The sequence below is a fragment of the Rana temporaria genome, chromosome 4 (assembly GCF_905171775.1).
Source record: "Rana temporaria chromosome 4, aRanTem1.1, whole genome shotgun sequence".
Classification (NCBI taxonomy): Eukaryota; Metazoa; Chordata; class Amphibia; order Anura; family Ranidae; genus Rana; species Rana temporaria.
In genome coordinates, this window is record NC_053492.1 from 124,068,864 (window position 1) to 124,197,310 (window position 128,447).

A 128,447-nucleotide genomic window follows, 5' to 3' on the forward strand; every position below is an offset into this window, starting at 1 on the left:
AGCCGGAGTCAGTCTTGTAGCTGAAACAAAGCACAGGAATACAGGTACCTTTGGCAATGACAGAACAATCACAATGAACTGACAACTCCCTCAGAGTGAGGCAGTGTTTTATATCCTAGTTAATTTGGTAACCTGCCTCAGCTGGACCAGGAGAGACAGGTACAGATTGCAAGGAGATCAGCACATCATTCAGAACCACCTTAGCTGGAAAGCAAGCAGAATACCAAACTGAGGAGTGGCTCAGAGGTAAAGAACCGAAGCAGCAACAGAGAGGTCCCAGGTTCAATACCACCCAGAGCCATTTGGGGCACGACCACGCCTCGCTGTCTGCTTGGCACAGTAATAACCGTGACAGCTTTATGTTGGCGTCGAACATGAGTTTGACTCGAACATTGGCTGTTCGGCAAACAGCGAACAATTTGGGGTGTTCGCGGCAAATTCGAAAAGCCGCGGAACACCCTTTAAAAGTCTATGGGAGAAATCTAAAGTGTTAATTTTAAAGTTTAATATGCAAGTTATTGTCCTAAAAAGTGTTTGGGGACCCAGGTCCTGCCCCAGGGGACATGTATCAATGCAAAAAAAGTTTTAAAAACTGAATTTTTTGGGAGCAGTGATTTTATTAATGCTTAAAGTGAAACAATAAAAGTTAAATATTCCTTTAAATTTCATACCTGGGGGGTGTCTAAAGTATACATGTAAAGTAGCGCATGTTTCCCATGTTTAGAACTGTCCCTGCACAAAATGTAATTTCTGAAGGAAAAAAATCATTTAAAACTACTCGCGGCTGTTCATGAATTGTCGGATCCCGGCAATAAAGAGAAAAGTCATTGAAAAAAAATGACCCCTGCCGTTTTTCAATGACTTTTATCTTTTTTTCCTTAAAAAATGACAGTTTTTGCAGGGAACCAAAATGAAAAAAAATCCATATTAGGACCTTCAGGTATGGATATTAAGGGGAACCCCGCGTAACTTAAAAAAAAACCTTCAGGTCTGGTATGGATTTTAATGGGAACTCCGTGCCAAAGTTAAAAAATATGGCGTGGGGTCCACCCAAAAATTCATACCAGACCCTTTATCCGAGCACGAAACCTGGCAGGCCACAGGAAAAGAGGGGGGACGAGACGAACGCCACCCCTCCTGAACCGTACCAGGCCACATGCCCTCAACATGGGGAGGATGCTTTGGGGGTCTGTGACCCCCCCCAAAGCACCCTGTCCCCATGTTGATGGAGACAAGGGCCTTATCCCCACAACCCTTGCCCGGTGGTTGTGGGGGTCTGAGGGCGGGGGGCTTATGGTAATCTGGAAGCCCCCTTTAACAAAGGGGACCCAAGATTCCATCCCCCTATGTGAATTGGTAACGGGGTACATTGACCTCTACCATTTCACCAAAAAAAGTGTCAAAAAAGGTAAAAAAAACACAGGTCTCCAAACACTTTAGGACAATAACTTGCATATTAGCCTTTAAAATTTGCACTTTTGATTTCTCACGTTCGAGTGCTATAGACTTTAACGTAGTTCGAATGTTCGCGTGAACTTTTGTTCTGTTCACATGTTCTGGATGGGAACCGAACTGGGGGGTGTTTGGCTCATCCCTAATGACAAGTTTATGTTAAAAAAAAAAAGTCTTAATTTTCCCAAGAATTGTGGGAAAATTACAACGTCAAAAAACTCACCATGACTTACAAAATACAGTAAAACCGTGGTTTGAGAGTAACTTGGTTTGAGAGCGTTTTGCAAGACAAGCTATTTTTTGTTATACAATTTGACTTGATATACAAGCGATGTCTTGATATAAGAGTAGCGTCATGTCACAACAGAGTATAAAAGAGATGAGAGGCGCCACTAAGTGTAGCAATATGGTTACATTTAATGAAGGTACAACATTTAGCAACATATTGCTACACTTAGAGGCGCTTCTCTTCTCTTTTATACTCTGTAGCTCCTGCTGGATTTTGCTTCTAATCCCCTTGGGGAGGCTTCCATTTGTGGATGGTCATTTTATGGTTACACAACCTTTGCTATAACATTGCTATAGACATTTTATATGGACTATAAACTGAAGGACTTATGAATAAATGGTCGTGGAATTAATCATTTGAGTTTCCATTATTTCTTATGGAGAAATTTGCTTTGATATAAAAGTGCTTTGGATTACAAACATGTTTCTGGAATGAATAATGCTCACAATCCAAGGTTTTACTGTACCTTGGACTGTCTACTTTCCAAAAAGGGGTCATTTGGGGGGTATTTGTACTTTCCTGGCTTGTAGGGTCTCAAGAATTTAGATACATCAGGTGTGATCAATTTTCAGTGATTGGCACCATAGATTGTAGACTCTATAAATTTCACACAGACTAAATAATATCCACCAATTTGGGTAATTTTTACCAAAGATATGCAGCAGTATAAATTTTGGCCCAAATTTATGAAGAAAAATTACTTATTTGCAAAATTTTACAAATAGTGTTTTTTTTTTTTCAAAATGTTCACTTTTTTGCCTTATATCGCAAAAAAAAAAAAAAAATGATTAAATACTACTAAAAGAAAGCTCTATTTGTGAGAACAATATGATAACAAAATATTTTGAATACAGTGTAGCATGACTGAGTAATTATCATTCAAAATGTGAGAGTGCTGAAAGATGAAAATTGGCCTGGGCAGGAAGTTGCATAAGTGCCTGGTATTGAAGTGGTTAAAGGGGACTTCCATCCAAAAATGGAACTTCCGCTTTAAGTGCTGGTGACCCCCTGACATTTGGCATGTAAGTTTTTTTGGGGGGAAGCGGGTACCCTGCTTTTACAGGTACCCAGCTCCCACTTCCTCCCCTGGCACCGTGGCGCTGGAAGGAAGATCACCTCTCCCTCCCTCCCTGCAATCTTCTGAGACTCATTACAGGTCCCGGAAGATTGCCCGGCCATTCACAACATACAGCGCATCTCGCGCATTCGCGCTTGGCGTTCCACAGTTGTGCGCCCACATCGCTGGACCTTGGGACAGGTAAGTGTGTGATTATTAAAAGTCAGCAGCTACACTTCTTGTAGCTGCTGACTTTTAAATGGTTGGAACTTCGCTTTAAAACAAAAAAAATCACTAAACTTCAGCTTTTCAGAAATGTAGGCACATGCCCAGTACTGAGCAGCTCTGCCAGTTTTAGGCCGGAATCACACTAGTGCGTTGCTTTTTTGAGCTGCGTTGTCGTTGCAGATTTCTCTAGAGGGTGTTCTGCAGATCAACTGCGGTTTAGCTGCAGATCAGGTGCGAATTTGGAGACCTGGGAGAACTTCCGGGTGAGAGGAGAGTGGGGGAGAATTGTATTGAGCTGAATGAGAGAAACTCCTGCAGAGAACTGAACACATGTGCGAATTAGATGCGTACCCATAGAAGATAATGGGACTGAATTCGCACCTGAGCCGCACCGCAAGACATAAAAACCGCATGCGGTTTGGAGGCAATACGCAGTGCGAATGCATCGCACATATGTGAACCAGCCTCATTGAAAACAATGTATTTTGAAATGTCCTGCGAATTAGATGCGGTTTAAACCGCACTCAATTCGCATAGGTGTGAACCTAGCCTAAAGGAAGACCTAGGTGACAACTGGAGTAAGCGATAGCTTCTGATCATGTTTGGTTCTCTTTAAAGTGGTTTTAAAGGCTGAAGCTTATTTATCTTAATGCATTCTTCATTAAAAATCCTTCTTAGTGCAGCTCCCCCACAAGCCCCCCTAAATAGTTATCTGAGCCTGATCTTAATCCAGCACTATGCACAAAAGCACTATGCTCTCTCGGATCTCCCCCTCCACATAGGCCCAAAGGCAGCAGTGGGAGTCAGTGAGGAGGGAGCAGATGGGTGGGGCCAAGCCACGCTCTGCATGTGTCTATGAACGCACAGAGAAAACCTGCACAAGTCCCCCCATAGCAAGAAGAGAAGGATCAGGGCTGCTGTGTGCAAAACCATTGCACAGACCAGGTAAGTATAACATGTTTGTTATTAGAATTTTTTTTTTAAATGTTTACAATCACTTTAAAGTGGAACTAAAATGTGCAAATACCTCTTCTCCAGTTATGCACCATCTGCAAGCTTCCTTGTCAGAACCAACATCTTCATCCAGTCTTTTTCCTGGTTCAGGATCTTCAGCCGTTGGGTGAAGCTAAGGCGCATGACGTCACCACGCACAAGCACACTGACCAGCTTGCTGGTTTGAAACTTTCCACGTTTTCATGACATGCTTGTTTGATTGTGTATACTGTGAACATTCTGGTGTTTTGTTAGTAAATGCTGAAGTGCTTTTTAATACTACACCATGAGGCGGTTCTGTTCTCCTTTCTGATATATGTTTTGGCAATCTGAATTCTATAGCAATTATCGATAAGGGGAGACCACCATTAAAGAGTAACTCCACTATTGTTGAGAAAAAAAACATTCCCCTCTGGGTGATCGATGTACATTGCATGGATTATAACAACTGTTGTTGCAGATTCCTACCTTTTATTATTCTGAAGAAATCCCTGTGTGTTTGTCTGTGTCCATGTGTTACTGAGTCTACTAGGAGTGGTTTCATAATTATTAGTCAGCTGTTGTAGTATCAGGACTCTAATGAGGAAAATTGCAGGGTCTGCATCCCTTTAGATGTGATTTCCTATTGGGAGTATCTTACCAAAAATGAACTTTTTGCTGCAGAGAATGCCTGAAATCTGACTTCCATCTTAGTGTAGACTTCTGGGAAAATCAGTGAGCCAATCACACAAGCGGGAAAGGATGTTTCTGCGGTGTGTCCAGTACACATTCTGCATTTTACAGAAAATTGCAGAGCTGCAGATTGCAACATTCAATTACAATATGGCTTGTGTCGCAATTGTATATGACTATGCTATATCTATATATATAAAACTCAACGTGTGTGTGTGTGTGTGTGTATGTATGTTCCAGCATCACGTCCAAACGGCTAAAGATATTAACATGAAACTTGGCACACATGTTACTTATATGTCAGCAACAAACATAGGATAGGTGGTTTAACCCTTACCCACCCCCATTTGCCATGGTCGGGGTTTTTCTTTAAAGTCCCATTCAACTCTATGGGAAATACATGTTACTTCATAACTTCCAAACGGCTGTACATATTTCGATAACACTTGGTCACATGTTACTTATATGTCCACTTAAACTATAGGATAGTTAATTTATCCCTTAATAACTACCCCCATTTGTGAGGGTCAGGGTTTTTGTTTAAAGTCCCATGCAAATCAATGGGAAATGTATGTTCCCACATAACTTCTGTACGCCTGGAGATATTTCAATAATACCTGGTACACATATTACTTATATGCCAAATAAAAATATATGACAGTTAAATTAACCCTTACCTACACCCTTATATAAAAGATGGGTATATTTATATTACTATGATTTTCCTCCCCAAAAGGTTAAGATAGGAAGACCGGGCAATGCCGGGTATTCAGCTAGTATATATATGTATATATTTTTTTTGCTATTTGTTTCCCCATGAAAGTGGAGTTACCCATTAAGCCATAACTTCTATGAAGCCTGTCAGGAATCTGATCGTGTTCAGTGTTTAATTAATCGCTGTTTGACCGCTTATATTACTGTGGTCCACAATTGAGGGTAAGAGGCTCTGTGTGCTGTTGTGCAGGTTGAGGACACTTCTTACCACTATTTTGTGATATTATATACATATCTGATGTGCATTCTATGTTCCTAACTTCCATAGGCGTGCAAAAGGGTGTGCCAGGTGTGCCTGGGCACACCCTAAACTTGGGGTTGGCAACCTGTCGATGGAGGGCAGGTAACAGGTAAACCACATTCCTTCCTTGCCGACCCTCAGAACCTGGACAGAAGAGGTGGCGGGGGTGGAATATGTTATATGCATATGTGTTGGAGCTTTGGGGTGCACACCCTAATGCAATGGGCTGCACACACCTATGCTAACTTCATTGATTTTGTATGGACTTTGTTCGAGGCATTAGTGAACAAACAGCACCACAAAGGCCAAGGAACACACCAAACAGGTCAGACATAGAGTTGTGAAGAAGTTTAAAGCAGAGTTAGGTTATAAAAAAAAATATCGCAAGCTTTGAACATCTTACAGAGCATTGTTCAATCCATCATCCAAAAATGAAAAGTGTATGGCACAACTGCAAACCTACCAAGACATGACCGCCCACCTAAACTGACAGGCCGGGTAGAGAGAGCATTAATAAGAGAAGCAGCCAAGAGACCCATGATAACTCTGCAGAGATCCACAGCTCAGGTGGGAGAATCTATCCACAGGACAACGATTATGCCACGTACACACAAATGGATTTTCCGTTGGAAAAACTGTGATGAGAGCTTTCTGGCCATGTGTATGCGCCATCGCAGTTTTTTCAACGGGAAAACTGCCGGAAAAAAAGAGAGCAGGATCTCTTTTTTCCCATCAGGGAATGCTTTTCCGAGGGAAAAAAAACGTGCATGCTAGGACGCAATTTGACGCATGCTCGGAAGCATAGAACTTCATTTTTGTAGTCACTGCGTTCTTGGCAGTCAAAAGTTCACCAGACTTTTGTGTGACCGTCTGTATGCAAGGCAGGCTTGAGAGGAATTCCGTCTGGAAAACCATTGTTTTTTTTATCCAATAGAAAAACCGGATGTGTGTACGGGGCATTAGTCATGCACTGCACAAATCTGGCCTTTATGGAAGAGTGGCAAAAAGAAAGTAATTGTTGAAAGGAAGCCATAACAAGTCCCATTTGCAGTTTGTGAGAAGCCATGTGGGGGACACAGCAAACATATGGAAGGTGCTCTGGTCAGATGAGACCAAAATTTAACTTTTTGGCCTAAAAGCAACTGTTTACCTACTGTATGAGGACTATTCCACCTGCACGAATCAATGCTGCATTCCCTAATCACCATTAAGGGACTAGTGTGTGTGACCTACAAACATCTCTGAATGTGTTTGAGCCTTATCTTATTTCAAAATGTTCACATTAAAAAGTGTTATGTAAAGAATAAAGGTATACAGTAGCCCAGCCTTTTTCAACCAGGGTGCCTTGAGGCCTCTACAGGGGTGCCTTGGCAAAATGACAAAAACTTGATCAAAAAGTTTGTGTCAATTTGATGCAGCCATGAGGGCGGGCAGGATTTGCAAGTCGGGCTTGCTGTATCAGTAGTCCATCATCAAAAATCCTCTTCAAATAACATTTGTGGCCATAAAAGGAGTACTGCAGGTCTATGGGCCTATTCAGGAACATCAGTTGAATCTACTGGACTTATTCAGAGTGAGGCCTAGTCAGCTGAAGATGGCGGGACAGGAGTACTAAGGCTGTGATAGAAAGTGATGTGCAGAAGAAGTGTCCTGAGGTAAACGTCTGCAGGGAGAGTGCAGAAGCAGGTATATGTTCTGAGGTAAAAGTCTGTCAAGATTAGGGTTGGCCATTTTGTCCTATCTTAAAGGTGTAATGCACCTGAAGAAGAGTGACACATCAATTGCTATAACAAATTCAAGTATCAATTCATCCTATGGGCATCCCATGTCCCTATTCCCCAACCAAGTTAATCCCCCTTATAAAATAACAAAAACAAGCAAAAGACTTTTCATTGACTGAAAGAGTGTGTCTAATGGATGTCTGTCAGCAGGGTGATATCAGTGGATGTAGTAACCAGTAGCAACCACACCACTACATTAAAGCGGAGGTCCACACAAAAATGGAACCTCCGCTGTTCGGATTCCTCCCCCCTCCGGTGTCACATTCGCCACCTTTCTGGGAGGAGGGGGTACAGATACCACATTTTCAAAAGACTCATTATGCCTCTTAGGAAATACACTATATTGTCAAAAGTATTGGATGCCTGTCTTTACACGCACATGAACTTTAATGGAATCCCAGTCTTATGCTGGTCATACAGTATACGAAAAATCGTACGAAATTCATTTAGACTGTTTTTTCGTTTTTCGGACAGTTAATGGGCACAAAATCGATAATCGTTGGGACGTTTTTGAGCCGAAAAAACTAAGGACAAGTTTGGAAATTTTCTGCCGAATTTACAATAAATTGAAAGGTTAATGTGTTTCCCGTCCAAACTGTCTGCACTAGGTATATGTGAAAAAAAAAAAGATTGATTGGTCATTGCATGATAGCATCATCGTTTGCACTCACGGCCGAATGTTCATTTTTTCTAAAATGGGTTTGGCCGATTTTTCGTATAGTGTATGGCCAGCATTAGTCTGTAGGATTCAATATTGAGTTGGCCCACCCTTTGCAGCTATAACAGCTTCAACTTGTCTGGGAAGGCTGTCCACAAGGTTTAGGAGTGTGTCTATGAGAATGTTTGACCATTCTTTCAGAAGGGCATTTGTGAGGTCAGGCACTGATGTTGGATGAGAAGGCCTGGCTCGCAGTCTCCACTCTAATTCATCCCAAAGGTGTTCTATCGGGTTGAAATCAGGACTGTGCAGGCCAGTCAAGTTCCTCACCCCAAACTCACTCATCCACATTATATTGCCAAAAGTATTGGGCCACCCCTCCAAATCATTTGGTGGAGGGGGGATTATGGTGTGGGGTTGTTTTTCAGGGGTTGGGCTTGGCCCCTTAGTTCCAGTGAAGTGAACTCATCATACCAAGACATTTTAGACAATTTCATGCTCCCAACTTTGTGGGAACAGTTTGGGGATGGTCAAACATGCCATTAAAGTTAATGTGCGTGTAAAGGCAGGTGCCCCAATACTTTTGACAACATAGTGTATGTTGGGGTATTTGCTTTTCACAGTGTGGTAATTTTGTGGGTGTTCCCATTGTCCAGGTTATCCAGGGCCTCCAAGAATGTGATAGGTAGTAAGGAAACTAGATGGGTAATTTATGCCCCTAGAACGCCTTAAGGTGCTCCTTGGATGTTGGGCCCTTTTATGTGGCTAGGCTGGTAAAAAGTCCCACACATGTGGTATTGCCATACATGGGAGGAGTAGCACAATGTATTTTGGTAGTGAAATTCTCGCTATGTCCATGCTGTGTGTGAGAAATATCCTATACATTAATAACTTTGTGTACAAAAAACAAAAGTTTTAATTTCCTTTCCACATTTTCAAAAAACGTGTGGCAAAAAAATTACATGGACTCCAAAAGACTTGTTATGCCTTAAAGAAAATATGTTGGGGTGTTTACTTTCTGAAATGTAGTAATTTTGTGGGTGATTCCATTGTCCTGGTGCTCCAGGGCTTTTAAAAATGTGATAAATAGGAAATTAGATGTTTTATTTTTTTAGCCTCTAGAACACCTGAAGGTGCTACTTGGACGTTGTGCTACTTGGACGTTATGTGGTTATTTTGAGGGTGTTTCCAGTGTCCTGGTGCTCCAGGGCCTTCAAAAATGTATAATTTAATGTGCAATTTATGTTCTTTAACCACTTCAATACAGGGCTTTAAAACCCACCTCCATACCGGGCCGATTCTGGCACTTCTCTCCTACATGTACAAATCATCATTCTTTTGCTAGAACATTACTCAGAACCCCCAAACATTAAATATATACATTATTATATATGTTTTTTTAGCAGACACCCTAGGGAATAAAATGGCAGTCATTGCAACTTTTTATCTTGCACGGTATTTGCGCAATAATTTTTCAAACACCTTTTTTTTGTAAAAAAAATAGTTTCATGAATTAAAAAATAACAAAACAGTAAAGTTAGCCCATTTTTTTGTAAAATATGAAAGATGATGTTACGCCGAGTAAATAGATACCTAACATGTCATGCTTTAAAATTGCGCACACTCATGGAATGGCGCCAAACTTCGTTACTTAAAAATCTCCATAGGCGACGCTTTAAATTTTTTACAGGTTACCAGTTTAGAGTTACAGAGGAGGTCTAGTGCTATTGTTGCACACGCTCTAACGCACGCGGTGACACCTCACATGTGTGGTTTGAACGACGTTTACATACGTGGGCTGGACTTACGTGTGCGTTCGCTTCTGAGCGCGAGCGACAGGGGCGTTTTAATTAATTTATTTATTTTACTTTTTTTATTTTTTTTCGATCGCTTTTATTCCTATTACAAGGAATGTAAACATCCCTTGTAATGTTAAGCCCCTCTCTGTGACTAGGCAAAGAAAAAGTCTCACACATGTGGTATCCCCTTACTTGGGAGGAGTAGCAGAATGTGTTCTGGGGTGTAATTGCAATTATATCTATGCTATGTGTGTGAGAATTAACTTGTTAAAATTACAATTTTGTGAAAAAAGAACAAAGTTTATTTAATTTTCTTTATTTTCCATGTAGGAAAAATGTATTTAAAAAAGTCACCATGCCTTGTACTAAAGAAAGTCTACATTCCAAAAAGGCTCATTTGGGGGGTATTTGTACTGTCCTGGCATTTTGGGGCCTTAAGAAATGAGATAGGCAGTCAGTGCATCAGGATTAATCAATTTTCAAATAAAGTATGTGCCATACTTTGTAGACTCCTGCTTTCAGCTAGCCATAGATGGAGCAAAATTTGGCCAGTTCAGCAGGGATGCAGCGGTAAGGATTCTTCCATCTACCTTCATTTTGTAAATACATGAATACGTTCATGTTTTTTAATCAGCTGGTTGGCTGATCAAAAAAAAAGATCCATCTAGGGCCAGCATTATTTAGTAACATTGTACAATGTGATGCTTCATTGAGGTGCTGCTTGAAGACCGAACGTTTAGAAACAATGTATCTTCCACATGCCTGTCTGGCAGTATTTTGGTAGATACAGTTAATAAACAACATAGCTGTTGGTGATAAAGTATACAGATATCCATTCTAATCCAACCTAAGGATTGTGGGTAGACAATCTAAACAAGCTTCCTTGTCAACCAACTTCTTCTGTATTTCTGTAAAGGGAACCTGCAGCATGGTGGTAATCTCTAAATTTATTATAAATAAGTATCCATCTGTTAACAGCTAAAATACTGTATTCTAAACATCCAGGTTTAGACCCCTTTCACACTGAGGAGTTTTTCAGGTGGTACAGCGCTAAAAATAGCGCTGCTATACCGCCTGAAAAACTCCTGCACTGCATACTCAATGTGAAAGCCCAAGGGCTTTCACACTGAGGCGATGCGCTGGCGGGAGAGAAAAAAATCTCCTGCCAACAGCATCTTTGGAGCGGTGAGAGGAGCGGCGTGTCTACCGCTCCTTCACCACTCCTTCCCATTTAAAACAGTGGGAAACCGCGGCAATACCGCCCGCAATGCGCCTCTGCAGAGGCGCATTGCGGCCGGTATTAACCCTTTATTGGCTGCTAGCGGGGGTTAATACCGCACCGCTAGCCGCCAAATCCCACGGCAAGTCCGACGGTATAGCGCCGCTATTTTTAGCCGCGCTATACCGCCACAGCGGCTCCCTCCCCAGTGTGAATGGGGCCTTATAGCAATCACTAATCACCTGCCATTTGAAAGGCACATACAATGAGAACAGTTTCTGTGGTAGCTTGACCCACAGTCTTTTATTAGGGAGAGGGGTGCTAAGATAACATACCCTTTGCGATGTCCAGAAAATGATCCACCAATGCAATGGTCTAATGCACTGCCATTTAACACAATACTGCACAACTCAACATTTTAAAAAGCACAGCAATATACATTTAAAAAAAAAATACTAAAAGGTGCCCAACTGCCACTGCTTTTTGATCCAGGCAAAAATGTATCAGGTTCTACATAAATTGACCATCATTATATCAGGCCAAATGAACTTAAAAGTGGAAAGGCCATCTGTCTAATGTGCCAAACTGGACAGCAAAACACCCAACAAACAAGATGTCTCATAAACACGAGAGCAGAATGGCACAAATAACTCAGCTGGCGACATTGTGTTATTGGAATAATTAAAGAATAGAAAAGGGACGTGACAAACAGGGGCTGCAGCTCTTGTCCCAACATTGTCACACTTGTTAGCAGCCACATTACATCATCAATAGATGCAGAAAGCAGTACGATCCTTCGCTGAGACACAGACATGCCCTCTGCTTCTAACACCTGCCCTCTCTGCCATACAATGAGCCTCTCCTCCTGAAACCCTTCACAACATTTCATGTGGCTCTCTATGGTCAGGACAAAAAAGCTGGGATTTTAGTCTACCCTCCTCTCCCATAAGAGCAGCAGCTGCCAGGCCTGACACCAGATGCTGAGGATGGTAATGTGCAAAGCTCTTAAAGAAAGTTTTGTTTCTTTGATCAACAACAGATTAATTATACAGCAGATTGTACAGAAGATCAGCCATGCGTAAGGCTCTAGAGAGATGAACAAGTTCAGAAATGTCATTTTTTTTTCCTCTAGGGAAATAATATTCTCCTACATCCATGATGTTAAAGTATAAGAATGCAGGCAATGCCTATACTTCACAAGGCTATCTGAGCCAGGCTCTGTTACCACGATTATTGTTTCCTGTATATTTTTGGGGTCAGGGTCATGTGGACGTTCTCCTGCCAGACACCGGAAAGCTGAACATTGCAGATTCCCTACTCAACTGGTGCTCAATGCTTACACATGGAAGTCATGGGGAAACTAAAATGTAATGGTCTACTGGTTTCACAGCGATGAAAACATTGGGTGACCATCACTGAACATTAGGGGGCACTTGTGTATGTAGACATGACCCCAGCACTTTAGTGTGTTTGCTCAAAATACACTATACTGTCATTTTATCTATATTCTTCCACCCAGATGTGTACCTACCTACTGTAAGGCAAGTGATGACATTAAACTACCCTGTATATGTCCAGACCCATATATGGAGTCTGAACTTCTGAAGTATGTACTGAAGTAAAGTTGTTTGTTTAAATATTCAATCATGTGAACAACAAGAAATTCCCACCACACTTTAGAAAACCAGACAAGCTAACCTCACTTCACACAATCAATGATGTGAAGATTTTCCTACTTATTTATACAGTAAGGGGCCTTTCACACGGATGGATAGAATGGTGCTTTTAGCTGCGGATTTTCTAGTTTTCATGCTGGGACCCATACTTGGCTAGTGTGGATGTGAACTCTGCTGTCTATTTATACCCAACTGTTCTCTGATCCACCAGGACAGAAGAGCACAGATCCCCTTCCGTTTTGTTTTATGGACTTGATTGGATTGGTGGTAGGTGGGTGTAAATGGACACACCCGCCGGTCCATAGAAGTAAATCGGCTGATCAGGTCCACCTGAAGATCTGATCAGACCCTTTGTGTGAAAGGGGGCTAAATGTTGATAAACAATCTGAGAACAGTTGCGAAGCAGTAATGCAGTGTCAATTGCTTCTCAGGAAATGTTGTCAGGTTGTTCCTCTGTAAAAAGAATTGAATACTGGTTCTAATATTGCTCAATGAAGTCACTGTTTTCTGAGTCTTTCCACATTTTATCCTGTGTTCAGCCCTGATAAAAGGGAGAGTAGTGTTGCCCTCGTGTTGCCGTTTCTATATTACTTTTTTTATCAACAATTAAATTATCATTTATAATTAAATTATCATGGATGGTTATCTGATTTTAGTCTGGTGCTCCTTTCTGTATTTCTATGGTTTAAGAAATAAAATCCAGACCGAGATTCTAATGCTTTGTGGCTCCATAACAATCTTATGTTCTATGATACCCATTGGTCAACACTTCTCTGGTACTTACAGTTCAGCCACTGACTATATCATAAAAAAAATATAGGAACCAATAGGGTCCAAACCCACACAAATCAATAACCAAAAAACAAATAAATAAACTACAATTAAAAGCTGCGTGTTGTAAAGTGTAAAAAAACACCTATAACATGAAAAGAAACAAAGGAACCACGCTCATATTTTATAAGTTACATATCAAAAATCACCATAGTGAATACAAATTAATCTTCATTTGAATTATAAAAAAAAGCACATAAAAATTGTGATGTCCATATATACAGTATCTCACAAAAGTGAGTACACCCCTCACATTTCTGTAAATATTTTATTATATCTTTTCATGTGACAACACTGAAGAAATTACACTTTGCTACAATGTAAAGTAGTGAGTGTACAGCTTGTATAACAGTGTACATGCGCTGTCTCCTCAAAATAACTCCACACATCAAATAATGTCTAAACTGCTGGCAACAAAATGAGTACACCCCTAAGTGAAAATGTCTAAATTGGGCCCAAAGTGTGAATATTTTGTGTGGCCACCATTATTTTCCAGCACTGCCTTAACCCTCTTGGGCATGGAGTTCAACAGAGCAGGGGATGGGGAGGTGAAGTTACACTTAGGGAGTAACAGCTGAAAGCTGTTGGAGGGAAGGGACACCCCCACGTTCACACAGGAATATAGCCAACACTGCCAATCACAGGCTCTGTGCTGGATCTCCCTCTCCGGTCACCATTTTACATCTTAGTGTCAGGAAAACTTGTCAGAAATGACTCATGCAGATAGCAGAGGAACTGGGCAGCAGGCATAAATGACACTTAGTGCTATGGAATGAGACAATTACACACGGTATATGCTTTGTTTATATTTAAAAGGCAAAGGTTTACAAGCACTTTAAGTTTATTTGTCACTTCACAGAAGCATGATGTGTTGCGCTGCAGTGTAGCGACATGCGGTACCACCGAGTGTGCTGCAGGAAAATGCTTCATTTTACTGCAGCTCAACGCACACAACACCATCATTGCAGTGTGAATGGGGAACATCGAAAAATTGCTTTCTACAGTATCTCACAAAAGCGAGTACACCCCTCACGGTTTTGTAATTTTTTTATTATATATCTTTTCATGTGACAACACTAATTAAATTAAGCTTTGCTACAATGTAAAGTAGTGAGTGTACAGCTTGTATAACAGTGTAAATGTACTGCCCCCTCAAAATAACAACACACAGCCATTAATGTCTAAACCGCTGGCAACAAAAGTAAGTACACAAGTAAAAATGCCCAAATTGGGCCCAAAAGTGTCAATATTGAGTGGCCACCATTATTTTCCAGCACTGCCTTAACCCTCTTGGGCACAGAGCAGGGGCGGACTGACCGTTCGGTCAGTCGGGCACTGCCCGAGGGCCCCGTGGTGGGAGGGCCCGGGCCCGGCTCAGTCCGCCCTTGGAGGTGCCTGCAGCTGTACCCCCGAGATGCCTTGAGTTGAACCATTAAATCCTGGGTGGGTGATGTGACTATTGTAGGCTCGCTCCGCTCGGGAGGTATGAGCTGCCCCGGATGGATGGCTCAGAGCCGTGTGGGGATGTACAGTCACTGTGACAGGCGCTCCGGCCACCTCTCCCCCCTGTGGAATTCAGCTGAGGGGGCGGGGCCATAAGTCACTGCCGCGGAGGATTGTCTGAAGGAGCTGCTGGACTCGGAGGCAGAGCAGACATAATTGCACAGACACAGGAACGAACGGCATCCACGCTGACCTGCCTTGTGTGAAGAAGCAGGTCAGTGTCATAAATAATGAAAGCACTGTGATTAGTTACTGTGACAGTCTAATCTGTGTTATAAGAGCCATGCTGAATTGATTGTTTCTTTACATTCTTGCCCTGTGCTGTGACAGTGGGCTTATTTACCAGGTAGCAGGTCAGGACAGGACAGTTGCTATTTACTAGTGCACATGATGAGCCATCCATCCCGGCCAGCTCATACCTCCCGACCCTCTCTTACAACAGCCACATCATCTTAGCTAGTGGGATTTAATGGTTCAAAGCACTGCTTTCTCGGGGCTTTCTCTTTTTTTTTATTGTGTATGATAAGCTGCCGCTGCTGCGGGCACCTCCAGGGGCGGACTGAGCCGGCCCGGTCCCTCCCACCATGGGACCCTCGGGCAGTGTCGAATGGTCAGTCCACCCCTGCACACCAAATGGTGAGTCCGCCCCTGCACACTGATATCTGGTACACTGAATGCCACTCAGTGTGTAGATATCAGTGTTATATATAGGGAATAGCACTTAGACCTGGTTCACATTGAAGAAATTTACCATGCGATTTGACATGTCAAATCGCATGGCAATGGCACTACCCGAATCGGTGCAATGCCCCATTTGTGGCGCTGCACAAATTCCTAAAAGTAGTTTCTGTACAACTTTTGGCGACTTCTTGGTGCAATTTCCATAGACATCTGTGCAGCAACCCGCACAGATGTCTCTGAAATCACCCGCCAAATTCGCACTGATATGCGGGTATGAAATCGTGCGAGTTTAGCTGAACTGTCTCTCACAATTTCATTCCCGCTGTCAGTGTGAACCTGCACTAAGGCTGATTCACATCTATGGCATTTTTTGTGCTTTTTGCATTTTGCAGATTTGCACAACAATCCATTTATCATGGTTTCCTATGGAACACGTTCTGTAGTGTAAATCTGCAAAATGCAAAAAGCACTAAAAATGCCATAGGTGTGAATCCAGCCTAAGTGAGTGTTATTCCCTATATATATTCCGTACGTTGGTGGTCAGTAGGAAGAATGTCCCTTACATTGGTGGTCAGTAGGAAGAATGTCCCTTACATTGGTGATCAGTGAGAAGAATGTTCCTTACATTGGTGATCAGTGGGAAGAATGTCCCTTACATTGGTGATCAGTGGAAAGAATGTCCCTTACATTGGTGATCAGTGGGAAGAATGTCCCTTACATTGGTAAACAGTGGGAAGAATGTCCCTTACATTGGTGATCAGTGGGAAGAATGTCCCTTCCATTGGTGATCAGTGGGAAGAATGTCCCTTACATTGGTGATCAGTGGGAAGAATGTTCCTTACATTGGTGATCAGTAGGAAGAATGTACCTTACATTGGTGATCAGTGGGAAGAATGTTCCTTACATTGGTGATCAGTAGGAAGAATGTCCCTTACATTGGTGATCAGTGGAAAGAATGTCCCTTACATTGGTGATCAGTGGGAAGAATGTCCCTTACATTGGTAAACAGTGGGAAGAATGTCCCTTACATTGGTGATCAGTGGAAAGAATGTCCCTTACATTGGTGATCAGTGGGAAGAATGCTCCTTACATTGGTGATCAGTGGGAAGAATGTCCCTTCCATTGGTGATCAGTGGGAAGAATGTCCCTTCCATTGGTGATCAGTGGAAAGAATGTCCCTTCCATTGGTGATCAGTGGGAAGAATGTTCCTTACATTGGTGATCAGTGGGAAGAATGTCCCTTCCATTGGTGATCAGTGGGAAGAATGTCCCTTCCATTGGTGATCAGTTGGAAGAATTTCCCTTACATTGGTGATCAGTGGAAAGAATGTCCCTTACATTGGTGATCAGTGGGAAGAATGTCCCTTACATTGGTGATCAGTGGGAAGAATGTTCCTTACATTGGTGATCAGTGGGAAGAATGTCCCTTCCATTGGTGATCAGTTGGAAGAATTTCCCTTACATTGGTGATCAGTGGAAAGAATGTCCCTTACATTGGTGATCAGTGAGAAGAATGTCCCTTACATTGGTGATCAGTGAGAAGAATGTCCCTTACATTGATGATCAGTGAGAAGAATGTCCCTTACATTGGTGATCAGTGGGAAGAATGTCCCTTACATTGGTGATCAGTGGGAAGAATGTTCCTTACATTGGTGATCAGTGGGAAGAATTTCCCTTACATTGGTGATCAGTGAGAAGAATGTCCCTTACATTGGTGATCAGAAAAATGTTTTAATTCCTATAATAAACATTTATTTTGAACATTGTGTAGAGAAATTGTTTGAACGCATGCAATGTGGGCAGTGCAATATGTAGGTGGGACTTTGTGTGAATGTAGCTTTAACGTGGGCGGAGACACAGGGGGCCCCATGAACTTTTTTTGCCCGGGGGCCCCATGAGCTGTCAGTCCGCCCCTGGCACAGAGTTCACTAGAGCTTCACAGGTTGCCACTGGAGTTCTCTTCCACTCCTCCATGATGACATCACAGACCTGGTGGATGTTAGAGACCTTGCGCCTCCTCCACCTTCCATTTGAGGATGTCCTACGGATGCTTAACAGGGTTTAGGTCTGGAGACATGCTTGGCCAGTCCATCAGCTTCTTTAGCAAGGCAGTGGTCGTCTTGGAGGTGTGTTTTGTGTCGTTATCATGTTGGAATACTGCCCTGCTGCCCAAGTCTCCAAAGGGAGAGGATCATGCTCTGCTTCAGTACGTCACAGTACATGTTGGCATTCATGGTTCCCTCAATGAACTGTAGTTCCCCAGTGCTGGCAGCACTCATGCAGCCCCAGACCATGACACTCCTACCACCATGCTTGACTGTAGGAAAGACACACTTGTCTTTGTACTCCTCACCTGTTTGCTGCCACACAGGCGTGACACGTTCTGAACCAAATACGTTTATATTGGTCTCATCAGACCACAGGACATGGTTCCAGTAATCCTTGTCCTTAGTCTGCTTGTCTTCAGCAAACTGTTTGCAGACTTTCTTGTGCATCATCTTTAGAAGAGGCTTCCTTCTGGGACGACAGCCATGCAGACCAATCTGATGCAGTGTGCAGCATATGATCAGAGCAACGACAGGCTGACCCCCCACCCCCTTCAGCAATTCTGGCAACACTCATACATCTATTTCCCAAACACAACCTATGGATATGATGCTGAGCACGTGCACTCAACTTCTTTGGTCGACCATGGCATGGCCTGTTCTGAGTGAAACCTGTCCTGTTAAACCGATGTATGGTCTTGGCCACCGTGCTGCAGCTCAGTTTCAGAGTCTTGCCAATCTTCTTATAGCCTAGGCCATCTTTATGTAGAGCAAACAATTATTTTTTCTAGATCTTCAGATCTAGGACAGGATCTGGTGAGTGGCCATTTCTGAAGGTGATGGGATTATCACGAAGGTGGTGAAAGCACGCTGTATTTGAACACTCCATAGGAGGAACAGTAATAGTTTTGGAGCACTTGGTTATTCACTGGGACTTTGTATAACGAATAATAAACACATAGAAGGGGACCCATATAGGAACTCCCCTTTTTGTGTTTCATTTTAGTGGCTAGCACAAATGTGTGAGCACAATTGGTTTCGAGATATAATATCTTTTGTGAATCCGTAATAGGTTTGTGGATATCTTAGTGGATTTGTAAAAACACTGGTTGAATTTTTTTTTTAAGCACCTGCATGTTTTACGTTTAGGGAAAATACCCACACAGGCCACTTGGTAAACAAAAAGTACACAAGGGTTTGTCATTTAATATATATAACTTTTGTTGTGTTTTGTCATTTAAAAAAAAAAAATGTTTTGCATCATATATATTTTCAGTTTCACACACAGGTGTATACCCTTGTGGATGCACAGGGAAATATCCATAGGTGATAAATAGTTTTGTATGTTGCATAAAGCCAGGCTGATCTAGGACCACACAGACAGGTCACCTACTAGGGTAATAGATACTGGCCTCTAGTGGTCAATTGATATATTACCACTAAAGGATTAGGGTAAGGGAGACCTCAAGTGGTCATTAAAGTTAATACATTCTTCTATACCAATTCAGAGTCAATAGAACAAACCCAGACTTTACAAAGAAAAACTATTACAAATCTGAAATAAAACAATTTAAATCTATAACTATATTTAAACCAGCAGGACTAAAAGTGTTAAGATCAAATATCCTTTGTTAATAAACCTTTCAATAAGGGAATCTGATTGTTGTAAATAATCATCTATTCTGTTATAATTGCCCTTTGGGGATAACCCCTTAACCACTTCTGGTGGTGACAGCTGGCTGTTGGGATGTAACGGTTTCTATCGTTTTCCCTAAGAAGGTTTTGGTGTATACATGGCCATTCTGTTTGAAAATAACCGAATCCGACGTTCTTTTGATGAGCTCCGTCTGACCTGATAGAATCGGCAGCCATCTAACGCCTGTTCTGTCATTACAGTGCCCTAACTCCCTCATCCTGTACCCGGGACTCTCCCTGTACGGCACCGTAATCTTTTTGGGTGTCCGGGACGTTTGCGTACCTTTCGGTGAGTACCGAGGCCTACTCCCACACTGAAGCTCCATCGCCATCTTGAGGCCTAGGAAGCCGCGGACGACACCGCACTCGAATAGGACGGGGTCGGCGGTCGGATCGGTCACCGAATCACTCCCGCCCGTGACACACAGCTCTGTGAGGGATACCCAGAGTACACTTCTGTCCGGTGATCAGAGAGAGCCCGTTTTCATTACCGGAGGCCCTCTGACGCAGTTTACAATACAACTGCGGAGGTGACACCGCCATCTTGTGGCCTGCAAGTATATTGCCTCAGGAATCATATAGTGTGGCATACACTAATCAGATTGGCTTTTTTTCCTCATTGTATCATCGACTGGACACTGCCATTCGGGATGAGGTGTGTGGATGAATGCTAAACTGTATATTCAAAACGGCCTGACAGTATCTTAATAGGCCTTCTCCTCAGGATCCCAAACAAAGTCCTGGATTCTGCGGTTCCTATATTGCCTCAGTCCTGACTATAATATAGCATAGATAATATTAACTGCCTTTCTAGTGACTTTTATACACTGTGGTATTTCTTATCGTCCTAATTACCTGATTGTTGAAACTCACTGGCCACCGCCGCGCTCGAGTGAGGAGCGCGGACCAGACTAACGGACTGATCCACAGGTTAGTCTGAGCCATCTCTAGGCCTACGGGTCATATTATCCTGCCGCATCGATCGGAGATAACACAGTGCAGGCACCTACTTGACACTTGAAAACGAAAATCTCCCTTTACAGCTAGAAAAGAGCAGGCGCCATTTTAAGGCCTGTGGGACAATACTGCCTGTATTATATTACAGCACATGAAGGGGGCTCAGAGTCGGATAACAGGCCTTGTGATAGTCATTCTCCCCGACTTTATCTGATAGGTAAAAGAACTGCTATTCATCTGAGGAAATTTATATGAAGAGTTTGCTGAGATTTTCTGAGGTGAGCATCAGCATATACAAATATACTACTCTTTAGGCCCTCTGGCTGTAATGATTTTTCACCTCACAGATGCTTGTTTTTCATCTCGATTCATATTGGAGAATTAATATCACATTTCTAGGTGCTGTTGAGATGAAGGCTTGTTGATGGAGGACTTGCCTCACCACTGACCACTGTAATAAGATGTTATCATACTGACTATTCATGATATGAAGATACTAGCGTGATCTGTATGGAAACTGAGCATTGCCATATAATCAATCTGTGGAAAAAATACTAAGTAAATAGTACATGCCTGTTAAATCAAATAAAAATAAGAAAAAGGGCAAAATACATGACATGCAAGCTGCTGTAACAAAGGATCCTCCTGATATGTCGGTGGTACCTCAAACATATGCTCAATGCGCAGCTAATATAAATCCATCACAAATGGATCCATTATCCTCTATAATGCAAAACACATTACCTCAAGAACTGATTTCTGGGGAATCTGCTCTACTGTCACCTATGTTGATTCCCTCCTGTAATATAGCAAATACTACCGCAAACAGTACGCAGGCTCTTGATGTTACCTTTAATGTGTCTGACTTGTATGCTAGAATATCTGAAATGCTGGACAGGGGCCTAGCACAAACTGCTGAAAAGATTACTGGAGAAATTAGAGCTGACTTTCAAAACCTGGGCTCAAGAATTGAAACTATAGAACATAATTTGGAAGTTAATATTACCAGAACAACTCAAAATGCCGATCACCTACAATACATGCAGGATCAGCTGGACATAGCACAGGCCAGGATCGATGAACTTGAGAATAGATCCCGAAGAGGTAACTTTAGGATTAGAGGCCTGCCTGAATCTGTTCTTGATGTTGAATCTGCAGTACGCGATATCCTCAAAATTTTGTTACCAAACACCCCGACCCACAGATTGGACTTGGATCGTGCTCATAGGTCCCTAGGTCCTATGAGGAAGGATGGCTTACCAAGAGATATAGTGGTTAAGCCTCATTACTTTTCTACAAAGGAGGAGGTAATGAAATGCTCACGTCAACGGGAACAACTAAATTACCAAAGTGCCAATATTCAAATCTTTTCAGATATCTCTCCTTATACAATTCAAAAGAGGAGATCGATGAAACCTTTGTTATCAGCCCTTCTACAGAAAGAAATAAGATATAAATGGGCATTTCCTTTTGCTTTAAAATTTTCTTATAAAGGTGGCCACTATGCAGTCCATAGCTTTCAAGAAGGTGAACGTCTACTGCTGAGTCTCAATATAATATCTACAGTTCCTGATATGGACACTTCTCCGATTCAGCAGGGCTCATCTAAGAGACAGACCCCTGTAAGCCCGACTTCTTCTACGTGGACGAAAGTAAAGCACAGGAAGGTTTAAAGTGACTATGTTACCTGAATGTTACCTGAATACTCTGAGGTATTGGTATGTTTAAGCATTTTGGGTATGTTTATTCCCGGGATGTGGGAGAGGGGGTGAGAAAAGATAATCTTCTTTGGTTTTCTTTCTCACTCTCTTCACTCATATTGCGAGGAAATATTTTTATCGCCAATTTTGACTGATGCATGACATCTGCTCAAACTGAAAGTTTTTAAAAAAATAGAAGGAAAAAGATTTTTTTTTTTTTTCCCTTTTATCTTTTTCTAGAAGATTGCAATATCTTATGTGTCTTTGGATATTGATAGCGGGTCAGTGGTGAGTCGTTAGACCTCAACTCACTCTTTAGATTGACGTTTAGTCGTCCTAGGGAGTGAGTTCGTAGCCCTCTTTATGGGCTGCTCTAATTTTGTTATTTTGAGTGAAGGGAGGGGGATTTTAACCTCCCTTTACTCAGGGCCATTTTCTGGCCCTGTATTATTACGGTTTATTCTAATGAATTAATTTTTTTATTCTTTCTTTTTAATTCTCTCTATCTTTCTTGCTTCCTTAGTCTTATTGGCCTACCTGCCAATTTACACTCATATTTAGATGAGATTGATGATATGGTTTTGCGGTATTTGGAATGCTTACTTTTATTATTATTTTGGTATTGAGGCCATGGAACTCCTGCTAGACATATTGTTTGAGTTCACTACTACCTTAATTCATGGCTGGTATGACTAGTTCCCCCTCTCCCATTTGTGTTGTTTCTCATAACACACAGGGGTTGAACTCTCCAATCAAAAGGAGAAAAGCATTGCAATACTATAAGACCATTCATGTTGATGTAGTACTTCAAGAAACTCACTTTCCAAAGCGGTACACCCCCTCGTTCTTGCATGAAAACTTCCCAACATTCTATTTATCCAAAGCTGAAAATAAAACCAAAGGAGTAGCTATATTGTTCTCCAAACACTGCAATTTTACCTTGTCTAAAGAGTATGTTGATCCGGAAGGCAGGTTTGTCCTGGTTAAGGGCACGCTAGATGGAAACTTATACACTTTAATTTCCTACTATGCCCCAAACAGGGGACAACAATCTTTTTTTGACAATTTGTTTGGGACACTTCAGTCTTTAATGGAGGGAATCATAATTATGGGTGGTGACTCCAATTTGGCCTTTGATACAGGGCTAGATAAATCTGGTCCGTTAAAGACTAAATTGATCAGACCAACCAAGGCCAGCACACAAATTGCTCGCTTAATTCACCAATCCGGATTGTGGGATATATGGAGGGAACTAAACCCGTCAGCGAAAGATTATACACACTACTCTAATCCCCACCGGTCGTTTTCGCGGATAGATCATATCTTTTTATCTACTCATTATATCCCTGGCGCTATACATTCATCTATAATAGATGTCCCATGGTCAGATCATTCCATGGTCGTATTGACATTGAAAAGGGTACACGCTAAGCAGAAGGTTTCTCATTGGACCCTTAATCAATCACTTTTGAAAAACCCCAATATAGCTATTGAAATTGAACAGGCCATAAAAGATTACTTTGAGGTTAATGATACTGACGAGATCTCCCCAGAAATATTGTGGGCAGCTCACAAGGTAACGATCAGGGGCAAACTAATACAGATAGCAGCCAGACAAAAAAGGATAAAAAGAATGGAAATAGAGAAGCTTGAACGTGAATTTACTGCTTTAATCTCGCAACATAAAAGGGACCCTATAGGTTTTCCTACTTCTGCTTTAGACGCAGCCAGAACTGCTCTTAATCTTGCACTTACGGTTAGAGCGGATGAAGCCATTAAGTGGTCCGGGGCTAAATTCTATCAATTAAGAGATAGAATTGGCCCGATGTTGGCCAATAAACTTTCTCCCAGGTTTAGATCTAGGATCGTTCCCAAGATTAAACAAAACGATGGCTCTCTTACTCTAAATCCTCAAAAGGTGATGGAGACCTTTCAAAATTTTTACTCGAAGCTTTATCATTCCGATGGCGGTTGTGATTCTAGCAGGATTGCAGGATTCCTTGAAGGCCTAGATCTCCAAAGATTATCGGATTTACATAGTAGCGAAATGGAAGCTCCTATAACGGTTGAGGAAATTATGGGGGTTATTAAAGGGTTGAAGACAAACAAGGCACCCGGTCCAGATGGATTTTCGTCTCCTTATTACAAGAAGTTTTCGATCCTCTTAGCACCCTATCTTGCAAGGTTTTTCAATGGTTTGTCCGAAGGTAATCCAGTAGGCAGTGAACTTAATATGGCATACATTTCTGTAATCCCTAAACCTGACAAAGATCCCAGCTTAGTTGAGAATTATAGACCAATATCTTTAATTAACAATGACCTAAAAATAATTACTAAAATAATGGCTAATAGACTCTCGAACTTCATAGGTCTATATATACGTAAAGATCAGGTAGGTTTTATTCCTAATAGACAAGCCCCGGACCAGATCAGGAGGGCGGTGGACTTAATCTCAATATTGCAAACTGGCTGGATTAGGAACGACAAACAGGAGGGTATGCTTTTGTCAATAGATTTACAGAAGGCTTTTGATTTGGTATCCTGGTCGTATATGTTTTCGATCTTACAAAGGTGGGGTTTTGGTCCCAGGACTTTAGGTTTTCTAGCTGCTCTATACTCTTCACCTGAGGCCAAGATCCGACTGATGGGAATATATTCGGAAACTATCAAAATTAAAAGGGGTACTCGCCAGGGCTGTCCCCTATCCCCTCTGTTGTTCGCTGTTGTAATAGAGTCTCTAGCTATTGCACTCAGGAACGACCCGAATATCAGAGGGATTAATTGTAACCAGAAGGAACATAAATGCGCTTTATTCGCAGATGATCTTCTGTTATTTATTACCTCCCCAGGATCTTCTTTACCTGCTATATATACTCTATTAGATGACTTTTCTGAAGTTTCAGGTCTTACAGTCAACATTGCTAAATCCAGGGCCCTTAATGTGTCACTCTCTGATTCTATAGTTTCCCTCATTCGGAAAAATTATGCTTTTTGCTGGAATACATCGTCCATTAAATATTTAGGTATTAATCTGACCTCGAAATTCGAAGATCTTTATCAGGCCAATTACCCTCCCATGTACAAAAAACTTGAAACTGATCTAGAAGAGTGGAGTTCACATAACATAATAAGTTCCATTAAAATGACTCTCTTACCTAGGATCTTATATCTGTTCCGTTCACTCCCTATACCAATAAAGACAAACCATTTGAAAGTCTTCCAGAGCAAAATTACCAAATTTGTTTGGAAAAAAAAGAATCCGCGTGTTTCTTCGCGATCTCTTTTTAATCTACCTGAACAAGGTGGTTTCGGCCTTCCAAATTTACTGTGGTATTACAAGGCTGCTAGATTGGCTCAACTGTCAGATGTGTACGTCCGAGGGGATAGACCAGATTGGGTATGTTTGGAGGAACAGGCTACTCCCTCTTACACATTAGAAGATTTATTGTGGGTCACTCCCAAAAGTAGACCTCCTATTATGTCACCAGCTCTCTCTCAAGCCATGGTACTATGGGACTCCCTTAAAAAAGATCCTTCTTTGATTTCCAAGGGTCATCCTTTAGCCAATCTATTCAGGGAACCTGACTTCACCTCTAAGGTAGATGGGGAATCCTTCAAATGGTGGCTTGACAAGGGGGTGTACCGCATTGGACGTTTCTTCCCTCATTCAGGTCCCCATACCGAACAATATTTTGTGGAAAACCTAGGTCTTCCTCCCTCTGAAAAAACGGGATTTTCTCGAATTTATAATTATGCTACAAAGCTTTGGTTGGATGAAACCGTTTCGGGCTCTATGACAGCTTATGAAACTAGATGTGACCAAGCCATAGGAAGGAGAGGGGGGATTTCTATTATTTATAGATCACTAGCTGATAATAGTCAAAAATTACCACATATGATAGCCTGGGAGAAGGATCTTCAGATTAAATGGGATTTAAAGGACTGGTATTCTAATTTTGAAAGATCTATAAAAGGGATTACTAATGTGTCACTTATAGAAGCAAATTTAAAGATCTTCACTAGATGGTACTTAGTGCCCTTGAGATTAGCAAATATTTATCCTTCTCAATCTCCTCTATGTTTTAGAGGATGTCGTGGGGTTGGTTCTATGATTCATATATGGTGGGAGTGCCCGAAAATACGTAAATTCTGGAATATGGTCTTTCATATTATTAGACGGATAACTGGTTGTAATATTCATCAATCTCCATCGATTGCTTTATTGAATGGACTCATACCACAAGCTCACAAGTCTACCAGGAAACTGATATTGTTTATCCTTGTAGGAGCTAGAATTTCTATAGCTGCTGCCTGGAAAAAGACGTCTGTTTCGATATTGTATATGAAAAGGAAGGTGACTTGGATAATGGAGCAAGAGAAGAGGATAGGCTTGATGTTAGATTCTGATGACCAGTTCAATGAAATTTGGGGACCATGGTTAAAATACCTGGGTATAATGAACAACTTATAGTTTAATAAGACGATTCACTGCATATTGTGATGTGGAATTGGCAGGTAGGCTACCTACTCTTATCTCTCTCTTTTCTAAATTTCCATTCTATTTTTCCTTTTTGGTTTCCTATATCTTTTTCTTTTGATTGGGGTTCTTTACTCTATTTTTATTTTATTAGCTATCGTAAGGTACATTTAATACATGATTGTGTAATTTGAGGATTTAATCCTCTATATTCCTATATAATTTTACTTAGTCCATTCCGATGGAACCTTTTGTCGCCATGAGTACTCTGAGATTTCCGGACTTGCCATTTTTTTTGAGTTATCGGGATCCATAGACTTAATCTTAAAAATGGTGTCAATTCCTCAAACGCTTTGTTACTTTAAATGTTTAGTGATGCTTTAAGGTATTGTAAGGTTATTACACTGATCCAGAAATAAGGAGTTGTCAGACATAATATTGATCTTCTCAATTTGAATTTTTTCATTAATCTACTTCTAATTCACCAAGTGAATTTGCTCTATAATGAGTAAGTAGGGAGAAAAAGATAGAAGACGGTGGGAGAATTAGGAAGGATGTGGGGATGTGGGGTTCTGCTCTTAGTGAAATGTTTGGATTCTTACTAAGTTAAGGGGGTTATAAGATGGTCATTTGAGAATGAAATCTATTTTATTGACTAATATAACATATGTTATGGTATGACAAGTATCGACTTTTACGTTGCACTTGAATATCACTCAATAATGGCATGCAATGCCAAGCTGCGGTTTCCAAAGCGAGCAAAGTCCTTTCTTGTATTAAGAGAGGTATGGACTCCCGAGACAGAGATATAATTTTGCCCCTGTACAAATCATTAGTAAGACCTCATCTGGAATATGCAGTTCAGTTTTGGGCACCAGTTCTCAAAAAGGATATCGGAGAACTGGAGAAAGTGCAGAGAAGAGCAACCAAACTGATAAGAGGCATGGAGGAGCTCAGCTATGAGGAAAGATTAGAAGAACTAAATCTATTCACTCTTGAGAAGAGGAGAATTAGGGGGGATATGATCAACATGTACAAATATATAAGAGGTCCATACAGTGAACTTGGTGTTGAGTTATTCACTTTACGGTCAACACTGAGGACAAGGGGGCACTCTTTACGTCTAGAGGAAAAGAGATTTCACCTCCAAATACGGAAAGGTTTTTTCACAGTAAGAGCTGTGAAAATGTGGAACAGACTCCCTCCAGAGGTGGTTCTGGCCAGCTCAGTAGATTGCTTTAAGAAAGGCCTGGATTCTTTCCTAAATGTACATAAAATAACTGAGTACTAAGATTTGTAGGTAAAGTTGATCCAGGGTAAATCCGATTGCCTCTCGGGGATCAGGAAGGAATTTTTTCCCCTGCTGTAGCAAATTGGATCATGCTCTGCTGGGGTTTTTTGCCTTCCTCTGGATCAACTGTGGGTATGGAGTTGGGTGTATGGGATTGTATTGTGTTTTTTATTTTGTTTGTTTATTTTTTTGAGGTTGAACTGGATGGACTTGTGTCTTTTTTCAACCTGACTAACTATGTAACTATGTAACATTATATAAGGAAAATTACGGGTAAATACTATATTTCCGTTATAACAGTTTGTGGACACATGATCTTTTTATTTCTTCCACATCTATTTATTTTTGAATAAAGAATGGTTCTTCGATTGAGACCAAAGTATGGTTAGGAATATGTGATACCGAAATGTATCTTCCTGTACTGCATTGTGATGATATCCTTGATGTATGAACTCTATTGTACTGTTTACATTTTTAAAATAAACTTAAACTTGATTGAAAATAACCAAATCCAAAAAAAATCGATAGACAGTCTATCCCAGTTACCCATACACATTGTTACTTATGTATTCCAAAAAAAAAAAAATTCAATGTGTCCTCACTTCCTCTCCATAGGATCACAATATCATCTATGACCCCCCCCCCCCCCCGAAAAGAACGAATTTTGGTATTTTTTTTCAAAAAATTGCTTGGTCTTCCCTTTGGCTTAACAAGAGGTTGGCAGTACTGGGTGCATACTTGGCACCCATAGCAACCCCTTTGATCTGATTATAGTAATCAGCATCATGTCAAAAATAGTTGCTAGACATAGCTTATTCCAAACTATCGAGTATCATTTTTTTTTTATCAGTTCCTTTCTGAGGTCTGATTTATTTACTAATGCTTTATGGGTTGTTTTCAATACATCATGTTGTCTTAAGCTGGTATAGAGAGTGACTCTACATAAATAGTAACTTACAGCGTGTCGCTCTCAACTCTTCTTAAAATTTTGCCATCTCTTAGGTATGATGAATATTCCTTAACCAAGGGTTGTAAAAAACAGTCAACATAGGACACCGAGTTTATATATCACTGGTACACGGGGTGTGTATGGTGTGAGATATTTAGCCTCCTTTTTTTGTTAGAATCTTTTTCTGGGCTATTTTCACTAAATGCTTTAATTTTGCCTTCAGTTTATTTGTAGAGTTCCTTTTTATTTTTGGTATGTATTAGTGTCCCCCACTAGTTTATTTAACTCAGATTTATAGTCCTCCTTCTTTAACACAACAATCTCTCCCCCTTTATCAGCTGCCCTAATCACTACATTTTTTTTAGAGCTTCAATGCCCGATTGGATATTACCTTTTTCGTCTGGATTTGGTTTTAAGTAATAGAATATATTTTTTCTACCATAGTCGGAATTTCCAACAAGAAAAGTTTGATGTGAGCTTTTGGTCGGAAATTCCGACCTTGTGTAGGCACCATCTGACTTTTTCTGTCGGAATTTCCGACAGCAAAAATTTGAGATCTGGTTCTCAAATTTTCAGACGGGAAAAGTTATTTCCGATCGTCTGTATGCAATGCTCGGAATCATTGAACTTAATTTTTCTCGGCTCGTTGTAGTGTTGTACGTCACCGTGTTCTTGACGGTCGGAATTTTGTGTGACCGTGTGTATGCAACACACGTTTGAGCCAAAATTCAGTTGGAAAAAAAATCCATGGTTTTCTTGTCTGAATTTCCGCTCATGTGTATGCGGCATTAGGGTTAAAAATTGATTTATTCCTTAAACCACTATTTTTAAAAACTGGAGTAATATCTTTTCTATTGGTCGGTATTTCTGCAATAAACTTTTTTACATTCAATTTCTTAACAAACTTCTTCTGTATCTACAGTTGTGCGCATAAGTTTACACACCCTGGCAGAATTTATGATTTTTTGGCCATTTTTCAGAGAATATGAATGATAACACAAAAACTTTCCTTTCACTTATGGTTAGTGTTTTTCTGAAGGCATTAATTATCAATTAACTGTTTACTCTTTTTAAATCATAATGGCAACAGAAACTACCCAAATTACTCTGATCAAAAGTTTACATACCCCAGTTCTTAATACCGTGTATTGCCCCCTATAACATCAATGCCAGCTTGTGGTATTTGTGGATGAGGTTCTTTATCTTCTAAAATGGTAAAGCTGCCCATTCCTCTTGGCAAAAAGCCTCCAGTTCCTGTTCAAACACCCAATGCTGGGACAAGCACCCCCGCTCTCTATCTACTTCAGCCACCCCCTTCTTTATTCAGGGACATCTAACCAGAGCATATGATGCACTATTTGGAGAATGCCACCTTAATCTCCTAAAGATTTTGGAGAATTACTACCTTCAACAGACACTTTGAAATTTGACTGGAGAATTCTACCTTCCCTGAAGAACTATTATTCTTTATAGACACACCGAGATATCGCACTAACCCGTATAATCTGAATATCACGGACAAGGAAACTGCCTGCTGGAGAATCGCATTTATTGGACATACACTGGCAGATTGACTCCTATTAAGATTTGGGGAGATCTCTGTATGACGATAAGCGGGATCAGTGAGTAACCAAAGCAGACTGAAGCACTGAGAAATTGTATCAATTGCTGTGAGTAATAGGAACTACCTGCAAGTTGTGGGAATTCCCTCATGTTTTTTTGCTGATTGAACCTGTGATATTGTATCAAATATGGTGAAATAACAATCTAATAGACCGGATTTGCAGTGCACAGTTTATTATAGTTCTCCAAGTGTCTGAAATTCTCCTTGCTCCTTATAATTAACTGCCAGGACGAGAGCAGTCGGGACCGATTACACTATTGGTTACACACACCTGCTTGTCAGGGTGTTTCCCACTTGGACAGCAAAAAAAAGCCCTTCTTTTTGCATATTGGTGTGACTAATTCTTATTCTGTCCTCCTTTAGCCCCATTGACCGACTGACTTGTGACCAGGGTATCTTTATGGATATTATCAAGTGTGACCGTATGTAGTGCTTCTTTCCATTACGGGACAGTTTACACAGGAATACACTACCCCGTTTTAGGAACAAATTGCAGGGGTCCCGTTTACAGGTGGTTTTGAGCATAATCGTGCTTTATTTTGGGGAGGGTGGGTCTGTTGACTGTGTGGTTTGCCATTCCTCTCCTCAATTTATGAGAGGTGGACTTGCCTTACACAGTCTGTCTGTTTTTAGAGGAATTAACCTTGGGGAGGGTCAGACCACCAAGGAACTCAAACCCTTTTTAAGCAATACAATTCATTTGTAGCTTAACTCTTTAGGGTGTGTAGATTTTTTTTAATTTTTGCTTGTTGGTTTTGATTATTATTGATTACAACACACACACACATTTATTCAGTGAGTACTACATATTTAGAATAGGTGGGGCTCCCATGTTTTCCATTTTGTATACACTGGTTCCAAGTACCCCTTGTATTGGTCCCTGTGGTTCTCCCCTATTTGAATCCCTTAGTGGCAATATAGAAAACAGCCACTAGTGGCCAGTACTTATTAACGTTATGATTAAAGATTTTAGTTTTTTAAACTTGATTTTATATTTTATAAGTGTTAGATGGAAATAAATACAAAAATAGAAATATTTTATAATAGAGGAGAATCTTAGAACTAATAGGCATGATTATGGCTGCATAATATAAAAAGGATGGCTCTGGATTCAATCGGATTGGCCCAGGCTGGTTATGAAGTATATAAAAGCGAGTCAGACGTATCCAAGCACATAACCCCTGAAGAGGTCAGATTTAGGTTGATGAAACGGCGTTGGGTGGTGTTTGAGATACGTTATTTCCGGTCAGCTAGAATGCAGGTGGAGTGCTAACCGGCGATTCATATACAATATATGCTGATCCTTGTCTTCTTTGATGTAAGTTCAACACAATCTTATTTTTAAATAAACAATTTGAATTACTGCATGAGAGCGTTTTTTCCTCTCCCTCTCTAAATGGCAAAACTGTAGTTTTGAATACGCTAGCTATATTTTATATATATATATTTTTTTAATGAATGACAGCAGAAGTTTGGATTAATTCCTGTGACCTCATGTATTACATCTTTGATTTTCCCATATGCATAATTTGACTCCCTGTAAGAGGGCCCAATTATTCTGGTGAGTGCATTGTGTGTCTGTATGCTGGTGGGGAGGAACCGTTCCTATACTCACAAAGACTTTTTTTTTTTTTTTTTTACATGTGGGATCTATATACAGACTTCACAATTTTTATAATTCAAATGAAGATTTATTTGTTTATTCACCATGGTGATTTTTGATATGTAATTTATGATATCATATAAAAGCACGGTTCCTTTGTTTATGTTCATTGACTGTATTATGACTTATTTAGATTCACAATAGCAGTGCTAGATTGTGGGATTTCAAGAGATTCCGACAGTCCAAGTGCCATGATCCGACTTGTTAATGACTGACCGAAGCCATTGCTGTTACATGATTAGTGCAATAGTTCCTGCTGAATAAAGTCATGAACGACCTCTTCATCATACTTTACAATATTTCCCTTCTTTCTCCTCACAGTGATAATTAAACATTTCCTGGGTATAAATGACAAGTGCATTGACAGTTTGGGGGTTAAATCTTTCTGGAGATGAGGAGGCAGAGGATGTGTTGTGCTCTTAGACTGCATTTCACGCTCGCCCTGTCCCAAACAAGAGCCCACATCTGCTGGAGAGCACAGCAGATGTCCTGCAAACAACACGCGACACCTGACATGAGGCTACATTGTTCATCCAGAAAAACTTATTACTGTAGAGTGTGTCTGGATTGCTAATGCCTTTCAAATATTTGCTAGAGTGCCTGCTGCACTGACAACCACCACTAGTGTGGGTCAATTGGCCTGTACTACTAAATTACATAGATACAGTATATAGAATGTTGCCGACACAATTTCTTTTTTAGCTAGCATCAGGAAAATCTTGCACCTATACGAAAAAAACTTTATGCTTACATATACGAAATGAACAACAGCAAACAAATGTTGGTGGACAACAAAACCGTGTCTGGCTAAAAAAATATGCAAAAAGGTTACACCATATAACGATTATACAGGGTGCATACTTTGCCGATTGCAATCTCATCAGTATTGTCACGGTCATGCTGAGCAAGCACACACATTTGTATAGGAGTGTAGTACCCTCTCATGGTTATACAAGCACATTACAATTATGTTTTTAATCCATTTAATCACATTTATGCTTCACGGTCACCATATTTAGTATTGCACAATCATAACCCAAAACTAGCATTTTTGCCTTGCAAATCTGGCTACCCTGCGAGCCAAGCCCTGAGAGTTGTCAATACCTCCATCTTCGCAAAGGCTCCAACTATGCATTTGTAAAGCTATAAATACACTTCTACTTTTGGGCCCACAGCAACCTTGCCCACACCTATCTGAGGGAGAGCATACAATACATAACCCGGATACAAGGCTGCAGTCCCAGCCAAAACCCCAAGAAGTAGTCAGCCAAAGCTGTCCATACAGGATTTTTAATAAATGTTTGCCGCAAGAAATACAAGGACTGCTGACTTGTAGTTGCCTGTTATGCAGACCCTTTAGCTTCAACACTTTAGGGTGCCTGACTGCAAAACCTAAATCCTTATTTGCATAGTTGTCCTGAGTCAGCGACATTGTGTTAAAGCCAGAGAGTGAACACGACAGCAAGGGAACTAGCAGTTTCACTATGAGAAGTTAGCAAGACAGTTTCCATGTTTCCTTTAAACTTTGGTTAAGGCAAACCAAGTCAACTGTCCGAGTTGAAGAGTTTCATAACTTTCCAGGCAGTGTGAGAGGTTTATCGAGTGTACATGATGTTGGAGAAGTGACATTCTGTGCATCCATACAAAATTAATAACAACATGATCACATCATTGGGCAGATTCACAAAACACATATAAGAAAAGAAAAAATAACTGCTGTGCAACACAGCCCAATGACTACTCTCTCCTGCAATCCAGAATTTACAGCTGAAATGACTGCCCAATATAGAAACATCAACCATAGTCCATATATTTAAAGCAGTTCTAGTTATGAACCAACTGCTTTCAGAAAGTGATTGGTCAGGAACGAAAGACAGGAGCTGCCAGACTTGTTTTAAAAAAAGTCTAAGTGTGGAATACACACAAGGAAAATCCGATGAAGGGCAATCTGATGTTCCTTGTCGTTTCACAGCAAATCAGAACTGATTAACAAAAATTGGTACGAAAATTCTCGTACAACAAAGATTTTTTTTTGTTGTTAATCGTTTCTGATCATGAGCAGTCTTTCTTTTCTGATTTTTCTTGTACAAAAACAGTACACAGCTACAGTAATCTCCACCTTGTTTGAGAACTGATTCTTTGGGACACATGGTGCTTTGGGAAAATAAATATAAGTTTGTAGAGGCATCCTTAGAGGATTTTGGAAGACATTTTAAGTGTCATTGTGCAAATATCATTGTATTCAATTCTCCTGTACAAAGATTACACAAGCCAAATTAAAAAATAGAATGTTATTTTACTGGCATTTCTCTACCAAGTAACAGACAAGCCATAACAAGGTCAGGGACAAACAGAATATAACCAATGACATTGTAAGATTTGGTCACATGGTGTAACAGTCGATGGTAATGGAATAAAAAAATACACACAAGAAAAAACTAGCAGGTGCACTGATCAACAGTTTAGTATAGCCCTCCAGCTGGCTATTGGTGATAATTAGACTAGTCAAAGGGTGCATGTGCATTAGGATCTGTGCATCGAGCGTGGTGGTGGATAGCCTGGATGTGCTGCCAGGACCCAGGCAGCTAGGTTGAACGTCCACGGCTCCCCCTTCTCCTGTCGGATCTTGAAGTGGTTTTAGGAGTGTAGCCACAGTGGAATCCTTATGCTGCATCTTCACACAATGCAAGTTTGACCATTGTAGTTTTTTTATACTTTACCATATTAAAGATGATTTACACTAGGGTGGCTTTGCACGCTCTTTTGCGTTTTTTTATAGCTGGTAATAGAAAATACAGGTGCAGAGTCCAAGCTACATCTGTTTACATCCTTGGACAGGAGACTCCACTCATATCATATCATATCATGTACACATCACTGAATGCGGTGGAAGACACCTGGTGTATCCGATGATACAATAACACTTGTCACATCTTCTCATCCATGTTTCCACACTGCAGTGCTGTATATTCATTCTGCTACAAAGACATCACCATCTCTGAACACAATACACAAAATCAATGTACATGATTTTCAGACAGGCACAGTGGTTTGCACTTTCACACACACAACTTACACAAAGTCTTTGGGACTATGGAGAGGCAGCTATGAAGATGAGGCAAACTTGGTAGCTGCTGTACAGTAACTAAGGTGCATGGAGTCCTGCCTCAACTGATAGCACAGCCCCTTCATATTATGAAATAGTCTTTTTGCTAACCTAAGACCACACAGCATTGCATCTATAGCATTTACAGGTGTAGAAATCTGTGCAGAGTACCCATCCATAACTCAACAATTGGACTGCATATTATGACATTGAATTTATAACCATGTCTCTTAGAACTTTAATTATAAGAAAGCCTGCTGATGGCGCTCCATTCAGTAACTGTTAATCACTTAGAAGGTACTCCATTCAGTAACAATTATGCAGATGGTGCTCCATTTAATAACGGAAAAGCATGTAGCTAGTGTTCTGTTCAGTCATTGGAAAGCCTGTAGATGGTGCTCCATTCGATAATTGAAAAGGACGTAGAGGAGGCTCTGTTTATTAGTGGATAATTATGCAGTGGGTGCGTCATTCTGTAACTGGAAAGCATGTATATGGTGTTCCGTTCAGTAATGGAAAAGATCGGAAGTTGGTGCTCCATTCAATTACTAGAAATCTGACAGACTGCTTCATTCAGTGACTATACAGCCTGTAGATGCTTTGTTCAGTATTGGGCGGAATTGGTGCAGGCTGAAATTTAGAACACCAGAAGCTGTAAAGATTTTAGTGATGAATACATCCAATGTTGGGATGAGCATAGGCAAGTAAGGTGACAGTGCTTTATGTTCCAATCACATTTCACTGGTTAAAAAAGGAATAAATGTATTTGAAGGAATAAAAAAAACAAAAAAAACAAACAAACACACCTTTTAAAAAACCTTTTTCAAAGACTGCATTGCTCAAAGATAGCATTTTGTTTCCAAAAGCATACAAAGACTGTATTTATCAAACATTTAAAAAAAGGTGTTTTAGAAAGTAGCTTATACATGATCATAAAACAGGTCTATTTCTACTGGGTAAAGACATTTACACACAGTAGTCCAGTGTTTCATTACAGACTGGGGAGACCAGATGAGTAGATAGAAAAATCCTTCATATTTTAATAAATAAAACTGTACAACATATATCAGCATTTACTGTATACTGCAAACCTGATAAAAACTGGAACCAAGCTTGGTTTCAGGGTTTAAAAAATACCCCGTAGGTACCAAGATTTCTGGCAAGAAAAGGACTACGTGGAGCTGTAGAGATGCAATGGCAGATCTCAGCTTGGGAGCTGGCGGGAGATCGATGACCACGCAATCGCAGCTTTGACAAACAGGCCAGGTAATTGAATTAATATGCCAGTTGTATTTGAGGTCATTACATAACGATATGCAGCATTAATCACACGATTCCATGATTCCACTGAGCTCCAGCTCCTGTATAGTTCCTGAGTACTCTGAACAATCTACACCCTTCTCCTTGCAGAAAACACAACCCTGTAACAAAACAAAACACAAGTTATTTCTTATGGTAAGAACTATACTATATAACAGGCTCTGTATAAGCAATGCTGGGAACAGGGGCAACACGATATAAAAAAAAAAAAAAAAAAAAAAAAAAAAAACACCTCTTGATAAACTCTTGACACGTGTCAGCTTAAAGCAGAATGGGGCAAATCCGTTTTATCATACAGTCTTCCTACCAATATCCCATGAAATGTCCTCTTTGGATGGTTTCTACTCAAGTCAAATCACTGTTCTTTGGTCCACGTGTGCCCCTCTTACTCATTGTTGTGACCCTCAACCAGTTTAAAACATATCTAACATTTGCTAAGTACAATAAAATTCCATCTAGACTAGAGGAATAATACATTGCATGAAGTTCTACAGATCCATACTTTCTTTAACCACTTCCCGCTCAACACGGTCATATGACTTTGTCGACTTTAAGTGGGGATATCTGAATGACGTTGTACTATTTTATCCCCAAAAGGGGAGTGTTTTTTAAATGAAATGATGCCAATGACTGGTCCATAATTATAATACATATTTATGTATACCCATCTGAAAACCATGACATTGTGGAGTTAGTACTGCTCTTCTAGAAAGCAAAGCAAGGGAATTTAACAAATGCTATAGATCTATTTATTAACTTTAAGTGCAACTTTATGAAAAAACTAAAAGATGGGAGAACAGGCAGGATTTTGGATGCAGAAGTGACATGCTAGGTCTCTTCTGCATTAAAGTTCCTTACCTGCCTGCAATGCTGTCTTGTGGCCTAGGCAGCACTTTGCAGGGGGGCAGCACGGACAGTGTCCCCGCCGGCTTGCGCTACACTGTTAGGCAAATTAGTTTAGCGCCCTCATAAATCAGCTGCACTGCTTCCAGTATGTGGGCGGTTAACATTCTGCACCTGTGGGGGGGGGGGGGGGCGTTGCTTCAAATTTTTTACATTCCCTGTCCCATTGCAGAGATTTCCCTTGACTTCCTGTCCCATAGCCAAACAGGAAGTAAGAGGAAATCTATGCAAATTAAGGGAATCCATTGCCCCCCCCCCCCCAGGCCATCAGAACTAGTGTCCCCACTTGAAAATTTGGATGTATATTAGAGGTCTATAAGCGGTTGAGGATATCTACACTTGATTGATTGAACCAATCACATTATATTTTGACAGTAAACTGAAGCCTATGGACTATTTATATCCACAATAATTGCATAGTTGCATTTCATGTTGTGTTGTATTTTGTTTTGTTGACCACATTTATATAGGTTTTATAGTTGCACCGCCCCCTATCAACAGCACACACAATGACCGTGTATACCCATGCATTACAGCAACTTAATGGTAAATCGCTGGTCGGCACATGGTTAAACAACCCTTAACATTCTCAAACAATGTTAAGATATTCTAGGACTGAAATTCAAATGTAAGCATTGAGTATGTGCTCCATCTGGTATCTAGGTGTTCCGCTTCCCTCCCACAGTCAAAATGGTAAACTGTTACTTCCCATACACTGATCGTAGCTCAGAAGGTTCAGCAGGGACCGGCAACATTTCTATTAGTGAGGCCATCCCAGCCTGACTGACCTCTATTTTGGTGGGGGATTTATGTGGATGGAGGAATTTGTTTTGTTTTGTTGTTTAGCCCACTGACTAAGTGAAAAAGAACACTAACAGTGTATAGCCAGTTTAAGACTGTAATCTTGTACAGGGCAGAGACTGATGGATATGGCTCTATGACTAGGTAAAAAAAATACAGAAAATAAAAATTAACTAAACACAACAGTCTGGTCTTAACAGCAACAAAGTTTATACTTGAACTACAAAAAGTAACACCTTATCCAGATCCAGACAGACACAGCTATTTCCAGGTCAGGCTTATCCTGTAGCCAAATATAGTTTCTGCCAAGGACAATCCGATTAGCGAATTAACTAGCAGAACTTGGTTTATATTCCAACTGTGGTCCAGAATAGGACAGAAAACTGCCTCTCAAGTTTGAGTGTAAAAAGCCTGGCAATGCTCAGATCTGCTTTCATTATTATAGTGGGAACAAATAGGATATTCTCTTGAGTACTGTATGTTATTTCAACAACAGAAAATATTTCAATACGTGTAGTTTACACAGTTGTGCCTAAACACAGCTAAAAATCTGTAAAATGTTAAAGTAAACTGAAATGAAAAGTGAGGCCAGGGCATATTACAGACCTTATTCTACTTTTACAATGTGAATGTATGCAGTCAATAAATTAAGATATTGGTTGTTGCTTATAGTAAACTGGTCGCAGTCAAAAAGTACACTTCAAAGCAGTGTTCCTCAATTCCAGTGCTCAAGGCGCACCAACAAGTGATGTTTTCAGGATTTCCCTCAGATGAAACGACTGTGGTAATTACTATGGCATTGAAACTAATCAAATCACCTGTGCAAAATAATGGAAAGCCTGAAAACATGACCTATTGGTGCGCCTTGAAGACTGGAATTGAGAAACACTGCTCTAAGGCCTCATTCACATCTTCTAAAAGGCCATGCTATGGTAAGTATACCTGTAGCCGGGATCCCAGGTGTTTCTGATCGGTGGCAGCTATTGGAGTGTACACCTTAAGAGAATTACGACCAAAGCTCTTTTAGCCATGCCTCTCACGTGGGCCACAGAAGTGCACTTACTTGTGCTCTTATGCGAGCCAAAATCAGGTTAAAGCCCACTGCTGACTGATGTCACAGACCCGCTCCACACTCTGGACAGATCCCAACAATTTCAGGATCCACCCAGATGACTTACAGGCAGCTGGCTCAGACTCTCGCCGCTGAAAGCATGAGCCACCTGCCTGCAAGGCATCTGGGTGGATCCTGAAATTGTCAGAACCTGTCCAGAGTGTGAAGCGCAGTGGCGGCACGTCCATAGGCGGCGCCTGGGCGCCGCTCCCCCTCCCCAGTCAGTAAAAAAAAAAAAATTTTTTTTTATTTAAACATGTCCCTTTAAAAAAAAAAAAATCCAAAAAAGGTCCTTAGGTGCACTGTGTCCGAGCGCCGGGCACAGTGCAGTGTGGGTAGCGCCACGTCTGTGCAATCACGGGATTGCAGACGAGGCGCTACATTGGCAGCAAAAAAAAAATGCCTTTGTGGCGCTCTCCATCGCGCCACTGTTTCCGGCGCGATGGAACAGGTAAGCTATGCTGCCTGGCATGCCATCCATGCCTGCGTCATACAGTAACAGTGCATGTATTATATACTGCGGCACAATTCCCCCCCCCATTAACGGAACCCCCCCCGCAAAAATAGCGGCTGTAACGGCACCCCCCCCCCCCCCTATTCAAATGTCTTTTTTTTTTATTGGTGGAAATAGCGGCCGTAACGCCCTTCCCCCCCCCCCTTTATTAAAAATGTTTTTTTTATTATTTAATTGGTGAAAATAGCGGCAGGAAGGGAATGCCTCCCCCCCCCTGCTTATTCAATTGTTTTTTTATATTTAATTGGTGGAAATAGCATCCGGAATGGAACCCCCTCCGCGCTTATTCAAAGTTTTTTTATATTTAACTTTGGGCAGAAAATGCGGCCGGACTCTAATCCACCCCTCCGCCTATTCAAAGTTTTAATGTTTTTTTTTCAATATTTAATATTCGCCCCTCGCTTATTCCAAATATTTTTATATTTAAAGCAGGGGTTCACCCAATTTTTTTTTTTTAACATTACATTCAGCTGAGTTGTCAGAATGACAATCGGCTGTTTTTTTTTATTTTATCCCCGTACATACCGTATTTTCACCGCCGCTTCCGGGTATGTCTTATGCGGGACTGGGCGTTCCTAATTGATTGACAGGCTTCCGACCATCGCATACAGCGCGTCACGAGTTGCCGAAAGAAGCCGGACTGCGAGTCGGCTCTATACGGCACATGCGCACCGACGTTCGGCATCTTTCGGCAACTCGTGACGCGCAGTATTCGACGGTCGGAAGCCTGTCAATCAATTAGGAAGCCCAGCCCAGGAAGACATACCGGGAAGCGGCGGTGAAAATACGGTATGTACGGGGATAAAATAAAAAAACACAGCCGATTGTCATTCTGACAACTCGGCTGAATGTAATGTTAACATTTTTTTTTTGGGGTGAACCCCCGCTTTAATGTTCGGTGGAAATAGTGGAGAACACAAGCCCCCCCCCCCCCGCTTGGGACTGGAAAGTTGCAGGATAAGTCGGACCCGATGAGAACCGTTCATATCTGTGCAACTTCAAGTCTGACTTCGAAGTAGTCCCTGCATTACTTTTGTCCCACTTTGATGTGACTTGAGGTCCATAGACCTCCAGAATACACAGGCATTGCTTCGAGTCGCTGCAAAATCGCAGCAAAAAATTGTGGTAGAATCTTGCGACTTTCAGGCTAACACAGTCTGAAAGTTTGATGCGACTTAAAGCAATGCCTGTGTATTCTGGAGGTCTATGGACCTCAAGTTGCATCAAAGTGGGACCAAAGTAATGCAGGGACTACTTTGAAGTCGCTGTGACTTTAAGTCGCACAGATATGAACGGTTCTCATTGGAAATCATGGGGTACGACTTGTCATGCAACGTTGAAGTCCCAAGTCGCAGGACAAGTAATGCAGTATGTCTGCAGTCTCTGGTAATTTTGTGCAGTAGGTCCGCAGTCTCTGGTAATCTTGTGCAGTATGTCCGCAGTCTTTGGTAATCTCATGCCCATTTAGAGTCCTTCATAACTAACAGTGTAATTCTTTTAGTTTGTTTGCGCCGATCTGTAAGGCTGCACTATATACCATGATTTGTGACGCTGGGGCTATATACTCTGTGCTGTGATGCTGAGCTGTATACTCCTGACACTATGAGTGGAAGCAAGTGGAATACAGGGGACAGAGTGGGTGTATTCTATAGGGGGTGTGGCTTATGAGAAGTGGGAGGGACCAAATGTGGAGGGGCGGGGGCTTGCGCCCCCCATCCTAAAACTTCACCAGCCGCCACTGGTGGAGCGGGTCTGTGACATCAGTCAGCAGTGGGCTTTAACCGGATTCTGGCTCACATGAGAGCAAAAAGTAAGTGCACTTCCCATCCCCTCTCCTGCTCAGTGGTCCCGTAAGCTCTGGAGGGGCAGAGAAGAGAGAGCCGGTAACTGATAATTGCCACTGTCAGTGAAGACTGAAAACTGGGCGATTACTCAGTTTTCGAGCTAAGAGCCAGCAGGGGACAGATTGCATTGGATAGAGCCCATGATTTGAAAGCATTGATTTGTGAATGACAAATCTCGGGACTCACATTTGAGATGCCATTCATTTACTACTATGGCAAACAGAATTTATGGAATGGTTGTTATTTAAACATCCACAACAACAACAGGCTAACCTGGAGAACATGAGGGGTCCCCATTAAACATATTTGCAGAAGCCTGGAATGATCATAAATAGTTACTGTCACCTCTACTGCCCACGGAAGTCCTCCCCTTTGTATCCACGGATGGATCTCTCCCAATTCCTTGCGCTGATCTTCTGTAAAGCGTGGCTGAAGTTTCTGCATAGATTTCAGCTTTTTCCTATCCTCTCGCAAGACTGAATCAATGTCACTAAAAAACAAAGCAAAGCAAGTCAGCATATACATGGAGGGTTACAGTATATATATTTTGGACACACACGCCTGCTGACCTGACTTGCCACAGGCAACCTCACACTGCTATACTAATAAATTATATTGGAGCCAGGGGGATGTCGTCACTTCCGGGTAGCTATTGGTTCCCCGCTACCCGGAAGTGATGACATCCACTTGGATCCAGACACAGGAAGTGTCGGCAACCACCGTCGCAGCCTGAATACAGAGACCGCAGCCATCAGCCTATGGATGTACAGCCTTCACAGACGTTCGGCGGCTCTTATGCCTACATGCCTGTTATGATCATACCTTTGCACTTAGAATAGCACCTTTGCTTTATCTCCAACCAGGAGATGAATATACAATCAAATCTAAAACATGTTAAAAAAATGTATTATATATATATATATATATATATATATATATATATACATACATATATACATATATACACACACACACATATATACACACACACACACACACACACACACACACACACACACACACACGTATTTATCGGCATATAACACGCACAGGCGCATAACATGCACCTTCATTTTAAGAGGGAAGTTTCAGGGAAAAAAAATTACATTTTAAATAAAGAAATTTGAAGCAAAATAAGGGTCAGTGCCTATCTGCAGCCTTAAAATTGCCCATCAATGCAGCTTGATCAATGCCCACCCACAGCCTCACAATTGCCCATCAATGCAACTTGATTAATGCCCATCTGCAGCCTCCCCATTGCCATGAATGCAGCCTGATCAATGCCCATCTCAGGGAGGGGAGCGGGATGAGTCAGATTACATGCAGAGAGAGAATCTGTTTATTTGGCGGCCTCTTTAATACAAAGTCCCGCCTCCTGGACCGGCTTCAATGATAGACAGAACACAGGTCCAGTGCCGGCCAGCCCAGGAGACAGGACTTCCTATTACAGAGGCTGCTGAGTAAACCGTATGTAAACTGATGGCGCTCATCCCGCCCCCATCCCAGTTCTCTCCGAGGCAGCCCAAATTGCAGTATCGGCGTATAACACGCACACACTATTTGCAACCGATTTGCAGGGTGAAAAAGTGAGTGTTATACACCAATAAATACAGTGTGCATACATACACACACTATATATACATATACACACACACACACACACACACACACACAACCTATATGGAGGTATCTATATTATTACAGGGAAAATAACAGAATTTAATACAGTTAAAGCGGGAGTTCACCCATTTATTTATTTTTTGATCTTTTCCCCTTAGATTCCTGCTCGTTTTGTCTAGGGGAATCGGCTAGTTGTTTTAAAATATGAGCCGTACTTACCGTTTTCGAGATGCATCTTCTCCGTCGCTTCCGGGTATGGGTCTTTGGGAGCGGGCGTTCCTTCTTGATTGACAGTCTTCCGAGAGGCTTCCGACGGTCGCATCCATCGCGTCACTATTAGCCGAAAGAAGCCGAACGTCGGTGCGGCTCTATACTGCGCCTGCGCACCGACGTTCGGCTTCTTTCGGAAAATCGTGACGCGACGGATGCAACCGTCGGAAGCCTCTCGGAAGACTGTCAATCAACATAGGAACGCCCAGTCCCGCAGCCCATACCCGGAAGCGACGGAGAAGATGCATCTCGTAAACGGTAAGTACGGCTCATATTTTAAAACATCTAGCCGATTCCCCTAGACAAAACGAGCATCCATCTAAGGGGAAAAAGTAATATATACGGGTGAACCTCCGCTTTAATATAAATTGGTTATTTGATTTTTTTATATTTCCTTAGGTGCTCATGGCTTAACCTTCTAGTCACCTATTTCAGTCTGTCAGATAACATGGCTATATCTAGGCTGTTATCTGCCTAGCTATAGCCCCCCCAAAAACACATCCTGGTGGTGAGGAGGTTCAGTCGGTTACACGCCAGAGTCTTCATTCAGTCCAGCACAGAGTGGCAGGTGACTGCTTCTGACCACTGGCACCATCCTCCAGATCCGTTCCAGATGATTTTTTGCAGGCGTGTATTTAACACTTTATGCATTTTATCACCTTCCAGTACAGTTCTGTGCAGGAAAAAAAGCAACGTGTACTTTTTCTTGGAACGGAAAAGCACTGCACTGGTGTGGACCATACCAATGAAACCCATAGAACCTACTTTCCATTCTTTTTTGATGCAGGAAAAAAAAAAAAAAAAGCACTGCACTGCATGTGGCGTAAACAGGCCCTCACAACCTGTATGGGAGCTGTGATCCCGCTGACTGTATACCAGCCCGTGACAGCTCTCTGCATTTCCACTTTAGTTATTCTAATCATGTTTACCCTGATATTTTTTTTCTAATTATAAAAAAAAAAAAAAAAACTATCAGAGCTCTCTTTGTGCAGCTGTTTGTTGCCCACCTACAGATGACATACTACATTTTACTTACCTCTGCTGAGGACCCTAGAAAACATGCATTTATGCATTGCCACTATCCTCGACAGAGCGAGTGTGTTTGTGGAATCTAAAGAGTTTTTTCACCTTCAGATTGACAAAGATAATTCAGATGCCTGATGGCCAGCACCCTCTGACCAGAAAATACCCATCACCCCTCCATAAATAACAATCAGTACAGTATAGCACACGTCTAGAAAAACAAATCTAAACTGAAGGTGGATAAAGGTAGAGGAAACCTGTCTTTTCTCAGGGTAGTAATGAAAACTACATAAATAGAGATAAAACTTAAAGAATAGAATCTGATCAGTCATTCAATATTCAGCTATACGAGAATGAACATGTCATATCTTCAGCAACATTGTAAGCCTGAATGACATCAATGTTCATTGAATGCCTACTCATTTAGGCTCTTCTCTTCAGTCAGAAAATATACTGGAGTGCACAGAAATTAATACAGGACTACAAATTTGTTATGTACGCAGCACAATCACAACGGAATAATAAGCAGAAGACCCTACAGGAGTAACAGTCAACTTGTGTTTCATTAGGGATTCTTAATCTTATTTTTAGGACCTGGTTTCAATCATGCAACTGGTATTTGTATCTCGACCAGAAACCAACAGGATAAAATACCACTTATGCTATACCTTTCTCACAGTCACCTGACAGAGGGATCTTCTCTCATTACAGAGAATGTAGTAGGTGAATGAGAATTTTTTAGTTCTGAAAAAAAGGACAGAGGGGCAAATAACCAAGTGTGGAGATTTTACTGCAGGAGTCATGTGGAACTAGGAGAAACTATCCAGTGACTGCATTAAATGTCTAAATATTAATTTAGGCAAACTTAATTTTTATATTACTAATGCACGGCCTGCACAAGATCTGCATACACTCACCGTTGAGGTATTTGGTAAGTCATCATGACATTCTCATCTGCATTTGCCATTAGCAACCACATGGGGTCTTGCAGGACATACTTCATAACAGACTCCCCAGTTGATGGGGTTGCCCCTCTCCCTTTCTGATTGTTCTCTGAGGAATCCACACTGCCAAAGTACTTGCTGCTGCGGCTTGTCTGACTGCTTCCTGTAACATACATTAGTTATTTATCACAAGGGAAATATACAAGCATGCCAAAATAGCTGGAACCCTACTGTAGTGATCAACCCACCTGTTTGACTGCCAGATGTACCATTTCCATTAGATCCAGAGGTGAGGCACTCTGATGCCTCAGAGGAGGCAGAACAAGTTGCAGACAAAGCATCTTCCTGCAGCAATATATCCATTAAGTCACTGCCGGTGGACAATGCATCACTGTTGTGAGCATCCGCAGGAGATCTTGCTTGCTGGATACATGGAAGGATTTGATAAGCGAGATGCAAATCATACAGCTTTGTATTACACATCTGTTATAACAGGTAATGAATACATAAAAATAATCAAATACCAGTTCAGGATCTTCATGGGTCTGTGGCATGAATGTACAGTTTACAGCACCCCCTGTGCCTCCCTCTGACCGGTCAGTCTTCTGGGACTCTTCCAGCTGCAACAGGTTTAGTTGTAGGGGTGAGCTGCACCGAGACTGGAACAGAGGAGAAGATTGCGGATCTTGTGGGGTGGAGGAGCGGGAGAAGCCTTTCCTCATCTTTGGTTCATTTGGAGGAACTGGGTATGAGAATGGCTGCACAGAACAAGGGCTCTGCGCAGACAAAAGAACCGAGGATGGTGCAGGAACAGGGAAAACATGCGGTGCAGGTGGACATACTGGGGGTGGAACAGGGAAAGTATGCAGTGGAACAGGGAAGGTAGCATTTGAAGGAGTCATTGCTGGTTGTGGAGCAAATAATGATGGTTGAACAGGGAATGGATGCTGAGGTGCTGTTCCAGGAAAGACACTGGGTGCCATTCCAGGTGGATATATATAATTAGGCAGGACAACAGCAACCATGGGGGAAAGCAATGGAGTCGGGAAAGGCTGCATAGGGAGCGTGGTGGAGAGGCCACCATGAATGATTTCATTTGGCACTGAGATTTGGGGAGGAGGAAAAACAGGCAATGGATAAGCAGGCAACATAGGATACGATAGGGGATGATAGCTGGCATGTGAGGTATCAGACTGGGACCAAGCTGTAGTGTTGAGCCCGGGAAGAGGGGGGCGATGGGCTTGAGGGACACCAGAGCTGCTGCTGTCCCATGATTCTGGTCGCACGCGTTTTACTTTAGCCTTTCGTGCCTTGCCACTTCTCCGGACGGCAGTATTTGCTGGAAGAACATATAAATAAATAAAAAAAGTCAAAATATTTCTACAATTTAAATTTGTTTAATAATCATTTTGATTGTTCAGCTCTGCTGGGTCCTGAGTAATTGTCATGCTCATTGCACAGAAGTAATTATGTTGATTCATTGGGAAATATACATTCTGTAAGGAGAGGTGGGGGGGAAAAACCTGCAAGATTGAGCCAAGTAATACAGTAGTCAGTGACTGGCTGTGTAGTCTGGTAGAGATATTTGAATATATAATTAACAAATTACATATTTTCCAGGTAAAACAGTATACATATTTTAAACGTGCAATGAGTAGTTTGAGTACATGTCTTTCTCTCCCATTCCAGTCCTCCAGCCCCCATATACTGTTGAAGATCTGACCACCCTCCTAAAAATGTGTACATATCTCCTCTCAAACCACTGACCAAGCAAACTTACCACAGAGAACAAATGGCTATGCACTAGGTTACACAGAATGTGTCTGATATTAATGGTTTACTACGTTTGTAAGTTCCATTTATCGATTCATGGTAAAGCTGTATGCAGCCCAAAGGTTGCAGGTAATGCTTTCAGTTTTAAAAGTTTTTTTGTGGTCACATTTACATAGGCAGTACTCACCTCCTGGACGGTCATGCATGTAGCTATTACATCTAGTCTTGAAGGCACTCAGCTTCTTGCTATCCATGAAGCCACTGAGGAAGTCATTCTCTTCTTTCTGCGTGTGTGCCACCAGAACTTCCTTTGTTAGTCCAAGCCATTTATAAGGCTCTTTCTCTGTGCTAGCTGGTGCAGGTGGCAGAACCTCAGAATACAACGGCCCATCCTCTAATTTTAAGAACAGGAAAAAGTCATATGGGGTTAGCTGAGCAACAGGCAGAACAAGAATATGTAAAGAGCAAATATGGCTATCCCTATGTAGATAACTACAAAATATAATCTATGAAATATTTATAGGACTACAACTTTACTTTTATTGGACCAGATCTATAGAAAATTGTTGACTTATATTTTTTGGGGGGGTTCCAAAATGGCTAGAAATACAAATTCCATGTCATACATCTTTACTAATGCATAAACTAGAAAAAAAAAAATCATGGTAACAAGCACATATACAGTATAAATATGAATTTTCTATAAACAGAATGTACCTGTCTCTGGATGCAGCTTCTTGTCCCCCACATGTACGATTGTGCTGCTGTAGCTGCAGTGACTGGTTAAGGATACCACACTCTTTGCCTTGGCACCCATAGAAAGTTGCGTAATGGCAGCACCAGAAACAGGCAAGGAAGTGAGAGACAGATGTGGTAAAGAACCTGGTACAGTCTTGCAAGTGATTGCAGATCCAGGGAGAGATGACTGCAGACAGCGAGCAGTGCTTGCCACTCCAGTTTTAGGGTTAACTACTGAACCTGCAGTAGAATCTGAAACACAAGAAGAAGATTTAGGAGCAGTCAGGGAAGGGCGATGCTGACAATATTTGTGCCATCAATTACTTTTTATTTGAACAGAAACAAACACAATGACAGAAATATTAAATGGTGCACGCCACAGCTTTTCTACCCATTGTGCCATGGATTTTATGATTGAAACAGAGAGGATTCAACCAACAGTAAATCACCATTGGACAAATCAGCTGAAATCTACACATATTGCCATCAATATCGATAATAGACAAACTGAAACATTACGCCAAACCATTTCCATTATGCCACAGAGATAAAGTGGGCTAGGCAACATATACAACTTCTAAACGCTGAGGTCCAGGTACCTGCTCATCTTCCAGCTTACCTCTTTGGTCTTGCATTTGAAATTGATTGTTAGAAGCAAAGTATTCCATGCTCCCAGGCGAGACAATTTTTTTTCTTTCAGAAGCTAGAACACTGCAGCTTTCTAGGTATCTAAGAACCAAGGGAAAAATAAAAAAATAAAACACAATACTATACAATGCAAAGTTCCTCCTATATCTGACATGAACAGAAACCTGATCGTCATTGGCCAAAATTTGTGACATACGTTTTATATAATCATTATATTACGCAAAATAAAGTAAAGTTTAGGCAATGCAGTAACCTTCCATTTAAAAACATATCAAAATAGCAGTGTTCCCACACCAACACACCCCACTGCATAAACCAATTTCTACACATCAAACTTTTTTTAAGACTTATTTTAAGGCTGCTTTCACACTGAGGCGCTTTACAAGCACTATAGCGCTAAAAGAGCCTCTCCTCTCACTTCAATGTGAAAGCCGAAAGCCTTTCACACTGGAGCAGTGCACTGGCAAGACGGTAAAAAGTCCTGCAAGCCACATCTTTGCAGAGCTGTAGGAGCGGTGTATACACTGCTCCTAAAGCGCCCCTGCCCATTGAAATCAATGGGCAGCGTCGCCAAAACGGCCGGCAAAGCGCCTCTGCAGTGGCGCTTTGCGGACAATTTTAACCCTTTTTTGGTCGCTAGCAGGGGTTAAAAGCGCCCCACTATTGGCCAAAAAAACGATGTAAAAAATATGCCTCGATGTGAAAGTAGCCTTAAGAAGAAATTCACCTTAGAACTCGTTACATGTTCCACCTTTTTTTTAGGATGGAACATGCAACATGTTCCAGCATCTGTTGCTTCTTCTCCCCTCCCAGTGACAACGGCGGAGGATCTTCTCCTCACATCCACTCTCATAAATTTGAAAATAGCGCAGCTGTAAAGTTTCCTGTGAATGAATGGCTACAAGTATCACCAGCCATTGCAGCTGACTGCTTGTAGTTCTCAATGATCTATGGAGGGCACTAGTAAGCACCCTTGCAGTCCATTGATCTCCCTGCTCTCATGCAACTGCCAGCCCACACATGAGGTATGAGCAGACAGCTATGCTCTGCAGGCTCCTTAGAAAAAAATATAATAAAATGCGAATTTTTTCGTGCAAAACAAAACAAAAAAAAAGCTTTTTTTTCCTAAAGGTGAACTTATCCATTAAAAGGGTTATATGGGTTAAGTCTGCTGGTGTATAAATAGGTTTAGGCAATTGGAGGTGCTTTAGTGTTAGAAACACATCCGGGAACAATGCTACTTTGACATGTATGCACTCACACAAGCCGTACAAACAAAAATACAAACTAAGTTTGAGCCTAGGTTCACATTGGAAAGATTTGAGAGATCAAATCTCATGACAAGTCGCAGCCTATTGGAGGAAATGGCACTGTTCTAATCGGCGCTGCACCGATTTGCAAAAGTAGTTCCTGCACTACTTTTGCAGATTTCAGGTGCGACTTCAATAGACATCGGTGCATGAAGCCACACAGATGTCTATCAAGTAGCACCTGAAATTGTGCTGACCTTGCTACTTCGAAATCGTGCTACTTCAAGTGAATTAGCGCGATTTCAAAGTAACATCCATGTGAACCAGGGCTAAAGGTTAGTTTTCAAGCAATTATCAGTTGTAAGAAAGATTTATTTTCAGCCCATATATGGAAAAAAAAAATGTATGCTTCTGCAAAATTAGACTGTCGCTATATATAATTATGTCCTAGGGAACACACTTGTAAGATCTTTGCACTTACATGTGAAGTGCTACTAAACTATGACATTTTCAACTCATGCAACTAAACAGAGGATATACAAATGTGAATAATATTACATGTATGGTATAATGTTAAGAAGTTGGTGAAATGGTGCAAAGCCAGAGAGAAACACAAAGTACTCTGTATGAACTTTGTACATCCTGCTCCAAGAGGACTGATAACTTTGAGTGGTAGGGAAACAAAAATTGGTGCCGTAGGGGGCCCAATTGATGTCAATAGTCTATAGGTGTTTCAGTTGCCACCTCTAAATGAAACATCAGTTTTAGATGACCAGGTCTGGGTTTGTTCAATGTATAAAACAATAAAAAAAGGCATAATCTACTGGACTAAAATTACATTGGATATGTATGCACTGGTAGAAAATCATAAATATAAGTATTCTTGAATGCTTTTTGGGAGTGCTCTTTAAGCAGATGCTCAACATCTTTGATAGAAATAACTTGCCAAGCTGTTCAAACCCCAGATTAAGTCTCACCTAATGACACTGTCCAAGCAGTTGATTTGCTGGTAAGAGTACGGAGGCGGTTTTGCTGGTAGCGGGTCACACTGTAGAGGGCAGGCAGCCATTCCTGAGCCCTTGCCATTGACATCTTTACTGCACCTGTTCACTTTATCCGTGACACCTGTTAGTGAGATGCTGCGGTTAATTGTAGGCAGTATATTCTTTGTAGCCACAACATTTTCAGTAGCAATTACATTAACAGCTTCTGATACTCCTATAAGGTCTTCCTAGAAACACTAACACATTCATGTACACTAATTACAAACCTGAGATGGCCATTTTTCCCAGAAAAATTATAACAGACTTTGCTGAACAATGAATTGCTATTGCACTATATAACAAAATGGCAGCATTATGCACCGCAACAGTTTATGCGCTTTTATTTTGGTAGAACATCAACATTTTAATATGTGGCAAACTGTGCACAATAGACACTGCCTACTACACCTGAGTTATAAAAAAAGACTGAATTCAAAACAAGTGGATGTGTTGTCCATAGCAAGCAAGTTTAGCATGACAGCTGATCACGGAAACAAACAGATGCCGGTTAGAGGGACATTGGTCTGAATGTGCCGCCTCATCAGTGCACAAGTTATGAAAACTGCTTTTTTCCCCCCCAAAAATGTATATATATATATATATATATATATATATATATATCCATCTCATCTTGATCGGACTTCTGGTGCGACCTCTATTCAAACCAATAGGCTCCCATAGGGAACAGAGAAAGAAAAACGTGTCTGAAAGCTAGCATGGCGAAACACGCATTGAATTCAATGCAAAACGTGGAAAAAAATATTGTGTTAAAAACGCTGCTTTAACCACTTAAGCCCCGGACCAATATGCAGCCTAAAGACCCAAGGTGTTTTTACAGTTCGGGACTGCGTCGCTTTAACAGACAATTGCGCGGTCGTGCGACGTGGCTCCCAAACAAAATTGGCGTCCTTTTTTCCACACAAATAGAGCTTTCTTTTGGTGGTATTTGATCACATCTGCGGTTTTTAGTTTTTGCGCTATAAACAAAAATAGAGCGACAATTTTGAAAAATGCAATATTTTTTACTTTTTGCTGTAATAAATATCCCCCAAAAACATATATAAAAACATTTTTTTTCCTCAGTTTAGGCCGATACGTATTCTTCTACCTATTTTTAGTAAAAAAAAATCGCAATAAGCGTTTATCGATTGGTTTGCGCAAAATTTATAGTGTTTACAAAATAGGGGATAGTTTTATTGCATTTTTATTAATTTTTTTTTTTTTACTACTAATGGCGGCGATCAGCAATTTTTTTTGTGACTGCGACATTATGGCGGACACTTCGGACAATTTTGACACATTTTTGGGACCATTGTCATTTTCACAGCAAAAAATGCATTTAAATTGCATTCTTTATTGTGAAAATGACAGTTGCAGTTTGGGAGTTAACCACAGGGGGCGCTGTAGGAGTTAGGGTGCACCTAGTATGTGTTTACAACTGTAGGGGGGTGTGGCTGTAGGACTGACGTCATCGATCGAGTCTTCCCTATAAAGGGAATGACGCGATCGATGCGCCGCCATAGTGAAGGACGGGGAAGCCGTGTTTACATACGGCTCTCCCCGTTCTTCAGCTCCGGGGAGCGATCGCGACGGAGCGGCTATAAACAAATAGCCGCGCCGTGGTCCCGGATCGCTCCCCGAGCGGACCCGACCTCCGCATGTAGCGGGGGGGGTCCCGATCGGACCCCCCACCCGCTAATAGGCGAGGACGTACGTGTATGCCCATGTGCCTGTACGTGCCATATTGTGGACGTATATGTACATGCGGGGGTCGGGAACTGGTTAAAGTGAAAGATTTATATGAAAATTTTTGGTATAGGGCAGTTGGAAAAAGGGATCATTTTTAACAGTGTGTTGGTCATTGTAATATATAGTAGTCTTATGTTAAAAAGTTTTTAATAAATATGTCTCGCATACCAGATGTTATAGCCAGAATGCTTTTAATATAAAAATACCATGGTTAAAAAAAAAAAAAAAAAACATGTATATATAAAAAAAAAAACACGTATATATATATATAAATAAATAAATAAATAAATAAATAAAAATATACTATTAACACTAACTGTAGCTGCGATTTATATAGGCACGGGGCGATGTCACCTGGTGACCCCACCTCTTATGACATCACAGGTCCATCATGCTCCGAGCAGTGACATTATAAGGGGCGGGGTCTCCGGGTGATATCACACAGTGAGCACGCCCCATGCCTATTTAAATTGTTGCGGACTGCATTACAGCGGGAGAGATCGTCGTGTCAACATTAGAAAAGAAGAGGAAAGAAGGGGAAGACCGGGCCGCCGCTAGTAAAAGAGCTGGAAGAAGATGGCGGAGCCCGGCAGAAGACAGAAAGCACCGGAGAGCGAGAGAAGAACCGGAGAGCCTGGAGAAGATGCCAGAGAAGTCGGAAGAAGACCCCCCCGGAGCTGCCTAATAAATTACTTTAAGAACCGGTCTAGTGTGTTTTTCTATTGACACTTTTTCCCCCCCAGGTGAATGGGTAGGGGTACGATGTACCCCATACTTATTCACATAGGATGGGGGCGCCCCCTTATTAAAGGGGGCTCCCAGATTCCGATAAGCCCGCCTGCAGACCCCCGACAACCAACGGCCAGTGTTGTCGGGAAGAGGCCTTTGTCCCCATCAACATGGGGACAAGCACCAACCCCCCCCCCATGTTGAGGGCATGTGGCCTGGTATGGTCTAGGAGGAAGGGGGGCGCTCGCTCACCCCCTTTCCTGACCTGCTGGGCTACGTGCTTGGATAAGGGTCTGGTATGGATATAGATTTTTTGGTGTGGGGGTTTCCACTTAAGATCCATACCAGACCTAAGGGTCTGGTATCATCCTGGGGGAAACCTCACGCATTTTATTTTTTACATTTTCGCAGGGTTCTCCGCACACGAGTCGCCCCGCAAGTCAGATCATCTTCATCAGACTTCTGGTGCCACCTCTATTCAAATCAATGGGCTCCCATAGGGAACCATTGATTTTGAATAGAGAAAGAAACACCAGACGAGGCTTAACACAGCGTAAAGCCTTGTTAAATCGCGTTCCTTTGCCGGCGTCTGACATCTTTACAGCTCTAATGCTGGAGCTTCAGAACGCACTGGTCCCATTTTTTTTTTTTGCAGCTTAAAAACGGCTCAGCCATTTCCAGCTCAAAAATATCATGGTGGGCATGAGGCCATAGGCTAAAATGGAGAGCCATTTTTAAGCTGCAAAAAACGCTCATAAAAGTGGCTGTAAAAACGTCCGTGGGCATAAGGCCTTATAGTATACATGATACATATATGTTCAGATAGTCAGGATGTTTTAATTGTTAAAAATATAACGGCTTGTGGCTTTATTGTGTTAATAAACTTTTAAAGAGGATATACTCCCGCATTTGCTTTTTTGGTATAATTATCTTATAGGTTTAGTAAAGATATTTTCAGGTTTTAAACAGGGTGGAGTTCATAAGACAGGCTTTTTGAGATTTTATGCTGTTAATGCAGAGAACTCCAGACCTATAGCGGGGTTAAAAAGGTACAAGATAGGCCGGGTACACACGGGCAAACATGTACGATGAAACCGGTCGATGACGCGGCGACGTGGGCGGGCCTGCCTTTTAAATGCTTCCACGCATGCGTCGAAGTCATTCGACGCATGCGAGGGATGGCGGGCGCTCGGACATGTACGGTAGGTCTGTACAGACGACCGAACATGTCCGAGCGGGCAGGATTCCAGCGGACGGTTTTAAAACAAGTCCAGGAATATTTGTCCGCTGGGAAAAAGGCCCGGCGGGCAAATGTTTGCTGGAATTCTGCCCGCTCGCGCCTACACACGACCGAACATGTATTCTGAAACTGGTCCGCGGACCAGTTTCAGCATACATGTTTGGTCGTGTGTACGGGGCCATAGAGAAATAAAAGTAATGAAACTTAGACAAGACCAAAAAAAAAAAAGCACAAAGTCACACTATATCTTCCCATACATGTTTCAGGGGTGATCTTCAAATTACGGTGATCTTTTGTTTCTAGGCTGGTAGATGCCTGCGGTCCCTTTCGTCCACACACAGGTGGAGTTCCCTGCAAAACACAGAAAAGTAGTCTATGAAAAACTGCAGCCCTGAATTAGGCTCCAGCACCACACACACACACACACACACACACCTGTACATGAATATTTGCTGGCAATTTTAGTATGAAAGAAGAGCATGGTTAGGCGTGCAAGTAAGATCTGGGATAAAGTTGGGAATAGTCCACTGCTGACATTAGGACCAGGGGAAAGGGAGCTTATGATTTTTTTTGGCCATGTGTGCAGTATAATATTGCCTCAAAATATTAGGTTGTGACGAGTCAAAAATAGTTTGGCAATCAACAGGTAACCCTGTGATTTGCCAATTTTTTAAAGAAAATAAACCATTTTAATGCCGATACAACCACTAGCTTATGCATCTCTTCATTCCAACACCATCAGCCACAGGAAGAAAATGAGGATGGCTTGTGCAAGCTCCAACTCATGTCTTGGTGCTTACACAGGGGGTGCATTCTCTCCATAATTTATGTGACCGTACTGGGGCTTGGCAGTTGCCTTAGTCAGGCATTCTCACATGGTAGAAAACGTAGCAAGTCCTATTACCCTATAACCAAAATGGGCGTTATTCTTCACTTTCAGCAACCTACTAAAAAGTAAAGGAAAGAGTACAAGCTAAACTACACAGCTGCACTTTCAAGTAAATGGGGGAAGGAATCGCAGTAGCAGAACGTGCCACTACCCCTCACGCTCAGCTTCAATAAAGGCACACAAATCGCTAACTTTATAATTTTTTATGATTTTATCTGGCAACCTGTACCTTGGAGTACAGCGCAGGATGCGGCAGGTTTTCAGAGATTGAGCTATAAGCTGCTACTTTCAAGCGGAACTATAATCTCCACTCCGGTGTCCCACATGTCCCTCGCTGGCTGCTGACATCTTCAGCCAGTCTTCCAAGTTCTGATCATCGGTTATTTTTAATTCATCCTGGCAGATGCTGAATTTTTTTTACACGGAGCTGCGTGTGTGCACCTCAGTGTAGTGTGGACAGGCAGGTCCGAAACTCTACTGCAGTAGAGGCATAGATTGTCCACTTCTGCATTAAAATTCCTATATCTTAATTAGGGTTGTCCCGATACCACTTTAAGACCGAGTACAAGTACCGATACTTTTTTTCCCCCCAAGTACTCGCCGATACCAATTACCGATACTTTTAATGTCATGTGACAGTGGCACATATGTCAGCATTTTATTTTTTTTTACAATTTGTTATGTTTTTTACAATGCTTTCTTCTAGGGGGGGGGGGGGGGTGGATGGTGTCAGTGTTTTTTATTTTTATTATTTTTTACAATTAATTTTTTTATATTTATTGCATTTTTTTTTAGCACTGTGGGGGGCTTGGGTGAGATGTCAGGGGTCTTAACAGACCCGTCATCTCACCTTTAAGACAGAGAAAGGGACTAAGGACACAGATTCCCCAGTCCCTTTCTCTGCAGCCTCAGCTAAAATGAATGGACAGGAGACAGAAGTTCCTCTTCATTCATAAACTGAAGCATCGTAATCACAGGTTACGATGCTCAGTTATGTGAATGGACAGAGTCCGTGATCATCGATTCTGTTCATTCAAAACAGGTAGGAGCCAGGTTAAGTGGCTTCTACCTCCGCTCTCTATCCTGACGAGGACAGAGGGAGTGGAGGAGGACTTGGTGGGGTAACAGAGCGCAGAGGGGGACAGCAGCAGGAGGGGGACACGCAGCATGGAGGGAGAGAGCAGCATCACAGAGGAGGACACGGGACACAGAGCATGGAGGACAGCAGGAGGGGAAGGGGAGTGTCGACAGCAGTATCACTCGGGGGCAGAGCAGCATCACGGAAGGGGACACAGGACACAGAGCACTGAGGGGGGCACGGCACGCGGAGGGGGAGAGCAGCATACATCCGCCCTCTCCGCTCGCACTCTGCTCAAAACCTCTGCCTGCTGACCAAGTATCGGGTCAGGCATCGGGAGCATTTGTGCGAGTACAAGTACTGCTCTGTAATGCTCTGTATCGGCCCCGATACCGATACTAGTATCGGTATAACCCTAATCTTAATCATACAGGACAAAAAACTGGTATTCTTAGACTATTCGACATACCCATGCATTAAAACTCAGGGATGAGCAAAAAACATAGCAACTGAGAACTGCCAACAGGCCCACAGAAAGAATAAAACCCCCCAAATACTCCAACAGCAGCTTGAAGCACATTGCGGCCAAAGTTTGGATCAGCTGAGGCCTGAATGTCCACCTTGTTGAACCAGGTGGAGGCCTTGCAAATCTGGGATATAGATGCTTGATCCTGAAAAACCTAGAAGACAACAGCTCTGGTGGAATAGGCTCTGATGGGAAAGGGAGGAACTTTGCCCTAAGGGCGGAGAGTCCATGGAAATAAGTGGCCTTATCCCATTGGCAATGTTGTAGAGGGAGACAGGGTGACTTTTATGAGAGTCCATAGGCAAGACAAACAGAGACTCTTGCAAATAGAGGTTGTAACTTTCAGGTAGACCCTGACAGCTCTAACCATATCATGGCAATGTAGGATAATTTCTTTGTCATGTTTCAGGGCAGGGCAGAGTGAAGAGAGGACAATGTTCAGAATTGGGGTGAAAGGAGAAGACCACCCACCATCCTAGGCAAAAAAGGAAAAAAAAAAGGTTTTGATCCAAAAACCACTTTGTTGCTGACCAAAACAATAAAAGGCTCATCAGAATTTATAGGGATCAAGGTGGCAACCATAAAGGTGCTTTTGCACCCGCAATCTTGTTAGATGCAAGAAACCGGATTAGGCAACTGCATTAAATAATATATATAAATATATATATAACTAAACAGTAAAGTTAGGCCAATTTTTGAAAGAATATGAAAGATGTTACGCCGTGAGAATCGCAATTTGTTTTTTTCTAAGCAAAAAAAACGTGATTCTCATTTTGGCCAGAATTGTGAAGCTCTAATGGGTAGTTGTGACTGAGGACCATGTACTCTGTCAGGGAGTCAGTCAGGAAGTTGTAAACTCTGATCCAGCCTGTAAGGTTTGCATCCAACCTTACCACATTCCAAGTCTTGGGAATGATCGCATTCCCTAAATTACTGGGCAGGCTTGGAGATCCACCATGTCAGGGATATCTTTGCGTAACTGCAAAGTAGCAGTGGGCAAGCACAGATTGGATTTTTCCCCACATATTGATGTTGGACTATAAAGGGTCTGCATTGAAACTGGGCAAAGGGAAAAACCTCAAAAAGGAGACCATCATGAGGTCCAGAACCCTCATGCAGATGTAAAGGAATGTTGTTGTGACCAGATGTTCCAGGAACTTGAGCTTAGAAAGACCATCTTCACCAAGGGAGGAAGATTGTTGCTTGGGCCGTGTCCAACTTTAGATCAAGTGCTCCAGATGGCGTGTTGGCAGGAGAGCAGACTTTAAAAAGTTGATTACCCAACCAAAGGTTTAAAGGGGTCGTAAAGGTTCATCTTATTTTTTAAATAGGTTCCTTTAAGCTAGTGCATTGTTGGTTCACTTACCTTTTCCTTCGATTTCCCTTCTAAATGTTTTTTTTCTTTGTTTGAATTTCTCACTTCCTGTTTCTCCTCAGTAAGCTTTCCACCATCATCCGAGCGGTGGAAAGTCATTTAGAACAGCTTAAATTAACCCACCAACTGCTGCTAACACGCTTCTCTCAAGTCTAGAAACTTCCACAATGCACAACTCCAGTGCCTGAAGGCCACAATCCAGGCTAGCAGGGTACGGTCTGCATAGTTACTGGATCGCTTCTATGTAGAGAACAGTTTAAACAGCAGTATAATGAGAAATTTGAATTGAATCGAGGAAAAACCACTAGCAGTGTAGCAAAAATCTTGTTTAAAGTCACCAAGGTTAGAAAACTAGCAAAAAGAGAAGACTTCTTTTCAGCAGAGCTGAAGAAAAAGGCATCCAACCATCTAGGAACAAAAAAAAAACGAATATTGAGGAGGGGGTTGTGCACGGGCTGGTCTACAAATCTTCCTGTTAGCCAGAGTACCACCTCTTGCAGGTGGTAGCATTTCCAGACTGCAAGAGAAACCCTTGCTCTCTAAAAAAAAACATCCCTAATCTCTAATGGACAATAAAGTGGTGCTAACAAATAACAGTCCACTCGTTACACACTAGCTTTAAAGCCATATACTGTATGCCCTCTTGCCCAGCCTTATATATATATATATTACTGTAAGAGTAATGAGCCAATAAGGCTTATTCAATAAAAGAATGCAAACTGCAGTGCCCACAGGAATCCATTAGAAGTGATTGTGGTAGTTTCTGTACTACTTTTTGCGATTTCAAGGTGCGATTTCCATTGACATCTGTGCAAAAACCCGCAGAGATGTCGATGAAATCACAGCTGAAATTGCACGGCTTCATTCCCGCAGCTCAGTGTGAACCTGGGCTTAAGTATTGATTCACTAAACCCGACGAGTGCAAAATCTAGTTCAGCTGTGCATGGTAGTCAATAAGCTTCTAACGTCAACTTGTTCAATTAGGCTTTGACGGAAAAAATAAAAAAATAAAAAAAAATCCTGGAAGCCAATTAGTTTCTATGCAGAGCTGCACCAGATTTTGCACTCCCTAGTTTTAGAAAATCCACCCCTTAGCTACTTTCAGTGTTCGTTGAACAAGCCTAATTCTGTCTATACACCCAGGCTGCACACACTGCATGATCTGGGCACATGTCATTTTGAAGCAAATTAATCTGACAGAAACAGACAAGGAGTCAGGTTTAGCACGTCCACTCAGTCAAATACAGCATCATTCACTTGGAAATATCACATACCTCGCACAGTGACGCACAGAGCCTGTGCCGTTCCTACAAAAAAAAAAAAAAAAAAAAAAAACACACAAATACACACACAGGCATACTTCAGGAATGACGCACATTCACAGACGCGAGTCCCACACATGAAATTTGCTGCATGCTGTTTCCGGGATTAGAGCCCATACTTTCCTTTCTGTCCACACAAGGAGAGTGGGATAACAGAAGGAGATAGGGGGAAACACAAGGAGGAGGGGTACACCGGCAGTAGTGTGGAATTCATTCAGCTAGTCTGCAAATCAGCGCAATACGTGATTATTGTATGTAGTATCCCCAGAAAGAGGGGGAAGGTTGATTGCATCAATCAGCCAATGTCTGCTGTGTGGGAAGAATTAATTAGGGGCTGACCAGAAATAGGAAATGACTGAAATGATTATATAATACATCAAAATAATAGTAAAGAGACAGGATGGGTTAGGGGAAGAAAATACAATTTCAAAAAGTAGAGAGCTACATAAAGGAAATGGGAAAGAAAAAAAAAATTAAAAATACATGCGGATTATGCTATGGCTAGAAGACACGTGCTGAGTAAGGCAAACTAAATGCTGACAGGCAATGTTTCACCAATGTAATTTAGCACATTAATCTTACTAACCTGTTTCTCTTTCACATCGTCATTAAGGTTCCCATTGCCGTCACTGGACGAGGCTCCACTCATCGGGTTTTCATGCGAACCATGGCTGCCCAAACTTCCATATCCACTGGAGCCGCCGTTATGGACAGGCTGAATGCAGACAATGCATTGATAATGTCAATAAGATATTCATTAATATATTAATTACAGGCTATATTGTGCCGTACAAAACACAGCTGTGACCCCCAATGTAATATACTGTATATTACTGGAAACATATCAGTAACACACAATGTCTATATGAAATCCAGAAAATTGAATGATTAAAAAAAGCACTCAAATATTGTTTATTACAGCCATTTTTTAAGCCAATTACAATACTCTTAGAAGATAATGTAATACAACTACTGTATATTTCAAAACGTTAGTTATAATAAACTAACATTAAAAGGTAAAGTCTACCGTAACTAAAACAAAAATCGCTGCATCCATGATCTAACACTAACCTATCTAGCCTTGTAAAGAAGAAATCCGTATACATACCTTTTTTGAAGCGGCTCCGGTCTCCAGCGGCAGAAGCTCTGCAGAGGAGACAGCCGACAACTCCTGTGAAATGGAAATCACCCATAGAGTTATTATGGGGCTTCCATTGTCGGATGCCTCCTCTGCATCCACCTCCATAGCAAAGCCAGCTTCAGAAAAAGGTATGTATAGCGATTTCTTCTTTACAGGGTTAGATAGGTTAGTCTTACATCGTGGATGACTGTAGATGTAGAGATTTTAGTGCAAGGGTGGACTTCTCCTTTAATATTCTGTATTTAATATATGCATTTTTTATTATAAAACCTATGTTATAAAGGTTTACCTGAAAGTAGTTTTGACATGGCTTTTACAGCTTTCTTTCATTCTGTAAATATTTTTGTGACCGTATTACATAAACTCTCCCTCTGGAGGCAGAGCAATCAGCATCAATGCTGAACTACCAAGAAAATCAAGTACAGGATAAGGCACATTCGTCTTGTGCGAATAACGAGTGGCTACACCCGACTTTTGTAATCATGCTCTGCAGAATGCCATTTTATTCAGTGTAAGGTGACTTACCTGCATGAGAAGCTGATGTATTTGCTCTGTAAGCTCTTGAATTCCAGGTTGCAGTGACTTTTCTTCTAAGCGTGGTGGTGCAGTAAAAAGGTCTTCATTAACAGGGCCCCTAATAATGACAAAGATTGGCACCATACGTGTACTAACCGTTATTGTTTTATCATTGGGGCATTCAGTGACAAGTACTAAGTTAAGGCATTTTCTGATGTTAATTTGTAGTAGTTCATTATAGGTATGGACAACTAGAGGCCTATTAGTAGCAGAGAAAAAACAGGTCTCAATGCACTAAAAGCAAGTACACCACAATTTGGCATGGCCTACAATAATGTCCTATATGGTTCTCTTACCAGCAATTAAAGATCAGAAATACAAAAAAAATGTGCGTTGGCTGCTGGTAGCCAACAGCTATGCTGATTACGCAGCACCCTTAATGCATAAAAGTACAGGCTGTACTCACATCCTGACTTTGTGCCTGCCAATGATGAAAGATACTTTTCGACTCCAAGGGTTGATAAAACTGGACCAGCTGGTATCGACTGTGATATATTCCCCATTGCGGGCACAGAACCGGATTGGGGAGAAGTCAAAAGGCTGCCCTCCATACTGCAGAACTAAAAAAATAAAAATAAATGTTTTTGTAAATGTATCGTTTTTTTAAATTAAATATATATACACACACACACACACACACACACACACACACACATTTTTTATTTTATATCTTTTCATGTGTCAACACTGAAGAAATTACACTTTGCTACAATGTAAAATAGTGAGTGTACAGCTTGTATAACAGTGTGAATTTGCTGTCCCCTCAAAATAACTCAACACAGCCATTCATTTCTAAACCGCTGGCAACAAAAGGGAATACACCCTTAAGTGAAAATGTCCCAATTGGGCCCAATTAGCCATTTTCCCTCCCCGGTGTCATGTGACTCAATGTTACAAGGTCTCAGGTGTGAATGGGGAGCAGACGTGTTAAATATGGAAATATCACTCTCACTCAATCATACTGGTCACTGGAAGTTCAACATGGTACCTAATGGCAAAGAACTCTGAGGGTCTGAAAAAAAGAATAGTTGCTCTACATAAAGATGTCCTAGACTACAAGAAGATTGCCAAGACCCTGAAACTGAGCTGCAGCACGGTGGTCAAGTCCATACAGCAGTTTACCAGGACAGGTTCCACTCAGAACAGGCCTCGCCATGGTCGACCAAAGAAGTTGAGTGCACCTGTTCAGCGTCATATCCAGAGGTTGTCTTTGGGAAATAGATGTATAAGTGCTGCCAGCATTTCTGCAGAGGTTGAATGGGTGAGGGGTCCTCCTGTCAGTGCTCAGACCATACGCCGCACACTGCATAAAACTGGTCTGCATGGCTGTCATCCCAGAAGGAAGCCTCTTCTAAAGATGATGCTCAGGAAAGCCCACAAACAGTTTGCTGAAGACAAGCAGACTAAGGACATGGATTACTGGAACCATGTCCTGTGGTCTGATGAGACCAAGATAAACCCTTTCGGTTCAGATGGTGTCAAGCTTGTGTGGTGGCAACTAGGTGTGGCATAGAAAGACAAGTGTGTCTTGACTACAGTCAAGCATGGTGGTGGAAGTGGCATGGTCTGGGGCTGCATGAATGCTGTCGGCACTGGGGAGCTACAGTTCATTGAGGGAACCATGAATGCCAACATGTACTGTGACATACTGAAGCAGAGCATGATCTCCTCCCTTTGGAGACAGGGCCACAGGGATATATAGTGTATGTTTAGCTTTCAGAGGAAGAAAATCCTCATAATAGACCAACATCTCCTTAAAAGCAGCAAGTGTAGAATTCGTACTGTAGTTGTAAGCCTCTTAAATACAGAAAGTAGCAACATTATATACATACTCTTCTTGTGTACAGCCAACATGAGTGGGCGGTCACTGGGATGAAGGTGCAGAAATATGGGACTGCCAATCAAATCCTGGGGCAGGTAACCCAACAACGGAACAGCCCTGTATACATAAAAAAAAAAAAAGATATAAAATATTAGAACAGAAAATAAGTTCAACAATTTCTAGGCTGAAGACTATAGTCTGCTCACCTCTCATCCACATCCTGGAAAATGCAGCTTGGAGTGTGTGTCGTTGTGAAAATGCGTTTATCTGCAAGGATCCGAGGAGCTAAAATAAAAAACAAAAAGGAACGCAAACTCATTATCAACATGTCGCGTTAACAGTGATCTCTGCTGCATTCTAAAAACCACGTTGGATGTCAGCTCCATTACTAGTGGAGATACCAAAAAAGTAGTAAATTTAGTGTCTGTTTTAACATACTGTACTGTCTTCAACACCCAACATAATTTACCAACAATACACAAGATAGGATTACAAGCTTCTCCCGGAGTGTCAATGGATAACACCATCATGTGATGTTTTCCAGGGAGCGTTTGCAACATATTTCTCAGATCAAGCAAAAAACAGTGTGATGGAGAGGTCCTGCTGCTCCGGATTTACCAGAGATAGGATGAATATCTACCGCTCACTAAGCAATAACCAGATGAAAAAAATAAATAAATAAATAAATAATCATGTCTAATGTGATAAATGGAGACCACCCCAGCTCTAATTACACTTCTAAGCTTTTCCTGAGACAGTACAGATCAATTATTACAAAGGATTACACAGCAAATAGAAACCTATAGGCTACCAGAAGGAGCATCTTTCATAGCATTTCTGGAATATAAGCACTATCCATTAAAACATGAAATAAGAATATGTACCTTCATATCCTGAGCGTACTCGTTCTGCAAACAGTATGCAGCACAGCTGCTCTGCGGTGCCCCCATCAGTCTCTGTCTGTATACGGATCAGGTATGGGGTAAGGCGAAAGGGATGGTAAGATACTTCCCGCCGTGACCATTGTCCACAACTGAGGAAAAATGCAGAACTGTCAAACTGCTACTGAATGTATAATAGGCAAATACAAAATCCAAGAGACCACACTTAGACATGAAACTGTCCATCTCCTTAACCATTTGACCCCCAGGTCAGTTCTGATATTTCACACATACAGTATCTCACACAATTTTTGGAAATTATATCTCATGTGACAACACTGAAAAAAGTGATACTTTGTTACAATGTAAAGTGGCGAGTGTACAATTTGTATAACAGTGTAAATTTGCTGCCCCCTCAAAATAACTCAATACACAGCCATTAATGTCTAAACTGCTGGCAACAAAAGTGAGTACACCCCTAGATGAAAATATCCAAATTGGGCTCAATTAGCCATTATCCCTCCCCGGTTTCCTGTGGCTTAATGTTACAAGGTCTCAGGTGTGACTGTGGAGCAGGGGTGTTAAATTTGGTGTTATCGCTCTCACTCTCTCATACTGGTCACTGAAAGTTCAACATGGCACCACATGGCAAAGAACTCTGAGGATCTGAAAAAAAAAAAAAGTATTGTTTCTCTACATAAAAATGGCCTAGGCTATAAGAAGATTGCCAAGAGTCTGTCAGTGCTCAGACTATACGCTGCACACTGCATCAAATTGGACTGCATGGCTGTTGTCCCAGATTGAAGCCTCTTCTAAAGATGATGCACAAGAAAGTCTGCAAAACAGTTTGCGGACAAGCAGACTAAAAAGCATGGATTACTGGAACCATGTCCTGTGGTCTGATGAGACCAAGATAAAACTTATTTGGTTCAGATGGTGTCAAGCGTGTATGGTGGCAACCAGGTGAGGAGCACAAAGACAAGTGTGTCTTGCCTACAGTCAAGCATGGTGGTGGGAGTGTCATGGTCTGAGGCTGCATGAGTGTTGCCGGCACTGGGGAGCTACAGTTTATTGAGGGAACCATGAATGCCAACATGTACTGTGACATTCTGAAGCAGGACATGATCTCCTCCCTTCGGAGACTGGGCCGCTGGGCAGTATTCCAACATGATAAAGACCCCAAACACACCTCCAAGAAGACCACTGCCTTGTTAAAAAACAAAGTAAAGGGTGATGGACTGGCCAAGCATGTCTCCAGACCTAAACCCTATTGAGCATCTGTGGGGCATTCTCAAATGGAAGGTGGAGGAGCACAAGGTCTCCAACATCCACCAGATCTGTGATATCATCATAGAGGAGTGGAAGAAGACTCCAGTAGCAAACTGTGAAGCTCTGGTGAACTCCCATGCCCAAGAGGGTTAAGGCAGTGCTGGAAAATAATGGTGGACACACAAAATATTGACACTTTGGGCCCAATTTGGACATTTTAAAAGCACACACAATGGAGACATTGCATTATTTAATACAGGAGATTGCCAGAAAAAAAAAAAAGTGGTAGCTTTTAATAAATGGCAATATGGATAATAAAGAATGGAAACATTTTATAGGCTTGAACACCACTGACTTGCCCACAGTGAATAGCCAGTGTTTGTAGTTAGTAAGATAGAGAATAATATATATATATACACACACACACACACACACACACACACATATACACACACACAAATTATGGATAATTTTAAGGCTGAAAGCAGCAACAGGTAGGTTACCACTACTTCTGGCCAGTGTACAACCCCAATTTCAATAGTTATAGGATATAGGTATAGGGATGCTGTGTAAAATCTAAATAATAAAAAAAAAAAAAAAAAAAAAAAAAAAACACAACACACACAATGCTTTTCAAATCTCAAAACACATTTTACTCACGACGGACAACACATCAAATGTTTAAACAGAGAACGTACCATTTTAAAAAGAGAAAAAAAAAAAAAACACGTGTCTCGAAAAAGTTGGGACAGGGAAACAAAAAGCTGACAAAGTAGTACTTACAAGGAAGTCCTGTCCACTGGACTAAAGAGGAGAGGGGCTTTCCAGCGTGTTATCAGCGCTCAGTTCAGAAGCATGCATCTCTGACAGTGGGTGGGGGTGCATTAGTACATCTGGAATGGGCAGCTTGTACATGGAAAGGCACCATTAATACTAAACAATATATCCAGGTTTTATATGCTGCCATGCAGAATTTTTTTTTTCCATGGAAGGCCTTGCATATTTCAGCAGAATGCTTAACTGCATATTTGATGCATCTTGAAACGATAAATATGACAAAGATCCAGGACTGTTAATCAGTTAGAATAGAATATCAGATAAGAGCGGGACATTCCCTTCCCAAAACTTCAGCAACTGGTTACAGAGTGTTAAAATATGAGAGGATGCTACACTGTGGTAAACATGGACTTTTGAGACATGTTGCCATCAATTTCAAAATTACCTTGATTTTCTTTCTTAAAAACAGTACATTTTTCTCAGTTGAAACATTTGATATGTTTTCTATTGTGAATAAAATATGGGTTTATGAGATTTACAAATCATTGCATTCTAAGGCGCGTTTACATCGTATTTATAACCCAGAATTCCAAAAAGCTAACGCATCACTGTGACAACCAGATTCCCAACCTCTCGTCCAGACTGGAGGCAAATCCAATATGAGGAAGCTTTGATCACTTTCTGTTAAATGAGTAGAGAACTAGCATTCCAATGTGCTGGAAATAATCTCAGCAGAGACAGCTCACTGCAAGGACTGTATCTATAGTGTGCCAGGCTGCTACCAAATAGAATTAGAAATATTCTTTGCCGTCAGGCCTCAGCTCATGTGATTTACAACTTAAAGGTCTGAGGCTGAACAGTAGTGTCTTGGATCAATTGCAAACAGACATGGGGGTGTAAAGAACTGAATTTGTCCTCAGGTTACATAGTATTAAAGGGGCTTCCGTGTCGTTGGCTATGGCACATAGGAACAAAAAGTAAAAAAATAATGTCATCTTACCTGATCCGACAGTAAAATGATTTTTCTTCTAAGCCATCAAGATATCCTAAATCTGTAAAAATAAGAAAAAAAAAGTGTTATTGTTAGCAAAAAACACATTTCACACTACTACCTACATCTAAAACTAAACCAATGCATGGAGAATGGCCACACACATGGTTTGGGAAGACGAAACGTTTGTGTACACCCGACCTACCCACCTTGTTGGACATCCCATTTCAAGACTTCAAAAAAAAGTAAACATAGGGGATCAGGTCATGATGTGGGCAAAAGAACACAGACTGTAGACGTGTCCTTGTCCTCCATTGGGCCAGGCAGGCTGCGTGAGCTGCTGCTGGATAGTTCTTTAATGCTATTAATGTCTAAACCACTGGGAACAAAAGTGAGTACACCCCTAAGTGAAAATGTCCAAATTGGGCCCAAAGTGTCAATATTTTGTGTGGCCACCATTATTTTCCAGCACTGCCTTAACCCTCTTGGGCATGGAGTTCACCAGTGCTTAACAGGTTGCCACTGGAGTCCTCTTCCACTCTTCCATGACAACATCACTGAGCTGGTGGATGTTGGACTACTACTAATATCCACCCAGTTTCCAAAGAGAGGGAATCATGCTCTGCTTTAGCATGTCACAGTACATGTTGACATTCATGGTTCCCTCAATAAACTGTAGCTCCCCAGTGCTGGCAGTACTCATGCAGCCCCAGACCATGACCCTTCAACCTCTGTAGAAATGCTAAAACACACCTGCTCCCCATTCACACCTAAAACCTTGTACCCCTAATGAGTCACATGACACCAGGGAGGGAAAATGGCTAACTGGGTCCAACTTGGACATTTTCACTTAGGGGTGTACTCACTTTTGTTGCCAGTGGTTTAGACATTAATGGCTGTGTGTAGAAATTATTAGGGGACAGAAAATGTAGTTATACAAGCTGTACACTCACTACTTTACATTGTAGCAATGTGCCATTCCTTTAGTGTTGTCGCATGAAAAGATATAATATAATATTTACAGACATGTGAGGGGTGTACTCACTTTTGTAAAATACTGTATATATTTTTCTAGCAGAGACCCTAGAGAATAAAATGGTGAACGTTGCAATTTTTTATGTTACACTGTATTTGCTCAGGTTTAATGAATTAAGAACAAAAAAACAATACATACCCCAATTTTTTTTTTAAATGTGAAAGACGTTGCACCAAGGTGATACCCAACAACATGTATACCCAAAAACATACAGCCAAGGTCATTAAGAACAATCTTCAGCGTAAAGAACAAGGAAGTGATGGTTTGGCCCCCACAGAGCCCTGATCTCAACATTGAGTCTGTCTGGGACTATATGAAGAGACAGAAGGATTTGAGGCAGCCTACACCCACAGAAGATCTGTGGCTAGTTCTACAAAAGGTTTAGAACAACCTACATGCCGAGTGCCTTCCAAAAAAATAAAATAAAAACTGTGTGCAAGGAATTGAAGTGGATTTGAAGGCCAAGAGTGGTCACACAAAATATTGACTTGGACTTATTTTCTGTTCATTTACTTTCCATTTTATTAAATAAAAATAAACTATTAAACACTTCTATTTCTGAAAGCATGCTTAAATTTACAGCATTATTCACACCTGCCTAAAACTTTTGCACAATATTATATAGATTAGGTTTTGGTGTACAGTATTGACGCACGAGAAATTTTTTGTGGGTCATATTTTACTTAGGGTATATTTATAACAAAAAGAAAGTGCTGCACTATATAGATTTAAAGTTTAGATTTTAAGTAAGCAGTATCCCTTACCGCCTCCATTGCAGATACTCCATGATGGAAGCCTGTATGGATTAGTGGAGCTGTAGAATACATTGACATCCTGTGGGGCCAGGAGCTCCACAAAGCGAACATTCGAGAACAGATCTGCATTACAGCGAAGCACAACTGAGGCCTGCTCCGAAATATAGAGGATCCGCCCAGTTACTAATGACACCGCCGCAGCGAATACATCCTGTAGATGTGCACAATAGACAGAAATAATAATAGTCTATTTCCACATTAAGGCCATTACAACATTTTCCCTACATCAGTCTACACACTCTCATACAATTGTTTACCCCGCAGCCACACAACATAATGAATCCTATGAAAGACAAAATGTAAAAAATAAATAAGGGTGCAATCCATGAATTGTTTTACGATTGTTCTACTGGGAGGTACAAGGAAAGTTTCCTGGCAAGAAGTTACTCTAAATCCTCGTACACACGCACGGTTTTCTCGGCAAGAACCAGCAAGAAAACTGCTATCAGAGCTTTGCCGAGTAAACCGTGGGTGTGTACGAGTCTTTCAGGTTTCTTGTCGAGAAAATTGCCCAGAATCTAGACGAGAACCTGCTCTATATTTTCTCGTTGCGATTTCCTGCCGAGAAATCTGAGCGTGTGTGTATACTTGCCTGTCGCCGTGGAAACTCGTGCATGCTCGAAATGACTGACACACGCGCGTAGCTTCCAAGGCATAGGTAGGGTGAAGAAAGATGGCATCGAAAGTGACGGGCGCATGCTCGTCATAGTCGATGACATCACCGCATTCGTGCCATTCATAAGAACGGCGGTTCTTTTGAAATCGTATGTGTGTACACTTGGCCGTCAAGAGAATCTTGCCAGGAATCTCGTCAGGAAAAACACCGTTTTTTCCTGACAAGAATCCGGCCCGTGTGTACAGGGCTTAATGAGCGGATCGCTGAGGATGCATGGCAGGATAATGAGCAGTCAGACTGTGAAGTTTGCTAAATTATTTAACAAAAAATAAAATTATGGACGCATGTGGTTTTGCTTACACGAGAGCTGTGTATTGAAAAATGGCGGTCATTGCATCATTTTTGTCACACGGTGCTTGCATAACAATTTTTCAAACGCGATAAAAAATAAAAAAAAGAGAAGGACAGGACACTTTCATGAATAAAAACAAAACAAAAACAAAAAGCGAACAATAAGACACCTTTCACACTGAAGCGTTTTTACAGCGTTTTAGCGTTAAAAATAGCACTATTAAAACGCTCTTCATGCATCTCAATGGCCCCTTTCACACGTCCTGCAAGCAGCATCTTTGGAGCAGCTTTTGGGCACTGAAAAAAAAAACGCTCCAAAAACGCCCCTCTCCATTGAAATTAATTGAAAGCGCTGTAAAAACGCCTTACCCTTTCACACTGAGGCACTGCAAAAACACCCTAAAATGTTAGGGTCTTAGCGGTGCTTTACCAGCATTTTTTGGGCGCTGGCAGTGTGAAAGGGCTCTGAAAGCACTCGGGCTTTCACATTGGGATTGCAAATGAGGCTTCTTTCAGGCTTTTTTTTTTTGACGCCAAAGCGCCAGAAAAACGCTCGAATAATGCCCGAAAAACGTCCCAGTGTGAAAGGGGCCTAAAAGTTAGCCCAATTTTTTTGTATAATGTTACAGACTATACGCCGAGTAAACAGATACAGTACCTCACATGGCACACTTTAAAATTGCGCACACTTGTGGTATAGTGCAAACCTCCAGTACTTAAAAATCTCCATAGTCGACGCTTTAACTTTTTTTACAGGTTGCATGTTTAGAGTTACAGAGGAGGTCTAGTGCTAGAATTATTGCTCCAACGTTCCCGGTGATACCTCACATGTGTAGTTTAAACATTGTTTACATATGCAAGCACCACCTATGTATGCGTTCGCTTCTGCGCATGAGCTCACGGAGACAGGGGCACTTTACATTTTTTTTCTGTTAATTTTATTTACTTTTTTATTTTTACACTTTCCCTTTAAAAAAATAAAAACAACATTTTGATCACTTTTGTTCCTATTACAAGGAATGTAAACATCCCTTGTAAAAGGAATGGTGCGCGACAGGTCCTCTATACGGAGAGATGTGGTGGTTCTTTAAGACTTCCCTTCCCGCTGCCTGTAAGATCAATCAAGCAGCTGAACAGCTACTATGATTGTCCTTATGGTGTGGGGTATCGCCAGTAGAAAAGACTTATCTGACTGTCATATGGCGGCCAGCAGTCAGCAAGTGGTTAAAGTGACAAAGGAATAATAGCTGGTCATACACTAGTAGATTTTCTAATGAGCATTTGTTCTTAGTACATTTGAAAAACGTTTGAAAGTGCTTCAAAATTGTGTTTGCTTTTAACATTTAATTTTGGAATGAATGCACTTTGTTTGATCAGGAAACATTTTCCATCCTGCTCCTTTGAATTTTCTCATCACTGCGGTCAAAAACTTTACCATTAGAAAACAAAAAGCTCTTTAAAACAAAAGAAAACGTTCTTCTACTTGTGTATGGCCAGACTTTTGTCAAGTTGGCTGGCACATGCTAATGCTGTTTAGTTTTGTCTGGGCATCCAAGCTTCAAATGCCTCTGGTCAAGACATTGTAACATGAAAATTATTTAAACATGTAAAATGTGATGCATTTCCTTATATAATATAGCCCCATTGTGTTTTTTTTTGTATCTAACCCATGAGAATGAGACATACCGTATATAGACTCGAGTATAAGTCGAGTTTTTCAGCACATTTTTTTTGTGCTGAAAATGCCCCCCTCGGCTTATACTTGAGTCACCTTTTTTGTGCCTGATCTCACGGTACCGGACGGTCGTAGGTCCCCTGGACCCCAAACTTGGCACAGAGGACCTACGGCCGGGGAGCACCGATTTTTCAAAGCTGGGAACCACTTCCATAGACTCATGTTAAATGGTCATTTCTCTGGTCACTTTGGGGACCCCGGTACCGGCCGGTCATAGGTCCCCTGGACCTGGAACTTGGCACACATGTAGCCCCATTTCAACTCTACACGTGTGCAAAGTTTGTTGTCTGGGGGACCTACGGCTGGGGAGCACCGATTTTTCAAACTGGGCACCCCTTCCATAGACTCCCATGTTAAATGGTAATTTCTCTGGTGACTTTGGGGACCCAGTACCGGCCGGTCATAGGTCCCCTGGAACCGGAACTTGGCACACATGTAGCCCCATTTCTACACGTGTGCAAAGTTTGTTGTCTGGGGGACCTATGGCTGGGGAGCAACGATTTTTCAAAGCCTTGCACCACTTCCATAGGACTCCAATGTTAAACATCAGTCGAGGTTTGGGCACAGTGAGGTATGGGCACAGTGAGGCATGCAGATGGACACCCTAGGCTTATACTCGAGTCAATACGTTTTCCCATTTTTTTGCGGTAAAATTAGGGTCGGCTTATACTCAAATATATACGGTAAGTATTTCAGCACTTTACAGAACATGATATAATTATATACACATCAAGCTCTTTAAAAAGTGAAGGCCATTTGACCAAGGTTTCTTACCATATTGTTCTTTGTATACTCAGAGGTAAGATTTGCGATCTCCTCCACTGTGTAGCATGAGAGATCCTGCCCACATGGTTGATTATTATTAATCATTAAAAGCTGGTAATAGTCTTCATTGGCTAAGGAATACAGTAAATAAAATACAAGCCAGAAAATTATTACATAAAAAAAAAAAAAAAAAATCAGTCAAGCCGACTTACTACTATGCTGTAAACAGTTACATAGTTAGTCAGGTTGAAAAAAGACAAGTCCATCCAGTTCAACCACAGAACAGTGTTTAGGTAGGTTAGTCTCCTGAAAGTCAGGTCTATTAAACAAATAGCTTATAAATCATTCCAATGCTAGCTCACACAAAGTCATCTGAATTTCCAAAAAGAAGGTTAAGAGAGCAAGGCAATGCTAGGCCTTCTATGAGAAAGCCCAGCAAGCTACGCAAACAAACTGCTGTTGAGACACCATGTAATAAAATGAATATTTTAAATAAATAATAAACACACAAGTATGGAGTTAAAAGCTCAGTTATTAAAGGATCACTAAAGGATTTTTTTTTTTTTTTAGCTAAATAGCTTCCTTTACCTTACTGCAGTACTGGTTTCATGTCCTTATTGTTCGTTTTTGCTTTGAAGTTGCTGTAATTCTGCTGTGATCTCCACACTTCCTGGTTGTCTGGCTCCTTATAACCACAGTACTGGGAGATTTTCACGGTGGTCTAAGCTGTCATTACTGTGTGTCTAAAACTTAACAGAACCAATCAGATTCATTTTAAAAACAAAACACTGCCCTGGATTTTTTTTTTTTTTCTGTGGGTCTCTTTACTTCACATAAACATGAAACCAGTTTAAAAACGAAAGTGAAACTACAGGTACATTATATGATTGAATTTAATCTATTTTTAAAAGGAATCAGTTAACTTTTATGTCTCTATACCCTGTAAACAGTAATTTCAGCAAAAAAAAAAATATGTTTTCCTTTAGTCACCCTTTAAAGTCAATATGAAAAAAATGTGTTTGATGCATTTTGTAGGAATTTTTTTTATAAACGACCATCATAAAGTAGCTTTGAATTTTGGGATTTGAGGTAGTATGATGGCGTCTACAGACTGAGTGCATTACCTTTCACCTGCTGGATACAATGCAAAGCATAGCGGAGAGAGGCAGCAGTGCTGAACTTTCCCCGGAACTTCTTTTCGGGAGGGAGATAGGAGCGAAGCTCCTTCAGTATTTTCATCAATTCCTTTTGGGTTTTAACTTTAGCTGGCTGTTCACTGCTGCAAAAAAGAAAATATAAATGGCAATTAGGACTGAATAAAAAGAGGTTGGAAACAAAGTTCAGTGCAGAAAAACTCCGTAAACTAATCCTTGTATAAATCAAACTAATCACTCCAGGACAGCAAACCAGTAAGCAGACTTGGGCACATTTACATTAGCAGTAAAACCCTGTGTTTGTGCTTTTAACGCCCCGTTTCCCACCCGCCATCCACTCCTTTTAGCAGCAGTCGTGAGTACACAGCAAAGCATTTCAGCTGTGGCAGGAATTATATACCCTCTGTTGCAGAAAGGGGCAAGTCTGCACGTGACCTGCAGCTGCATGCAATGTACAAGTGTAGGGATCGGGAGTTAAAGCAGGTGGTGTGGATGAGATACAACCCCTCCTCACTACCTGTCAATTGTTCTCTTAAGAGCTATTTGAACGCAGACCACAGAAAGTGTGAAGGAAAGTTGAGGAACTTAAATTAATTTCAATGGTTCGCTTTTTTTGGAAAATAAACATGTTATACTTACCACCTCTGTGCAAGGGTTTTACACAGAGTGGCCATGATCCTCCTTTTTTGGGGTGTCCAGCAGCATCCTTGGCTCCTTCTCTTCATCGGGCACCCCCGTGGAGAGACGCTTTCCATGGGGGCACCCAAATAGACGCAATCCTAGGTCCTGCTGCTGTGCCCATGACATAGACAGGACTCGTCCCCGCCCCTGGCGTAACTGGATTTGATTGACAGCAGCGGGAGCCAATGGCTCCCGCTGCCATCAATCTATCCAATGAGGACCCAATACAGCTGCTGGGCTCGTGCACCCTGATGGAACGATCGTGTTAAGGCAAGAATAAGGGGGGGCTCTGGAGGGCAGCTGAAGCACAGAAGGATTTTCACCTTAATGCATTAAGAAGAAAAGCCTTGAGGATTTACAACTCCTTTAAACTTTCTTATTCGCCTCTATGCTCCAGCATTGGTGAGGTTACTAAAGTCACGAAAATTCTCGTACGACAAAATAAAAAATATAGGATGGATTGTTGTGATCGCAAAGTTAGCCAATATCAGGCAAAAAAAGGCTGTCTGCAGGTCAGAGGTAAGCAAAAGTAAGTGCACTCCTGTGGCATACAAGAGAAATACAGGCAAAAAAAATGATCTTTAAAGTATATGAAAAATCCTAAAAACGAATGCTCTTATTTGTTTATTTTTTGGACTTTTAAATATACTATTGAAAGGGTTTTGTTATATCTGTTCGATAATTGCAAAATTTCACCTCCTGCGTTATCTGAAGAACTGTCAATTAGCCCTCGCAGTCCTTATCTTGAACCATCAGTCCCTATATTATGGACATAAGAACAATGGAAGGGCCTCCGTAGTTAAGCAAGTGAGCAGGGCCCATACTATTCAGTGCACCAAAACCTTGTGTGTGGTTGGCCACCAACAAGAAATAGCAGCTAGGTCCATGGGTATCTATCAGTATTTTTGTATTTCTACTACTGCAATAGCAGCTGAGAGCTTGTTCTAAAACTGTAGAGCTGAACTGGAGGGCCCCACATTGATAAACACTAAGGATGTGTGCAGAAGATGGTACTCCCCTCCAAATAAGTTAGAAGACTGAAGAAGGCACTATATTCTCTATTTTCTATACTTGCCATTTACAAATACCATATCTTAACCAAGTGAATCGTATGCCTGTTACGCAAGGTTTTTTTTTATTCCAGGGGCCACCCTGCGAAAAAGATTTAAAAAACACGGGGAAAGGTGCAAGTATTGCGGAGAGATTTTTATTTTTTTACATATTGTTGCAGGACAAGCAGGATACAACAAATATAGTAGGTAGCCAAAGACTACCTGAGAGGAAAACAAGTTTTTATGAAAGAATCAAGAGTAAATGTTGGCTTACCTGTAGCCACTAGTGGATGGGTTATGTTCAGAGTCTGCCATCATTAAAGAGAACGCTCTGGAACTGCAGGTAGGGGGCTGAAATCCAGAGTCACTGCAAGCAAGACAGTATAAATAAAAGGATGATATAGCAACAGCATATTACCACAACATTACAGACACAAAATTATCTGTGCAACAAAAACTGTCAAGGTTTTATTACAGTAAGATGCAGCATTATAACCTAAGACAGGAATTCATAACCAATAATGGAAAAATCATTCAAAAATAAATTATTAGGATTTGGGGGTATAAAAGAAATACGATTTAAATCCAAAACATTGTAAATGGGGAGACCTTTAAAGCCTTTGTGCAGTCAAAATCACATATTGCTGTAGCCACAATGCTTTGCTTCATTACATGGAAGCGTATGGCTTGTTGCCTTTGAATGTCAAGCCATTGAACACATTAAACACAAACAGCACACATGAATGGGACCACACTGCAACTGAGCCAATTGCTTGACTTGTGGCAAGTACTTCAATAGAAAACCCCTGCTCAGCTGAAAAAGGGGGTGGGGCCATTTAGGAGGTGGCAGTATAGTTTCCTTAAAGTGGATGTAAACTCTCACATATACCCAATGAAGTGAACAGCTTCAGATGATACAAAGATGAAACAAATCTCCCTACATAAGATTTACATGTATATCTGCCATCTATATCCTTTAGAAAATGCTCTTCATGTTTTCTCTTACTGGTCAGCACTTGGGCGGATTATTGGCATACAGCCAAGACAGAAAGCCATGGAAACTGCTCTACCTACCTCTGTAAAGCCATAGCTTTTCAGAGGGCTGGTAGAGAGTTTTGCCTATGTGAACAAGGCTAAACACTACTCATTACAAATCTAGCCAAAACAAACTGTTTGCTGACACTCCCCACAAAACAAACAATATATACTGTACATAACATTATGACAGTCAGTCATCACCAAATAAACTGGCCCACACTGGAAAAGTAAAACTTGTTCTAGTCTATAAGAGACAAAGAGCTGAAGTGGTAAAAGCTGCTTCCTTAGAGAGATGTGTGACCTTGAAGACTAAGGGCCAGAATCTCAAAGAGTTACGCCGGCGTATCAGTAGATACGCCGACGTAACTCCGAATCTAAGCCCGTCGTATGTCTAAATGTATTCTCAAACTGAGATACACTTAAACATGCCTAAGATACGACGGCCTGCGCCGTCCTATCTTAGGGTGCAATATTTCCGCTGGCCGCTAGGTGGCGCTTCCATTGCGGTCGGCGTAGAATATGCAAATGAGTCGTTACGCCGATTCACGAACGTACGTTTGCCCGTCGCAGTAAATTCATGCCGTTTCCGTAAGAGATACGCGGCGTAAAGATAAACATGCTTCCTAGGTGGCGTATCCAATGTTAAGTATGGCCCAGGTTCCCGTGACGAAATTTGAAAATTTTACATAGTTTGCGTAAGTCGTCAGTGAATGCCGCTGGACGCCATTTACGTTAACGTCGAAACCAATGACGTCCTTGCGACATCATTTAGCGCAATGCACGTCGGGAAATTTTAGGGACGGCGCATGCGCAGTACGATCGGCGCGGGAACGCGCCTAATTTAAATGATCCACGCCCCCTACCTGGATCATTTGAATTAGGCGGGCTTGCGCCAGAGAATTTACGCTACGCCGCCGCAACTTTACAGGCAAGTGCTTTGTGAATCAAGCACTTGCCCGTAAAACTTGCGGCCGCATAGCGTAAACGAGATACGTTACGCCCGCACAGTTTTACTCCAATCTACTGAATCTGGCCCCAAAAGTCTACCTTTCTATGCTTGAACAGACATATGTATACATATGATAAGAGTGCATCCACACAACTAGGGTTGTCCCGATACCTGTATCGATACCAAGCATTTGCCCGAGTACTTGTACTTAGGCAAATGCTCTCGATGCTTCCCCCGATACATGTACTGTCAGCGGTGATCAGTGCATGGGGAAGTTACGAGAGAGAGAGTCTCTCTCTCTCTCTCTCTCTCTCTCTCTCTCTCTCTCCCTCCCTCCCTCTCTCTCTCTCTCTCCCTCTCCACGCGCGCTTGGCTTTCAGCTGCATTAAAATCAGCGGTAATCGGTGCTTGTAACTCCCCCACACAAGATCACCGCTGACTGTCCCATGTCCTTCTCCAGCCCCCTCCGTTTTGCTGCAGTCTCCCTCCCTTCGTGTTTCTCTCTCTCCCTCCGTGTATCCCCGCCGTGTATTCCCGCCGTGTTTCTCTCTCCTTCCGTGCTCCTCCCCCACCCCCTGGAAGTGTCAGGATGGAGAGCGGGGTAGGAGACGGTAAATCCGGCTCCTTACTGCTCCGAATGGACAGAGTCAGTGATTACTGACTGTCTATTCACATATCTGAAACATTGTAAACTGTGATTACAATGTTTCAGTTTATGAATGAAGAGAAGACGCTGTCTTCTCTGCATTCATTTTCAGCGCAGCTGAGAAAGGAACTGGGGAATCTGTGTCCCTAGTCCCTTTCTCCGTCTCAAAGGGAAGATGTCAGAGGTCTGTTAAGACCCCTGATATCTCACCAAAGCCCCCCAACAGGGCTGAAAAAAAAAAAAAAAATAATAATAATAATAATAATAATAATAATAATAATAATAATAATAATAAAATAAAAAATATTATTGTAGAAAATAAAAAAAAACACACTGACACGGTCCACCCCCTCTTAAAAAAAAAAAGAAAAAAAAGAAAGCATTATAAATAAATAAATAAAAATGTAAAAAATTAAAAACAAAATGTTAAAGATAAAAAACAAAAAAAAACTACTGACACAGTCTTAAAAAAGTGGTATCGGGACAACCCTACACACAACCATACCTATGATGCAAATGAAATGTGTATTTAAAGTGACATTAAATTCCATTATCACATGTTTTTTCAATAAAGAACAAATGTCCAAAACAAAATAAAACTTCAATCTCTATTCCTCTTTTCCTATCCAAGGGGGAGCACTCAGTCCTAAAGGAATTAAATGACAGATATGACAGCACTATCCACTGCTGAGTCACAACAGTGTGCTGTAGAACACCGCTGGATACCTGGAGGCTTGTTATAAACATGCTGGCTTCATCTCTTTTTTAAAAGGAAATCGATACCATCTGGTAAGAAACCATTCATACTTGTGGTGGAGTACACAAAGGTATTTATTCATCTCTTCAAGATTTATTCTCTTGAATCTGTGGATGGTTGAAGTTTTAAATTTATTTGGGAAATTGGTAGTACTTTATTGAAAAAACAAAACAAAAAAACACACTTCTAAAAAGGAATTTGTAGCACTGGACTCTAAATACACATTTGATTTGCATTATGTGTATGGCTGCTGATGTCAACCTGTTTTTGTGGATGTGCACGTATACATAGATCTTTTGACATCTGGTATTCGAATGGTTATTGGGTACAGCTCTGAACACACAGTTTCACACCGAGCGCAGAATTGTTTATGAATTGAATAGACATATGCATAGAGGTTTCAGGGATGCTGGGGGGGATTCAAAAGCCAAGACTACAGAAAGGCATCTGTAGGTGTCCGTTTTCTGATCCTGGTGCCTGTTTAATACGTTTAAATACACGTCTACGGCATGAGGATTCCCAGTTTATCTTCAGGACATTCAACATGTGCTTAATGGCTATGCATGTGGCTTGATTATAAAAACAACAAACCTTCCAATGCATAAGTTGCAAAGCATTGCCCAGAAAGGCACTGATCAGATCTCCATAGAAATGGCTAAGACACGCTCTTTAGTTTGGCATATGCACCCTGCAACCCCATAAGCTATAACTCTCCTTTCACATCCCCCAGGGTGTTACTGAGCATGTGCGCTTTATTGCATGTCACGTTTAGAGCAAGCCATTTATTTTAATGGGCTGCCCTATGCACGAGAAACATGCAAAAAAAAAAGCGATTGTACCAGTACCATGAATTTTGGCATTGTTTGCAAGGTGAGTGGGGGTGCTATTAAGAATTAATGTTTGAAGCGTGACATGTTGGGTATGAATTTACTCGGCGTAACATTATCTTTTATAATATAAAAATAAATGGGGATAACTTTACTGTTGTCTTATTTTTTAATAAAAAAAAGTGTAATTTTTTCCCAAAAAAGTGCGCTTGTAAGACCGCTGCGCAAATACGGCGTGACAGAAAGTATTGCAACGATCGCCATTTTATTCTCTAGGGTGTTAGGATAAAAAATATATATAATGTTTGGGGGTTCTAATTAGAGGGAAGAAGATGGCAGTGAAAATAGTGTAAAATGACATTAGAATTGCTGTTTAACTTGTAATGCTTAACTTGTAATACCAACGGCCACCACCAGATGGCGCCAGCTCACAAAAAAAAAATATATATTTTTTTTTGCCCACCTTCCAAGCCAAGTCGCCAGGACACTATTTCTAGTCGCCATGGCGACCTGGCGCCCAGGATTTGTCGAACCCTGGGCTAGACTGTGCCAAATTTAAGAGGAGGTCTTATCGTTCTATGAAAATTTGATCACTGACTTTCCAGGCAGAGTATAAAGGCTTCTGTGTTGGACGGAAGCATTTCTTACTTGAAAATAGATTAGAGAACATTTTTTTTTTTTTTTATATATGCAATCATGTAGTTATTCTTTAACCATTTAAGGACCGCCTCCTGCACATATACGTCAGCAGAATGGCACGGCTGGGCACAAGCACGTACAGGTATGTCCTCTTTAAGTGCCCAGTCGCGGGCGCGCGCCCGCGACCTGGTCCGAAGCACCGTGACCACCGGTCCCCGGAGCTGAAGAACGGGGAGAGCTGTGTGTAAACACAGCTTCCCCGTTCTTCACTGTGGCGACGTCATTGATCGCGTGTTCCCTGATATAGGGAAACACGATCAATGACGTCACACGTCCAGCCCCGCCCCCCTACAGTTAGAAACACAATCGAGGTCACACTTAACCCCTTCAGCACCCCCTTGTGGTTAACTCCCAAACTGCAATTGTAATTTTCACAGTAAACAATGCATTTTTAATGCATTTTTTGCTGTGAAAATGACAATGGTCCCAAAAATGTGTCAAAATTGTCTGAAGTGTCCGCCATAATGACGCAGTCACGAAAAAAAAAAAAAATTGCTGATCGCCGTCATTAGTAGTAAAAAAAAAAAAAAATGCAATAAAACTGTCCCCTATTTTGTAAACGCTATAAATTTTGCGCAAACCAATCGATAAACGCTTATTGCGATTTTTTTACCATAAATAGGTAGAAGAATACATATCGGCCTAAACCGAGGAACATTTTTTTATTTATTTTTTTATATATTTTTGGGGGATATTTATTATAACAAAAAGTCAAAAATATTGTTTTTTTTCCAAAATTGTTGCTTTATTTTTGTTTATAGCGCAAAAAATAAAAACCGCAGAGGTGATCAAATACCACCAAAAGAAAGCTCCATTTGTGGGGAAAAAAGGACGCCAATTTTGTTTGGGAGCCACGTCGCACGACCGCGCAAATGTCAGTTAAAGCGACGCAGTGCCGAATCGCAAAAACTGGCCAGGTGCTTTAGCTGCCTAAAGGTCCGGGTCTTAAGTGGTTAAGGAAATCATCTTTATCCATACACGTCCTTACTCTTTTAATTCAGACTCCATTCCATTTTCATCCAGTTCATTGCTGCTTGAGTCATTGCCAAGCTCCAGGTCATCTGGTAGAATGCTGGTAGAATCCTCGAGCCGATGATGATTCTGGTGGTCCTCAGTTTGAAGAGGTCTTGGAGTAAAATCAGTAAGAGTCTCGTATGTAGCAAATTGCTGTTGTGAATCTCCAGTCTGGAGGGGCAAACAGTTTCTATCTGTGGTAGAAGTCCTATGAGTTGTAGAGCATACATTGCTTGCATGATTTTCTGGATTGGACAGCGATACATTAGCCGCCTCTACCAAGAGAGGTTCCACAATGCTATCAGATTCTAGCAAGCCAGGCATCAGAATTTGTGATGACACCTGACTAGTATTGTACTTCTGGGGCACAGAATCACCTTGTCTGAAATGAAGAGTGGTGCTAAGAATGTCAGAGGAGACATGATGCTGGCCAGGTAAGAATCCTGTAGACTGGAGTTGTACACCAGTCGGTAGATCCTCTGGTGTCTTCGTAGGAATACGATGTCCCGGCAATAAAAGATCTTGTTGGAATTCTTTACTCTGATTGGGCATTGCATTAATCAGAAGTCTTCATCAGGTTCAAACAAAATCTGTGTAAGAGAAAGAACAGGTTCAATACACAATCACATAGATGGGAAAAAGTTATGGTATATCTCAGGTCTAAACTAGTTCTAAGGGACAGAGACTGAACAATTGGTGCGGTTTAAAGATCACTATAGCACAAAATATACTATAATAGTATATAGTGAATACTGGCAATCAGGGTGGATAAAAATCAATGATTTAAAATAAAAACTTCAGAGTGAGAAATTGTTTTTGATAAAATACTTTAAGTAAAAATCTATTTAAAGCGGTGGTTCACCCTGCTGAACAACATTTCAGCATACAATTCGGCATCGTAGCGTGAGCTACAGTATGCCGGTCTTACATTTTTTAACCCCGTACTCACTGTTTAATCGTACATAGACGATTCCGTCTGCCGCGGGGAATGGGCGTCCCTAGCAAGAGGGAGGGTGATTGACAGCCGACTCTGGCACGTCACGCTCCCCGAAGACAGCCGGAGAAGGTCTCGGCTCTTCACGGCGCCTGCGCACAGACTATGCGCAGGCGCCGTGAAGAGCCAAGCCTATTTCCGGAGAAGCGTGACGCGCCAGAGCCGGCCGTCAATCACTTTCCGTCTGGATTGGAACGCCCATTCCCCGTGGGCAGTCGGAATCGTCTAGGTAGGATTAAACAGTGAGTACGGGGATAAAAAATGTAAGACCGGCATACTGTAGCTCGCGCTACGATGCCGAATTTTATGATGGGATAAAAAAAAAAAAAAAAAAATTTTAATAGGGTGAACCCCCGCTTTAAGATAGGATTCATGATATAGTTTATTCAGCATGAAATTGAGCTTAATTATGTAGCTGTATATTCTGCAATATTGACATTTTTGGTAAACTCATTCAACAAATCCAAGCTCTGCAAGCAGAGATAACATACACTGCATTGAAACATTCACACAATATCAAAGTAACCATGAGATAAACGAAGTTCAGGAATATTCCTTCATCCCAATGTTTTGCAAATCTATGTATGATTGAATCAGTTCTGATATCACTGTTTTATTAACCTGACAGCTTATTCTATATAGGAAACCTTCATTTTGTTTGCAAGAATGAGTCCTTACATTTAAAGAGCACCCGTCATTTCAGATTTATCATGGCAGCGCCTGTTAGCTGGCATCCACTCACCTGCTGTCGCCACGCCCTCACCATGTTGTGTCACAACTGCATCACCAGCCGTCCCATTAAAGTGACTGTCGCCGAATCAACCACGGGTTAGGAGGAGGAGGAGCCGCGAGAGTACAGAGATGACAGTTGCTCTTTAAAAATGTTTTATCTATATATATATAAAACTCAACGTGTGTGTATGTATGTATGTATGTATGTATGTATGTATGTATGTATGTATGTATGTTCCAGCATCACGTCCAAACGGCTAAAGATATTAACATGAAACTTGGCACACATGTTACTTATATGTCAGCAACAAACATAGGATAGGTGGTTTAACCCTTACCCACCCCCATTTGCCATGGTCGGGGTTTTTCTTTAAAGTCCCATTCAACTCTATGGGAAATACATGTTACTTCATAACTTACAAACGGCTGTAGATATTTCGATAACAATTGGTTACATGTTACTTATATGTCCACTTAAACTATAGGATAGTTAATTTATCCCTTAACTACCCCCATTTGTGAGGGTCGGGGTTTTTGTTTAAAGTCCCATGCAAATCAATGGGAAATGTATGTTCCCACATAACTTCTGTACGCCTGGAGATATTTCAATAATACCTGGTACACATATTACTTATATGCCAAATAAAAATATATGACAGTAAAATTAACCCTTACCTACACCCTTATATAAAAGATGGGTATATTTATATTACTATGATTTTCCTCCCCAAAAGGTTAAGATAGGAAGACCGGGCAACGCCGGGTATTCAGCTAGTTTAAAATATTAGTCGTGATTTAAATCAAATCAACCTTGCTGACAATTACAGTGATCAGTATTTGAATTTCTATTATGTCACCTTCATTTAAAATTATTCCAAAAGGTCTACACACAGGCTAGTTTGTCAAGACTGGATTTAATCCCATAATATTAATGTTGATTGGTCAGAAAACAGCTCAGACCTAAACCCAATTTAAAACCTCTGGCAAGACTAAACACAAAACAAAATGAAAAAAAAAAAAAAAAAATAGAAAATCACAAAATCCATCATAGAAGTAATGGTATCCTATTACACAATTTTGTTTTTTAAATTTAGTATATTCTACGCCCCCGCTCTGCCCTCATTGGCTCACCGGCTCTGATTGACAGCAGCAGGAGCCAATGGCGAGAGAGAGAGACACACACACACACACACACACACACACACACACACACACACAGAGACAGAGAGAGAGAGACACAGACAGAGAGACACAGACAGACAGAGAGAGACACAGACAGACAGAGAGAGACACAGACAGACAGAGAGAGAGTGAGAGACAGAGACAGAGAGACACAGACAGACAGAGAGAGACACAGACAGACAGAGAGAGACACAGACAGACAGAGAGAGAGTGAGAGACAGAGACAGAGAGACACAGACAGACAGAGAGACAGAGAGAGAGAGAGAGAGAGAGAGAGAGAGAGAGACAGAGACACAGAGAGAGAGAGAGAGAGAGAGAGAGAGAGAGAGAGAGAGAGAGAGAGAGAGAGAGAGAGAGAGAGAGAGAGAGAGAGAGAGAGAGAGAGAGAGAGAGAGAGACACACAGACAGACAGAGACAGAGACACAGAGAGAGAGAGACAGACAGAGAGACAGACAGAGAGACAGACAGAGAGACAGACAGAGAGACAGACAGAGAGACTGAGAGAGAGACTGAGAGAGACTGAGAGATCTCCTACATCAGGCATGTCCAAAGTCCGGCCCGCGGCCTGGTTTTATATGGCCCCCACTTGCAATTTGCTTTTATCACTTTTGTGGCCCCATAATATATATTATATATTATTCTCCAATCTAATTTAATAATAATAAAAAAATAATAGCTCATCCTTGCCCTGAGTGGAGCTTGGGGGCCACAGAAGAGATAAAGGCCAGATTTCTCAGGGGATAAAGAAGAGAAAATATATATATTTTTTTACAACATGACCTCATCCTTACCCTGAGCGGAGCTCTGGGATTTGTTGGGGGCCAAAGTGAAGATATATATATTCACCACACACAGCCACAAAGGTAGGAGAATTGTTTTTGGGCAGTGTATTGGTGCTCGGACGAACACACTGACACAGAATTTTAATGATTCAAAGAATGTCAGGCAAAATGGTCGGCCCTCACGCGCGTTCACTTCATCAAATCTGGCCCTCTTTCAAAAAAAAAAGTTTAGACACCCCTGTCCTACATAGATCGACATGGGGCTCAGGCAGGGGTGGCCGCACCGCAATGTTTTTTTACCGTCCATGCATAGATCACATGCAGGTAAAAAAAAAAGAAACAACCTTGAGCCTTTAGAACCATTTTAAACACCTTCCCCCACCCACTCCCAATAACTCTGGCCTGTCTCTGTATGCCAACTTTGAGTTGGTCCCAATTACCTTCAGTTTTACCATCTGCAAACAGGAGGCAATTATTTTTGAACTGGTCACAGCCACAGTGACACTTCATCAAAGAAAGAACTACTAAAAAGAAGCTGTCAAATGTAATAGAACAATTTACAAAACTGTAACTGCTTTATTCAATTCCCCCCATGATGTATTTCTGTCTGAAACTTTGGCTGTTATAACCATATTCCAACATTATTATTATTTTATTATTATACAGGATTTATATAGCGCCAACAGTTTGTGCAGCGCTTAACAAAATAAAGGCAGACATTACAATTGGGTACAAGAAGAATCAGAGGGCCCGGCTCATTAGAGCTTACAATCTAAAAAGGGAGGGTCAATTGATACAAAAGGTAATACAGTAGGTGCACGCGATATTGTGTCAATCTCGCTCCCTTTCTCGGCGAGATTGACCACCTACGAGCCCCATCGCGGGAGCCAGCGCCGAGCTGGCTTGCCGCGATAGAGACAAAGCCGTCATAGAAGCGACGGGAGATCCGACTTGGATTCCCGCCAATTCTACACGTGTGCGGCGTTTGTTATGAATCCTGAGGGGGAAGTCCCCGCCGGATTTTAAATAAAAATCCGGCATGGGTTCCCCCCTCAGGAGCATACCGGGCCCTTAGGTCTGTTATGGGTTGTAAGGAGAGCCCCCCTACGCCGAAAAAACGGCGTAGGGGGTCCCCCTACAATCCATACCAGACCCGTATCCAAAGCACGCTCCCCGGCCGGCCAGGAAAGGAGTGGGGACGAGCGAGCGCCCCCCCCCCCCCCTCTGAGCCGTACCAGGCTGCATGCCCTCAACATGGGGGGGTTGGGTGCTCTGGGGCAGGGGGGCGCACTGCGGGGCCCCCACCATCCCAGAGCACCCTGTCCCCATGTTGATGAGGACAGGGCCCCTTCCCGACAACCCTGGCCGTTGGTTGTCGGGGTATGCGGGCGGGAGGCTTATCGGAATCTGGGAGCCCCCTATATTAAGGGGGCCCCCAGATACCGGCCCCCCACCCTAAGTGAATGGATATGGCCTACGTGGGTAGGTATCACATGGGTAGGTACAGAGCATGATGGGACTGTGAGGCCTATATAGGTCCGATGCAAGCCGCGCACCCGTCATTTCAGCGAGAAGAGCCGGCGTGTCAACATCGGGAGAAGAGAAGATGACGTCACAGCCCGGAAGAAGAAGAATATGTCACAGCACGGAAGAAGAAGATAGACGTTCAGCGCTGAAGGAGAAGGCACCGGACAGCTGGAGGAAGAACCGGGGTGCGCCGAGTCAACAGCGGAGAGCGGCGAACATAGCAGAAGACCCCCGGAGAGTGAAGAAGACCCCCCCGGATAGCGGAAGAAGCACACCACCCCCCGCCGAAGACGTCAGAGCAAACCCGCCGAGGAGTGGGCGCTTTTATAAAAGCGACCCCCCCCCCGGCGGTGGAAGAGAACCGGACGGCGGCGAAGACCGGCCCCCACCCGAAGACGTCAAAGAAGAAGCCCCCCCTGGTAAAAAGAGCTAATGAAGACAGGGGGCGGCCTCCGGAGCAGACTAATAAATTATTTTAAAAACTCTTGTGTTGTGTTTATTGACTTTAACATTTTTCCTCCAGGTGAATGGGTAGGGGTACGATGTACCCCATATCCATTCACTTAGGGTGGGGGGCCGGTATCTGGGGGCCCCCTTATTAAAGGGGGCTCCCAGATTCCGATAAGCCTCCCGCCCGCATACCCCGACAACCAATGGCCAGGGTTGTCGGGAAGGGGCCCTGTCTCATCAACATGGGGACAGGGTGCTCTGGGGTGGGGGGGCCCCGCAGTGCTCCCCCCTGCCCCAGAGCACCCAACCCCCCCATGTTGAGGGCATGCAGCCTGGTACGGCTCAGGAGGGGGGGGGGCGCTCGCTCGTCCCCACTCCTTTCCTGGCCGGCCGGGTAGTGTGCTTTGGATACGGGTCTGGTATGGATTGTAGGGGGACCTCCTACGCCGTTTTTTCGGCGTAGGGGGGCTCTCCTTACAACCCATAACAGACCTAAGGGCCCGGTATGCTCCTGAGGGGGGAACCCATGCCGGATTTTTATTTAAAATCCGGCGGGGACTTCCCCCTCAGGATTCATAACAAACGCCGCACACGTGTAGAATTGGCGGGAATCCAAGTCGGATCTCCCGTCGCTTCTATGACGCGCTTGCTGGAATGCGCTGTCACTATTCAAGCGAGTGCGAGATGTCGGCACCCTGTCGCCGAGAATCAGCGCGATGCTGTCGTGCTAAAAACACATTCTCGGTGGCAGGTACTGTAGCTGTGGGGGGGTGAGCTGATGGAGGAAGTAAAACAGTGTTAGTTAGAAGCAGGATAGGCTTCTTTAAAGAGAAGGGTTTTCAGGGATCGTCTAAATATGGATAGATTAGGGGACAGTCGGACAGATTGGGGTAGGGAGTTCCAAAGGATGGGAGAAACTCTGGAGAAATCCTGGAGGTGAGCATGGGAGGAGGTGACAAGGGAGCTACATGGCAGCGACACTGTAGAATTCCACGTAAGATAGCTAGATAAGAACTCTAGATCAGTTGTAACTTAATAGTAAAGTATATACAAGTCAGTATCATCTCTTTTGGCACATATCACAGCTTGCAAACTCTTTTTGCATCCAACTAACAAATGGTGCTGCCAAGCTCAGGTACAAGTTGATTGCTTCTCTCTGTAGGCATACAGCCCCCCCCCCCCCCCCTCAAATGAGAAGGTGGGGCGTTTGGTGAGAAATGCCACAATGCAGCAGCATAAGGTATGTTTTGAAGTATCTTTAGAATAATTGTCTTGTGGGTTTCTTTGCTGACTATTTAAAGCAGGCATAGTTATGTTCCAGCCTGGGCTAATGTATACCAGTATAACTGCTGTGGAAGCGGACAAAAAACAAAACCCGCTGCGGTGGTTGTCACTACTACAGGAACTGCCTTGGTCTTTTGGGTCTTGTGTCAAGTGACTGCTCTTTTTCATAGTGAACACAGGTACCATTCACAGAAAGCATTGTATTTATATTGAATAATGATTTTTTCTGCTGGCAAATCACTCCCAAAAAAAAAAAAAAAAAAAAAAAAAATCTAAAAATATTTAATTTTTGCTCCTAGAAGCTGAAGCTTCCAAAAAGCTTCTAAACCAAAATAGTGTACATGGACACACAAGCTAACACCATTTGCTTCTAGAAGCAGAGAAAACAAAGGCTACTGTGCATGGAGCCTCAGTAGTCCTGCTCTTGTAATTTGTATGGTCAGTGCTGGGTCTTAGAAGGTAGATTTCAGTACATAAGCTTGCTACAGGCATGTGAATTAAGGCCTTTCACACTTGTGCGACTGGACATCAGAGTCGCATGACGCATGTCCTGGGACTTCAACGTCGCATGACAAGTCGTACCCCATGATTTCCAATGATAACCATTCATATCTGTGCCACTTCAAAGAAGTCCTTGTACTACTTTGGTCCGACTATGAGAGTTGAGGTCCATAGCGCATTGGTCAGGGAGATTGCCAATTAGCAGTCTGAAAGTGTTTTTGTGGAAAGAAAATATTAATCAATCGCCTACCAGTCTAAATTGGTTCATTATTTTTCAAACTTTAGGTTGGGTTTACACTATTGTGAATTTGATGTGGGTTTCTCCGAATCCAAATTTGCATTGCAGGAGATTGCGAGCAGTGTCCTGACGAAAAAGGTCCCCTCTGGAGGATAAGGACCCCCCTGTAGTGCGCAGCCACCAAAAATGAGAGTCAGCTCTACACGGCGCCTGCGCAATTACTATGACACATGCTCCCGATGCTAGTGCTACTCTGCAAGGGGTGGGGGTGATTTTAGCAATAAGTAAAAAAAGTACACGTCTTAGTGGTGCGTGTTAAAACAAATGGAGGGCAGGTTTTGCAATGTTGGGGATGCATTTAAAAACCGGAGTTAGGCTTACCGGTAACTCTGTTTCTAGGAGTCTTCCAGGACAGCCTCTGAGACCTTGGGCTCCTCCCTCCGGGACAGGAAACACACACCCCCACTTCTTTAAAGGCGGTCCTCCAGGCCTCCATCCTCAGTTGTAAACAAGAACTACCGGAAGCTCTGAAAGACATAATATACTAACACAACGTTAGTTCATACCTCAGATACCTAGGTACATAATCTCGGGTGGGAAAACCCCGGCTGTCCTGGAAGACTCCTAGAAACAGAGTTACCGGTAAGCCTAACTCCGGTTTTCTCTATTCGTCTTCCAGGACAGCCTCTGAGATGATAAGCAAGAAAACTCACTTGTTAGGGTGGGACAACCGCCTGGAGGACCTTTCGTCCAAACGCTTGATCCTTATCCGACAGCAGGTCTAACCTATAGTGCCTGGCAAATGTCGAGGAAGATGACCATGCCGCTGCCTTGCAAATATCTTCCAGTGAGGCTCCGGCCCTCTCTGCCCATGATGCCGAGACTGCCCGGGTCGAGTGTGCCTTAACCAAGGGAGGTTGCTTTCCTTCTGACTGGTAAGCCTCTGTGATGGTCATTGTAAGCCACCTAGCCAAGGATGATTTAGAAGACTTATACCCTTTGCGGGCTCCCGCAAAATTAACGAAAAGGGATTCAGAGTGTCTAAACCCTTTAGTGGACTCTAAATAATATAGGAGACATCTTTTGACATCCAATAAATCCCCAAATTCCCCCTCATCACTTTCTGAGGTGGAACTAAAAGTAGGCAATATAATGTCCTGCGTCCTGTGAAATGTGGACGACACTTTGGGTAAAAAGGAAGGGTCTACTTTAAGGACAACTTTGTCCTCCAAAATTAACAGAAAAGGCTCCTGAATTGACAGGGCCTGCAGATCACTGACCCTCCGGGCCGAAGTAATCGCTATCAAAAAAACCGTTTTTAAACTTAGGAATTTTATAGAAGATTTCTCCAGGGGTTCGAAGGGGGCTTTGGTTAGTGCCCTAAGAACTAAGGATAGATCCCAGGAAGGGCAAGCTCTTACCTTAACTGGCTTAACCCTTGCCAAAGCTTTGAAAAAATTGCTTACGTATTGATTTTTCTGGAGAGGGAACTCCAGAAATACGCTCAGGGCCGCCGTCTGCACCTTCAAAGTGCTGATAGCCAACCCCAACTCAACTCCTGCTTGAAGAAAGTCTAGGATCACTGGAATACAGGGCTGATCGATCCTACGCTCCACTAGCCAGGAATTAAATTTCTTCCAGACTTTGCCATAAATGGCTCTGGTGACTGGCTTGCGACATTCTAAGAGTGTTTTAACCACTTTGTCTGAAAACCCTTGAGAAATTAACAGCTGTTCTTCAGATACCACGCTGTGAGTTTTAATCTCCCTAACTGAGGGTGACGAAGCGGTCCTAGAGAAATTAGATCCTCTCTTGCTGGAAGCGTCAAAGGAAGATCCACCGCCAACTTCTTCAGGAGGGCGAACCATGGCCTCTTGGGCCAGAACGGCGTGACTATTATTAAGTCCGTGGACTCGACCAGAAATTTCTGGAGCACTCTGGCTATCATCCTTATTGGAGGAAACGCGTATGCTAGCCTGAAGCGCCAAGGACTGGCAAAGGCGTCTATCCCCATGGCTCGGTCCTGTGGGTGAACAGAAAAGAATGTCCTGACTTTCTTGTTTTCCCCGGATGCAAAAAGGTCCACTTCGGGTTCCCCCCAGTGGGACACTATCTGGTTGAAAACTTCCCCGTTTAGGGACCACTCGTCCTGGCTCACCGGTTGCCGACTTAGAAAATCTGCCAGGGTATTGTGGGAACCCTTTAGGTGCACTGCAGACAGGAAGGACAAGTTTACTTCCGCCCAGCTCATTATCCTGTCCGCTATAGCTTGAAGGGGTGGACTTCTTGTGCCCCCCTGCTTGTTCAGATATGCGACTGTAGCCGCGTTGTCCGATCTCACTTGAAGATGGCTCCCTGAAATCAAGGGTTGGAAAGCCTGTATGGCGTTTAAGACCGCGAGAAGTTCTCTTTGGTTCGAAGACCGATGTGCATCTGTTAGAGACCAGGAGCCCTGAGTCAAATGGCTCCCCAGATGGGCTCCCCACCCCCGCGCACTGGCATCCGTAGTCACTATCCGGGCCGTGGGTGGGTTCCAGGATAGCCCTTTTTCCAGATTGAAACGGTCTCGCCACCACCATAAGGCTCTTTTCACTTTGGTCGGTATGTGCATTGGGAAGTCTAGGCTCTCCCTCCTGCCATCCCACTGTCTTAGCATCGTATTTTGCAACAAACGTTGGTGATGCCTGGCCCAAGGCACTGCCGGGAAGCATGCCGACATGAGGCCCAAAATTCTCATAACCTCCCTGACTAAGGTGATCTGGTTGGTTTGTACCAGAGACACTGCATGCATTACCCTCAGAATCTTCTCCTCCGGAAGAAAAACTTTCATTTGTATCGAGGAAATCCTGTACCCCAAGTACAGGACTTCCTGGGACGGAATCAGCTGGGATTTGTCCCTGTTGATTAGCCAGCCCAGGGAGCCTAGGAGACCCTGAGATTCCTCTAGGTCCTTTTCCAGTTGGGGACCTGAGGAGGAAATGAAAAGCAGATCGTCCAGGTAGGGTATTACAGTGATCGCTTTTAGCCTTAAGGGTGCCAAGGCCTCGGCTAACACTTTCGTGAAGATCCTTGGAGAGGATGATAGGCCGAAAGGTAGGGCCCTGAATTGGTAATGGATTACCTCCGAGCCTCTCTGTACTGCCAGCCTCAAAAATCTTTGGGACTCCCGATGTATGGGAACATGGAGATACGCATCCCTGAGGTCTACTGTTGCTAGGAAGCACCCTGGGAACAAAAAATTTGTTACCGAAAATATAGACTCCATCCGGAATCTCTTGTACCTCAGGAATCTGTTCAGGGGACGGAGATTCAGGATCAACCTGAACTTTCCGGAAGGTTTTCGCACCACGAACACGTGTGAGTAAACCCCTTGGCCCTCCTCCTCCCGGGGAACTCTCACCACGACTTTTTGGTCCAAAAGGTCCCCTAACAGGAGATTTAAGGCTTGTGCCTTTTCTCGATCCTTCGCCGACCTGGTCAGTACAAACATAGGGGGGGGAAATCGCATCGAATTCCAGCCTGTAGCCGTTCCTGATGATATCCAGGACAAAAGGACTCGGCGTGGAAAGAATCCACTGCGGGAGGAACTCCCCCAATCTTCCTCCCACAGGGACTGAGGCGTCACTGGGGTTTTGGGGTGGTTTGAGGAGGATTGAATAGTATATTTCCTCTGCCACGCCCCTTTTGTGCCCAGTGTTTTTTGGGGTGACCATCTCGGTCCTTAGTCCCTTGCTGTTTGAAGCCACGAAAAAAACGCTTGTTCTCGTTCTTTTTCTCAGGGAAGGACTTTTTTCTGTCTTGGGTTCTTTCCAATGCCTCCTGTAGACCGGGGCCAAACAGATGGTCGCCCGAAAAGGGGAGTCCGCAGAGTTTAAGCTTGGAACCCGAATCCCCTGGCCAGGTCTTGAGCCAAACTGCCCGCCTAGCGGCGTTGACCAAGGCCGCTGACCTAGCAGCTAGTCGGACTGACTCAGCGGAGGCATCCGCTAAAAAACCTACTGCCTTAAACAGTAATGGAAATGAGCCTAGCAGTTGCGGTCTGGGAGTACCTGCTGAGATATGGGACTGCAGTTGCGTAAGCCAGCATTCAAGATTCCTGGCTACACAAGTAGCCGCTAGGGCCGGTTTTAAGGCAATAGACGAGGTATCCCAGGCCCTTTTGAGCAATACGTCTCCCCTCTTATCCATGGGATCCTTTAGAGCTCCTAGATCATCAAAGGCTAAGTCCGTATTTTTGGAAATCTTGGCCAGTGGTGCGTCTAATTTCGGCATTTTATTCCATGGCTGGGAAGGATCAGCTTCGAACGGGAACCTTCTTTTAAGGCTTCCCGAGAAAAAAGGCCTCCTTTCTGGGTGTTCCCATTCCAGCAAAATCAAATCCAAAAGAGATTTATGTACAGGGAATACCTTGGCTTTCTGTGCATTAGACCCTAAATACATCTGGTCATGCTTAGAAAGTATGACTTGCTCCTCCCGAATCTCCAACGTGTCATAGATCGCTTTTAACAGATCTCCCACGTCTTCTAAGGTCAGCTTATACCTTGATCCCCTGGAGGATTCTTCTCCGTCCTCGGACCCTGAAGCAGAATCTGCCTGGGACGAGGCTGGGCCTGAATGTGTCCACCCACTTATTTCTGCTCTCTCCCCCCTTTCCTGCTCCTCCTCTGGAACTTCAGACAGGGCAGGGGTACTGGATGCCCTAGGCAAAGGGGAAGGAGTTTGCAACCTGTCCATCATTCCTCTGAATGATGAAAAAGTGGACGCCAATTCATCCCTAACGGAAGAAAGGATTTTACGGCACTCTGTTGCAGAATCATCCTTTACTAGGTCGCTGACACAGTCAGGGCATACTGGCTTCTTCCAAGAAAGACTCATCTTTGCCCCACAAACGGCACATTTCTTCCTGGGAGTCTGCACAGGCGGCACTTTGACCTGAAATAACAGACCAGGAAGTTTAGATTAGAATACTCCCTTTAACCTAACACCTCTGTGCAGGAAAACGGAATATAGTGTGCCTAACCCTCCACCAAAGGTTCCCCACCTTAGGAGGGTGAAAAGTGCCAACCTCCCAGAGTAAGAGAAGCCCTCCCTCACCCTCTTACCTGGGAGGCACCGGAGCCTGCAGCGCACGGATCCATAGCCTGACTTGCCTCTTCCATGCTGCGCGGGTTCAACACGGCCTGGCCGATAATACCCTGCTCCGGGCCTGAACTGCCTTGCCGCGCCGTTTTGATGGAGATCGGAACTGGTCCCCGCGGCGCCGATCGATGACGCGCATCCGGTGGAAGTTGTGTGTCACTTCCGCCCTGTGGAGCGCATACCCCGCCCCTCGGCTTCCGGAACGGAGCTTCCGCCTGTAATGAGGCCTTGTGGCTGGTTCAGCGTCCCCCGCTGCCGCCATCGCCGAAAAAGGTAGGGGGGAAGGGGTTGGCGCCATCGATGGTCCTGCTCTCGCTGAGCATAGGACGGCAATGCAGTCGGCAGCCGCGCTCTACCCATGCTTGGTCAGAGGGGCGCCCAGGCTGAGGAGAAAGCCTGCCAAGTGCTCGAACCCAGGACAGTCCTGAGACCTGGAGCATCCTCATGTTCCTACTGTGTGCTCCTCCCGTCCGGTAGGAAACACAATAACTGAGGATGGAGGCCTGGAGGACCGCCTTTAAAGAAGTGGGGGTGTGTGTTTCCTGTCCCGGAGGGAGGAGCCCAAGGTCTCAGAGGCTGTCCTGGAAGACGAATAGAGAAAAATGTATTATGTATGGAGTTTATGGTTATTATGCTTATGACCCCATTGCAAAATCCGCCCTTCATTTTTTTTAACACGCCCCGCTAAGACGTGTACTATTGCTAAAATCACCCCCGCCCCTTGCACTAGCATCGGGAGCGTTGTCATAGTCATTGTGCAAGCGCTGTGTAGAGCCGACTCTCAGCTCTACACCTTCGGCTATTTTCGGTGGCTCCGTTGAGGTTTGTACTGCGCAAGCGCCGCGCCTGCGCAGTACAGGGGTGGGGGGGTCGGGGGGGAGTCCTTATCTGCTGGGGAGACCCTCATCGGCAAAACACCGGCACTCTATGGAGTCGGTTCACATATCTCCGCAGTGGCTCCATGCATCTTTTGGTCCATTTCAGCCCAAAATTTGGGCTGAAATCGGAGCTGAAACTTGAATGAAGATGCACCGGACTGCTACTGTGAGCCACTGTGATCTTGAGTGTGAACCCAGCCTTAATGACCATACTATATACAAAAAAAAACGGTTTTAAAGATTGGGTTTTAAAAAACGTTAAAGGGGTTGTAAAGGTAAAAAAAAATTCCCCTAAATAGCATCCTCCTTCACTTACCTCATCCTTCCATTTTGCTTTTAAATGTCCTTATTTCTTCTGAGAAATCCTCACTTCCTGTTCTTCTGTCTGTAACTACACACAGTAATGCAAGGCTTTCTCCCTGGTGTGGAGTGTCGTGCTCGCCCCCTCCCTTGGACTACAGGAGAGTCAGGACGCCCACTAAAGCACAGCTCCTTTCTCTATCTTCAACGTAGAGAGCGTCCTGACTCTCAGATGTCAATGTAAATTGCAGCCCGAAATCGCAAAAAGTAGTACTTTTTTTAAATCGGTGCAGCGCCACAGATGCAGCGTCGCACCGATTCGGTGGCAATTGCCACCGGTGTCGTTAACATTGACACCTGCAGCAGTTCATATGAATGGAGCGAGATTGTGATGCAGGAAATGCACAGGAATTGCTGCGAATCCCGCACCTCATCAGTGTGAGCCTAGGCCTAATGAAAAAAAAAATAAAAATATCAAGCATGTTAAAAAAAACACACCTATTACCATTAGGGAGTTTAGGAAAAATCACCACCATGCCCAAATACCACATGTAACTGCTACAAAGACCATTAGATTGCATAAAACAAACCCTTCCATTCACCTGCTGTGTTAAACAATGTGACTTTCCAAACTTGAAACCAATTCACCAGGAGGCACTAGAGAAAGATCTGCCCGACACACACTCAACACTCTCCTATCACTAAACATGCATTTCATGTTGTGTCACTATTTATGCCAACACATGAGATGACAAGAATTGTAAAAAAACACACACACTACAGAACATCTGATCCTTGCCCAAGTATCTACTTGGGACAGAATATGATAGATAGATTTACACAAAACCAGAAATACTAACCACACATGAGTGTAAAATGTCTACAAACCCAGGATAAAGCAGGTCAAACGAACAAATACCCTTAGTGCCAGTTAGAAACATCAACTTCCACTGCTCCATGGAATTGCAGAAAATGTTACCAGCACACCATCTCTCTTATCTCTGACCCCGAATATAACAGCTGTTGTGTAAGCAGTAGCGGGCAACCTACATCTGGATCTTGCCGTCCCTCATCTCCAACAGAGACAGCATTGAAGTCGCCTCAACCCCCCTCCCACATAAACACATTATATAAACCTTGCTCCTATCTAGGCTACGCACCCATGTGACTAGAAACACACAAATGCCAGATCCCTTCTAATCACACAAATTCTCTCTCTGCAGGGACCCATCAAGCCCAATTCTCAGCAGCCTGGCACCCCCGTTAACTATTGCAGGGCAGAAAAACTCTGCTGCAGAACCCCTAGAAAGACCTACATGAGCTTTGGAATGCAAACATTTCATGGCCAGCACATTATTATCATTAATATACAGGCTTTATATATCACCAACAGTTTGTGCAGCGCTTAACAAAATAAAGGCAGACATTACAGTGGGGTACAAGAGGAATCAGAGGGCCCGGCTCATTAGAGCTTACAATCTAAAAAGGGGAGGGTCAATTGATACAAAAGGTAATAGCTGTGGGGGGTGAGCTGATGGAGGAAGTAAAACAGTGTTAGTTAGAAGCAGGATAGGCTTCTTTAAAGCGGTTCTCCACCCTAAAGTGGAGTCCCGCTGATCGGAACCCTCCCCCCCTCCGGTGTCACATTTGACACCTTTCAGGGGGGAGGGGGGTGTAGACACCTGTCTAAAGACAGGTATTTGCACCCACTTCCGGCCACACGCTACGGGCGAAAGACGGGCATTCCGTCACATCCCTTCCGTTGTGTGCTGGGAACACTCGGCTCCCAGCACACAGCGTGTGAGCCAATCGGCGGGCGCAGCGCGACTCGCGCATGCGCCGTAGGGAACCGGGCAGTGAAGCCGCAGCGCTTCACTTCCTGGTTCCCTCAGCGTGGATGGCGGGGGGAGCAGCAGAGTGACGAGCGATCGCTCGTGCTCTGCTGCGATCGGCGCTGGACTCCAGGACAGGTAAGTGTCCTAATATTAAAAGTCAGCAGCTACAGTATTTGTAGCTGCTGGCTTTTAATATTTTGTTCCCATGGCACATCCGCTTTAAAGAGAAGGGTTTTCAGGGATTGTCTAAAGATGGATAGATTAGGGAACAGTCGGACAGATTGGGGTAGGGAGTTCCAAGGGATGAGAGAAGCTCTGGAGAAATCCTGGAGGCGAGCATAGGAGGAGGTGACAAGGGAGCTAGGGAGCAGGAGGTGTTGGGAGGACCGAAGAGAGGGGTTTGGTTGGTATTTTGGGACTAGGTTAGTGATGTAGCTGGGGGCCCGAGTTGTGGATGACAACACATACACAAATGATTGACATTTTATAAACTCTATAAAGGAGCAATGACTATGGTCCTTGTATGTGATGACCTACAGAAATAGATGCTCCTAGGATTGTTAACCTGCTTTAACAATATTTTCTATTGGGGTTGTCCCGATATCGATACTTCGGTATCGATACCGAGCATTTGCCAGAGTACTTCACCTGGGCAGTCAGGGTGATCAGTGCGGTGGGAGAGTTACAATCACTGATCACCCTGTATAGATTTCAAAGTCTGGCTTTCAGCTGCTTTAATGAAATCAGCGGTGATCGGTGCTTGTAACTCTCCCACACACGATCACCGCTGACTGTCCCCGCATTCTCCTCCAGTCTCTCTCCATGTTTCTGTCCACCTCTCTTCTCCCCCCTCCGTGCTTCTGTCAACCTCTCTTCTCCCCCCCTCCGTGCTTCTGTCCACCTCTCTTCCCCCCCCCCTCCGTGCTTCTGTCCACCTCTCTTCCCCCCCCCTCCGTGCTTCTGTCCACCTCTCTTCTTCCCCCCTCCGTGCTTCTGTCAACCTCTCTTCTCCCCCCCTCCGTGCTTCTGTCCACCTCTCTTCCCCCCCCCCCTCCGTGCTTCTGTCCACCTCTCTTCCCCCCCCCCCTCCGTGCTTCTGTCCACCTCTCTTCTTCCCCCCTCCGTGCTTCTGTCCACCTCTCTTCTTCCCCCCTCCGTGCTTCTGTCAACCTCTCTTCTCCCCCCCTCCGTGCTTCTGTCCACCTCTCTTCCCCCCCCCCCTCCGTGCTTCTGTCCACCTCTCTTCTTCCCCCCTCCGTGCTTCTGTCAACCTCTCTTCTCCCCCCCTCTGTGCTTCTGTCCACCTCTCTTCCCCCCCCCTCCGTGCTTCTGTCCACCTCTCTTCTTCCCCCCTCCGTGCTTCTGTCCACCTCTCTTCTCCCCCCCCCCCCTCCGTGCATCTGTCGATCTCTCTTCTCCCCCCCCCCCCTCCGTGCATCTGTCCACCCTCAGTGCATCTGTCCCCCTCGATCCGGCTCCTACCTTTTCTGAATGTACAGAGTCAGTGATCATGGACTCTGTCCATTCACATAACTGAAACATCGTAAACTGCGTTTACAATGTTTCAGTTTATGAATGGAGAGGAGCCGCTGTCTTCTCTCCATTCATTTTCAGCGCAGCTGAGGCTGCTGAGAAAGGGACAGAGGAATATGTGTCCCTAGTCCCTTTCCCTGTCTTAAAGGGGAGATGTCAGGGGTATGTAAAGACCCTTGCTATCTCACTAAAGCCCCCCAACAGGGCTGATTAAAAAAAAAATTGCAAGGAATAAAAAAAAAAAAAATTGTAAAAAATAATAATAAAAAAAAAGACCCAAACACACCGACACTGTCCATCCCCCCCATCACATTATTATGGCAAATGTTAAAAGTAGAACTACTAAACCCAATGCCACTGTCATGATACAGGCGAGAACACAAGTGATGCACCCTGAACTGGCCCAAGTAGAAACCAAGGCTGGCCATAAATGACACAATTTTCATTAGTCACCCATTGGATTTTACTATGTCTAGTAATGACCAGTCCGAGTATGGAAACCCTACTGCAAAAGGCAGTTCTCTCAGCAGAAGGAACAACAACTATGATCTAAAACACCATCTGATCCGTCATATGTGGAATGAAACTGCACAAAAGGGACCTTAAAAAAATAAAAAATAAACTATTTGTTACAAAGCCACTGATGACATCTGAAAATGCCAGTTTTCTTGCTTTCTCACTCAGCCAATAGATTCCGTACTTTGTAAGTCAATGAACACGTAATCAGAAAATAAGTCTATCCTAGAGTAAATGCTTTACTCCATGTCAGTGTATCAAATCATTAATGGCAGCCAGATGCCTAGCATTTTCATGAGGTCAGCAGTGCCTTTTCTTTCTGTTCAGGTTTCCTTTAGCCTGCGAGGCTTTATACAACCAATACTGACTTGGCCCATCTATCACCTGCATTCTTCTTGAGGGTACTTGCTTTAGGCAGGTGCTAGGAGCCAGAGACACTAGAAACAAAGTAGCCCTGTCCGACATCGCAGCTAGTGTCAGAGGGCTTCTGGGCAGATGTGACAAAGTACCTCATCCCATCTGGAACTTTATAATGTAGAAAGCACTGAGAATTCTTTAAAACAAAATCATAAGATGAGCAGATATTAGAACTGACAAGTTTAGAAAATGTCTTCTTAGGACACTAACCTGCATCTCAGTAACAACCTTCACCTAGTTTGGGGATCCCCTCACCAGATGGTAGCTGAGCACTGACACCGAAAAGCTCCAGCAGATGAGAGAGAAGAGATTAGAGAAGATAAATTCTCACTGTACAGACTATCACAACTCCTACTCTGTAAGGCTGCATTCACACTTCAGCGTTTTGCATCAAGGGCCAATTTACTGCGATTCTGCCCGCAAATTGAAAGCGCAGATGTGTGAATGACAAATCGCAAGACTCGCATCTGAGATGCCATTCATTTGATTGACACCCAAGGGGACCTGACTGTGAAACAGTCACGAATGATGTTGTAAACAGGCTGTCTTTTTTTTATAATGGAAGCATTTTTGCAGAATTTTGTCTGTGTGGCTCCTGTATAAAACCCCATCCATTCTAAAAGTATACCAGTGGTGGCTGTCCCGCTGTCTGTCAACGGATGCAGCAGCGGGACTCATGGAAAGCGGCTCTCAGTGGGGGCACCCGATAAAGAGGAGGGCCCAGGGGCGCCACCGGGGGACAAGAAAAAGAGCCCTGTTCAAAACCCTTGCACAGAGAAGGCAAGTACTGTATAACATTGTTATAGAGAACAGCTCAGCTCTTCATTGGATAGATTGATAGCAGCGCAGGCATTGGCTCACGCTGCTGCCAATCAAATCCAATGACGTAGGCGCCAGGGGGCAGGGCCGGGTCCGGCATTCGTGTTTATGGACGCAAATGCTGGACTCATGAGCACGCCCACAAGGTTGCTTCCCAGAGGGGGTCATCTGAATCAAGGAGGAGCCGAGACAGCCGCAGAGGGTCTCCAGAAGACCAGGTTCGGGGCCACTCTGTGAAAAACGAACTGCACAGCGGTGGTAAGTATGATATGTTTTGTTATTTAAAAAAAAAAAATTGAACCTTTACAATCAATTTAATGCACTCTATGCCTTAAAGAGGAGATCGAGCCTGGAGAAAAAATAAAATAAAAATCAACAGCCAGCAGCTACAAATACTGTAGCAGCTGCTAACTTTTAATACAAGGACACTTACCTGTCCAGGGAGCCCACGATGTTGGCACCCCAGCCAATCTTCAGATCGGCTCCCGGGTGCTGCCGCTGCCTTTTCTGGTAAGGGAAACCGGTAGTGAAGCCTTTCCGCTCCACAGCTGGTTCTCTACTGCATCTTAATAACTTGCCCAGCAGCAGGGGGGCTGAACTTCAGAGGACAACGGAAATGGGGAAGGGTACCTGTGCCCCCAAAAAGTACAATATGTGACACTGGGAGGGAGGGGGTGGGGGGGGGGGTTTAAGCAGAAGTTCCACTTTTGGGTGGAACTCCGCTTTAAGGTAAAAAAACATTCCACAAGCTGTCCTAGCCCCCCGACACATTCATTTGTGAGGAGATAAGGGACTGCTCTCTGGAATATTATTGCAGAGCGTGACAGTGGCTGGCACTAGATAAGACCCCAGCACATTGATTTCTAAAGAAATGTATTTCAGCACTACTTTTTTTTTTTTTAAGCTGGTCATAGAAAGCTCAAATGTAGGCCAATTCTTGCTAAATCAGCCAACATCAGAGCCACGGGTGGCCATGCAAGCACCAATTTTGGGCGAATAAATGTCTGCGTCCTATCAGATGCAGTCGCTGATGAGTACTTAGGAAGCCAGAGGTGCTGCTGCTGACCAAATACTATAATCAGCAGGGGAGATCTATTCATGCTGCAAGCTGTATACAGGTAGCCAAACAGAGCAGGGAAATGGGGGCTGAGTTTGATAAAGAGCAGCTTTACAGACCTCATACTTCAAAAATCAATAGCGTTGGCCAACGATGTAGTGATGCTGGCAGTGATGTGCATGCATGTAAACCAATTTGTACTACAGACACCATCATGAGTATTTCAGAACCACTGGGTCATTTACTATACCAGCTCCAACCTGGGTGCACAGCTACCAAGGACAGGCTCAATTGTCATTCATCACTGATGAAGTGGCAGCTCAGCACACCCTTTCCTGTAATGATAGAAAGAGCCCTATATGTTTGTGGTAAGGATGTAGAGTACAGATCTGTTGAAAAAAAAGGGGGGGGGGGGGCTATTTTACAAACACTGGTTATAACAAGTTTTCCTTTGTCACTTTCAACATCCCTGCTCTAGTTCCAATTCTTGATGAAACCCAGCCGCAGTGTTATACAAACCTCCAGCCTCACGTGTTACCTGCATTCTGAAATAGGTCAGTTATCGAAGTGCAAGAGCGCTAATCCCCAGTCCAGTACACACTCCTGTTTTCTATATTACTCACACACCACCTAGTGGCACAATTCCAATGAGTGATCAAACAGATAAGTAGGCATCACTTCTATACAGCATTCAGCTGAAGCTAGGGCCACACATGCTTATCTGGCTTCTATACAGACCTGGTTGTCAATAGGAAAGTAACTACATGCATTTCTCACTAACAAAGAACCTCATTATAAACTCCACTTCCTAGAAAATACTAACAATAGCCCACAGCTAGAACCATAATTCATTTATTAAAGCCACTTATTTATCTCCTGAGACACTAGAGCAAACTGGCATTTGGATCCAGTGGCGGTGCGTCCGGTGTGTGTGTGCGTGTGTATGGTTGCATGAAAGGGGGATGTGTATGGTTGCATGAAAGGGGGGTGGGTGTGTGTATATTTATGGTGGTTGCATGAAAGGGGGGGGGGGGGGTGTTTGTGTATGGTTGCATGAAAGGGGGATGTGTGTGTGTGTATGGTTGCATGAAAAGGGGGGGGTGTGTGCGTGTGTATGGTTGCATGAAAAAGGGGGGGGGGGGGGTGTGTATGGTTGCATGAAAAAGGGTGTGTGTATGGTTGCATGAAAAGGGGGGGGGGGGGGGTGTGTATGGTTGCATGAAAAAGGGTGTGTGTATGGTTGCATGAAAAGGGGGGGGGGGGGGTGCGTGTGTATGGTTGCATGAAAAAGGGGGGGGGGGGGGTGCGTGTGTATGGTTGAATGAAAAAGGGTGTGTGTGTGGTTGCATGAAAGGGGAGGGGGGTGTATGGTTGCATGAAAGGGGAGGGGGTGTGTGTGTACATGGTTGCATAAAAACGGGGGGGGGGGGGGGGTGAGTGTGAGCTGTACCTATGGCTTTGTATAATTACCAACCAATGGTGCTGTTTGGCTTTCTGCAGTTATACGTGGTGTACAGTGCCGGAGCCGAAACTTCTGCCTACATTCTACTAGGGTGCAGTTATAAGTATCCTCCTATGATACCTGCAATTTTCAGGACAGATATCGGAGCAAAGCCTCAGAACTTTTATAAAGCTATAAAGTTATGGTTGTGCGTGAGGTGTATATGGTTGCATGAAGAGGGGGGGGGGGGGGGTGTATTGGCTGCATGAAGAAGGGGGGGAGTGTATTGGCTGAATGACGAAGGGGGGGAGTGTATTGGCTGCATGAAGAAGGGGGGGGTGTGTGTATTGGATGAATGAAGAAGGGGGGTGTGTATTGGATGAATGAAGAAGGGGGGGGTGTGTGTATTGGATGAATGAAGAAGGGGGGGTGTGTGTATTGGATGAATGAAGAAGGGGGGTGTGTGTATTGGATGAATGAAGAAGGGGGGTGTGTGTATTGGATGAATGAAGAAGGGGGGTGTGTATTGGATGAATGAAGAGGGGGGGAGGTATAGGGATGAATGAAGAAGGGGGGGTGTATTGGATGAATGAAGAAGGGGGGGTGTGTATTGGATGAATGAAGAGGGGGGAGGTATATGGTTGCATGAAGAAGGGGGAGGTATATGGTTGCATGAAGAAGGGGGAGGTATAGGGATGAATGAAGAAGGGGGAGGTATATGGATGAATGAAGAAGGGGGGGTGTGTATTGGATGAATGAAGAGGGGGGAGGTATAGGGATGAATGAAGAAGGGGGGGTGTATTGGATGAATGAAGAAGGGGGGGTGTGTATTGGATGAATGAAGAGGGGGGAGGTATATGGTTGCATGAAGAAGGGGGAGGTATAGGGATGAATTAAGAAGGGGGGAGGTATATGGATGAATGAAGAAGGGGGGGTGTGTATTGGATGAATGAAGAAGGGGGGGTGTATATGGTTGCATGAAGAAGGGGGAGGTATATGGTTGCATGAAGAAGGGGGGGTGTGTATTGGATGAATGAAGAAGGGGGGGTGTGTATTGGATGAATGAAGAAGGGGGGGTGTGTATTGGATGAATGAAGAAGGGGGGGTGTATATGGTTGCATGAAGAAGGGGGAGGTATATGGTTGCATGAAGAAGGGGGGGTGTGTATTGGATGAATGAAGAAGGGGGGTGTGTATTGGATGAATGAAGAAGGGGGGGTGTGTATTGGATGAATGAAGAAGGGGGGGTGTGTATTGGATGAATGAAGAAGGGGGGGTGTATATGGTTGCATGAAGAAGGGGGAGGTATATGGTTGCATGAAGAAGGGGGGGTGTGTATTGGATGAATGAAGAAGGGGGGTGTGTATTGGATGAATGAAGAAGGGGGGGTGTGTATTGGATGAATGAAGAAGGGGGGGTGTGTATTGGATGAATGAAGAAGGGGGGGTGTATATGGTTGCATGAAGAAGGGGGAGGTATATGGTTGCATGAAGAAGGGGGGGTGTGTATTGGATGAATGAAGAAGGGGGGTGTGTATTGGATGAATGAAGAAGGGGGGGTGTGTATTGGATGAATGAAGAAGGGGGGGTGTGTATTGGATGAATGAAGAAGGGGGGGTGTATATGGTTGCATGAAGAAGGGGGAGGTATATGGTTGCATGAAGAAGGGGGGGTGTGTATTGGATGAATGAAGAAGGGGGGTGTGTATTGGATGAATGAAGAAGGGGGGTGTGTATTGGATGAATGAAGAAGGGGGGGGTGTGTATTGGATGAATGAAGAAGGGGGGGTGTATATGGTTGCATGAAGAAGGGGGAGGTATATGGTTGCATGAAGAAGGGGGGGTGTGTATTGGATGAATGAAGAAGGGGGGTGTGTATTGGATGAATGAAGAAGGGGGGGTGTGTATTTGATGAATGAAGAAGGGGGTGTGTATATGGATGAATGAAGAAGGGGGATGTATATGGATGAATGAAGAAGGGGGGTATATGGATGAATGAAGAAGGGGGGTATATGGATGAAGGAGGGAGGTATACGGATGAATGAAGGGGGGGGGGGGTTATATGGTTACAGCAGTCACTACACATAGGAGTCCGGCGCTAATAAAGCGACAGTCATTCCTTGAGGTGGATGTAGTAGAGAAGTAGAGGAATGCTCAGCAGCTCTCCTCGGCTATGAGTCCCCATTATCGGATATCGCCACACTTACCGCTCCGTTCTCATCAATTCTCAGCAGCTCCGCTGTTTCCGGTGCAGTCCCGGTACTTCCGGCTGGTGACCACTCAAGAAATGTATACACAGCCCGACTCCGTCCTGTCACTACTACTGACACCTCGCTTCACACAGACCTCAACGTGATAGCGGACCTGCTTCCTGCCCACTCTGATCTGCTATTGGACGATTACTCCAAAGGGTCCGCCCTATCGCCGCGCTGATTGGTTGGCAAGATGATAAACTCGCTCTACCAAACCTCCTGGTAGTCTTGTCGGAGGGTGCCCTTTCTTCTGTGCTGCTGATAGGACGGGGCGCGCGTCGTTTAGGATGCGAAGGAAGCCTATTGGCTGTGGGAGGAGTTCTGCTCATTGCATAAGATTCACGTGGAAACCCATGAGCTAGATCTGGTGTGTGTGTTATGTGAGCGCTCTCTAATTCCAGAGGTACTGAGTCAGCCCAGTGTGAGTGTTGATCATATTAGTGTTATGATGCCGGCTGTAGTTTAAGGCATAATTTCCATGTTTTGCATTAGCGTTTTTGCACGTTTTCTAGCGTTAGGCAGCGTTTTTTTTTAAAGAAAAACACATCTCCAGGCTATATACACTCCCAAATTTCCCACAATGCCATAGAAAACATAACGGAGCATGTGTCTGTGCCATTTTGTTAGGAGAGAGAGAGCATATCTGAGTTTATTGAGTCTATTTGAGCTTTTTGTCATTTTGTGAAATTTGCAGAGAAATATGGATCCTGTCATCCTGAAAATTGATGAGGCAATCCTTCTGATTGCCTTGCGGAGGCAACGAAGAAGGAGACAGGAGGAGGCGAGAAGCAGGAGACGGCATCAATATTGGGTGCATCCAATGGTATCCCGTCGGGTGTCAACGGGGTACTTTTGCAATTTGTATTCGCAACTGCGTTTATATCCAACCAAATTCATGAACTTCACAAGGATGTCAGTGCCGCGCTTCGACGACCTGTTGGAGAGGCTCAGACCGAGGCTGACCAGGATGGACACTGTAATGCGGATCTCTGTTTCACCGGAGGAACAGCTCCTAGTGACACTCAGGTAAGTGCAAAACACATATGGGTTAGGGTTCTGGGATAGGGTTAGGGGATAGGGTTAGGGGATAGTGTTTGGCCTCGTACACACGAGGGGACATGTCAGATGAAAACGGTCCGCGGACCGTTCTCATCGGACATGTCCGCTCGGAGATTTTGGTCTGATGGTTGTACACACCATCAAACCGAAATCCGCGCGGACAGGATATGCGGCGACGTGCGCGACCCTGGAAGGTCAATGCTTCCACGCATGCGTCGAATCTCTTCGACGCATGCGAGGGCTTTCGGCCGAGCGGACATGTCCGGTAAGTCGTACAGACGACTGAACATGTCCGACGGACAGGCTTCCAGCGGACATGTTTCTTAGCTAAGAAACATTCGTCCGCTGGAAACCTGTCCGATCCTCCGGGAAATTGTCCGGTCGGCCGTACACACGACCGAACATGTCTGCTGAAACTGGTCCGTGGACCAGTTTCAGCAGACATGTTCGGTCGTGTGTACGAGGCCTTAGGGGAGAGGGGTTAGGGAATAGGGTTAATGGTTAGGGAATAGGGTTAGGGGATAGTGTTAGGGAATAGGGTTCTGGGTTAGGGGATAGGGTTAGGGGATAGTGTTAGGGATAGTGTTAGGGGATAGGGATTAGTGTTGGGGGGATAGGGTTAGGGGATATTGTTAGGGGATAGTAATAGGGGGATAGGGTTCTGGGTTAGGGGATAGGGTTCTGGGATAGGGTTAGGGGTTAGGTTAGATTTAGGACTTATTATTTTTGAATCCACCTCAATTCTTCCCTATCACCTTCCAACTTTGGCAAAAAATTAAAGACTCATATCTCCTATCCTCGACCATATCCCCCCCTCACTTCCTTTTTGGGGGACCCCAGATTCCACTTGGCCTTTACCAACAGACCCCTGTTCACGTTATGGATAGACAATAATCTTACCACACTAAATTCTCTACAATCCAAATGGGTCTTTACATCCTTTCATACTTTACAGAAAGAATATACCCCCCCCCCCATAGAATACATGAACTACCAACTAATTAAATCCTTCTACTAATGACATTTTTCACTTTCCTCACACTCTACTAATACTTTATTTGAAAGAATTTGTCTAACATCCTCCAGAGACAAGGGAATGATTTCCAGACTATATCACTACCTTAGCAACCTTAATTTACAGGAGAAATCTAACCCGATGCTCCGTTGGGAGAAAGATCTTGATTGTTCCTTTTCAGCAGACTCATGGTACTCCATGTCTGAAAACCTTCAAAAATGTAATAAAGCAATCTCATTTAGAGATACTCCAGTAAAGCTCTTTTCTAGGTGGTACCTCACACCCTCCAAATTACATTCATTTTACCCCTCAATATCTCCCAATTGTTTTAGAGGTTGCTCAGAACAAGGCACGTTATTACATACATTTTGGAGCTGCCCTTTTCTAGACCAAATATGGCGTGCGGCAACATCTAGATTTGAGTCATCCTATGGTCATAAAATCTCTCTTACTCCACAAATCTGTCTTTTGTATGCAACGATTCCAGATATACCAACTTCACACATGAGATTATTCCATTCCCTATGCAGCTCGATCCAATGGATGATCGCCCTTAATTGGATATCTAATACTATCCTTTGGTCACAAGTATTGGAGAGAATGGAAGTTTATAAGATTTCTGAGAAAATATATCATACCTTAAATGACAACCTCCATATTTACAACTCTAAATGGTCGAATTGGAACGTACCATAATACTCAATATTCTTCTCCTCTCCCTTCCCCTTTTCTTTACCATCACTACCCATACCACTTAAAGCGGTGTTTCACCCTGCAGAACAACTTTTTAGCATAAAATTCGGCATAGTAGCGTGAGCTACAGTATGCCTGTCTTAATTTTTTTTATCCCCCGTACTCACTGTGTAATCGTACATAGAAGATTCCGACTGCCCGCGGGGAATGGGCGTTCCTTTCAAGAGAGAGGGTGATTGACGGCCGGCTCTGGCACGTCACGCTCCCCGAAGACAGCCGGAGTAGGTCTCGGCTCTTCACGGCGCCTGCGCACAGACTATGCGCAGGCGCCGTGAAGAGCCAAGCCTATTTCGGCTATTTCCGGAGAAGCGTGACGCGCCAGAGCCGGCCGTCAATCACCTTCCGTCTGGATTGGAACGCCCATTCCCCGTGGGCAGTCGGAATCTTCTATGTACGATTACACTGTGAGTACGGGGATAAAAAAATTAAGACAGGCATACTGTAGCTCGCGCTACTATGCCAAATTTTATGCTAGAAGAAAAAAAAAATGTTTTTTTTTTTTATAGGGTGAACCCCCGCTTTAAGATATTACTAGATTGCAATACATTTAAATACTGCTACCTGTTTATTATTACCTTTACTGTAGTATAACGATGATTACTTTGTCTGAATGATATACTATGTACTATTCTACTGACTTTCTATTATTGATAACATTGTCATTATATTTGTGCAACCTTTCATTATTATTACAATAAAAGTTTGTAAACAAAAAAAGATTTAGGACTTATTTTTAATCCTTTTTTTTTTTTCAATATGTAAACTTTTTTATGTTATCTTAGGTTCCTTGCCACAGGACAAAGTTATGCAACCTTACATCACTATTTCCTACTTGGCGTCACAACAGTGTCTAGAGTAGTAAAGGAAACATGTGTGGCAATATGGGAGGAGTTACATGACGTTGTAATGCCAGAGCCCACAGAAGAGATCTGGGAATCTGTCGTAGACACTTTTTGGGAGAAAACACAGTTTCCAAATTGTATTGGTGCCCTTGGTGGGAAACACATCAGGGTGAATAAGCCTCCCCACTCTGGATCATCCTATTTTAATTACAAGAAATATTTTTCGGTGGTCCTCCTAGCATTGTCCGATGCACATCTTAAATTTCTTTTTGTGGATGTGGGAGCTTATGGAAGCCAAGGTGACGCCCGTATATTCCGTGAGTCGGCCTTTGGACGTCGTGTGCATGCGGGACAACTCAACATTCCTGAAAGCAGGCCTCTACCCTGCACTGAGAAACCCAGCTTACCTTTAGTAATGGTGGCAGACAAGGCCTTTGGATTGGCAAAAAACCTTATGAGGCCATACAGCGGCTGTGGTCTCAACCGTCAACAAAAAATCTATAATTATAGGCTAAGCCGTGCACGCCGTGTTGTTGAATGTGCATTTGGGGTGTGCACAGCCAAATGGCGAGTTTTGCTCACAAGCATGCAACTTGACGTGGAGAACGCCATTAAAGTTGTCCTGGCATGCTGTGTTCTTCATAATTTCCTAAGGGACAATGACAGCAGCAATGTTGAACCGGAGCCCAGTAACCACTCTCAGAGGGTGCAATTTATGGACTTGCGGTCAACGGCACGTGCCATGAGCATTCGAAACCAGTTTGCTGCTTTTTTTGAATCCCCTGATGGAGAGGTGTCATGGCAGAATGATTATGTGTAAAAAAAAAAAAATATTCGAATACAGATGCAGATACATTTGGAATACAGATGTATACAGTTTAACTTTCTTGTGTTTTTTTTTTTTTTTTAAATAAAGCATTTCTCAAAAAAAAATATTTTTATATGTCCATTTTCCAACGATATTGTTCAAGTCCATTTGACTGTGCCTTCAGGCAAGCGTATGCTAGCCCTTTTTGAGTCCTTAGCATATGCTTGCCTGAAGGCAGAGGGCAAAGCCCAAAAAGGGCTAGCATACGCCCATCTGAAGGCAGAGAGCAAAGAAGTCCTTTGCCCTCTGCATCTTGGCAAGCGTATGCTAGCCCCTTTTGAGTCCTTTGCCCTCTGCCTTCAGGCGGGCGTATGCTAAGCCCAAAAAGGGTTAGCATATGCCCGTCTGAAGGCAGAGGGCAAATAAGTCCATTGCCCTCTGCATCTTGGCAAGCGTATGCTAGCCCTTTTTGAGTCCTTAGCCCTCTGCCTTCAGGCGGGCGTATGCTAAGCCCAAAAAGGGCTAGAATACGCCCGTCTGAAGGCAGAGGGCAAAGGAGTGCTGTTTTGCATCATATAAAAGACAATTGAACATTTTTATTTACAGGTCAAAAAAGATATTTATTGGAACAAAAAAGAAAGTGATTGGTAGATCAGAGCTGGTGATAGGTGGGGTGGAGACTTGATCTCCGTGGGGATTTGGGACGGGCTAATGATTGGGGCTGGCGCTCGTTCCAAAAATCCTGCTGGTAGCGGGGTGCAGAATACGAGGGCTGAAAATGGAAGGAGGTGGCAGGTGTGAAATCACCATAGGAATGGGGCATGAATTGTGTATGCGATGGGATAGGTGGTGGCTGTCGTTGAGGAGTGGGATGGTATTGAGAGGGGGGTGGTAGCACTGCTGAGGTGCCGGGGGCCATTGGGGGATCAAGAGAAGTATTGTATGGATCAAAAGTAGGTGGCGGCCCACCACTTAATTTGGCATATCGATATTGCATAGCAATAGCATACATGCGATCCATGCAAAGCTTCTCTTGGTCTCCCCCCATGTCTTTCAGGATATGGTATAGGCTGCGGCATAAGCTGGTACGTAGGTTGTTCGGATCTAAAAATACGTCAAGACTGTGCCTCTCCTGCCGTACTTCCTGCAGCAGTGCTACCAATCGGTCATCCCCCTCAATATTACAGCCGCCCCTCGGCTGACGTCCACGCCTACGGCCACGGCCACCACCACGACTCCGTTGCTCAACAGCCTCCCGACTGCCACTCGCCGCCAATTCCATTGGCCTGGAATCCTGCAAAATAACTAAAAAAATTATAATTAACATGTACATGGACAGACAGACAATGAGATAGACGGGCAGACATAAGCAGTTGCCTCACCATTTGTATTTGGTGACTGATTGGCACTGCTGTCTATCGGACTGGTGGGTCTTTCTTCATGTGCATGTCTTACATCCACCCTTGAAATATTTGAAGTTGTCCTGCAGACAATACAAAATGTATAAACGTAATCAATAGCCATGGAGAATACCGCCTGAAAAGCAATGTACATTAGAGCTGCACAATTCTGGCTAAAATGAGAATCACATTTTTTTTGCTTAGAAGATAGATCACGATTCTCATGGTGTAACATCATCTTTCATATAAAAAAAATTGGGAATAACTTTACTGTTTTTTGTTTTTCATTGAAAAAAAATCTTGGCGTAGCCTGGTTGCCGGAGAGGCGCCTCATTTCAGGCGCGCCAGGAGGAGGGGTAGGGCGGACGCTGGGCCTACTTCCGCTTCCTGGTCCGGCGCAGCGGCGCTATGGGAGTCCGGGAAGCGCCGTGGATGCCACAGAGTTCGCTGACATTCTGCGATGGAGGCTGCAGAGGCATCAGCGGTGGAGACAGGCACGGGCACCAGCAGGACCTCGGCGGGAAGCAGTAGTGTGAGTCTGCTTTTTTCCCTAGGGGTGAGAGTTCTCTGTCTGTGGGTTCTCTCTCAGTCTCTATTTTTTTCCCCCCCAGTGGCATGGGGGCCTGTCAGGGCACGGGTTGTCACCTTTCCTTCCTGTTGCACCTAGGTGAGGGGGGTCCTGTTTGTTTGAGACCGGGTCTCATTCTGGATTCCCTGTTTTTGTTTCTTCTCTCCCTGTTTTCTTCTTTAGGTCAAACCTGAGAAAAAGATGCCCCTCTTGCAGGGAAAAAATTGGGGAAAGCTGGAAGAAACCATGGTGTAAGGCGGTATTGCGGCCTTAGTACAGAAAGAGTCAGCCTCAGTCAGAGAGGAATTGATCGCTTCTGTTAAAAGCAAGCTTTTGGCCACTTTTTCTGTGAGAGACTCGCTAGCCCCTGTCACCATTTCTCAACCCTCCACCTCGCAGTCTTCCCAGGAGGCAGGGTGGGCTACTAGGCCCTCGGACAACGAGGGGTTTAGGGATAGCCAGCCTCAGGCCCTCTCTAGTGAGGACTCAGAAAATGAGGAGGAGATGGAGACTTCCTCAAAATTTAAATTATCCCTGGAAGAGGTGGACGGCCTCCTCAGGGCCATTTATGCCACTTTAGGTCTCAGTGAAGAAAAGAAAGACCTGAGTTTGCATGACCGGATGTACGCTGGTCTCTGTGAGCCCAAGGGGCGTACATTCCCAGTTCATTCGGTTATTTCCGAAGCAATTTTGCGGGAATGGCAGGATCGAGAGAAAAAAAACTTTTTTTCTAAATCCCACAAGAGGCGTTTTCCCTTCGGAGAAGATCCATCTGTCGTGTGGAACAAGGTTCCTAAACTCGACGCAGCCTTTTCCCAGGTGTCAAGATCCACAGATTTATCCTTTAAGGATATGGGTATCCTGAGGGATCCTATGGATAAGCGCATGAACCTTCTCCTAAAGAAAGCCTGGCAGTCAATTATGGTTAACCTTAAGCCTGCCATGGCTACCACTTGCGCGGAGCGCAATTTAGAGTTCTGGTTAGATAAACTTAAAGCTCATATTGAGGCAGACTCCCCAAAACAGGACATTTTGGATTCTTTTTCTACCATTGCTGCAGCCGTAGCCTATATGGCAGATGCCTCGGCCGAGGCGATCAAAATGTACGCCAGATCTGCTGCTTTAGCCAATTCAGCCAGAAGAGCTTTATGGCTCAAGACCTGGCCTGGCGACACGACTTCTAAGAACAAGCTGTGTGGAATCCCGTTTTCGGGTGATCTTCTCTTCGGTCCTGAACTGGATAGCATCCTGGACAGGACGGCAGACAAGAAGAAGGCCTTCCCGGTCAAAAATAAGAACCCACCTCCCAAACCCTGAGGGTAGGCGGAAGGTTGCAAAATTTCCTTCCGCAGTGGTCAGTGGTGTCAAACAACCAGTACATACTGACCACTCTAGCTCAGGGGTACGCTATAGAATTCTCAGAAGCCCCGCCAAGGAGATTTCTGGTCACTCAGGCCCCAAGGGATCCAGTGAAGTCCGTAGCGTTAAAGGCCTCTTTGTTGGAACTTCAACAGCAGGGAGTGTTGGTCCGGGTCCCCCTAGCAGAGCAGGGCAGAGGGTTCTATTCCCATGTCTTCCTAGTAAGGAAGCCCACGGGGAAGTTCAGGCTGATCTTGAACTTAAAACCTTTAAACAAGTGTGTCGGGTACAGGAAATTCAAAATGGATTCAATTTTCTCAATCGGGAATCTTCTGATGCCAGATTGCTTCATGGCGTCGATAGACCTGAGAGATGCGTACCTACACATACCTATCTCCCCTCAGTCCCAGACGTTTCTCAGACTAGCGGTAGAGATGGGGGGTTTGGTTCAGCATTTCCAGTACAGGACCCTCCCTTTCGGGCTGTCATCATCACCTTGGATTTTTACGAAGGTGCTGGCCGAGGCCTTAGCCCCGTTGCGTCTACAGGTAATGGCAGTCATCCCTTACCTGGACGACCTCCTCTTCTTTGCTCCCTCAGAGGAGAAGTTGTTGGAGGATCTTCCTCGGGCACAAACCCACTTGGAATCCCTAGGATGGATTTTAAACCTTCAGAAATCCGCCCTAGTTCCTTCTCAGAAAATTTGTTTTCTGGGATACCAGGTGGATTCGTGGAGCCAGAGAATTTTTCTCCCCCCAGAAAAAGCATCCAAGGTCTTGGACACTGTTCGGTTGCTACAGTCCCATCAGTCTTTGACAGTCAGACAGGTAATGGCAGCCCTAGGAGTTTTGACCTCCACCATGCCGGCGGTCCAATGGGCGAGGTTGCATTTCAGGCCCCTGCAGGCTTTTCTTTTGAGAACGTAGGATCACAAAACCAGTTCGCTGGACACCCGGGTAAAAATTCCAGCCCGGGTAGTAAGATCCCTTTACTGGTGGAAAAACCATCGAGTGCTTGCAGAGGGCCTGCAATGGTTCTTCCCAGTATGGCTGAGGCTCACCACGGATGCCAGCGCTTGGGGGTGGGGAGCCCACCTAGAGGAGAAGTTTTCTCAGGGAAGGTGGTCAAAGGAGGAGGCCCTGCATTCCTCAAATTGGAGGGAGTTGAGGACGGTGGCCCTGGCACTGGTGGAGTTTGCTCCATTTCTCCGGGTCCACCATGTTCAAGTCCTGACGGACAATGCTACAACGGTAGCATACTTAAACAGGCAGGGGGGTACAAGAAGCAGTTCACTCCTGTCCCTTGCCACAGAGATTCTCTCTTGGGTAGAGAGCAATTTGCTCTCCTTTACGGCCCTACACCTAAAGGGGTCCCTGAATACAGTGGCAGACTTTTTAAGCAGACACCAGATTCGGGAGTCAGAGTGGTCCCTGAATGCGGAGATCTTTTCAGAAATCTCCAGCAGGTGGGGTCGCCCAGAGGTGGACTTGTTTGCCTCGAGGGAGAACTCCCAGGTAGGAAGATACTTTTCTCTGAGCCGGGGGGATGGGTCCCTAGGGGTAGACGCTCTGTCGCATCCCTGGGATTTTTGCCTCTGCTTTTGCCTTCCCCCCGTTTCAGTTAATTCCCCTAGTTCTGAGGAAGGTTCAGAGAGAAAAGGTTCCGGTCATTCTCATCGCCCCGTTTTGGCCCAGGGGAGCATGGTTCGCAACGCTCCTAGCCTTGTAAACCGAGCCCTGTTGGCACTTGCCCCTCAGGCAGGATCTTCTGCTTCAGGGTCCGATTTTTCATCCAGACGTGGCCCGGCTTTCTTTGGCTGCGTGGCTTCTGAAAGGGAAATCCTGAAAGAAAAGGGGTTTTCCGACTGCTTGGTTTCCACCTTGCTCATTAGCAGGAAGATAGTGACCCAAGCCATTTACACCAAGGTTTGGAAGGTTTTTTCCTCTTGGTGTAGTTCTTCTGGTCAGGATCCTAGGGAATTGAAGTCTGTCCTGGAATTTTTACAGGAAGGGGCAGATAAGGGTTTAGCTGCCAGCACCCTTAAGGTTCAGGTATCCGCACTTACAGTTTTTTTGGAAAGATCTATAGCCACAGAACCATTGGTGGTGAGATTTTTTAGATCTCTCTTGAGATCTAGACCACCAAGGTTAAAGTGTTTCCCAAAGTGGGAGCTCTCAGTGGTTCTGAGATTCTTGGCAAACAAACCTTTTGAACCCTTAGGGGAAGCTTCAATTAGGAACCTTACCTTTTATTTTTAATCGCTATAACCTCAGCACGTAGGATCAGCGAGTTGCAGGCCCTGTCAGTGAAGGAGCCTTATTTACGTTTATTTTCAGATGGGGTAGTGCTTAAAACTGACCCTAAGTTTTTGCCCAAGGTGGCTTCTAACACTAATCGGGTGCAGGACATTGTACTTCCCACTTTTTGTTCTAACCCTTCGGGGGAAAAGGAATTATTTCTTCACATGTTAGATGTCAGACGGGTCTTGTTATGTTATTTAGAAATAACAAGCCCGTTTAGGCATTCGGATTCTTTGTTTGTCCTTTTTGGGGGTAACAAAAAGGGTCAGCAGGCATCTAGGGGAACACTAGCTAGGTGGCTGAAGCTGGCTATCAGGGAGGCTTATCTGCAGGCAGGCCTGATTCCGCCAGAGGGTATCCGTGCTCATTCGACCAGAGCTCTCGCAACTTCCTGGGCAGAAAGAGCTGGTGCCACGCCGGAGCAAATCTGCAGGGCAGCGATGTGGTCAAGTTTTCACACGTTCGTGCGACACTATAGGTTGGACCTCGCCTCGGCCAGTGATCAGGCTTTTGGCAGAAAGGTCCTACAAGCTGTCGTCCCGCCCTAAGGTTGTAAGTCTCTGTTGTCCTCTCAAGGTGCTGTCCTGAAAGACGCCTCGGGAAAATTCAAGTTAGGCTTACCGGTAACTTGTTTTCCAGAAGTCTTTCAGGACAGCAACGACCCACCCTATTGGTTTGTGATGTAATATGCTGTGACTAACATATGTTTGTGTGTTCCAGCTGGGGCCGGAGGTTTCTCTATAACAACTGATGAGTGCAAGGAGGAGCCTCCTTTTAAAAGGTTGAAAGAAGATGTTTCCTGTTGGAGTGGGATGAATCATGATATCTCAAGGTGCTCTCCTGAAAGACTTCTGGAAAACAAGTTACCGGTAAGCCTAACTTGAATTTTTTGCTGTAATACTTTGTAGCAGGGCTCATTCCTGTGCTCCAACTATAGTATTTGTGAGGGGTTGCAGTGTTGTGGCACCAGTGGCTAAGGCACAATTTTTCTGTCCCTGTTTAAGAGGGGCGTGTAATTACAATTTTTGCTGTAATACTTTGCAGCGGGGCTCATTCCTGCGCTCCAACTATAGTATTTGTGAGGGGTTGCAGTGTTGTGGCACCAGCACCAGAGCCTAAGGCCCAATTTTTATGCTCCTGTTCAACAGGGGCATGTAATTACAATTCTTGATCTAATATTTCACAGCAAGGCCCGTTCCTGCGCCCACCAAGAGTAACTGTGAGGACTTAGTGTTCTGGCATCACCACCACCACCACAGGCACAATTTTTCTGCCACAGTTCAACAGTGGCATGTAATTACAATTCTTTATATAATAGTTCACAGCAGGGTGTTCCAGCGCCCACCAAGAGTAACTGTGAGGGCTTACAGTGTTGTGGCAACATCAACACCTAAGGCCCAAATTTCTGCAGAGTACATAGGGCAGGCCCCTACTTTCAAACATCCGACTTTCAAACGACTCCTACTTACAAACAGAGGGAGACAACAGGAAGTGAATGGAAATTACCCCTAGGAAGGGAAATTTTCTCCTGTAACGCCGCGTACACACGATCATTTTTCAGCATGAAAAAAAACAAAGTTTTTCCAACTTCATCATTAAAACGACGTTGCCCACACACCATCGTTTTTAAAAAATTCTCTAGCAAAGCGTGGTGACGTACAACAGCACTATAAAGGGGAAGTTGCATGCTGATGACGCCACCCTTGGGGCTGCTTTAGCTGATTCTGTGTTAGTAAAAGATGATTCACGCTTTTCTGTCTGTTACAGCGTGATGAATGTGCTTACTCCATTACGAATGGTAGTTTTACCAGAACGAGCGCTCCCGTCTCATAACTTGCTTCTGAGCATGCGTGGGTTTTTAACGTAGTTTTAGCCCACACACGATCATTTTTTACAACCCGAAAAACAACATAGTTTAAAACGTCGTTAAAAAATGCAGCATGTTCGAATTTTTGTTTTGTCGTTTTTCAGAACCCGAAAAATGATGTGTAGCCCAAACACGATCATTTTAAATGACATTTTTTTTAAAACGTTTTTTTTCATGCAGAAAATTGATCGTGTGTACGCGGCATAAGTTTTAATGTGGGAAAAGGTGTCTCCTGTCCACTGATGCTTTATCACCAATCCTTGTTTCCCTAAAAACCCCAAATTTCCAAAATCCAATTGTCATTGGGACAGAAGTGAGGTGAAATCTTCTGAACAGATGCACAGACAGCAAAACAAATGTTATAGGGGTGATAACCCTTCCCTATGTTTTCCAAAAAGCTTAAAAAAAATTTTTTTTTGCTGGAGCTACACTTCAAAAATTTACCAGTTCAAAATTACAAACAGATTCTACTTAAGAACAAACCTACATAGCCAGATTCAGAGAGAGTTACGCCGGCGTATCAGTAGACCCAGAAGTGGTCGTCTCTTCAGTTCTGCATGAGAGTTCTGGGTCTGATGGTGGCCTCTTTCGAATCTCAGGATCCAAAAATGCAGGAACAAAACAATAAAAAGCGAAAAAAAATCGCAAAAAAAATTCTCCAGAGTACAGGGACTCCAGAGTGCCTGTCCTCTCCTGTCGTTAGGCAGAAAAAAACTGAGGCTGTTAGCACAGGGTGTGGGTTATACCCGGGGAACCACACCCCCTGGGAGGAGCTGCACTGAAGAAAAGTTTTTTACACTTTAAGTGCTGTGTTTCTGCCTAACCCCTCCGGGAAGGAAGCGGATATAACCCTAAGGTCAAAGGCTGCTGTGTCCGTCCATGAACTCAGAGAAATGGATTTTACGGTGAGTACAAAAATCCTATTTTTATGACAATATCTTGCATATTAGCCTTTAAAATTCGCACTTTTGATTTCTCACGTTTTGAGTCCCATAGACTTTAATGGTGTTCAAAAGTTCGCGCAAACTTTCAGTCCGTTCACATGTTCTGGATGCGAACCGAACTGGGGGGGAGGGTGTTCGGCTGATCCCTACTGTCTACCCTGGTTCCGTCTTTTCCCAGAGCCATCTTCTCTTGCCGCTGTCTTTCCGGACACTCTCTTCTCTCCGAGCTGTCTTCTCCCGCTGCTGTCCTCTCCCGCTGCTGTCCTCTCCCGCTGCTGTCCTCTCCCGCTGCTGTCCTCTCCCGCTGCTGTCCTCTCCCGCTGCTGTCCTCTCCCGCTGCTGTCCTCTCCCGCTGCTGTCTTCTCCCGCTGCTGTCTTCTCCCGCTGCTGTCTTCTCCCGCTGCTGTCTTCTCCCGCTGCTGTCTTCTCCCGCTGCCGTCTTTTCACGATGCTGTCTTTTCCCAGACCTGTCTTCTCCTGCCACCGTCTTCTCCCCGAGCCATCTTCTCCCACTGCTGTCTCTTCCCGGTGCTGTTTTCCCCCACTGCTGTATTTTTCCTCGCCGCTGGTTACCTGCAAAAAAAAAAGCCGCTCTTCTTCTGTAGCTGTCTTCCTCTGTTGTGTTGTCACCCGCTGTCTGGTATCTCTTATAAAGCCATGGGACGGGGCCATCCAATGACATCACTCGGAGAGCCTTCCCCTTGGGCGGGAGAAGACGGTTCAGGGAAAAAACAAGACCTGGAGAGACGGTGGCAGAAGAAGACAGCTCAGAGCTATTTTTTTAACCAATTGCTTACTGGGCACTTAAACCCCCTTCCTGTCCATGCCAATTTTGAGCTTTCATCGCTCTGACACTTTGAATAATAATTGCGCTGTCATGCATCAACTGTACACAAATTAAAATGTTATTTTTTTCCACACTAGAGCTTTCTTTTGGTAGTATTTAATCACTGCTGTTTTTTTTTTTTATCTTTTGCTAAAGGGAAAAAAATGTTTTTCATGTTGAGGGCATGTGGCCTGGTATGGTTCAGAAGGGAGGGGCGCTCGCTCGTCCCCTCCCATTACTGACCTGCCAGGCTTCATACTCAGATAAGGGTTTAGTATGGATTTTGGGGGAGAACCCACGCCAATTTGTTTTCCCAGCAATTGTTGTTGTTTTTTTGTTTTTTGTTTTTTTACATTCAGCTGTCACCGAGGAATCCTGCTGACAGCTGATGACTCATCGGTTGTCAAGACGCGGTGGCCAGCTTCCTGTCCCCCTGTTTAGCGACCAGCTATATACGGTGTTAAAAATGCTTAACACTTTAAAAATCACATCACAACACAACACTTGCGTTTCTGGTGCATTGAAGTCTATTGCAGGCAAAATGCGGAAAAAAGTCCCCGACCCTTTCCAAAAACGCACCGGCCACAACACACATAGATGTGAACTTGTATCACAGGAAACCATGGACAACAATGGACTGTAGCGCGTTTCTGAAAACTGCAAAAGTCACAAAAAAAAATGCATAGGTATGAACTTAGGCTAAAAGCCATTGAAAATTCTCTTTTGCGTAAGGACCATTAACCTCTTGACCACTGGGCACTTAAACCCCCTTCCTCACCGGACCAATTTTCAGCTTTCGGTGCTCTCACAATTTGAATGACAATAACTCAGTCATACAACATTGTGCCCATCTGAAATTTTTGTCCTTTTTTTCCCACAAATAGAGCTTTCTTTTGGTGGTATTTGATCACCTCTGCGGTTTTTATTTTTTGCGCTATAAAAGAAAAAACACAGAAAATTCTGTAAAAATAAAAAATAAAATTCTCGTTTCTGTCATATTAGCAGGTATTGCGGAGTATGGGGGGTATTGCAGAGTGTGGGGGGTATTGCAGAGTATGGGGGGTATTGCAGAGTGTGGGTGGTAGTGTGGGGGGTATTGCAGAGTGTGGGGGGTATTGCAGAGTGTGGGGGGTATTGCAGAATGTGGGGGGTATTGCAGAGTGTGGGGGGTATTGCAGAGTATGGGTGTTATTTATTGCAGAGTATTGCACAGGGAGGGAGGGATGGATCTGTGACTGCATTTGTCACAGATCCATCCCACAGCAGCTGCTGCTGCTGCCGCTCTCCCCCCTCTCCTCTCACACTGTACCGATCGGTACACGCCGGTTTGTTTACAAGTGATCGCTCCGTCATTTGACGGAGCGATCACGTGGTAAACCGCCGCTATCAGTGGCGATTTACCGCGATCTGTGATGCGCCGGGTCTTCTAGACCCGGCGCTCACAGATGCTTCTGGGAGCGCGCCGCAGGGGGCGCGCGAGTGAAGCATTCTGGGAGGACGTCCCAGGGACGTCGTCCCGGAATAACTCCACCGCTCTGTAGACGTCTTTTGTCTATGGAGCGGTGGGGAAGTGGTTAAACTTAGGGGGAAAAAATTCACTTTAATGCTAAATTCTTGAAAATGTAGTACAATTTCTGGATGCTGATGGGCCTCTGCTGTTCTAGTCCACCATTAAAATAGAAAAAAGTATTTAAAAACATTTTAATTTACTGATAAAGCTTTGTTTCTATTTGTGTAAGAAACACTTTGATATTAATAGTCCTTTCCTTTTACCATGTAAAACCACAACTTTGATGTCATTGTCATATATTGTAACAGTTGCATTCATCAAGAACAATTGAGAAAGTATTTTTGGCCTTGTGCAAAATATTTGAAGTTGCCCTAGTAACTACTTCCTAAACCAGATAATATTCCTTTCACAACACCACCTAGATCAAACTTACTAATATTCATTCATACAGTGCCTTGAAAAAGTATTCATACCCCTTGAAATTTTCCATATTTTGTCATGTTACTACCAAAAAACGTAAATATATTTTGTTGGAATTTTATATGATAGACCAACACAAAGTGGCACATAATTGTGAAGTGTGAGGAAAACATTCAACATTTTTTACAAATAAATATGTGAAAGGTGTGGCGTGCATTTGTATTCAGCCTCCTTTACTCTGATACCCCTAACTAAAATCTAGTGGAACCAATTGCCTTCAGGAGTCAACTAAATAGAAAATAGAATCCACTTGTGTGTAATTTACTCTCAGTATAAATACAGCTGTTATATGAAGCCCTCAGAGGTTTGTTATGAAGGCCAAGAAACACACCAGACAGGTCAGGGAGAAGTTTAACCACGTTGTATCCCGGCCATAGGCAAAAGACGGCCACAAGGTGGCTCTCAATTGCCGGGAGGACATCTATAGACGTCCTCCGGCCACTGGGGGGGCGCACGAGCACCGCTGGCGGCGCGCGCTGGCCGCATCACTGCAGTGCCGATGTGTGTGTAAACAGGTCCCCTCCTGTCAGGGAGGGGAGACCGATGCTGTGTCCCTTGTACATAGGGACACAGATCGGTCAGTCCCCTTCCCCCACAGTTAGAATCACTATGCAGGGCAAACATTTAACCCCTTCCTCGCCCCCTAGTGTTAACCCCTTCCCTGCCAGTCACATTTATACAGTAATCAGTGCATATTTATAACACTGCTCGCTGTATAAATGTGAATGGTCCCAAAAATGTGTCCAATGTGTCCGCCATAATGTCGCAGTCCCAATAAAAATCGCTGATCGCCGCCATTACTAGTAAAAAAAAAAAAAAATCATAATTCTGTCCCCTATTATGTAGGTGCTATATTTTTTTTTTTTTTTTTTTTTTACCAAAAATATGTAGAAGAATACTTATTAGCCTAAACTGAGAAAAAAAATATAAAAAAAAAAAATGGGATATTTATTATAGCAAAAAGTAAAAAATATTGTTTTTTTCAAAATTGTCGCTCTTTTGTTTATAGCGCAAAAAATAAAAACTGCAGAGGTGATCAAATACCACCAAAAGAAAACTCTATTTATGGGGGAAAAAAGGACATCAATTTTGTTTGGGAGCCACGTCGCACGAACGCGCAATTGTCTGTTAAAGCGATGCAGTGCCAGAAGCTGAAATTTCGCCTGGGCAGGAAGGGGGTATATGTGCCCAGTAAGCAAGTGGTTACCACTTAACCCCCGGACCATATTGCTGCTCAAAGACCAGAGCACTTTGTTATTCGGCACTGCATTGCTTTAACTGACAATTGCACGGTCGTGCGACGTGGCTTCCAAACAAAATTGGCGTCCTTTTTTCCCCACAAATAGAGCTTTCTTTTGGTGGTATTTGATCACCTCTGCGGTTTTAAATTTTTGCGCTATAAACAAAAATAGAGCGACAATTTTGAAAAAAATTAATATTTTTTACTTTTTGCTATAATAAATATCCCCCAAAAATATATATAAAAAACATTTTTTTCCTCAGTTTAGGCCGATACGTTTTCTTCTACATATTTTTCGTAAAAAAAAATCGCAATAAGCGTTTATTGATTAGTTTGCGCAAAAGTTATAGCGTTTACAGAATAGGGGGTATTTTTATGGCATTTTTATTAATTATTTATTTATTAATCTAAAGTTTGGGCACCCCAGGTAAAAATTTGTATTAATGTGCATAACGAAGCCAAGGAAAGATGGAAAAATCTCCAAAAGGCATCAAATTACAGATTAGACATTCTTATAATATGTCAAAAAAGTTAGATTTTATTTCCATCATTTACACTTTCAAAATTCCAGAAAACAAAAAAATGGCATCTGCAAAAGTCTGGGCACCCTGCAGAGTTAATATCTTGTACTGCCCCCTTTGGCGAGTGTCACAGCTTGTAAACGCTTTTTGTAGCCAGCCAAGAGTCTTTCAATTCTTGTTTGAGGTATCTTTGCCCATTCTTCCTTACAAAAGTCTTCCAGTTCTTTGAGAATTCTGGGCTGTCTGTCACGCACTGCTCTTTTAAGGTCTATCCATAGATTTTCAATTACTGTATGTTGAGGTCAGAAGATTGTGAAGGCTATGGCAAAACCTTCAGTTTACGCCTCTTGATGTAATCCCCCCACCAGCACAGGGATTTGTGTGTCAGGGAAGAGAAAACATTGTTTGTTACTACCAAGTAGGAAAAACGATATGTCTTCTCTCCTAGTCACTCCCATCCCCACATATTTAGAACACACTAAGGGAACACAGAGTTAACCCCTTGCTCGTCCCCTAGTGTTAACCCCTTCCCTGCAAGTGACATTTACACAGTAATCGGTGCATTTTTATAGCACTGATCACAACGATATTTGTCAGTGGTCCCAAAAAGTGTCAAAAGTGTTCAGATCTGTCTGTCGCAATATCGCAGATCACCGCCATTACTTAGTAAAGAAAAATGCCATAAATCTTTCCCATAGTTTGTAGATGCTATAACTTTTGCACAAACCAAATCAATATACGCTTATTGTGAGTTCTTTTTACCAAAAATATGTAGAAGAATAAAGCCTAAACTGATGAAGAAATTTGTTTAAAAAAATAAATAAAAATTGGGGATATTTGTTATAGCAAAAAGTAAAAAATATTGTTTGTTTTTTTCGAAATTGTTGCTCTTTTTTTGTTTAAAGCGCAAAAAAATTAAAAACCGCAGAGGTGATCAAATACCAGCAAAAGAAAGCTCTATTTGTGGTAAAAAAATGACGTCAATTTTGTTTGGATGCAACGTCGCACGACTCCACAATTGTCAGTTAAATCTACGCAGTGCCGTATCGCAAAAAGTACTCTGGTCAGGAAGGGGGTAAATCCTTCTGGGGCTGAAGGATGAAAAGATGAAACTTTTTTTGCCCTAATGCATTTTCTGTATTAAGGTCAAAAAGTTTTACCACTTTTGGTATCCACCCCGCCCCTCCCCAACCAATACTTGAGTCCTCTATCGATCCAGTGCTGGGCCTGGATGCAGGTCTTCTCTCCCCTCTTTCACAGAAATCAGTGGAAGCCCGGGGCACACACAGTAGAGGAGGAGCAGAGAGCACTGGTGAGGGACCCAGAAGAGGAGGAATGGGGTTGCTCTGTGCAACACTGCAGAGCAAGTATGTATAACATTTTTATTTTAATAATATTTTTTTTTATAGCTTTTAGAAACACTTTAACCACTTGCCGTCGCCGCACCGTCATAATACGTCCACAAGGTGGCTCTCCTAGGCGAGAGCACGTAATATGACGTCCTGCCTATTAGCCGCCACTAGGGGCGCACGCGCGCCGCCGGAGGCGCGCGCGCGCCCCCCGCTCGTCCCCGACTCCCGTGCGTGTGCCCGGCGGGCGCGATCGCCGCCGGGCACACGCGATCGCTCGGTACAGAGCGGGGAACGGGAGCTGTGTGTGTAAACACACAGCTCTCGTTCCTGTCAGCAGGGGAAATGCTTATTTTCTGTTCATACAATGTATGAACACACCCAGGCATACTTAACCCCTTCCCCGCCCCCTAGTGTTAACCCCTTCACTGCCAGTGGCATTTTTATAGTAATCTAATGCATTTTTATAGCACTGATCGCTATAAAAATGCCAATGGTCCCAAAAATGTGTCAAAAATGTCCGAAGTGTCCGCCATAATGTCGCAATACCGAAAAAAAAAATCGCTGATCGCCGCCATTACTAGTAAAAAAAAATATTAATAAAAATGCCATAAAAATACCCCCTATTTTGTAAACGCTATAACTTTTGCGCAAACCAATCAATAAACGCTTATTGCGATTTTTTTTTTACGAAAAATATGTAGAAGAATACATATCGGCCTAAACTGAGGAAAAAAAATGTTTTTTTATATATTTTTGGGGGATATTTATTACAGCAAAAAGTAAAAAATATTCATTTTTTTCAAAATTGTCGTTCTATTTTTGTTTATAGCGCAAAAAATAAAAAACGCAGAGGTGATCAAATACCACCAAAAGAAAGCTCTATTTGTGGGAAAAAAAGGACGCCAATTTTGTTTGGGAGCCACGTCGCACGACCGCGCAATTGTCTGTTAAAGCGACGCAGTCCTGAATCGCAAAAAGTACTCTGGTCTTTGGGCAGCAATATGGTCCGGGGGGTAAGTGGTTAACTCTGCATATGTAATGGGTATTAGTAATGGAAATATTAAGGAATATGAACATTTTGCTGCTTTATTTGTGAACAACCTGTGCCCACCTGGGGATTTTTTACTGCCCTGCAGCCTTCGCTTCACTGGGAAAAGTTCCATAGCAACCCATAGACTGGTTAGCAACTGCTTCAGCATCTCCTACAGATCAAACTTATTTTATTGTAATCTAGGTTTATTCTATCAACAGTATGTGTGGCAACAGGAATGTGCAGAGTGGGGCAATTCATATTCGCTGGTGTCAACGTAGTGTCTTTGTGCTTTTCTTCTGTTACCTTTTCTTCATCCAAGATGCAGAAGTCTGTGCAGGGCTATGCCACCATGCCCCATTCCAAATTATTCATTGACGTTTGCTTGTCGTTCTAAAATGCTCAATTCACAAAAGCATTACTCATGTAGTATGTTAATTACTCTGTATTAAGTGCTTTTTATCATTTAAAATTGATTTTTCATTTCTCTTTAGGCAGTACTACATGAATTAGCTGACTTTATGTCATACTTGCTGTTAAAATCAATTTATGTGGAATTGTGTTCCAAACAACTGGGAGAACTAATTACAGTTATCCTGTGGTTTTAGGTTGTGTTATTTGCGTTTTATCTTTCCATGTAATCCCAGACAAACTCAATACAAAAAAAACTCTGCCTGTGAGAGACCTTGATAATGCTATAAGAACACCTGGTGTCTTGCTATTGTGTACAATTTTTTTTAATTTATTTTTTTTACATTGAACTGTTTTTAACGATCTTGTTAGTAGAGCATGGCTTTCCCAACCTAGTTTGTATTCCTCCTACACAGCTTATTCTGTTTGATTTGTATGCCTGTATTTTGACTACTTCAGCTCTCTGGACATGCGTAGTCTGAAGCATTTAAAACAAGCTCATGGCAGTTTTGTTCAGCCAGCACACAGCTTTAGTGTAAAAATGATCCTAGGTGGTTGTATAGCTGCCTGATCAATTTTATAGTGCTGCCTGTGTGCCACCACCTTCCTACCTTCATTCATTTGTGGTTCCTGAGCCCTCCAGTGAGCCCAGAACCACAACAAATGCCCTCAGGATGGCAAGTGAGAGGAAACTGTGGAACATCCATTCCCATACCGCCCAATTTTTTGAGATGGGAATGAGGGACACCTATTAGCAAACTTATGCCCCTTAACCACTTCAATACCATGCACTTTTGCCCATTCCTGTCCAGGACAATTTTCAGCTTTCAGCGCTGTCGCATTTTAATGACAATTGCGCGGTCATGCAACACTGTACCCAAACTAAATTTTTTTCATTTTCTCCCCACAAATAGAGTTTTCTTTTGGTGGTATTTGATCACCACTGGGGTTTTTATTTTTTGCTAAACAAACAAAAAAAGACCGAAATTGTTTAAAACTAATTTTTTTTTTCATTTCAGTTATAAAATTTAGTTTTCTCCTTCACGAGACAGCACTGATGAGTTGGCACTGATGGGCAGTGATATGTATAATTGATGGGCACTGATATGCAGCACTGATGGGCACCAATAGGCGGCACTGATATGCAGCACTGATGGTCACTGACAAGCGGCTGTGATGGGCACTGATTGGCGGTACTGATTGGCACTGACAGGTGGCACTGATGGGCAGCACCGATGATGAGGTTCTGACAGGTGTTACTGTAGGGCACTGATTGGCAATGTGATGGGCACTGACTGGCACTGTAGTGGGCACTAATTGGCACTTTATTGGGCACTGACAGGCGATCCTGAGGGGGCACTGACTGGCAGATGATGGGTACCTTTTGGGCAACTGTGGTGGCACATCTGATGGGGCTGTGCTGAATAATCAATGTGCTGATTATCAGCACAGACCCCCCTCTGACAGGGAAAGCCTGTCAGCACGAACTGAGGAATGGCGTTTATCGGCACTTCCTGATTCACCGCCTGGGGCATGATGGGACTGTGACGTCATAAGGGGCAGGCCCCATGCCTATATAAATCGTTGCGCACCACACACACAGCATTACAGCGGGAGAGAGCTTTGTGTCAACATCGGTAGAAGAGAAGAGGGAAGAAGACTGAGAAGACAAGGCCAACGCTAGTAAAAAAAGAGTAAAAGAGCTGGAAGAAGATAGCGGAGGAGCCCGGCAGAAGGCATTGGAGAGCAGGAGAAGAACCGTAGAGCACAGAGAAGACACCGGAGAGCAGGAGAAGAGAGCGGAGAAGTCAGAAGAGACTCCCGAAGTCGAAAGAGGACCCACGGAGCTGCCTAATAAATTACTTTTTTTTCCCCCAAGGTGAATGGGTAGGGGTACGATGTACCCTGTACACATTCACATGGGGTGTGGGGCCAGGATCTGGGGGCCCCCTTATTAAAGGGGGCTCCCGGATTCCGATAAGCCCCAGCCCACAGACTCCGACAACCAACGGCCAGGGTTGTCGGGAAGAGGCCCTTGTCCTCATCAACATGGGTATAGGGTGCTTTGGGGTGGGGTCAGTTCCAAATACCAGTCAATATTGGCACAAAACTTTCAGGCTTCTGCTAGAAAGCTGAACATGAACTTTATCTTTCAGCATGACAACGACCCAAAGCATACATCCAAATCAACAAAGGAATGGCTTCACCAGAAGTTTTCGAATAGCCCAGACCTGAATCCGATTGAAAATCTGTGGGGTGATCTGAAGAGGGCTGTGCACAGGAGATGCCCTTGAGTGTTTATGCAAAGAAGATTGGGCAAATATTGCCAAGTCAAGATATGCCATGCTGATAGACTCATACCCAAAAAGACTGAGTGCTGTAATAAAACCAAAAGGTGCTTCAACAAAGTATTAGTTTAAGAGAGTGCACACTTATGCAACCATATTATTTTATTGTTTTATTTTTACTTCCCTCTGCCTAAAAGATTTCAGTTTGTTGTTCAACTGAGTTGTAAAGTTTATAGGTCACATTAAAAGGTGGAAACAGTTCTGAGATGATTTATCTTTGTCTATTTTTTGGGGGGTTTAAGTAGATTAACAGCTACAGGTCTGGACTAAAGTTGG

General features: G+C 43.3%; 2 protein-coding genes across 4 annotated transcripts; one reads left to right on the forward strand and one right to left on the reverse strand.

The window, feature by feature from the left end:
- Nucleotides 1-34,531: 34,531 nt before the first annotated feature.
- LOC120936562 (period circadian protein homolog 2-like) lies at nucleotides 34,532-105,671 on the reverse strand. Of its 2 annotated transcripts, none has more exons than XM_040349016.1 (23): nucleotides 105,494-105,671; nucleotides 81,638-82,253; nucleotides 76,008-76,100; nucleotides 73,971-74,125; nucleotides 72,856-72,977; nucleotides 69,329-69,530; nucleotides 67,538-67,589; nucleotides 64,495-64,643; nucleotides 63,817-63,895; nucleotides 63,621-63,727; nucleotides 62,195-62,348; nucleotides 61,738-61,846; nucleotides 60,658-60,786; nucleotides 55,139-55,232; nucleotides 51,098-51,245; nucleotides 48,842-48,951; nucleotides 48,202-48,474; nucleotides 47,672-47,878; nucleotides 46,236-47,050; nucleotides 45,960-46,134; nucleotides 45,685-45,874; nucleotides 42,200-42,344; nucleotides 34,532-36,782 (listed from the first exon to the last, which is right to left on the reverse strand). In XM_040349016.1, the coding sequence occupies exons 2-23, from the start codon at nucleotides 82,213-82,215 to the stop codon at nucleotides 36,684-36,686; spliced, it is 4,185 nt and encodes a 1,394-aa protein (XP_040204950.1). In that variant the 5' UTR covers nucleotides 82,216-82,253; nucleotides 105,494-105,671; the 3' UTR covers nucleotides 34,532-36,683. The 2 variants fall into 2 exon arrangements, with proteins under 2 accessions (XP_040204950.1, XP_040204949.1); XM_040349015.1 differs by having other exon boundaries at nucleotides 47,672-47,884.
- A 111-nt stretch (nucleotides 105,672-105,782) lies between these two features.
- On the forward strand, nucleotides 105,783-110,038 carry LOC120936563 (protein ALP1-like). 2 transcript variants are annotated; one of them, XM_040349017.1, is made up of 3 exons: nucleotides 105,783-105,959; nucleotides 106,233-106,564; nucleotides 109,148-110,038. In XM_040349017.1, exons 2-3 carry the CDS (start codon nucleotides 106,239-106,241, stop codon nucleotides 110,025-110,027), a joined length of 1,206 nt encoding a protein of 401 aa, XP_040204951.1. In that variant the 5' UTR covers nucleotides 105,783-105,959; nucleotides 106,233-106,238; the 3' UTR covers nucleotides 110,028-110,038. The 2 variants fall into 2 exon arrangements, with proteins under 2 accessions (XP_040204951.1, XP_040204952.1); XM_040349018.1 differs by having other exon boundaries at nucleotides 105,783-105,941.
- The last annotated feature ends 18,409 nt before the right edge of the window (nucleotides 110,039-128,447 follow it).

Coding starts and splice junctions, on each gene's coding strand:
- LOC120936563 (XM_040349017.1), top strand. CDS start 106,239: ATGGATCCTGTCATCCTGAAAATTGATGAGGCAATCCTTCTGATTGCC. Junction 106,565..109,147: donor CAGCTCCTAGTGACACTCAG/GTAAGTGCAAAA, acceptor ATGTTATCTTAG/GTTCCTTGCCACAGGACAAA.
- LOC120936562 (XM_040349015.1), bottom strand. CDS start 82,215: ATGCCCAATCAGAGTAAAGAATTCCAACAAGATCTTTTATTGCCGGGA. Junction 62,349..63,620: donor GTTGGCTGTACACAAGAAGA/GTATGTATATAA, acceptor TTATTTTTTTAG/TTCTGCAGTATGGAGGGCAG. Junction 61,847..62,194: donor GGCAGGCACAAAGTCAGGAT/GTGAGTACAGCC, acceptor TGTCATTATTAG/GGGCCCTGTTAATGAAGACC.